Here is a 144,179-nt window from a genome sequence, read left to right as displayed (position 1 = left end):
GATAAGGAGCTAAGGTGGCTCTAACATGCTCTGACATGTGGAGAATCCAATGGTGAGAAATGGGAAGATGACATGGAGGTAGCATAAATAGGAGTGCAAGTTCCCTCAAGGAAGAGCCAGAAATGGACAAGATGATGACAGTGACTTTGGACCTATTTCAGAACTGGTTCCTGGTCTGTTTGCTTGCTCAATGTACTGCTAGGCAGTGGCCTGGGCAGCAGCTTCAAAAACCTTCATGTCTGTCTATAATCTGACAGGCACATCTCTTGTCAGCCTTAGCCACAAAATGAAAAGACTAGTTCCCATACAAGTTTTATTTAGCATGCTTGTTTTTTAGTTTAAATTTGAACTATTGTTGGTTTGAGCGCTTGTAAACTGCCTAGAGTCTATGACACTGGGGCAATAGAAAAAAAAATCAAAAATAAATTTAAAATTTAGAAGGATCACCTAAACAGGGAATCAAAATATCCTGTAACATTTGCCCAGGAACCATAGGATTTCTCCCTCCACTCCTTAGTGGTGGTGGTGGTGGTGAAGGGCCAGCTTGAAGAACCCTAAGCAGAGATCCCTTAGCTACTGCAATATAAGCATTGCTGGGAATAAGAAACCCCGTAAGTAGGATTGCCTACTGATGAAACAATTTCCCCGTAGGTGGTAGAAGCATTGGGAGTAAATATGTGTCAGAGCTAAGAGACAAAATTTTAATGGGGTGGGGGAATTTTTTTAAACAATTCACATTTTTTAAGGTAAGATAAATCTGGCGACCTTCTGTTGGCAAATTCTCCTCTCAGAAATACAAGTTTGCGAACTACCAGACTTTAGCTGCAATAGGTAAATGAAACCTCCATGATTAGCAGCAGTGTTCCCTTGTATACAAACTTCAGGGTATAAAGAAGATGAAGCCCACCACCTTCATACTCTCAGTGACTCTCAGGCCCATTTGGCAGCCACAGCTGAAAGCAGAATGTCAATCCAAAGGAACTTTGGTCTGATGGCAGAGTCTGGTAGGTCCTGATGTTATCCCTCCATAAAAAAGATGCATTCACTCACACCTATATTGTTAAATTAGCTTACCCCACTTGGACAGTGGTACAACAAAGCAGCAGTGGGCTCTGTGGACCTCTCTGGCATAATCACATTCACCAAGGTGTGTGTGTGCTTGTGTGTCCACTGACTCTGCACAGCTGATGTGGAATCCAAAGCACGGCAAGAGCCTTTAGTGCAGTCACAGTAGACCTGTGAGGTGCTCCAGTACCAATAGTACTATCTCTATGATGTGCTGAAGCAGAGAGAGTTATATCGCACCCTCGGATAAGTTCCCCTTTTAACTTTAGAGATCTGTCCCATTTTGTCTGCTAAGCACAACACACTGTCAAACCTTTTAAAATACAGACTCATACAGAAGGCTGGGGATTCCAGGGACCAAAAGCTGCTCCTGGGACTGCTCTTTTGGATGCCTTTGTGATTTATTCTCTTTCTTTGTAGTTTCTGGATACATTCATTGTCATCTTTGGTGAATTTTAGAGATGTTGCTGAAATTGTGGATGTACAGCTGTGCACTTTCTAGATCGTCATGAGATATGCATGTAACTTGTAGCCAAGAAAATACTAGTGCTAACAGTGTGGGATAGTGGTTCGAATCCTGGACTGAGATTCGTTTTCTAGTCCTGGTTCACCATGAAACTAATCAGATGCCATTGGACCAGTCAGAGACTGTCAGTCTAGTCTGCTGTAAGGATGTTGTATGGAAGATATGGAGAGAAGAACTAGTAGGTAGCCACCTTGGGTTTTCTGTAAGCAGAAAAAAGGTGGGGTATAAATCAATGTGACAGCAGCCACAATGGTGCTTCCATGAGTGACCTAAAGCGCAGTACCCATAGTGTTCGCTGGCATGATGGCTTTCCCTGGAAAACCCACCACACTGACACTACTGGCTTTGCACTAGAGGTTTCTCACACAAGTGCAATGCAATTCACTTTAGCAATAATCTTGACTTGGATACTGCCCACTGTGTCATAGAGGAATAATTGATGCTTGCAGTCTCTGTGTGTGCAAACTTTAAGGGCAGTTCTTTTCTTGGAACTGAGTCAAGGGAGGTGAGTCACAGCTAGCATGGTTGAGTTGGCAGAGACAAGGAGCTCCTTAACTCAAGAAGAGATGGATCTTCACCCCAATTATACTAAAGTTAGCCGAAAGCCAGGCCTTGTCAGGGAGAACTTCCCAGGAGTTTAGGTGTATGCTCTTTGAGGGAAGTTACATAGAAATTTAAGATAAGAGCATGAGACAACAGTTTGACAGCATGCCATAGACATAAAAGAGAAAGAGCTCCACTGGCCAGCAAATAACAGATTGAATAGTGCATTCTCCCCTCATCCAGATATGCTAGATTGTAGGCACACACCAGGACTTGATTGTATCCACTAGTTTTCCAGCATCTGCATTCAAGCTACCTCCTGTGTTTTTGACTTGCTGTCAGCTCCAGCATGTATTATGGAGCTGCACAAGCTCTCCAAGAAGGAGGATGCTCAAAGCAATCATGTCAACTGCCTGGGTCATTTCTGTGCTCCACAGCTTGACCAGGGCTTTGGCAGGAATCCCAGCCTTATAACACAGAACCTCCTCCACTGCACCTTCTGGGAACCTCCTGGATCTATCTGCCCCGGGTACAGACCATCTTAATAGCCCCCCATCCCACCCTTGTAGAGATAGGGATGACCTCTGCCTTGGAGACGCTGGAAGGATGCTTCTAGGCAGAGCAGATGTACTAGAATGGTATCACCTGGTACCTGTGTTCCCTCTATTATTTGCCCATTCTGTGTATCTTTCTCCTAATATGTGTGATAATATGTAATATTTCAGATGCGTGAATGAGAGAAGAAATACTTCAGTGTACACCAAACTACATTAAAAGTACTTTCCATCTTGGACCTGCCTATCATAAATATGTCTACAGCATATACCCTGCCTTGAACTCTATGGTCTATTAAGAACAATTTCCCAATTGTTCAGTCTGTGTATCAACTATATATAGTGGGGTCATGCAAGGTCATGTTTTTGTGTTATATCCCCAATTTTAGTAAACTGTGCCAATGCACCTTTGCTCAAGAACAAACTGGATTGCTGGTTCAAACTTGAATATACCTTACTTGATTTCACATAATGCAATTTTTAATATGAGGACTAATAGCTGAAGGTGTGAACTGACGCAACTGAAATACCTTTTGCTTAAGTTGCTGATCTGTTAATGATTATCTGATGTGCTTTTCATGCCCCAAAGAACTGGATATGCAGTGATTCGTTAGCATGTTCATCAGCACTTTTTAGCAATATACGTATGTAAGCACCATTTTGATTTTTAAAAAATCTTAACGCAAGTTAAATTTTCAGGAATTGAAATTGAAGTCCTAATTCTTAAATTCCCCCACCTCCTAAGATTTTGGTTATGGGGAATGTGGGAAGAATCATCTTTAACTCACCTTAAAAATATTTCCTCCTCACAAAATGGAGCATATTGTATTAACAGCAAAAAGATTCCTCTAGAGCACACCTAAAAAGGACATGAGGTTGTCAAAGGGATCAAACTGTCTAAAGAATATGAAGAGAAGACATCATGGAGTGAAACTAATTGTATACATTAATTATCATAACTGTAATATATGGCTCTGATGGGTTAGCATAAACCAGGAAATCAAACACTGAATCAATATCATTATATATATTCATTAGAAAATGTGACATAGGAACATGTTGCTGTGACTACAAATTACTTAACTAAGGAAACTTTATGAGCACTTTGGGACATTCTGTGTTGTTTTCAACATAAAGCTGCTTCTCTGGATGTGTTGGCCATATTGACTGGGAACAAAGGTTGCTGTAGGCCAACACATATGACAGTAAATAAAACAAGATTTCTTATCATTACTGTTATTATTTCTAGGGCAAATTAGGGTCACACCAAATGCCCTATCCATACAGTTATTTCTCATGAGCACATCTGGGATCAGCAACAACAGAGAGATAAAATGGATAGTGAAAAAGGGTTTGCTAGGAGTTTGCAAAATCATGCTTTGAAACTGACCAAAAACATTTAGCCTAGAAGACTCATTTGCTTAAGATTCATTATAACACTCATTAGCTGTGTGCTATAATAAACTTTGGTAATAATGGGCAATGCAAAAGAGTTTTTCACCTTAAACATTTCTTGGATGGCTAATACCATTTTCAGTGAACATATACATAGACAGATCTTTCAAGATTTATAAATTTTGCTAAAATTAATAGATCTGCACTGGGCATGATAGAAGGCAGCTCTGTTGCAACTGCAGATAATCTGTGGACTTTGTGCACAGCAGCTAACCCAGGGTGAGGGGAAGAAAGCAGCATTGTTCCAGTGCTCTGTTTTTCACAGGCCCGTATTCATAGCTCATCCTTGTTGTTTGCAGGAGAGGCAGATGTGAACCAGAACAATGGGACCTCCACCAAGAGCACAGCGGTGACAGACTCCAAGGGCGCAGCAGACCCAAAGAATGCCTGGAAGGAGGCCAGCCCAGCTGACACGACTGGTCGCCCCCATTTGGTCCGCCTCTTTTCCCGAGATGCCCCAGGGAGAGAAGACAACACCTTCAAAGACCGGCCCTCTGAATCAGATGAGCTGCAGACCATTCAGGAAGACAGTGCAGCAGCTCCTGAGAATTCGGATTTGATGGCTTCACAGAAACGCTCCTCTTTCCGGCACGGATCCAAACTTGCAACTGCAAGTACTATAGACCATGCTAGACATGGATCCCCAAGAAGATACAGAGAACCGGGTCTACTTGACTCACTGGGCAGATTCTTTGGAGGTGACAAACATGTGCCCAGGAGGGGCAAGGTGAGCTCAGAGGAAAGGAGAACAGAATAGCTGCAATAAAGTCAAGTTTTGCAAAAGGAAGGGTGGGGGGAAGAAAAAATCAAGAGAACCGAATATCCTCCAAGTGCAAGAGTTGACTTAGCATTCAGGATGATGTTAATCAGTTTTCAATATGGTATTTGGCTGTTATAACCATTTAAAATGTGTGCTAGAAAATGTAATTACAAAAAAAGGAAAGGAAGACTCTTTCAGTGACCCAATGTTCTTCCAACTGGATGCTGAACTGTGGCTGAGATACGGCTTCATTGGGGAAGTTTGTTGTGTATATGGTGGGGGAAGTGTTGATCCTTTTTTTTTTTTTTTTGGAAATACCCCCCACATACACACACACACCCTAGATTACTGACATTATCCTTGCAGTGTTTCTGAAAAGCTGAATGTAGGGGAGTCATGGAAAACCAATTGTTTACAGCAACTCTGTGATAGCCTTGTGGACCCTGACTTTACTGTAATGTCTATAGTTTTAGATTTCTTTTTGGCTGTTGTTGTGAGACTAATGTAAAACATTCCAAAACCTGGGATGGTTTTGTTTCTTTTTTTCTGCAAGAGAAATGAAACAAAGGGAAAGTGGGAGTTGTGACAGGATTGTACCTCATAATACTAAGGGATACTTTTTGACTGATAACATGTTGGAAGTTTAATATAAGAAACTGCTTTGCAGCATTTTGGGGGAATGACAATAATAAAGTTAGTCCCAATATAGCTAAAGAAGCAAGAATATGTATGCTTATTGTTTGGTATATCATCACAAGGTTTTCTAACCAATTTTGCTGTTGGCTGTTTTATATTTTCATATGTACCTTATTGATCTGGCAAATACTTTTAAAGTATTAGACATTTTGCTATAGGGAAAGGGATATAGGTCAATGGTACTGCCATGTGATTTGCCTGGAAAAGATCCCAGGTTGTCAGGTTCGGTCCCTAGAATCTCCAGTTGCAGCTAGCAAATACCTCTCATTGAAACACTGCACAAGCAGTGCCAGTTTATTATAGACCAATAGTCTGTCTTCCTGCAAGGCAGTTTTCTATGTTGCTACAAGAACCGAAATTTTATCAAGTGCCAATGCACTTCATTTCTTTCCCCTTCCTTTAGGGAAGCTCATGATTTGAAATGAGGTGATGCAGCCCTTCATTTTTGCTCTCTGCCTTGAGTAAGTGTGTTCTTTCACAAGCTGAAGCACAAACTCGCTAACTATAGGCTTGTACGAGTAGTCCTTAGATAAAATTCAATTTTTCTCCTCTTTTTTTCCAGAATTTTTGAACAAAACTTTAAGACATTCCAGTGTAGCCATACTTTTGACTATTTTAGCTGTGATCAGAGAAGATGAGGCATGCCACACAAGTTCCCGGTTGTTCTCAGTTGGTAGATAGAGTTGATATTAACCAACTGTTAATATCATGGGCTCGTACTAACTGGAAGTTGAGAGTATGCTATTCTCTTTTTTTTAGTATGCTGCAGATTTCTTTACTTTCTAGTGCTGGGCAAGTTGCTTAACATCTAATTGGCAGTATTTGAAAAAAAAAAAATCACCCGGTGTCTGCAAGAATGATTGGCTGCATTTCTGAGCAATTCTAAAATGGCATGTTTCATACACCATGGTGCATGCTGGCTGACTAACTCAACTCTGGCTTAAATTTAGGTGGGGAGATTGTGAGTCAGAAAACTGACACCTCTAAAAAGCACACTTTTTCTTGTAGATAAGATTTCTTGTAACGGGATAGATCTGCACCTATGATAAACACTCGTGTCCTGTTCTTAAATTCCTACTGTGTTCACACAACAGGATGAGCCATGATGGTTGAAGCAGTTGCTTGTCATGTAGTCTGAACCCAGCCAGAGTGGTTCCCAAACTATTCAGGCAACCCAACAAGTGTGTATGCCACCATGGGTTATTGGGTTGTGTAAACCCTGTGATAGTGATTCAAAAGCATGCATTTCAAGCATTTGGTAGTAGTGAATTAATTCTGGATCAGTTTTTTCCTATCTCTGTAGTTAGCAAGCTTTGTAAAATCTGTTTACCTTTGGAGGTGGATTTGTATATAGGCAGTCCTATGTGAAATATTGTTTTGTACTGTTGATTCACCACACTGTTCTGTCAAATCGTTGGTATATTTAAATCTACATAACCTATAACCCAGTGCCTAAAGAACAAAAATAAAGGTTGTGAATAATTCTGAATATGATGTAGCTAAAACTGAATCTCTGCTTTTTGAAACTTGGGCAAAGTCAGAGACTTCTAGCTGTGCCACTGTTCAACAATACTACACTCAGAAATAATAATGGTGATAAGATGAAATGAATCCTAGGAATTGATTCCAGGAGATGTTCAATGCTGGAAGTTAATTCAGCAAGTGCCACAAACATTTATTAATACTAGGTGTGCATGTGTGTATTTCCAGGAAAACAAAGTTATTGGTATCTTTTATTATTCTGAAATAGTGTAGAAAGACTGTTGTTCATTTATTGATATGTCAAGATAGTTGGAATTATAGCTATAAAAGCTTTTTTCAAATGTGTTGAAAAACAAAATACTAGTAGTGAATTATTGTGTGTTGTATTAAAACAAACAAACAATAGCGCGCTTTTAAAGCATCCAGGAAAATAACCAGGAAAAATGAGAACGAAATCCTTTCATTTAGAAAAGACACTTCGTTGTCTGCTCAAAGAACCTTGTAAGCTGCTTTGGGTTCTTTGCGAGAGGAGGAAAGGCAGGATATACGTACATCTAACTATGATATTATTTTGCGGGGGGCTGCAATCAATTGAGCCATGCTGCTGACAATCCTGCTGTTGTCTGAACAGGACTTGCATTCAGCTGGAATCAGCACTGCAGAGTTTCTGTCCCAGTCATGTGGCGATTCATACGTCTGAGTCCATGGAGTGAGTCATATCACTGAATCACACTGTATGCCTCCTTTTGCACACAGCTTCTTGCTAAAATGTAGGAAATAGTTGCTGGGGTCAAGTGGAAATGATTCCAGGAGCTCGAATGATTTACCTAGCAGGAGCTGGCCTGATGATCAGGGCAGGATTCTGAACTTCTTCCTCAACTACTGCAGAGCTAGTTCATATATCTGATCTTCCCACACCAGTGAGCACTGGAATGCGGCAAACATAAATGTCCTTTTGTCCAAAGTAAGTGCTGACATTCAGTCAGGAGAATTATAAATTCCGTGTGGAGGCATATTCTTTTCTTATTAATATCCATGGGTGAAAAATACATGTGTGTATAACATTCTTCTTTGTTTCAGGAGAGGAGGATGAAGGAAAGCCAGAAGAATGGGGCTTTTGTTTTTCCTTCCTCCTCCTCCTCTCAAGGGGAGGTCCTTGGTTGTCCTGGTATTTGGAACACATGAAAAAGGTGGGAGAGATATAAAATGCAGCAATATATTGTCCATTCTCAGTGGCACATATATCTCTATAATTAAGAGCAATATAATCTGATTTTATGCATACACCAATATAGAAAAACACACAAATATTAAATAAGCTTTACCATCTCAGAGCTGTATGAAATTTAGAAATAGCTAATTGGCTCAATTTCAGTCAAAGACTTAACTTGACACCTTGTTTGGTAGAAACCAAGCAACTACAGTCCTGTGGCATAGAAAGTTGGTACAGACTTTGGTTTTGGTTTTTGTGGAACACTAAATAGGTTTTAGACAAGTATGCACTTCCCAAGAGACACTCCCAACATGGGTAGACTGGGAGAGTGCTGGTTATCCAATTTGGCTATGAACAAGTGACTTCTGCTCTCTGTTTTCAAGGGGGATTTATTGGTGGCTGCCTCAGATTAAATAATTCTCTAAGGACGTATCATGCAACCTGGATCTATGGTGATACAACATGTACATTTTGTTAAATGCCTATTCCAGAGAAGCAGTTGGAAGATATGCCTAGATCAATCTTCAGGTGTTTTTGATCACAACTTCTATCATCCTTCCCTATTAACTCTGATGGCTGGGGTGGATGATCATTGTAGGTCAACACATCTGTATAAGCAACAGGGTTGCCTATCCTTGGCCTGGATAATAACCCACTGCTTTGTTCTGCTTCATTATTCAACTTGAGGTTGTTTTATTCTTGTTGGAGGGTGGGGAGAAGAACTGTATTAAGTTTTCAAGTTATAATGTCTAGTTATTTCTATACACCAGCATGATGTTCTAGTAGGACATTGAAGTTTAGTAACGCCTATTTGGAGCCATCCCAAGACAATTCAGAGCCTAAGGTGAAGCGAACCAAGCACATCATGAGCGAAGTGTGTTCTTGAGTGCTCATATTTTTATTAGCTATTGTTGTGCCTCCACCAAAGGATATTTATTTGAATATCCTCTTTCACAATTTACTTCCTGTGCCTTTCCTCAAAATAAGGCTTTGTTCAAACTCCAGATCCTTCTGCTTTTTCCCGTTCCTTGCAAGAAAGTAAAGGGGAAGGGAGCGTACCAGCATATTCTTATGCATGGCCACTCAAAACTAACATTCCATTGAGTTCAGTGGACCTTATTCCCAGGTAAGTGTATAGACTTGTAGTCTGTGCTATAATCCTATACACAAATAAACATGCACTAGATTGGCTTTAGAGTTTATAACAAGAATATGAAACAATCCCAAAAGTATCTCTGGATTATTACATGATTTTGAAACCTCCAGATGGGTCTACAGCTGAACTGATGGATGCATGCAAATTATGGAGAGATAATTACCAACCAAAATTACCAGATAACATAAAATAGGAGTAAAAATACCAAAGCTAGGAAAATCCATAAAAAAGGGAAGGAATGGAATGGACCAGAATGGAAAGGGGAAGCTGGGGGTAGAAACCTGGATCCAGGGATTATTTGATATTGTTCCGCAGTAGTTTTCTTGAAGGTGGAAGTGGCACTCATGCCCTCAAGACCCTTTACAAGCTTAGTCTGTAATCCTGGGTTCTTTCTCAGTGCAGGGGAAACCATGTACATCATACTGTTCAAGGACTGTGTAGAACCAGATAGCATGAAATAGCAATGTCCAAATAGCAAATTGGTTTCAGCATTTTAACATTACAATTCAGGACACTCATGCTGTTATAAAGATAACTGGGATCCTTCCTTCCTTCCTTCCTTCCTTCCTTCCTTCCTTCCTTCCTTCCTTCCTTCTAACCAGGACATTTTCCTAATCTAAATGCCAAATTCAAGGACACCAGGCAATGTGATTCAAATTTCTAAAGCTGGGTTTAAAAAACAAACAAACAAAATCTGTTCATCAAGGAAAATAATAATACAATGTGAAATGTTTGTTCAGTCAGAATTTGAGAGGATCCAAAAATGCTTTTAAAATCTATATATTCTAAATTGCTCTTAATATGAATAAAACCTTTCTTAATACTAGAAACCGTTTTCAAATGATTCAATGCTGGACTTACTAAGCCAAAGTAGAAACAACTCCACACTCAGATCCTTCACTCCTCTCTTCAGAACAAGCCACTAATAAACCTAGAAGTTTCCCATTTGGAAACTCTGCTCTTCCCTTTGAGTGAGCTGTGATTCATCAAAGAGGATCCTGGTTTGGATAAAACTGGGAACTGTTCTTAATTATAGATGTCTTGGTTCAGTCCCTGCAGGCTCAAAGAGAAGGCTGAAAGAGCCCCAAGCACAAGGCTTGTACATTTTTCAGATTAGTTTGCTGAGATTATGATTGCCAAAATGGGGCAAAATGTTGCTATGAAACATTTTACATATGAACATTTTGATGAGATTAGCCACATCAGTCCTAGTGTATCACTTTCACACTTTCCATTATGAGGCTTTAAATGTGTATATTGTGACCTGAGGGGAATTATATACCACGGCCACTTCTTTCAAGTCTTCGTTGTGCCTAGGAAAAACTTGTCATATCTAATGTATTTTGTACAACGGATAAATTATACAATTGTAAAATATATTATTGATGATACTAGCTTTCCGGAGTCTGTAACATAACATGATTTTGTTTCAATATTAGTTCTTTGTTGTTGCTTGATTGATAATTCATTTATTAAACAGCTTTCTCACTGCAAACTGGTGCACTAATTATTTACGTTTAATACATTAACATCTTAACATAGATATATCTGGTTTTGTACTGTATATTGTTCATAAGGAATATTCCATAAAGAGCAATTAAACTGTAATAATTTCAGTGAGAGAAAAACTGTGAACTTGTTGGACATCATTGGTTTACTGGCATTTATGAGATATTGATTAGTAGAATGTCATTTACTGAAGGAGAAGAAACTGATTCGGAATGGCTACAGACTACAGTCACTGGGTGTAACGGGATTGTTACTGATAGGGCTTACTTCAGATTCTTAATTTAGCTGTAGTTATGTTCATGCAACCACCATTTTCCCTCTTGTAGCCATTGGGCAATGCCCCATCTACATTTATTATCCCATCAGCAGAACTGAAATAACTGGTCTTGGATCTTATTGGTCTTGGTCTTAAAAACCTGGATGAAATCCGAGAGAATCCGTTTGAACAACAATGGGTGGAATCCAAAAGAATATCAACAAGGATTGCCTTGCCCTCTGTTGTGCCCTGTTGGCATGCAAACTGTGGACTTTGACTCCACCCCTGCAAGCCCAGAGCACCTGATTTATTTCCCTGAGAGGATGTGCTCCTCAAAAGAAGGTGTCCTCACTGATGTACACTATGGATGCTGTCCTGCAAAAGTTTAAATTGTACTGGGACTCTGGTTTCCCCAGTAAGTCTTCACTCTAATGTACATTTTCCATGGTGTAAATCCTATTGAAATCAATGGCAATTACTTTCAGGTAACCATGTATAGCATTGTTCCACAGTTTTGGCCAGTTCAGTCTCTCAAATGTAATGAGCAGCCTTGGGCTGTAAAATGTAAACCAATTCTTTATGAGACTCTTAGGGTTGGTGTAAGAGAAAATGAGCTTTCTGTGAGCAGTGAGTATCTTTCACAGTGATTCCTTTTTGAGTTGTTTGGGCATTCAAATGTCTTGAAACACAAGCAAAGAAAAAATAGTCAATGGTGAAAGTCCTACTTGAAAAGTACTGTGTGGAAGGAAATTTCACCACTAATGGCATGATTCTAATAAGCTGTTGTTACATAAATTTAAAATGACAAAATGTGTAAGATGCTGTTATTATTCTTAAGGAGAAGCTATGTAATTAACAGAATATGGAAAGCAGCCCTCTGTCATGCACAAGCACGTTTGCCATTGGTTCTCTCTTAACCTCCAAATGTACATAGCTATAAACAAAGTATTGTAATGTATTAGACATTCTATGAAAAAATTTACAAATACTTAGGGTAACTCTGGTGAACTCAGAGGATTTAGGCCATCCAACAAAGAGAAGGAGGAACTCAAAGGCTAGGGCTGTTATGGCACACCTCCCACTTTCCAAAACACTTAGAGGTCTAATTTCAGAGGATGGCCCTGCCTTGCACCTTATGACCATAGAACTGTGCCCCAAAAATGCTTCTCTTACACCAAATGGATTTTGGAAGACCTTCCAGTAAAGCTTTTAGAAAAACACTGAACAAAATCCTTCTGCCCTCAGTTTCTTGACACTGAAGTGAAGGGCATGTCTATCTTGTAACCCATAAAGTACTGCCTAATGTTACAACTGCTGTTAATCTTTCAGCTACCTGACACTGAATTTTTCTCAACACTAGCCTGAATTTTATTTCTTAATGTTTAAAGCTAAAGGTTTGTTCTCAAATGCTCTAAGAGCAACTCTTATATAATTTACCGAGAGACAGAAAGAATGAAACTTGGCTGTCTAAAACTCAGCATGACATTCCCATTGTTAATTTTGGCTTCTGAGAATGGTAATTTAACAAGTGCAACTGTGTCTTTTTTTTAAAAAAAGTATTTCTTCACAGAGGCTTCTTTAATTTATGGAATTCACTGCCAGTAGAGATGATGGTGACTCCTGGCTTGGATGTCTTTAAATAGGGATTGGACTATTCATGGAAGATAAGTCCAGGACTACTAGACGTGATTACACAGAATGTCAAGGTTCAGAGGCAGCACCTTTAAAACATCTGCTGCCTTTGTGTCCACTTGTGAGCTTTATCATTAGGCCCTGCAACAGAAACAGAAAAACGACACAAAACAAAGCAGGATAATGTATTAGATGGATCCCTCGGTCTGGTGCACCATCTATTTGATGCTCTTTTGGAGATACCCAAGAATGACTAGCAGTCCTAGTAATTTCCAAGGACAGATATAGTGCAGGCTTTTAAATTAATATAACTTTTAAATGAGCGTTATCTTTTAATTAGTTAATTTAAATACCATTAGATACTTCCTATGTAAGATTTAGATTGTGTGAAATGCTTCACATACATAATCCCATGGCATGTATATTTCTCACACACATCTGCATTCCTAATTGAATGGTAACTGCTTCTTTTCTTCTTCCAAAATTAAAAAAGCCAGTATTTTTTTTAATCTGCTCTTGGAGCACAACTGAGCTTTCACAACCTTTCCCGTTTCAGCAGCACTGGATAAAATTGTAGCTTTCATTAGGTATTAATTACAGTTTTCATTTAGGAAGCCAGATGCAAAAACATCTGTACCTTCAATAATCATGTCAGAGGGAGCTGTTTTGTGGTACTGCTTTTCCATGAAGCTAAGAAAATTCCTTAGGGAATTTTTAAAATAGGAACAGTGATGTGTGAGTAAATAAATTCAAGCTTCACCGGCAGCAGTTCCCTCTTCTATGCAACAATAAGTCCCTAATGACTTCCCCAGAAGCTGATCCTATTTGTTCTTTCAAACAAGTACACTTGAATCTGCAGGTTCTCTGTGTCATGAAAGGCGCTCAGTCTTTCTGACAGGCATAGGTTAAGTGTCAGGCATAGGTTAAAGGAGGTCTGGGAGGAGTTAAGTAAAAAGCAAGCCCATGAACTGAAGGAGGGTCAAGCTGTTTTTGGAAAGGGAGTCAAACCTTCTTTGTGGCATGACTGCTTGCCCTACAAGCCATCTTTCACATGTGTGCTCTGGAAAAACAACTGCAGGCTTTTAATGCCAGTGTCTACTCATCTGAGTAAGAGCAGCCAACTTTTGTTTCTTGATCCTGCTCCTTGGCTCTTAGAGAATATTCACTAAAAGCCTTTGAATCCACAAGATAGGAAGAGAGAAGGTAAAAGGCAAGACAACAAAGATTTGGGGTATGTATTTTCTTTCCCAGTCCAATAGTTCCTTTATTCAGTTTCGTGAGTGGTGCTTTATTATAGCTATTGAGTTTGAATTCACCCCACTCCTCAGCTCCTCTTATCTACTAGCTTTCATCCACCTGCGCCTGTCTGGCTGGTTACCTAGGTGATCCTGTTGCTTAGCTACAAGAGTTGTGGGCTGGGGATGACCCTATCTGGAATATATTTCTGCAGGAATTACATTTCAGGGGATTTGGGAGCAGACAAACTTCCCTGACAAAAGGCAGCAGACACAAACATTCCACTTTTGTTGGGCAAATACAACCAGCAACCAGCCACTACAATAGGAATAAGAGCACAATGTCTCCACTGTATCAGGTCCATGAGTTACAAATGGCTCGTGACTACAGAAGCATCCCTCATTCTTGGATGGGAGGCTCTGACCTCTGCATAGCACTCACCAGTGTCTCTGTCACCCCCTGTGGAATGCTTGGTTCAAGGGCCAAAACACCCTGCACACCACAAAACCACAGGTGGGCTCAGCACAGATTTTCGCCAGTGAGGAGAGCAGGTCAGTTCAAAATCCGACATGCTTTCTCTGCACTGGCATGAAGGGAGCAGAAAGGAACAGAACAGATCCCTCTTAACTGTATCTTTAACAGCAGAGCAGATCCAGAATGAAACAGAAGGGGGCTTATCCAAGCTTAGTTCTGATTTAGGTGTTCCTTAGTCAAGACAGGTGGCTGTCAGCAAAACTATCTGCAAAACAGAAATGAAGTTTCAGAAAAACTTCAGTCATGTGTTTACTGTGCCTCCCTAACTAATGTACTAACAGCCCTTTTTTCTATCCATTTTTAGTAATGCTGTATTTGATCTGCGTTCTGTGAGAGGAAGAGTTCCACTAATGAAAGATGCCTTCATCTGATTTTTAGGAAATCTATCTCCTACACAGACACATGAAATCATCTATTCAGCAGGGTCCCCTGACCCTCTAACCAGATTCATGTAACACTAAAATCTATCATGGGTACCCAGCCATGGTGGGTTGCTCTGAATCCAGACCAGTTCTTGTGGGGTGCTTCTTCATGCTACTTCCTCCCACCACAGCACAACAGCCCTGACTGCTTAAGGGTTGTTCAACCCATGACAGGTGATATGTAATCCAAATTTAGGTAACGAATCTCTGCATGCATCAAGGAAATAAGAGTGCCAAAAATATCCATTGCCACTTTTGGAAAATGTGTCCTTTCCTCCACCAGTGACAGTGACTCATTGACCGCTTATTAAAAAAAGATTTGCCCCTCAAATGCATGCAGTTCTAGAGGGGGCAACTTGTTTTTCCAGTTCTGTTATTTTAGTCATACTTGCACAACTGCCGAGTGCGCGTTTCCAAAGTTCCAAACATGTGAAGCCTCACCTGAGCAATGTCTGGGAGGTACCTGCTGGCAGTGTAGCCCAAGAAGCTTCAAATGGGGGTGTGTGTTCTTTCTCCACAAAGGAAGGGGGCAAAGCTGGTGCGGGCTCAAGAATGGCTCAGGATTGTGGCAAGGAGAAGAGAGGGGAATCTGCAACAGCCAAAACTCCTGGCGTACAGCAGGAGGACCCAGGGGGAAGGAGGGGAAGCAGGACCCATAGTGAGCATGTCAGGGTCTATTGAGTACACCATGTGTTGCTCATGCAACAATCCTATCCACAATCACTCATTGCAGGGTGGATTAATGTGAGGTGGGAACCCACTCTCTGCATAGCATTTCATGGGGTCGGTGGCTGCTATGGAAAGGAAGGAACAAACAGATGAGTCCACTTGCATCAGCATAGCTGATTTGCTGTAAATTTGGATCCCGGTCAACCCAGTCCAAAGGGTGCTTATCAGTGGCTTGTCTTTTGTGACATTCTACACATTTCCACAATAATCAGCTTTGCTTCCATCTTGGAAGCATGATGTGTTAGACAAGGAGACACTCCATGGACTTCTTCCTTCCTTGACCCTGTGAACTTCTTTCTTGCATCCATGTGCACAAGCAACACTATTGCCTTGACTTATCTTGATATATGGACATGTGTAAAGCACCCTCTGTTTAAAACTTCAAGTTGGATAAAAGCAATGATGATGACTGATGGTGATAGGAACTAAGCAGATGCTTTTGTATCTTGCCTGAGGGAAGACCTCAGAAATGCTTCCTCTTTTTTCTTTCTTTCGTTAGAATGCTAAGCAAATCCACTTATCTGCCCTACCACAAGCTGATAGGAACAGCAGGAAACATCAGTCTGTGAACTACTTATATGTAAAAGGTGACTGGATTGTGACCTCAATTACTTAAAATACAGGGGTTGGAACATTTTGATACAGAAGCCATAAATATGCAGCATCCATTAAAAATAATTTATATATAAATTGCATTTTAGGCCCAGATGTTTGCTTGCATAATTCTGGAATATCACAAGTCAAAACAGCCACATTGAAGCAAGCTGCACTTGCTTCATAGTATTTGTTTTCTCTGCCATTGACAGCTTTTAAAGAATGTGTCAGACTATGGAAAAAATTAAATATTTGTCTTCATAGAGTCAATCCAATTTTGACTGCTTAGACCTAAACATGTTTGCAAGTCTTCATGAAGTCAAGGGAGGTCAACTTCTGGGGATGGTGGGCCACACTTCTCACCTCCAATTTTTTTGTCACCACAACTGCCACAAACGTGATGGCAGTGGGTTGAGAGTAGTGAAGCTTATTCAAAAGGATGTGGTGTGCTTGCACCCCACAGTCTATGTTTTTCCCACAAGATACTGTATATCTCAAACTATCAACTTAAACAACGAGAAAGGAATTTATAGTTGCTACATCAGATCCCAAGGTTTTTGCAGAGTCTTGTGAAATATGCCTTCTCCTCCCAAGTGATCACTGGTAAGCAACTTGTTAAGCATGATTAGCAACAGTTGTAAGCATGAAACATTCAGACACTGTGCTCAGCACTGGATTTTGGCTACCATGGAAGAGAAGGTAAGTGTACATTTGCTGTTAATGAGACAAGAGCATGAGACTGATACTCCAAAATATATATCCTTCCATATTCTACATGTAGTGCTCATCAAACTTTATTTTACTTAGTACTTCAGGGATCCATCTCACAATGCTTTGGCAAGGCACAAGAGCAAGGTCAGGATTTCCATTGATGTAGGACGATGGGAGCTTTCAAGTTCCACAGAATTCAACATCAGGCAGCATGGAAAAGTAGCTAAGTCTCAGGTATTTAGAGAGTAAAATTGGTTATAATTGCAGTCAGCAAGGGATGCAAGCCAAAGAATGTTCAGCGCATTTTAAGCCCATTTAACTAATTCTGGATTGTGGTTGCTTTAAAAGATCAGATGCATTTTCAGGATAGCAGAATGTCAAGGGTTTCATCCACCATTCAGTAAATCAAATAAGATGTGGAGTAAACCATCATCATCACCACCGTTTTTCTCATCATATTCTAATAGTGATCTTAGGTATTGTATTTGGCCCTAATCTAGCTAAAATAGCACCATCCATGCACAAGAGGCTTGGGGAAAACCCCGGGGTTGCAGAAGTACAAAAGGCATGGGGCGGAGAGGAGTAAAAGAAGCAAAAAGTTCAAAAAGACTGAGCATGAGCAATGCCCATGGAATGCCGACTGAGCCTTGGAGCAAGGGGAAAGAAAATAGGAGAAGTCCATGCCTGGCTGAATGGAATAAGAAAGATTTTGTTCTCCTTATTCCCAATATTCAGGCATGAATGCTATTGCCTACATACAGTAGCCAAAGCAGCAGCAGCACCCACAGGGAAGAATTATCAGTGAGCTCGAGAAACCAGAAGATTTCCAGAAGGACAGAAAAAGCATTAGGGAAAAAAGTTGCAAAATAGCTGGATAAGGACTGGAAGTGTTCAACAGATGGCTACATTCCTTTTGTGCAGCTCCAACATAAGCCTTAGTTCTGCTGTGGAGGGTCCCTGCGCAAAGGATACCGTGGGGGGAGATAGAATTCAACCAACCAGGTGTGTCCATAGCATCAGTTGTATCATTAGACACTACTGAATGGCCAGAGGATAATGACTTTTGGATCAACGGGGACTCCAAGGCTGGATGGGTGTGGAAGGAAATAGCATCTTAAACAGGAGCACTGTACACTGCAACATCTTGCTGCAGGTTGCAGTTGTCTTTATCTAACATGCACTCCAAATTTACTTCTGGCTTTGCTAATATAAATATAATGACCAGCCTCTTTTGCATTTGTTATTTTCTCTATATTACAAGGATCCTGTGACACCTGAGATCAGCGGATATAGAAACTTGATTTCTGTTTCCCAGCTGAGCATTGTTCATGCATCCCACTGAACTTTTGCTAACTTGTTTCGTTGAGCAACTAGCTAAGGCTTTCTGGCAAAATTTGTAACCCAGATAATAAAATTTCTGATCAAACATTAGCGGCAAAGAAAAATCCACACTTTTTGGTTAATAACAGCTTTGGTATGTAACTTCATATTTTATTTCTTTTCTAAAATATACCTTTTAAACACTAATGCCTAAAGATTTCTCCATAACTTGGAAGCATCCAGGATTGTATTACTTGGACCAATAAAAGTTATTGCTTTGTTTTCTCTCTATTTTTGTTCTTTTTCTCCAAACTAAGACTCTTGGTGGATACAGATGATCATTACCAAGAGCCAGAAACTTGTCAAGAATTATGTAGGGAGATTTTCTTCATAATTTATGTTAACTTTTTAATGAGATAATTTATCACATGCATGGTAGAGGACTCTGAACCATTCCTCCTAAAATTGTGAAAGGTATGTTTACAAGAGGCTGCCACATGCCAAATGGCCTTTTGTAGCCATCAGATGAACACAGAGAAGTTCTCTGCATATTTTGGCCTACATTTCCCATCATCCAAAGCCTGCATAGCTAATGGTGGGGGATAACGGGAACTGCATGAGAAAAAGAACCCCTGGAGGACCACAAGTTGCCCATCTCTTGAGTAGCCTAATCTTACAAAAAATATTTCCACTTCAAAAGCATATTAACTGTTGACTAATTGGGGACTGTAACCACCAGAGACCTCTGTCCAACTTGTCCTTTTTATTCAGCAAGAGACAGATACACATTGTAGCCATTGTTCAGCAGCAGTGCCATGATCTGCATGGAGGATGATCCAGGTTCCTAGGGCTTCCACCCAAAAGGGTCTGGAAAGACCTCTGCCTGAGCCCCTGATGGGTCACACTGGATGGCACCAGACGGAACAGAGGTCTAACTCAACTTCATAAAAATTAATAGCAAAATTCCAATGCACATCTTTTCAAGGGGCAGAGCAAGTTGAGGAGTGAAAGCAGAGAAATGCTCATCCACCAGGCACAGATCTTTGTAAATGTGCAAGGCTTCATTAAACATCATAATGGAAATAAATTTGTGAAAAATAATAGTGGACTGATGCTTCCTCATCCTTAGAAGGAAATGAGATAAACTCATGGAGGATAAGATTGCTGGTTTTTTTAGGCAGGAAAGGTAAATAGAACTACATTGTTCATGGGGAACATCTCTAACACCAGCTTCATGTTAACAAGTCAAGCAGGCAGTTGCTGCTATGGGCCTGGTTTCTGGGCCACTTAAATATATCCGACGGGACATTGTTGGTAGATTATGTTGGACTGGATGGAACGTCAGCCTTGTCCATCAGGGCTCTTCTTATGTTCTTCTGTATCCAGTGTCTATTTCCATCATCATCATTTTTCTTTCTTTAAGGACCCTGCTAGAATTTTTCTTTCCAAAGGGGAACATGGATTCTATTCAGGTTGCATATTGACAGATATAACCTATCCTGTCTTTCAGGACTATCATCACGCTGCCAGAGCTAGCCATGTAAGTTCCCTGCCTCATCCAAGGTCTCAGCACGGACGATACGTGGATGACAACCCAGTAGTCCACTTCTTCAAGAACATTGTAAGTTTCTCTCACCTTGGTCAGGGATCCAAGGTGAATAGACACAATGATAAAAGTGTGTGTGTGCCTTTTATTTTTGATAGCCAAGCCCAGCAGAAACCATTCCCTAAATCTGTAATTCCAAATGCATTCCAATAGACTCACAAATCTCCCACACATGAAATCTGCCATATGCATTCTGCAGAAGAAATAGTTGTATGAACATGTCATGTTCTCCTACAATGACAACGAAGAGTCATGTTGCATTTTACAAACCATTTTGTTCTGGAATGAACTTTTGGAGAAATTCATCTACAGTAGCTTATTCCTGAAATCATTCATAAGTGTTTAAGGTGCACTTAAACAGCAAGACTCTTTGCTGTTTTTGCTGCAAAAGACTAATATGGTATCCCCTTTGGAGATATTTCTACAATGAAATGACCAGCCAGTTCTTGAATGAATGAGGTTATTTGTGACTGAGAGGAAAGAGAGAGAAAAGAATCCTCTGCAAGAAAATGACATAGTTATATTTATTATTTAGGAAAGTTAGTATCTACTTTTCATTATAATTATCAATTATAAAATAATTGCCCAAGTTTACTTATGAAGAGGCAAAATTGTCATGGAAGCTGCAATCCTATGTACAGTTATCTGAAAGTAAGTCCTGTTGAACTCTCTGGAATTTATTTCTGGGTAAGGAGCATTAAAGGAACAATGATTGCAAATCATCCAATTCTAAAAGCAAGTCTTCAGGTACTAATTCTGTTTTCAACTCTTTCCCCCTTCCCCAGTCTGTATCTGTCTTTCTTGAAAGAAACCAGTCTGGGATCATTGTTTGCTTTGTATTGAATGTTCTACTCTTAACTGACTGTGTTAGGCAGTCATGAGTAGAATGAATGAATGGCATTTAAAGATTGTTGTTTGAAATCATAGACCAAGCAAACAAATCTGGAGGCACAAATAGCGCTAGTTGGAATACCTGCTAAAGGCTGTCATTTCAGAGGCAGAGTTTTTCCATTTTCAAACTGAGCTGTTTCTATACTAAGAGGTAAGCCCTCAGAAATCCCTAAGGGTCAGGTCATTCTAGAGAGATGCTTTTGCATTCTCTTTAATAGACATGTTAAAGCTTAGATTCTTCCTTTGAGCATCCAAAAGCCACAGACCACTTTTCTTGCAATGTATTCTTGACCCAAAATCACAATTCACCCAGAATGAATCTCTGAGCATGCACAGAGCAGTTTGTTGCATCCAATCTGTATTCGCCTCCAGAAACTCTCCTTATGAGTATGCTTTGGCACCACGCCTTCAGAAGGGGTCTTCTGAAAATGAGCACACCTCCTCTCCACACACCAACCCTGCAATTAGGCCACTGTTTTCTGCTGATGCCATGGCAGGTGGTCAAGAGCCAAGCCTGCCTGGTCCACATATGAGAAACTCACATGTTCAGGGTCTCTTCCTGCCTGCTGTGTATCTTGAATATTCCCATGGGCTGCCTTCCCCACCTGAGGGGCCTCACCTTGGAATAAGCACCTCTGCTTCTTTCATTTTGGTATCCTGGCACAGGCCATCCACTCTAGCCACCTCCTATTCTGTTTCACATTCCAATTTGGATTCTTCTGAAGTCCAGCCTGCAATCCTTGAGGGTAAACACCCAAAGCCACAATCCTTCTCACTCCCAACAGAATATACAAATGATTTAGCATGTGTTTATGTGCTTCCCAAATCTGGATTCTTGCATGGAATCAAATTCTTTTGGGCAAGAGTGGCCTTACCTTTGAAAATGAAATGCTGCTTGTGGTTTTTCTTCATCTTCTATAATGCTACTAGAAAAATGAAACAGCTTGGCTGCCACTTCAAATGATGGCTTCAGCCTCTCTCCCTAACCCCAGTCATTCTTCAAAACTATGGACAGAATTCCCTGTGGAAACTGCAGTGCTTCATGATAGAACATGCTTGGGTGGAGAGAGATGCCCATTCCTGGTTAGACATGAAGAAAATGGCCTTACCAAAAAAAAGAAATAGAAAAACGCAGCTTAAGCACAGGGATAAAGTTTTCTAGTTTCCTGCAGTTGTACAGATATTAATGAATCCCTCAGTCTCACCTTTCTATGCACAGCCAAACAGCCATAGAAATAGAGGATTTATCTGAAATTGCGCATGGAGTTTTAAGAACTGACTGTTTCCAACCTTGAACCTCAGAAAAAGGAAGCAATTGAAATTCAAATAAATAGGTAGACAATCAAAGAAAATATAGCTCATTGCATATTTGACTTAGGGGAGAACTAGACATCATGGGAGATACATAACAACTGCTGAAAGCAACACCCTGGGTCTATTTCTCCTCCTTTCCCCAGTAACACAAGTTAAACCAAAATATAAGACATTCTGGTTCACATTAATTACCCTTCCTCTGTTCCAATTAATTGGCTTCCACTTGTGAATGCAGGAAAAAACTGCAAAGAAAACAGTTCATGACACAATCCTGTGCAAGTTTAGATACAAAAAATGGCCATTAACTCCTTACATGGTCACCAATGAACCCCAGTGAAGCCTGGGCATGCTCAGTGAGCTAAGCCTAGTGGCTGGCTGTTGGGGATGGAAGAAACAGAAAATCAGGGCTGAGGGAAATATAATGGAATATCCTAGAAGAGAACATACATGCCTCACTACTTTTGTTATTGTTGTTGTACTTCCTACTTGTTCTTATTTTAAATTTTATACCGTTTTTCAGGTGTCACCCAGGACAACTCCTCCTCTGCAAGCAAAGGTAAATATTCCATTATGAACATTGCACTTCCACAATGCGTGTTTCATTAAGGACGGAGAACCAGGATTCCTTATTTAGAATTACTTCTACTCCCCCACCCTCCCAGAATGCTACTATGCAATGTAAACTGCACCTTAAAACATGCACAGTGAAGTCTTAAAGCAGCCGTATGCCTGATCGGAAAGCATGACGCTCTTTCCCTGATTCCTCCAAAGACAGAATAGATTTTGAAGCACACAAACGGTTATCAGCCCATCTTCTTCAGGGCCATCTTCAAAGACCACAGTTGGCCCAATACCAACTATTAGGCTTTCATCAACACTCTCACTGCTCTGCTTTCATGTTTCTTTATATGTTCAGGCTGGTGCTGAACCGTGTGCCTTTCTTGCCCTGTTTTCATCCCTGCACTGCTTTCAGGGGTGATTACATACATCAATAAACTCCAGCGGGAAGCTGTACTCAACTTTGCCATGTCAACTCCACCTTGCAACAGTGAAGCCTGTCTACCTCATAGCTTTGAAGGGAATCTTGGCAGACCCACATTTACATACACATCCACTGGATTTCCCTATTGTTGAAAGGCTTATGAAATCTAGGACAAAAATCTAATAATATTAAACAGAGTTTGGTAAGCACTGCAAGTCCTCGAAGTTAGAGTATTTGAAGGGACAATGCTCAGATGTGCTTTCAGATATGTCTTAATTTTTGGACTGAATCTGGAAAACACACAGATCTAAATATCTAGTCCATTCCTCTTAGTATACCAGATTATGTAAGACAACAGAATATAAAAATCCAAATGGAGGAGTAGTATTCTTAAATCTAGGCTGGAAAACTGATCTCAAATCTAGGTCTCAGCCAAATGACTTTCTAAACCCTGATGCATAAACCGAGACTGAATCAAAGCATCATGAATGCAAAGCATGCCATTTAGAGATCCATATCGTATGATTGAAGCAGAAATGTATGTAAGCAGAAACTGATAGCAGTTTCCTCATTTAACTTTAGGCAGTTGTAATTATGAGAGAGTTACAAATTATGCAAGGAGTCAGATTTTCCCAACCATTTCTGGCAATACTTGCATGTGCTTTAGAGAAGTAATCTGTTCTAGAAGATTACAAGAACCTGAAGATGATAATCTAAAAGACGCTGCATGTCTCTAATCTGCCCCTCAGCCACCTGATTTATGAAAGTATGATCTTAGCTTAGAAACCCTTTTTCACTGATAATTCCACTCTTGTATACCTCCAGTGCCTTTTTGTTCCATGGTGGTCACCTTGTCACTGTTTCTGTTTCTTATATGTGCAGGGAAGAGGATTATCCTTCAGCAGATTTAGCTGGGTAGGTGATGAACACGCTTTACCTTGCAGCTGTTTTGCTTTCCCGAGGCCCAAATAAGCATCTGTTTTCCCTGTTTTGCCTTTCCAGCTGCTTCAGAATCTTGACACTCATGTTTTGACTTTGGCTTTTTTTATTCTTCCTGATTGGTTTTTGCTCCAAAGCAGTTTCTTTATGTCCACTTTTGTTGCTTGCTTTTATCCAGAGGCCTGTCAAGCTTACAGTGTAATTAAAATCTGTTTTGCCTGAGCACAGAGCAACTTTAATGCATGGCATATTTCTTTCTTTTAAGGCCATTTAAAGATTCTACTGATATGTGTGTGTGTGTGAATATTAAAAAAATTGTTTGAAAGAATAGCATAACTCCAGTTCAATCATAAAATGTGCACAGCTTCTGTAGAGTGGCACAACATGGCCATTAATAAACACCTTGTACGTTCTTCAAGGACTATCTTTTCCTAAAGAAACAGATAGAAGGGATAGGTAGAAGTTATACAGTAGCTTTTGTTCTTCATTGTAGGCTGAATTATACATGACCATTAAGTAGAACACCACAAGGAAATATTGGAGCATTGTAATGCAACCACACACATCACAGAACAAATTTTTCTCCACTGAGTTATTTCCCAACCCAAGCTAGAGAAAATTACAAATCAGATGAGGAAAAAAATGGCTAAACTTTAAAAATTGTTCTGTAACTGAGAGACATAGAACTTAAAAAGCTATTGTCCATACTTTGAATATGGATCGTTTTGAAGGGCTTTTTCTTGCATTCATCCACACTGAGCCAATGCAATTTTCCAATGACCCACATCACTGAATTAGTCACAATGATCAAATTCTACAGCACTAGCTTAAAATTTGCACATAGGTTAGTCTGTCATTGTCCTTAATTACTAATAAGTTAAACTCCTGCTATAAGAAGAACATCTTTAAAACATCCTGGATTTAGTAAAAGTTTATTTTATTATTTATAACATTAATAAATAGATCTACATTTAAATAATTCCTAAGTGGTGAATTTATGTATGCACATGTATATTTAAAATTTCACCAACAAGGCTATGGATGGCCCTTCAGTCAGGAAAGGCATGTTTGAATGGAAAAATGTCTTTACCAGGTGGCAGAACTAAAGAAAAGTTCATGGAAGTAATAAAATGAAAAGAATCCCATAGGCTATTAATGTACACCTAGCTCAAGAACACATTGTCAGTGTCCATCTTGCACTAGATATTTTACCATCCATTAAAGGACATTTTGAATTGCTTTATGGTCCCAGTTAAATGCTTCAGTGATCTCAATTCAGGTCCTAGTAATTTCCTCAATTAGGCAGCAGCATGGCCCTGTCAACCTCAGTAACTTAGTCAGCTCTGGATACTGAATTTTCTTTTATCCTTTAACATGGTTGCTGTGAGCAAGACTAATTGAAATGATTCATCACTTTGATATGAAGTGCAGTTTTGAAAAAAGAGATCATTTCCTTGTTTGTGCTCGTTAAGGAAGTTCACATGTTTGCAATGGACACAGCGTATTTACCAATCCTGGAAAATACGCTCTTAAATTAAAGCTCCACTTTGCAGTTGTGGAATGTGATATCAAATGAAAAATCATACTTGAAGTACCAGACCTCTTCATCATGTTATACGATTATTTCAACTTTTTATCATTCAAAAAGTGGATGGCACTGACAGGTAAGCATTTGTGTTCCATAATGTGTTGTTTTTCCCATTCTGATGAAAAATATTTAGTAAAATGATTTCAAAGGAAGACATGCTTGAAAGATGAATGCATTTATCTGCTGGGTCCTCTCCATGGTGATATCATTTGTATGTTGGCTGTAATCACAGTGCAGGACTATTCTTCCAGGCTCATGGCTCATTTAATAGCATCCCTTCAGTTTTCCTAGCAGAAGGAAAACTCTACTACATTGCATTCCAATGTCAAACTGGAAATATTTGCTATTTCTCTTTTGCAGGGTGGTGAAACTCACAAGCCTGGATATGGAAGTGGCAAATTCTATGAGCATAAATATGCTCACAAGGGACACAAGGGATACCACGATGGCCAGGGAACACTGTCTAAAATCTTTAAACTGGTAAAGTAAAAAAAAAAAGGAAACAAACAAACTTCCAAAACAAAACAATCTAGATTGTGAGAGGAAGAGGAAGAAATTATTCTCCAGCTATCAGATTGCCATATAACAAATTTGTCTGATAATCAGAGCAAATACTCCTAAACTATCATCCCAGCAACATGACTTGTAAAAGGGAAGGACGTTAGATTTGTAAAGAAGTTGGGCATGTTGATGCTTGATAACATAACCCAATACTCCTCATGCTACAGCAACAATAGCTGACCGTCTATGATCCACACAATGTCTCCCAAGCAGCAAGCCAAGTAAGCCGCCTCATAAAGAATATGGCTTGAGAAATAAAACACGAGATGTACAACATGGCACAGGGTGGAAACAGGGTCATCATCTAACAGATGTGCAGGAGGAGGAAAATCACCCAAAACTACCTTGCCAAATAGCTGTTTTGATGATGTAGGTCCTATTAGAGATGCAAATGAGAAAGCTGCCTTCTAGTCATTAGACACTGATGGTTTCTCATACAACACATCACTGTACTAAAAACATACTAGTGAAGAGTTGTAAGAAATTATGTGAATATTGCAAGTGAGAGAAAATTTTGAACCACACTCTAATTGACATGAGGTACTAGAATTTAAGATGTAATCCTATGAATATATACCTTGAAGTAAGTTCTATTGAACATAGTAGGATTTGCTTCCAATAAATCTGTGTGGGATCATAACTGTTACTCCTACTGAAATGAATGACAGTCAAAATCAAGGTATTCTGACTAAACTGGAAGAATTTAAGGTTTCCTCACATGAAAGTGTGGGATTACCTGTTGCACAACATGGATTCTGTCTTTGCTAGCACTGTATCTTGCCCAGCAAGACTAAATGTGACATATTTTAAACAATTAATCACCTGTGTAGTTTATTCAAAACCGTAAATGAAAACTGGCATTCAGCATCTATCTGTTTTCAACAAAGACCCTAAACATTGCTTCATTTTAATTTGTCCTGATGGGCTGTTTTAAAAATGATTGTTATACTCAAAGTTATATGACTTCGGCAAAATACACTGAATTAGGCTGTGACATGTGAAAGCATGCTCAGCTGAAATAAACAGGGACCACTCTGAAGAAAATATGCAGAACTATTTCCAATCAATACTATTGATTATTTTATGCAGAATCATTTAAATGTTCTCACATATATCTAGTCCTAAGCACGATTTGTGAAACTTTCAATTTCATGAATGTGTTTCTAGGTAGAAACACACTAACCTAATTCTCAGTTCTAACACAGATGCCATTAAAATTGACCATTAGATTTGTATACCAATAAAGCTCTCTTCTATCAAATATTATGGCAATTTCATCCAAGCTTCCTGTAAGTGCAATGTTTCCCACATCATAAACATTTTCAAAAATTCATGATTACTTAATGAATAACTTTATATGAAATGGCACCCATTATTTATACTTTACCCAGCATTTTCTTTGAAGCATGAGTCATTCAACAAGAATTAATGAGAGGAAAATTTCTGTGAAATTTAAAATGCAGAAATCAATGATTCATAGGACATAATTAATAGTCCATTAAATATAATTACAACACTTTGCTTATTTTGATTGATACAAGTAAGCAATGATGTTACTCAGTAGCAGTTTAGAATACAAATGAACAGAGAAATATTGAAAGAAGAAAATACAAACCATTTAGCACAACTCTACAAGAGACACAAATGCGAGTTTGCATTTGTGGTGGGAACAGATCCAAAAAAGAGATCCCTAAAACTTCTTGCTGTTCTCATTTCATAGCTAAACTCTCTAGGTCTCCTGCCTTTTGTTTGTCGCTTTGCTAGCACCGTAAGAACAGCAAAGTAGCCTCTAAGTATCCGCTAACCTTTAAAGAAACCTAAATACCATACAGAAATGGAGGGGAAAATCCTAAACCAAAATAAAGTGAATAGTTCAACTGAACCTAGAATGCCTTTCAAGGCAAGTGGTTTCCCTAGCCAGATCACCAGTGCTTTTTCTAGCTGGCATTTACAACAGCTAAAAAACATTGCACAAGTAAGGGAGCAGTGATCTTCCCTTTCTTCTGAATGTTTGTGGAAAAATGGAAGTGCACAGTAGCTGCAATAGCAGCTGAACATGGATGGAGAGCAGGGTGACTGGGATCTTCAATGTGGAGGGAATTTTAAAATGTGCAGTTAGAAGAGCACCTTTCCTTATCTTGGTCAAAGCATTCAGAGTACACACCAGAATTGCAGAAAGAAAGAATATGACTCAGTGTTGTTAATTAAAGGTATTCCACGAGTGCTCACCCTTGAGAGTTATTTGCTAAGAACCCAGAAATGTAGTAACTGCTGGTGTTAACCATATCCAGATTAGCTGGAAGCAGGTATAACTGCAAATGAATTTCCCCTTTTTTGGTTTGGTTTGAGTGAACTCGGTCTCTCTGTTGTCTCCAGCAACAATGAAGAGAATCTACTAGAAATAATTAACGCATATCTATTAATAAAAATTAAAGAAATTTATTATAGAAAATGCTAGCAGGCCTTGTTTATCTGACATGTCATGAGTATGAACTCAGTGTATAGCAAAACCATATTTGAAATAGTATTTCCAGAAAGAAAAACTGTATTTCCAAATGCAATATGTCAAAGATAAAAACATTCAGGAAATCTAGGACACACAATCAAACAAAGGACCCTGTTTAGGATCTCAACAAAAATTGAATGAAGACTGGATACTAGTCATGCAGAATAGTCAATGCAGAATATCGGGATTGATTTATATCACAGGATATGAAACTTGCTGTGTGTCACATACCTGAGCAGTATGCTCATATTAACCTCATTTCATTTTTTTTTCTTTCCAAAGGGAGGTTCTGGTTCCCGACCTGGTTCCCGGTCTGGCTCTCCCATTGCTAGGCGCTGAAGCTCTAGATTGTCACCAAAGGCTACGTTCTCTGCTTCATAACATAGTTGCCTTAAAAGTTCAATAACAAATTGCAGAATTCCCTAGGTAGAAATACAATCTATTTGTTAATGTCAGTTGAGCTGTGTATGCAGCAAGAGTATAAAAAATTGTATTGGCAAATGCTGACCAACAGTTAAACAAAAGCAAGCAAACAGAAAGTATTTCCTAAACTTGCAGTAAAGCTTTTACTTGCTGTCAGCATGACTTTAGAGAAAGTAACAAAATTCCCAATATTATTCATTCTTCTTCAAGGTGTCCCCAAAGAATATAAGGCCTTAATTTTTGAAGCTCGCACATTAAGTCCCTTTCAGATTTCTTTTTCACTTAACCTCAATAACAACATAAAACACATAAATTGTCTAGATTAGTGTTGCCATTAATGAACCTTTGAGATCTCTGCTGTAAACCAATGATAATAAACACATGTGCAGAAGTTGTAAGGACTGTTTATCCATTTTTTATGATTTAGTTTTGATTTATTATTATTATTTTTTCAGTAGCCCTTTTCTTTCACAATTTCATTTTATTTTCCTAACTGGATTAGGCAGTCATGGAAAGGTATATTAAATTGGGTGTTCAAGGCATGTTGCGATGTGGGAGAAGGCAGCTGTTACTGTTTCAATGAGACTGAGCAATTGTAATAAGGAATTATATCCATTTTAAGGAGCTTCTTGGGCATGGCAAATTGCTCATCACACCCAACTTATTAGGAATTATGAGTGGCTGGGAGAAGGAAAAAAGGATATCAAACTTGAATTAGACTAGCTTTACAACATCAGGGATAAACCCAAAAGAAGGAAAACCACTTGGAATGTGAACTATGGATGCGCCCACAGCTCCATACAGGCACTGGCTGCAAAGTAAGCTTTTCTGCAGCTAAAACAAAAAAAAGTCTAATTTCTAAATTACAGAAAGCCCTTCGGTTATGAAGTTTCAGCTAGTAACTGCACATGTAAAGTTAGCATTTCTACCTGTCCTGTTAGTGCAGCAAAGTTAACATGCAGTGCACCAGAGCAAACTATACTGTTGTGTTGTAGCTTATATACATTAAAATTAGTGAACTAGAGATAGGCATTAACAATTCACCCATATACTAAGATAAACACATGTGGAAATGGGTCTACCCATCTACATAAAAATGCTCTTCTGAATTGCACTGTTTTATAATATTCAACCTGTTCTGTCTCTAAATGACCTTCCTTTACTCATGTAATACTTTACTGAGCTTATCTGATATAGACAGTATAGTTAAGACTAAGATGACACCTGCCTTTAGTTAAGCTTATGAATATCCAGAAATACCAATGTTAATGCCAACCGGCATATAATGGATGTTGTTCTTGTTAATGATAGATCATCTTAATCTACCAGAGGATTCAAGCAACATTCTTAATATGCAGCAAGAAAGGTGAGAGGGTAGATCAACACAGAAACTAGATAAAGCAGAATTCCAGAACTGGTCAGCACACACACCTATAACATCATTCAAACTGTTGTTGGCTATGTGAATTTTTCTATGTGTAGCCTCATCTGGTTGTGTATTCCACAACATAATAGTGAGTTTCATTTAAGTGTATTGTTCTTAAAAGTGTATGAATACAACTCCTAAAAATCAATATTGAAATAAAATACTCAACTTTTAATGAAATTTGGAGAATTTTTTTAAGGGTTTATACAAGGGTCTTAAGGCGAATCTTGCAGAACACCAAACTGGATAACTGAAGTATATGGAAAACTTCACTGACTGTATGAAATACTTTAAGAATTTTTGTATATTTTTGATATACAAATTTTAGAATTTTTGTATATTTTTGATAAATGCAAATTTGAACAAATTATTTCCTTCACATCTTTGCTTGCTATATTCTACTCCTTTGGAAGTGTCAAATAGCCATCTTTTACACAATTGTTTAGAATTCTTTAAAATGCAAGAGGTGAACTGCCAAGGTAGTATGCCTGGCAAAGGGTGACAAGTCTGACTCCATACATACAGTTATTTCAAAACAACAAATGCAATTGTATAGCCTGTGTGTCAATGCAAGACTCCCACATCCTTTTTTCCAGATTCTGGGATTTTGAACAAAGAACTCAAATCTAGCTTGGAGCAGCAAATGATTTACTCTTTATAGTAATCCCAGGACACAAAAGTATCAATATGAAAACTGTTGTTCATACCAGAGACAGCAAAGAACTGTTCAGTCCTCCACATGCTATGCACTAAAGATATCCAGTAGTTCCTACAGTCCACTTACTCTCTACTCCCACCTATTTCTACTTAGGTGATAAACCTATATCTGGATTGCAGTATTTCAGCGATTTAAGTCGATGTTTAAGTTAAGGGAATGCCACTGCATATAAAAATCCTCTGCACAGAAAACTAAACTGCAGGGATCTTTTTCCTGTTTTGTTTTACAAACACGTATTCAGTCATATGTGTGTCCTTACACCATGGTAAACATTTACACCTACCTGACAGTTAAGCACAGAGTACCAACCTTCTTTGGCTTCTCCATCACTTACTAATTGTACATAGGTGCCGTTCAGGAGTAAGTTACTTTGAATGCTTGGGATAACTGCTGATATATTTATATATTCCCATTAATACAGTGAGGACTCCCATTTCATGTGATGTTTCTGATCAGTCCTTGACATCAGTCAAATGTCACAGTAAAAAAGTCTAGTAAAATTTTTACTAAAAGTCTAGTAAAATGCCTATATCTTATTTATTTATTTAAACCATTTTTATGCCACCCCATTCGCAAAAAGCCTCGGGGCGGCTTACAACAATAATAAATAAACATAAATAAAAAATTTGTACAATTAGAGTTAAAAAACTGGAAGCATCTCGGCATATACCTAAAAATCCCATAAATACAATTCATAAGTTAACAATTAAAATAACTTTTAAATAAAAAGGTCTTGGCCTGACGCCGAAAAACAAATAACGACAGTGCCAGGCAGACCTCTCTGGGAAGCGCATTCCATAGGTGGGGCATCACCGCAGAGAAGACCCTCCTCCGGATACGCACCCTCCTAATATCTTTCATGGAGGGTTCCCGGAGAAGGGACGGGAGGGCATATATGGACGCAAGCGCTCCTTTGGATAACCAGGTCCCAAGCTGTTAAGGTCTTTATAGGTGATAACCAACACCTTGAATTGGGCCCGGACTTCAATGGGGAGTCAGTGAAGCTGATGGAGAACTGGGGTTATATGAGAACAACGCCCAGTCCCCGTCAGCAACCTGGCAGCTCTGTTTTGCACCAATTGAAGTATCCGGATCGTCTTCAAGGGTAGCCCCACGTAGAACGTGTTACAGAAGTCTAATCGGGAAGTTACCAGTGCATGTGTCACCAGGCAATCGTTCTCCAGATAGGGACGCAGCTGATGGATCAGCCGAAGTTGAAGGAAAGCGCTCCTCGCCACCGCCGTCACCTGAGCTTCTAATGACAAAACAAACTCTAGGAAAACATCTTATTGTACAACAAGACACTGTCCTATGTTGCCCTGCTCATGCTGTAACACCAAAAGGAATTAAAGTGTGGAAACACAACAACTTGATACAAATAAAAATCACAACAGCATTGGCACAAGACGGGCTACAAGGTAGCTAACATCTTTGGGGTATGTGTTGGGCAAGAAAGTAAGTGTGTATCTAACTAACAAACTTTAAGCAGGCAAAAAGTATCACCTGGCCAATGCATCACAGCTCTGCAGTTTTGTAGTGCTTGCTACACCGTAATGCAGCGAGTCCATAAAGAAATAAGGAATTACAAAGTGGAAAGGATGTTTTCCCACATGGAATTCTGCACCACATGGATTGGTTCTTCCTCAAACTGAAAAAAAATCATTTTTTAAAAGAATTCCAAAGGCCAGGGAAGTAACTAAATTCAAACTTAAATTGTCTCACTGAAGAGCTTTAAAATTATTTCTGAGATTATCAGTGTTGAAAGGTGTCTGTCAAATGTGTTTGCTATTCCCTGGAATGGAAAGCTCTAAGGTTTTTCTACACTGCACACCAGCATTCCACTCAGCTGTGAAAATGTTCTATGAGTGCTAAATTTTATTTTAACTCACAATAGATAAGCTGAATGAAAACAATCTACATTTCGGGGAAAAAATACCAATCTTTCCAAATGGTTGTGGATCCAGTGTAAATTGTGTAAATTATGAAATTTTACCATTATTCAGCATTGTGATTTTAACTAAGCTGCCTTGAGGCATCACAAACATGTAAAAAATGGTATAATGAGTACTAATTAGAAATAGATTATATTCCAGAATTTATTTTCTTGGATTTAGAATACATTTTTCTTCACACAGAGTTTTAGATTTTCTGGAAAATGATGTTGCCCACCCACGATTTAGAATCTTACTGGATCTGCCTCCTTTGCTCTTAGTTAGGGACTGTCAATAAACTGGTTTGGAACAAGGGATGAGTGAATAGAGCTTCACTCTACAGGCTTTTTGGCCTCTTCCTATTTACAGAGTCTTGCACACTTTGAAAACTCCCCCTGAAGGAACCATCCAGCATGGCACATGAGTTTGGGTCTGGAGGAAGAAACTGGCACAAATCAAGAACTGCTCCACTTGCATGTGAATAAGGTACTCTTCTTGTACACAGTGCTTAGATCTGCTAGTTGCTGTCATCATATATTCTATATCCTGGTCAGAACAAACCATGCTTTCGCCATCTCCCATTGCTAGAGCTACCAGGAAAAGGCAGGTTGCTCACCTGTAACTGTCGTTCTTCGAGTGACCATCTGTGCATCACACATATGGGTGCTGCGCCTGCGCAGTGCCTATGGCTGGAAAGATTTAAAAGCTTAACAGTTTTGGCGGGAACTCCGCACCCCTCCCCCCCAATGGTATAAAAAGGGCGGAGTGCCCGCCATTTCCTACTGGAGACCCATCATTCGCACCCTCGCGGGAGCGAGAGATATTGCAGGGAATCTCCTGAACCATAGAGAGAAAAGGGCAGTAATGGGACCGGTATCAAAGAAATGGTACCGTGCAAACCCAATCACCGACACCGAGCGGGGTTGGCGGCTGGGTTGTGTGAATGCACAGATGACCACTCGAAGAATGACAGTTACAGGTGAGCAACCTGCCTTTCTTCATCGTGGCCTCTGTGCATCACACATATGGGTAATTAGCAAGCTTACCAAACCCGGAGGTTGGCGGTGTCATCATTGAAGGACTGAAGAAAGGGCTGCTCGGCCAAAAGAGCAGTTGTGCCTGGCATGCACATCAAGGCAGTAATGCCTGGCAAAGGTGCAAGGAGTAGTCCAAGCAGCAGCCTTGCAAATGTTCTGGATCGGAATGCCAGGCCGCTACCTCTCTCGTGGAATGCCCTCTGGGCATGACAGGTAAGTCAAGCTTGGCAAGCTGATAGGCTAGCTCAGTGGTCTGTACAATCCACTTTGAAAGCCTCTGCGAATCAAAAGGGGAGCCCTTATCATGGTCCGAATATTTAACAAAGAGGTGGTTAGAGTTATGGAAAGACTCCGTGCAAGACCTGTAGAAGGCAAGGCAGCAACAAACGTTGAGAGAATGCAATGACTGTTCATTGGAGTAGCGGGCGTAGAGAAAAAGGCAGATAAGACAATTTCCTGGTTAATATGGAAAGGAGACACAACCTTGGTTAAGAACGCTGGATCAGTGCGGAGAATGACTTTCTCCTTATGAAAGTTAAGGTAAGGAGGATCTATCCGGAGTGCACAGAGTTCACTAGCCCTTCTAGCAGTCGTGACTGCAAGGAGGAAGGCAGTCTTCCAAGACAGGAGGTGTAAGTCAGTGGTTGCCAGGGGCTCGAAAGGAGCTCGGGTGAGTGCCTGGAGAACAACCGAAAGGCTCCAGGTAGGAACAACTGGACGAAGTGGTGGTTGAAGGTTCTGCAAACCCTTAAGGAATTGACATATGAGGGTGTGAGAAAAAACCAAAGAACCCTGCACGTGCCTGCGGTAGTAGGAAATTGTGGCTGTATAAACCTTAATAGACAATGGCTTAAGTCCCGATTGATGGAGTGGTAAGAGAAATAGAAGAATATTTTCAACAGAGGTTGAAGGAGCAGTAAAGCTATTGGATTCCGCAAAGGATGTGAAGCGTCTCCATTTGGCCGCATAAGAACGACAAGTTGCAGCTCTTAGGGCAGACTGGAGAATAAACTGAATATTGGGATGGAGAGTGCTCGGATTCGATGTGTACTACATTGGGATCGGGGAGACAGAAGCTGTGTCAGGACCATGTCAGATAAGTGTAGGAGTCCCTGACTCCTCTAGTACTGGATGGGACCCATGGTTTATCGAATGAGCCAGACAGTTAGGCTGAGTGAGGGAAGATCCGGGTGATGAAGAGCTCCATCCTGCTGAGTTATTAGATGAGGTATGAGTGGCAGGCGGAGAAAGGTGCTGCTGGACAGACGGAGGAGTGTAAGGAACCATGGCTGCCGGGGCCACCAGGGGGTGATCAGGATCCCCGTGGCACCGTCATACACGATCTTGGCTAGGACCCTTGTTATGAGTGGGATAGGTGGAAATGCATAAAAGAACGTATTGGACCAAGGGATCATGAGAGCGTCTCCTGTCGATCCTGGGCCGATGCCAGCATGGGAGCAGAACATCCCGCACACCTTGTTCATGTGAGTGGTGAACAAGTTGATGTCTGGAGAGCCCCATGTTTGAAAGAGGCAATGGCAGGTTGGACGATCCAGTTCCCATTCGTGGGTCATCAACATCTGCCTGCTGAGGGTGTCAGCCTCCTCGTTGTTGGTACCAGCCAGGTGAACCGCAACAAGGGTTATCTCCCTGGGGATGCACCAGTCCCACAGTTGCATTGCCAGACAGGCTCGTGGGGCAGATTTCGTCCCGCCTTGTCTGTTTATGTAGAACACAGCGACAATGTTGTCGGAGGCAACCTGCACGTGTCGCTAGAGAGTGTCCTCGAATGACCGAAGGGCTTTGAAGACTGCCAGGAGTTCGAGGTAATTGATGTGTCTGGTGGACTCCTGGTGGTCCCAGGTGCCCTGTGTACGGAGGCTGGCACATAGGGCTCCCCACCTGGTAAGGGAAGCATCGGTAAAGAGAGTCAGTGTCGGGTGAGGAGGGCGGAACGGGGTGCCCATGGCTAGATTGTGCCGCATAGTCCACCACGATAGCATCTGGAGGATGGAGGTTGGGAGGCGGAGGAGACGGTGAGGCGAGTCTCATTGGGGTTGAAACAGTCTGTTGAACCACAACTGGAGTGGTCTCATCCGTAGCCTGGCATGGGGGACTGTAGTGACTGTAGAGGCCATGTGGCCAAGAAGTTTCTGCACCAAAAGTGCTGGAACAGTTCTGTCCATGAGGAGTCGACGGATCGATGAGCACAGGTTAGCTTGCCAACTCTGTGGGAGAAATGCTCTCGCCAGCGTGGAATCGAGATGGGCTCCAATGAAGTCGATGACCTGTGAGGAAGCAAGGCACGATTTCTCATGGTTAAATGCATAGTCCCAAATTGTCCAGAGGGTACAAGTAGTTTGAAGTGCTGACCAAAGGTCTTCCTTACACAGAGAGATGATCAACCAGTCATCCAAGTAGGGGTACACTTGAATCCCTTGGAGCTGCAAATAAGCGCACACTAGGGTCATACATTTCGTAAAAACCTGGGGGGCAGTAGCCAGCCCAAATGGCAAGACGTTGTACTCGAACAGGTCGGAACTGACTGTGAACCGAAGAGGACACCTGTGGGATGAGTAAATAGCAATAGGCATCTTTCAAGTCCAGAGAAGAGAACCAATCCTCTCTTCTAAGCAGTGGAAGGATATTTTGGAGGGTGGTCATCCAAAATTTTTTGTTTTTGATGAACCTATTGATGCCACGTAGGTCCAAAATCGGACGAAGACCGCCATCATGTTTAGGGACCATGAAATATCTTGAGTAGAAGCCGTGGAGCCCCTCAGAGCATGTAAGCTGTCGAATCGCTCCTTTACGAAGAAGCTGGTGAACTTCGTCAACGAGAACCGATGAGTAAGGCGTAAATCGGATCAGGCCCAGCGGGGGCACGGTATCGAACTCAATTCTGTGTCCATGCTGTATGATGGATAAAACCCACTGATCAGATGTGATGGACTTCAAGATGGGAAGTCAACTTTGCAGTCAATCCCCAAAAGGAAGGAGGGAACGGTAGGTTGAGGATGAGAGGAGAGGTTTGCTCATCCCGTCAACATTGATGTCTGTCAGATTCGGGATGACGGTTCTGTTGGAAGTGTTGTTGTTGTTGTTGCTTCCGATGCTGTTGGCAGGGCTGGAACTGCTGACGGCCCGGAAATTGTAAGGCCGGTATCTGTAGGATGGCCAGACGAGACCGAGACCACTTACGGCGCAGTTGATTTGGAACCTCCACCCGGCGAGCTGTAACCCTGTACTCATGGATGGTCTTCATCTTGTGATCGGTCCACGTGTTGAAGAGCCCTGATCTGTCCAAGGGCATCTGTTCAAACCAGCATTTTGTCTCGTCCGGGAAGTTGAATTCCAGAGCCAGGCATGACGACAGAGGGCTACAGCACTGACAAATGCTCTAGAGTTGGAATCAACATGGTGTCGTGCTGTAGTAAGCTGCTGGACCGCCACCTGCATGGCCTCTTTGATGAAGATTCGGGCCAGGTCTTTCTGCTGGTCTGGAAGCGAAGCCATAGTATTTTCTAGTTTCTGCATAATAAAATATTGGTACTGAGCCAGTGTGGCCTCATAATTAGAGATGCAGAGGTCAAGTCCCATAGCGACATAGATTTGATAAGCCAACATGTCGATCTTGCGGCCCTCCTTATCGCGGGGAGTAGTATGTCCCCTCAATTCACGTCCTTGGGACGGCTCAACAACTATCGAGTTCAGTTTCGGATGATGGAGGAGAATGATGTAAACTGCTTTGAAACCTTTGTAGGAAAAAGGCAGGATATAAAGCGAAAAATAAATAAATAAATAAATAAAAATGATGTAAGAGGAATGGCATATCCTGCTCATGGACCCGATACATGGCCTCATACTTTCGCGAAGTGGGTTGAGGCTGATTAGGATAGTTCCATGGTTCCATCATCGCCTGTCGAAGAGTGGTGATTAGTGGCAAGATGATGGCAGCAGACTGTTCACCCTTGACAATATTGTAAAACTTATTGGTATTGGGATCGAAGTGGTGCTGAGCCTCGATCTCAAGTGACCTCGTAAGCCTTGTCATCAGTTCTCCAAAGGTTACATAGGGTTCCTCTGGTGAGCTGGGACCCTGTGTAGAAATCACCGCATCTGGTGAAGTCAAAGCCACTTCGGAATCCTCCGAGTCCGAATCACAGTGAGGCAGACTGGAAGACGAACCCATAGGCGAAGTGGGATGCCTGGACTCAAGGTTGATGGAGAATCTCTCAGTATGAGAGAAAGGGTGAGATCGCACATCGACGGGTAATAACCGTAGGGCGGATAATCATCCCATGGCTCACAACGAGACAGCCTATGGGGCAGCTGCACCCATTCTTCTGAGGGGCGTCCGGAGGTGCATTGCTGATATCGCACCTGCTGAGAAGCAGCCCTCAGGGAAGGCTTGCGTGATGGTTGTGGAGTAGGTGAGTGACCAGTGGTGGAGAGTCACAAATCTCTCTGTCGGAGATTGATTCTGGCAAGCAAATGTCCCGTTGCTCAGGCGAAGACTGGACTGAAGGCATGATCCATCTTGGAGACCCAGGCGGGATCACTTGTATGGCCAACTGGACGGCTGGTCCAGTCGGTGTCGGTACCGAGACAGGTGTCAGTACTGAGACAGCCGTCGGAATCGACGACGCGGATGAACCCGAATCATGGTGCCTGGGATGGTCGGGTTTCTTAGGCTTACGAGCCAACTTCTCCGTCTTGTCCTTCTTAGGCTTTTTATGGCCTGAGGACTTGTCGGAACCACTATGCTTCCTCTTCTCCTTCTGTTTGTGTGGAGATGAAGAGAGCACAGGAGCACCATCAGTCGACGGGCAAGGTGGAGGCATGGTGGAAGTTGGTCACCCGCCAGTTGGTCAAATTGAAGCAGGGCTTGGTCCCACAAGAGTTTGTGTAGGCAATTCTCTCGATTCTTTCTCGCCTGTTTAGTAAAGGCCTGGCAATGGCCGCATTTGTCCATTCTGTGCCCTTCTCCAAGGCAGAGAAGGCACAGGTTGTGCGGGTCAGTAGGTGACATTTTAGTCCCGCACTGAGAACACTTGCGGAAAGCTGCACACTGCACCATCGAGGAAGAACAAGAGGATAGTAAAGTAGATAGAACAGAGAGGTAATTTAAAAAAAAAAAAAAACAGGGAAAAGGGTAAATAGAGAAGAAAAATTTCTAACAGGGAGGGAAAAAACTTGGAATCGTAACGCTAAGAGACAATAGAACTAGATAAACGTGTACAAACTGAGGCACAGCGAACGGCGGTCGCAAAAAGACTGAGGAAATGGCGGGCAAACCGCCCTTTTTATACCATTGGGGCGGGGGGACAGGTACGGAGTTCTCACCAAAACCATTAAGCTTTTACATTTCTCCGGCCATTGGCACTGCGCAGGCGCAGCACCCATATGTGTGATGCACAGAGGCCACGATGAAGAATGCTGCCAATAAGTTTAAAGGCATAAAAAGTAGGTCATTCATTTTTATTACTGCTCTATAGCATCACTTAAAAGAAGGACAGAAATTTCAGCAAGAAAAGTTTTCCATCACTTTAAGGGTCTGTTTTAATAGAAAATACAAAAGGGTGTGTGTGTGTGATCTGCAAGGTGCAAAATAAATGCTTTACCTATCAGCAGTGTATGTCTTTAGATATTGCACACTTAAGGACAAATGATGTTATCTCAAGAGGAAACTAGCAGAAGATTCACAAAGATGAGTGCAAGCATGATCACATCCTGAAAAATATGTACACTGTACCTGCTGCTGCTCTTGTTATTACAGACTGGTATTACAAACTGGTTAAAACAATCGAGAGCTCTCTTGACAGTAACCAAGTTTGAGGTTCAAATGTGTTTCAAATTATACAGGCAAGGAAGTAATTAAAGGCTTCTTCATCATAAAATTGAGATTTGCTCTACTAGTGGAGAATTTGTGATGCTGATAAATATGGAAATAATCCACAAAGAATGTCCGTGTTTTAGCTATTTTACAAAATGGCACTCACATGCAAGATCCTAGGTTTGGAAGCATATTTCTACCAATTCAAAACATACCTACATTCCCCATCTGTCCGATTTGGGCAATTTTATTTGCATGGGCCTTGCAGGGTTTGTTGGGGAAATCTGTTGTGTAATTAATAATCTGGAGAGAAGTTCTGAAATACCAAAGCCCAACCATTTAGAGAAACCAATTACATATGTCAAGTGATAAAAATAAATCATTTCAATTGAAGAAAAGAAAGTTGGTAAGACCACTCCACAGGACTTGGAGCATAAAAAAAGAAGACCGACTAAATAGATTTCATCACAGAAGGGATAAGGAAGAAAGCAGTATTTACATGGAGACCCATGGGAGTCATTAACTAATCTTCTGCCTGGTGGGTCATTGTAGAGCACAACTAAACTGAGTTGCAGGCCAATCCATTCCCAGGAATTAGTAATCATCCAATTTACCTGCTGATCTGGACATTTGCTGGTACCACTGAGTCCTGAAGGCCACACTTGGGTGATAAGGGCAAAGGTGGGAATAAAATAAATTTTACACGCATTTCCAGACTGATACATACCATCATTACAAGATTTAGTCCAAAGTTGCAACCGCCATTTCAGGCAAAACATTAGGCTAGAAAAGAACATTGGCACTTACCATGCTTCTTCTCATAGAGTTGCGGTAAGTACAGAAGAAAGTTCAAGAAACAGGGATCACACATGACTAACTGTTGGACCTTTTAGATGAAGTTTCTCCCCAGTTCCATCGTGGTCAAACATGTGTCAGAAGTGCACCCACACATATCCTGAAAAAAAATCCTGTAGTTATTTGGAAAAAGAGAAGGCAAAAGGGAAAAAATATATGAGAACATATGAAGAATAAATCTAATCTCTATATGTCTGTCCCACACACCATCAAAAAGAAGCTGTCGCAGCAAGTACCAGCATTGTTGGTGTCAGCGGGTATTGAGAAGATATCAAAAACAGTGAGATAGCCTGGGTATCGCATTGGCTGCTTCCCTGTGGTGGTGCAGGCAATATGTTTTTGCAGTATTGTTAATATGAAAGCTTCTTCTGCAAAGATAATTTTAAGGGTGGTTTTAGAAGTGTTTGTAGGACTTTGTGAAGTTTCCTAGATAGGAATCCATGGAAAGGTGGGGAAATCACTTAAGGTCCATGGAGGAATGTCTTAAGAAGAGGATATAGGTCAATGGATTTGGCATCTGGTTTGGACATTGCCAACAAGAGGGCAATCTGTAGTCCAGACTGAATTTTCAGACTTTCATCTGTTGTCCAGAATGAAGAGAATCTATTAGTTAAGACCTGCCCCTTTGCAGTGTAAAGACTAAAAGATATATTACATCATAAGGGCTTTCTAGGTGTCCTTGAAAATGCATATGGTTAAATGTTTCCTAAGAGAAGCATATTGATTAAGCCTGCTAAGAATCCACATGTTTATGAGGTTTTTTTGCTCAGTCACCACAACTGCTCTGGATCTACTGGACTGGGTTTGCAATGTGCTAGAGCAGGGGTCTCAAACTCAACTTACCTGGGGGCCGCTGGAAGTAGAGTCTGGGTGAGGCTGGGCCGCATCAAGTATTCCACCACCATGGTGGTGGTGGGCCACTCATCCCATGGCCGGCCCGGGCGCCGCCAGCGCTTTGAAGGCTGCAGGACCCCTCCCCCATGCCCCACCTGTCCCGGCAATTGGCCCGCGGGCCGCTAGTTTGAGACCTCTGTGCTAGAGGAACCATGGTAGAACTGAAGTGTTATTACATCTATATTCTACTTTTTTTCTCTTGCAAAGAATGCAAAGTTTACATAAAGCACCTTTCCATTTTAATCTCACAACAAGGCTGGGAGGTGGGTTAGGCCATGAGTCAATGACTGGCCCACATTCACATAGAAACTGCTATAATCAACTGGGAATTAGAGCCTGGATCTTCAAAGTCCTAGAACAACGTTCTGACCAGTACAAAGTCCTAGAACAACATTCTGACCACTACATTGCTTTTCAAGTGGATAATATCTAAGAACAAAGGGATACTTACCTTGATAGGGGTCCTATCTATCTGCTCTCACTCAAGTGAAACAATATTGCTGAAAGAGGGAATAACCTGGCTAGGTTGTGTGGCATATTTGAAAGATGTAATGTTCATTATGAAGAGCCTAGAAGAATGGGAGACCTCTTGGGAGAGTCCTCCATTGATTTGCATGTCAAAAGGGCATTAGCTGTTGGGACTACGGCAGGAAGCATCATAGAATCTGACAGATTCTTTGTCTACAGGTATGATGGGTTGGAATTTGTGATATCCTTGAGTTTCTTGGGGGCTTTTTGTCTTAGTGCATAAAGGTCAGAGGGTTGCCCCCTAAACTTTTGAGAGGAATTGTGTGAGGACTGAGACTTCGATTTCTTATGCCTTTGGATTCTTGGATCTCCCTCCTCTCTTGAAGATGCGGAATGTAAAAGAAGATAGAAGAATGTCTTCCTTATTTAAAGGAACACTTTTTCTTCCTTTGTGTATATGGGCAGCAATATCTTCATAAAGAGTCCTTTAATCTTTATAATCAACTGCTCAAACATGCTAGAAACAACTGAAAGTTGACAGATAAGGGCCCTGTATCAGACTGTTTCTCATCAAACTGCAGAGCTGAGTTTAAAATCATGTTGGAGCATCTGGGTGATTATTTGATTTACTGTTTGCAATTGCTTCATTTATTACAGCCACACATGAGAAAACAAACAAAAACACAGTTAAAACAAATGCAATGTATGCAGTATCTTCACTCAGGAAGATGACATATTTTTCTCTAATCCACATTGCAGTCATAAGAAATGTGGCAACCTTTCCAGTGACATAAGATACATCCCTTAAACAAATTAATACCAGAGTGAAAGACTTATTAATATAAGGATCTGTTATTAATTGGATAATTATTCACTACATTCCCTATAAAAGCTGCAATATAGTGGAACACTATTACATTCCACTGATTCTACTGCTCCAGCACCACAAAAACATACCTGATCATTGACTGAGATCAAACTAAATTGTCCTTTTAATAGTGCTGATATTAGCACATTAAAGCAGATAAGAGTACTTAGGGTCAGAATAGTTACACGTGCAGAAACGGAGTTGCAGTAATTCCAACACTTATTATTGGAACAATTATTACAATTATTACAATTAGAGTAAGATATTATATGGAACAATTATTACAATTAGAGTAGGATAATGAAGAAAAACTTTTATTAATGGCCTTATTACATTTATATTCCACTTTTTGTTTTCATCTTGCAAGGCAGCCCAAGCTGCTGCTCCTTTTCTCTTTTTTACTTTCACAACAACCAGGGAGTTAGGTGAGGCTGAGAGTCTGCTGCCATACAGGAACATGTGAGAGAATTTTCTATTCCTTTCTTGTAGTGTATGTAGGTTATGCTTTTGATATGGTAACACCACTGTTTGGTAGTGATTTGGATCAAGGGAGAAGCTTGGCACCCGAGAATTCTGACGAGGGAGGTACCAGTCACAGATTTGTTCCATCTGACTGCCGGGAGAACAGTGCAGGGTCCATGTCTGGCAGCAAGTAGCTCCGTCAGTTGCCAGCTCTGGCTGGTGGCCTTTGTCCCTGAGTTACACAGAGCTGCTGCTTTCCATTCTTTGCAGCTGTTCTCTCGGTTACAGTACCTTCAAACCTCCTGAACTTATACGGGTTGGCTCCAAGTACAGATGAGCGTTACATGCTTTGTTCCTTTGGTAGCTTTGACACCTGGTATTTCTTTCTTCCTTGTACCATCATAGGTACAACAGTAGGAAAAACAAAAAGAAAAAAGAAACACCAGTTTTGTATTTCTTTTTTTTCAAAGAGTGAAAGAACATGAGAACTCAGATAAAAAAATGAAGTATGGTTGGAAGAAGAAGAACAGCTCAGCAAAGAAAAAATTTTAACAGAACTCTTCTTTGCAGATGGATTTGTGCCTGTTCTTGAATGAGATAGGCAACAAATTTACAGCTTGGTTCAGAATGCAAAATAGGAAAAAAGCCTAGTCACATGAACCGTGTCTCTTGAACCCATATGAAGGGGAAAGCCCATTCTTTATTCCCTCTCACAGCATCAGTCAACATAAATATATTTATGGATTATACTTGGTCTGCCAAAACTCTCCTCCTGAAGAGAAAGAGCTCCCAAGAGTCCTACAGGGTTCCAGCATTGCTCTGCATAGGCTCTATCCCCTTCTGATGCTGTGAAGATGCCATGGAGAACAAGAGAGAAAACTAAATCCAATCATCAAAGCATATGATCAATAAAAGAAACAACAACTTCAGTTCACCTTGTTGTGCATGTATATGCAGGTATGGCTTCGCATGGCTTACGTTCAAAGCTTTTGGTGAGAATCCCACCAATGTAAACACCACTGTTATTATGTTACATTATGCCACTTTACACAGAGAGCAGACTGACCCGGATTCTTCTAGGGAAAAAAGAACATGAATACCATTTGGCACGAAGGAATTTGTAAAATGATCAACACCATTAGTGAAACCTACACATAACTCTTAGAAAAAAGAATCTGCATCATCTTATGGGCTGATGTGGCAGGCAAACAGCAGGCAGGGTCTGGTGCAAGGACCGAAGTGCCATAGGATGTGTCCACTGGTAATATGCCCAACAGCCCTTGAAAGCTTATGCCATAATAGCTGTGTTAGACTTTATGGTGCCACAAGACTGTTTTGCTGCAACAAACACAACTACCACTCTGGAAATAGTAGCAACACCTCAAATCAGGATGATAGGATAGCATTTGTTTAGCTGAAGTATGCAAAGTTTACAGAATCAAGTATTTTGAAAAGGTTTGGCCACAGTAGGTAAGAATCCCCCACCCCAATAAACAACATAAATATCCACTTAAAAATTCTGAAAAAGAACAACATATCAGACACAAAACCAAGTTTGGAAAAATTAATATTATTTAACATATGTTTGACTTAAATATTTCCACATAACAAAAGTGTTATTTTCAAGTCACCAGCTATATCACTTATATACATATGTCCAAAGTTAACAAAAGAATTATGAGATGTCCTATCAAAAGCAGTGATTCTTCCCCTCCAGGAAATAGAAAGTACTATAATACACAAAATATAAATTATATGTACAAATAGCTTCTTTCTGGAACTGAGAGCAAATAAAAGGCAATAATTTTTCAGAAAGGTATAATGTGTCTACATTACAATAAAATGAATCAATACTGATTTTGAAGAGTTCACCTAAAGTTGCAAACTTTATGAACACTTCTTGCAACTGGGATTATTATTTACAAAATATACTCATCAGCCACACAGAGGCTTAAATATCTGTATATATACATACACACATATATATAACATATAAAGAAATTTTAAAAATCAAAGTAAAACTAAGTAAGATCCTTCTGTCTTTGGAATGTCTAAACATAACATATGCTTTATTCCAGTGTGGGGATTTTTTGATATGGTGATACCTTTTCTAACAAAATGGAACTTTTCAGAACAATAGTGAAAAGTTTAGGTAGTTTTAAAATGTTTAAAATCTCTCAGGGTTAATGACAACCAAAAAAGTAAGAGTTTTAGTCACCTGGGACTGTTAGGGAGTCTGATCTTTGTTAAGTGAAGCTACAGTTCACTTGGCCTGGTAAAGACAATGTATGGTTGCGTAAGTTCTACCATCTTTAATATATGGCTTATGTTTTTCATGGTTATCTATCTAAAGTTTCTTAGCTGTAAGACCTACACAGAAAATATAGATGTTTGTTGTTCATTTCAAGGAGCCTCTGTTGTTGGTAGCTGGTTTTTTAAAAAAATAATTATTGCTGAATTTGAAGCTGAATATGTACCACTGAGAAATAGTAAAAGGTAACAGTCAATAAATTAATGAGTTCTATTTCTGACATATCAGCAACACCAATTCATGGACTAAAATAGTGACACTGTCTGAATTGTAATATTCATTTTCTACTGCATCCATCTAATTTTGAGGTAAGTTCCCTTCCAATTAATTTTAAACTCTCAAGACATCCTCATGATTGGCAGAACTTCCATACAGCATATCTTCTAATCACCCTTTGCTAATACCTACATCTGGGAGGGTGGGTATTTGTTATTTAAGCAAATACACTTATGGTGGATTCAAAAGATGAACAAGTTCCATGTACCTGAGATCACTGATTGTAGACAATATAGCAAAGTTTTTCTGGTGTTTTTCCAATCTGCTACAAGTTTACAAAAGACAATCATTCTTTAGGTGTTTTTGTAATATTTAAAAAGCTATATTATCTTCTTTTCAATATGTTAAATTTTAATAGTAAAATGCACAGATGACTATTTTTTAGAAAAAAAAACTAGTCCTGAAAGCACTTCAAGCTTTCACCTTAGTAGTCATCAAAAAATATTTGTTATACTCTGCCATTCATTTGAAGATTCTTGAACAACCTCTTCCAAGTTCAGAGCACGATTAATGTCTTCGCCTTCCTGTCCTTGCTGACCGGTGGATTCTTGTACTGTGCCTACCATAACATGCAAGAGAAATAACACTAAGAGGTATAGCACAAGCTCCATTGAAATTATAGAAGACTTGACTATAAAAGGTATTTTTCTAAATACAAGAAATTTCTAAATGCAGAAACTGCACAATATAAAATACTTTATTTTTTTGGCTTAAAAAGAAAGCTGTACCCATTTTATGCAGTATTGTCCTATGAAAGGTTATCTCCCCTCTGAAATTGTTTGATGCAGTATCATGTATCTGGTCTCAAGGGCTCTAAGCTTGTGGGTTGCCAATTCTTTCAGTGAACAATTCATTGGTATCTCCATTTAACTATGTGGCAGCTCTTGAGGGCAACTAAGGCCAAATCTGTAGTAGTGTTCTAAGAAGTTAACTAAATATTAAAAAGAAACTAGTATCTATTAACAAGCTAAAATGCTAGTTAAAGAGCACTTCAATTTTTCCAGTTCAGTTGGTTAATACATATTCTACTACTGTATTTATCCATTAAATTGCCTTCAGAAACTGCACAAGGGAATTATCACTAAAGCAAGGGAATGAACTGAGGATCTTTCCTGCTTTGATGATTCCTATATGCATTCAGGAAAAACTGATTGTTTTATTCCTAAGCAGGCCAGGTTTACAGTGTTATTGCAATGATATAAAAGAGAGCATTTTGCACCATCTTATCTGTGTTCATGAAATATGGATTCTAGAATAAAAAATGGGCTTCTTGTTCACAAGCAGCATTTATAAATAGCAAAAACTATGAAAACTAAATCAGGTGAACAGTAAATTTAGGCCTCATATCAGTGATGTATGAGTTATCTGGAATTAGCAACACTTTATATTTCAAAGTTGGTCTTTTGGCAACAAACCAATGCACAGCCACACTAAGTTACGGGATGGAAAGGCTCATAATGCATATCTAGTCTGTTTCTCAGCCTCAGAGTAAATCAGAGAAACATATTCATTGGATAATTAGAGACTATGGTCTTCAGAGTACAGTACTCAGCACAAATAGTTAGACATGAAAAATATGATGCCCTAGAATATATTTGAATATTTAGGAATAAAAGCTGGGGCTGAAAATAAAAAAGTAGAAAACCAACAATTTCTAGAGCTCAGTGTAACCCAAGAAAATGAGAAATGTTGAACCTTGTGAACACTGTGCTATAAACTACAGAGATAACCTAAGTCTTGAAAGGCCTAAAGGATGTTGAGTAAGACACACATACCAGAATATCCATGGGCTCGCTTCATATGAAGCTTCATATTGCTTTTCTGCGTAAAGCCCATTGCACAATAATCACATTTGTATGGTCTTTCTCCTGTATGTTTTTTCATATGAACTTGCAGTGCACTCTTCTGGTTAAAAGCTTTCTCACACAATGTACACTGAAATGGTCTTTCTCCTACAACAGATAAGGAAAATTAAGCGTAATTTCAAAGTGAACTGGACTGGAGCAAAAAACACTCTTGAATGCCACATATAAACTAATAGGACTTGAACTGGCAAGGAGCAGTTCAAGAGCTTCCTCACTAAAAGCAGCCAAGTGAATGATAAAAGGACTAATAAATCAAACCGTGACTGAAGCCCATCTGTAGGTCTGTATTCCCTGGCTGTACAGTGACCACATCATATAGCCTTGTAATATATGCAATCCTGATCTTATATGAAAGTGATCTCCCATATCAACTTTTGCAGTTGGACATTTAATAAATAACATGCATTCCTTTAATAATTTATATCCCTAGAGTAGGTGACAGCTAATCATTTGTGCTGCTCATTTGTTACCTGTATGAATGCGGCTGTGTCTTTCCAGCTGACTTGGCTTAGCAAAGGCTTTTTCACAAGTATCACATTTAAACACTCTTGGCTTTTGAGAACTTAAAGATGGTCCAGCTTGATGTGTCTGCATATGCTCCTAACCAAAACAGACAAACATTTTGTGACATTTGATTTTATACATAAAACAAGCATTAAGGTAAAGCACAGGGTTACTGCACACATCTGTTTTGTGAAGAACATATATAAAGTATGATGGTCTTCTTTTTAATGAAGACTTTTGCTATTTTATCAGTTTAATAATTGGTTTGTTTGTTGCAGTTGTCTTGTTTAGGATTTCACATGTTTCACAATATTTGGAAACTTGGTCTCTTAAAGAATGTAAATATGCATCCCTTAACAAGAACAAGGTTTTCTTGTATGAAAAGCAGTAATAAAATATTTAGAAAAAATGAGAAGCACAAACATTTACCACTTCCCGTTTTCAGCAGAACAACCACACAAAAGCAGAACACCATGTTTGATCAGGAAGCCCACACTTGCAGACAATCTTGTGGGGCTACTACAGCTAAGTTGAGATATCAGTTTCTGTTTACTAAATCATATGTCATGCTAAACAGGAAAACCACAACAAAGATACAAGCCCAGTCAGCATTGCTAAACTGATCAAATACTACAAGTTTTCCCAGAAAGGAAGGTCATTTGGTCAGCCTGGAAGCACCTGGTTGTCTTCCTTAAACAAGAGGACTAAGGACAACTGGGAACCTCTCAGGAAGATCATCATAGCAAGGGGAAACGCAGCCCTGTGCTATCTATCTGCCAGTTAGGAACAACTGTGAAAATATTACTTGCTAGATAGAAAATCAATCAACTCTCAATTACTTTAGCCAAGTAATACTGAAGGAAAACACTTTTTGGCCTTTTTCATCAACCAAGTGCTGGTATCAAAAATTTGACTAGCAATACATTAGGGTTTGTCTAGGGGGAAATTCAGATGAGCATAATTGTGTAGGCATGCCTATTCATTCTTAGGTGAGTCTTTTAACTCACCTCCTAAAACTTATGAAAGATTCACAACAGCAGTGTGATTTATTATCAACAAATACCCACATAGAAGAAGCAGACCTTCACTGGAAAAACAAATACAGGTGTACTTTTTGCATCTCCTGCTCTAGCCAGAACTTTCTGAGGTCTCTTTCATTTTCATGATAACAATTTCACCACATACCTTAAGGTGTGTTGCTCGTTTGAAAGCTTTATTGCAAATATGACAAACATGGATTCTTTCCTTTCCATGAACTTCTTTACTGTGCTGCATAAGCATGGCAGCTGAAGAAAATGTTTGACTACATTCAAAACACTGATGTACACGGGGCTCTTTCTCAGCTTGAATGCCTTTGGTCATTGTAGGGGAAACTTCACTGACCTGAAACAGTTGCATAAGACAGACACACAAATAGTTATAGGAAGTCAACCCCCCAAAACATGTGAGATTATATAGTTAGTATTCTTTTCAAGTGTGATATGATCATGCTTTGAAGGCACCTCATTTATTAACTATCAAGAGATACCATGCAACATTTAGCGCAACTGTTTAGCAAAGTGAAGGAATTGATCATGAAGCAATCTAAACCCTTTTAACACTTGTTTCCCCCAGCTGTTTTTAATCTACAAACCATTTTCTTATCATTTGAAAAATAACATAATAAGACATTAAGAATGCATAATGTATCTCCTCTCAGTTTTACAGAGGTAAGGAATTACCAGTAAATTTCTGCTCTAATTAAGTGGCAAGAGGTTATTTTGCTCTTAGGGTGCCCTATCTCCACTACTTGGACCAGCCAGGCAGAACCAATTTGTCTGTCATCATGGGAGAATGCCTCTCCTGTGCCACAGACAAGTTCTGCAACATAAACAAATGGAAAAAATACAAAAACAGGAAGAACTAACAGATGGATGAAAGAACAGGAAAAAACCCTAAAAGGACAACCCCAAGAGTCTCAAGGTACGAAAGCCATCCATGACAATGTAAAAGCAGGGGAGGACAAAATTCTCTGTTGACATTGTCTGATAAAGAAGTACATAGATATACTCTTCTAACAGTGGGAGAAACACAGCCTGTTCTTCAGAATGCACTACAACACTGGCATGCTTTTTGAGAACCTGTCAGCACTTTCCCTGGGTCATATCTTGAGAACTATCTTTGCCAGTCTTGGTGAGACAAATAACACAAACAGAACACCCCTTAGATTCCTTCTAAGAAACACTTTCTCACAAATTGTTTTTAAAGTGGCAATCCACATAAAGAATATGTTAAAACCTTTTTGAGAAGCGTTGGCCTTGCTTATACAAGACTACAACCAATAGAAAGAGTTGTCCTCTAACAACTGTAAAGAGCAATCTTTGAAGGGAGAAACAAGCTCACCATCTTTTCTAACCTTCTCATTCTTTCTCAGTGGAACTACAGAAATATTCTATCCTGTAACTTGGAAAGTATATTTGAAGAAGAATGGCTACATCAATGTTTAGATCCCACAAGAAAGCCTCGTTAGCTCTATGACAGGTTAGTGGTCTATTCTGCGAACCACCTCTTTTTCAGATAATGGAAGTACCACAACTGACTCTGTGCAGCCAGCTTAGACAACAACCTGACTGAAGCCATGGCCACCAATAAAAGAGCTGCCACAGAGGGAGCAATGACATAGATTCAACATTTAAACCACCGGGATCTCGTGAACCACCAGGACCTTGTGCCTTGTTTGGGTCATTGTGGAGCAACATATTTTTGCAGAGAAGTTTAATGAAACTAGAAGACAAATTTTAGCTTCCATGCAGTTAGCCGAAGCATCTCTGGATGCACATGGATGATGGGTCTATGCTGTAAAATATCTGACAGAACTGAAAGCCACCATGGTGCAGCACTGTTAGTGTATTGTGAATTCCAAATCTTGACTTTGAGAAACAATAGGAAACAACTGAAATTACTTTAACAGTTGTGCATTATCTGTGTAAGCTGGGGAAAGGAGAAAAGGCATGCAGACAATTATATGGCTACTCTTCAGAGAGGAAGTCCATTCCTTTTACTTTCTGTTCTAAAAACACCGTTAAAAAATAACAGACCTTGGTGTTCTCTTTTCTGTGCTACTGCCTGCCATGACGTCCAACTATGACTTTGCAATCCAAAATGGAAACCTCATTTTGCCAAACCAGTCAACAGTTGCACTGGCTATACAGCCACATTTTCTGTTTGTTAACTTCCATCCATACTCAGAGATGAAAGGTGGTAGCCTTGTAATTCCTTTTAAGTTTATAGAAGCTTAGGGCATAGCACTGTCTGCTTCTACCAGAAAATACCATCTCTTTAAGCTTGAGAGAGAACAAGAACCACCAGAAAAATTCTTATTAGCTTCAGCTAGTTTCTGTCCCTCTTTCTTTATCCATTTTTGAGTAATTTAGTATAATAGAAGTTGCAGCATCTACTGTGACTTTGCAAGAACATTAACTAAGACTTTTGCAGTTTAAATCTAAACTTTGGACTACGTGACTATGGGCAAATTGATATACTCAAAGCTTCAAGCTTTGCATCTTAGAAAGCTAGATTTGCTGTTAAGAACACAAACAGACTTGAGTTCACTTTCTTCTTTTCTTCCTTCTTCCAAAAACAATATTCAAATACAGAAACTACAGTGTACAGAAAACCTGGAATGGCATTTTCTATTCTGGTCCAAGTGCAAAAGGCAAATATTGGAATACATGAATGTTAAGTTCAAGGCTACTAGTATCCATAAAGACAAATCATGGATTGCCCTTACATCTGAATGCAGTAGCTTAAGAAAAGTATTATATGAATGCTAAACATTATTATCAAGCTGTAATTTTCTGACAATGGCTTCCCTATCCTTTGAAACTTGTACTTTGTTATAGAAACCCTAAACTCTACTAAAAGGACTTGGGCATAAGTACCTCTCAACAAAGTTCATGGCCAGTATGAACATCATAGCATTCTGGTAATTCTATCCCCACTTCTGCTTTGGAATGTAATAAAGCATAAAACTATCCCACTGGTTTCTATGCATGATATAATCATGCTCAGGAGCTGTGTTACAACTATCAGCTCTGTCCTTTGGCTCCTTGTATTTCACTTGCTAGGTATAAAAGCTCTATTTGCTACTACTCTGCCAATAACATCTTCTCCTTTCTGTATCTATGATAACTCACACATGGCATGGAAGAGGAGAAGTATTAGTGAAGGATCTATGTGGGATTGCTTGCAACAGGAAAAGGCTTGGTATAAAACCATTGCCAGTTTCAATCTGCCTACCTGCTCTGAAGGCAAAGCCATTCTGGAAGCTGGGAGATTCCACCTCCCAAGATAATTACAATTGGGCCTGCCTTTCTGGTCCACCTGGGAAAACAGAATACTCTCCTGCCACTGTCCAGGAATCAGCCTGCCATACTCTGTCCAAATGACAAATTATAAAACTAGATCAGAAAAATGAAGTTTAAAAAGACAGACGCTTTCCAGATGTAAGGAAACCTTTGAATATAGAAATTTTCTTACCTGATAATTTTCCTAAGACTTATGTCTCCATCAATTCATCTTTCTGAGTACTCCCACTCTGTGAGCAAAGACCAGAGGCAATTCAAGCACTGTGGCTGAAAGCTCCAGGCTTAAACCCTATCAGTAACAGTTTTTCACTACAGCAGTATTTCCAAAGCCATTAACATATTTAACCATAATGAATTATTGGAATAGCAGAGAAAAAATGCTACATATCATCAACTGATTGAATGAAGTAAATCCAGATTGAAAGAGACATTAACCACCAAAAAAAAATCATCAGGTAAGACTTTCCATTCTTTAGTTATCATTAATTTGTCACTGTGGAAGCAGGAAAAAGCAATACCAGACAAGAGAGCAGAGAATAAACTCTTAACAACTTTCCACACATGAAATTTTAAGGAGAATATGCAACTGAGAAAATACAGCTATTAATGGGGTCAGATGAAATAGGACACAATCCAAACAAGGCAAGCTAAGAAGGAAAGAGTAGAAGGGAGAAGGAGAAGAATAATGTTTTCTGAGACAGTATAAAGAACAGATGGTAGAGATGGCTAAAGAAAGAATATTCTCTAATACTACCGCTTTTAAAAAAAGGAGTCTATAAATGGGGAGTAAACATTTATCAGTTTATACTGATAAACAAATGCATATTTCATTTTAGCAGTAATTTAATAAACACTTGTAATAAATAAAACCTCTTTAAATTAGATGTAGGAAACCAGTCATAGAGGAGACAGTTGGATTGTTAGATATGAAAAGACGGAGGGAAAAACAACTGAAAGAAGGCAGAAAAACTGCTGAGAAGCTAAATGAAGTGCTTGTACCACACTTCATTACATAGACAGCCACTTCGGAACTATCATTTCAGGCACTACATCTGGAAAACTATGTCAAATACAGGCAAGAAATGAAAAATTAAAGTGGAAGAATTATCAAGGATTTTCTTAAAGTTAACTTACTTAACCAATATGGCACAGGAGATTATGTAATTTGGAAGAAAATGAATGCAGATAATATAGTCTATGAAATTATAAATGAAGCTGAAAAAATAAAAGCAGAGCGCCTCCAACATACCACTTATTAGGTGGTATGATTATTAGGAAAGGGCTGCAGCTCAGTGGCAGAACATGTGTTTTGCATGCAGACTATCCCATGTGCAATCCCCAGCATCTCCAGGTAGGGCTAGAAAATCTCCTGCCTGAAATGTGAGTGAGCCGCTGACGGTCAGTGTTGGTAATACTGGACAAGGTGGACCAGTAGTTTGATTTTCAAGACATTAACATGCTCAGTACAGAAAGGAAGCACTTGCTCATATGATACATTGTGAATTTATAGAATTCATTAGCTCTAACTCTGTTGATGGGTTCTATCTTGGGGTGAATGGGTGGACAGGAAGAACATACCCATGTAGCACTGAACTCACCCACTGTCTCATTTCATATGGTATTGGCACAAAGTTACTACAGCACCATATGCTGAGCTACAGGTTGCTGGCCGCTAGTACTCAAGTGGGCACGGAAGATCAGTTTAAATAGGACACCAAGAACAAGTAACACAGATACTTTCTTCAAGCTTGTCAGGCATCACCTTTGAACTGGGTTTAGAGGGCTTTTAAAAATACATGTCTGGATAGGTCAGAAACAGCTTCTAAGAAAACAGAACCTTAAGAACAGTATACTGGAAACTAATGGCAAAGAGATGGCTATCAGTATCATTGCACATGAAATCACCTTCACAAAGCCAATTGGTTAGACACCACTGGAAAAAGAATGCTACACAATCTGATCCAGCAAACCAATTCTTTTCAAATGGACATTGTAATAAATTAATTCTTCATACCTAGTCGGTAAAACATGGTTACAGGGGAAAAAAACATGGAGCAGAGGAATAAATGAAAGGAATTTTAGGTAGGTAGGTTTAGATAGGAATCATGTAAGGATCAGATAAAAGTAATAATACTATACAGCAGCCTTCCCCAAACTGTGCTTTCCAGATGTTTTGCAATGTATCACAGGTGAATTCCAGCCAGCATGTCTAATAGTCAGATTATGAGAAACAGTACAAAACATCCAGAAGGCACTACATCAGGATGGAGAGACTGCTATAGAGACATGGTACGTAAAGAACAGAAGTTATAAGAGGAACAAGCCATGAATATGAGAGAAGCAGTCACCTAGGGATTAGCTTTGAAAGAGAAAAAAATCACATGGTGCCATAAGAATACATTCGAATTGTGAAATTCTACGTATACCTACTAAACAGTAAGCCCCGCTGACTTCCATATGACCTATTCCCAGGTGGGACACTTGAAGGTAAGCCCCACTAAACTCAACAGGACTTACTTCTGATATGCATATGATGGCACTGTTAATATACTTTAATATACAAAAACAATGAAGTAATATTGAAAAAGGAATACTATTTTTAATGTATGATACTGCCTCAAATGTTTCTTGAAAGGACAAAGCTTATTACATGCTACACCTCAACTGATACTTTTTGTAATAAATTACATTAATTAGAATAAGAACATTGACAGTATTTTTCCCAACCCAGAGGACATGAACTGAGCATATTTGGGATCTGCATTCAAGGCAAGTTCATAAATATGTTTACCTGATATGCTAATTCATCATGGTTTGCAGGTATTGAATGTGGAGTATGACTCACTAGTATGACTTGTTGTGAGCTTGAACTGCTCTGTCCAGACAGACTAGAATCTGTGAGTAAAGCAGGGAACTGTTGTCCCTGCCAAAAGAAATTTCTTAATAAATTACATTTATAGGAAAATATAATTGCCATATTCAGTCAAAGACTATATACTTGAAATTATTCAAAATGATTCCCTAACATGGCTACAAGTAGAGAAGATAAAATACATATCTGAGAATGTCTCGTGGGTTCAGCCTTTTTTTAAATTAAATGTGTTTAAAGTAAGTGTTTATCAATAATTCCCAAATTATATAACCTGAACTATTTAGGTCAGAACTTGGATTTTCATTGTTTCAGATAATCACACCAACTGGGTTTACATGACTTACATGGTGCATTATTACATATTTAAAGCTGTGAAGAGTTCTGGTTCCTCAGGTACCACCTGAATATTTATGACGTGTCATTTAACATGTCCTCTAAACCCAGTGGGTGTTAACTGTGTCTACATCCACTGGGTTCAGGTGATACAACAAGCCACCACAAACTCAAAGTGGTGCCACAACCAACCATAGTTTAAATAAGCCATGGCGCACTGTTCAATCATCCAAACAGGCCCATTAAGTCCACATTAATTACAAAATAGGCAATATGGTCTCCACAAGGTAAAAGAAAACATAACCCTGCCTTTAGATGCTTACAGTCTACACCACAACACAGAGGAGACAGAGGAAGGAGATGGAAATGGAAGGAGGCTGTATGCAAAGGAAGAATGAACAACTTTCAATTGCACAGACTCATATTTGGTTGCAGTTAAAGAAGAAGGTTGTATTTGGTTTGCATTTTAATAAGAACCAACCTAACTAAAACTTCTGTAATGCAACTATCCTTCCGCTTTTGCTTCCTGGAGTACCATTTTTGATAGCAAGGCAGAGGACACAAATCAGCCAATCAAGAGATCAGGGTGCATGGTGGTAAAATGCAAATATAGAGAAAGATACTTATGAATATTATGGGGAAATAAATGCATGTACATTTTCATGTAGATGTAAAACAGATATGGAAACTGGACAAAAGAACAGTACAGAAAGGAAGACAAATATATCTGTTCATTCGGTGGTCCTTGAGGTATTTTAAATTCATCAAGCAATATATGATTGTAAAATCCTCTCTGAAGAGGTGGACGGAAACTAGACAAGGCATGTATTCCCTTAGTGGGTACTTCTTAGTGTTTTTTGTTTGCTTGAATTAAACTAGGAAGCATAGTTTTTAAAAGTCTTGGCTGGGCTATATGCCCTTCTGCATGTGTTGGTTGATCTCTTTTTATCTGTCCATCTAGCCAGCCAGCCAGCCATCCACCTACCTACCTATTTAAAAGCATTTCTGACAGCTTTTCAGCCTTACCTACGGAATTTCCTTTGTCTGATCTCTTCCATGTCACTAACAAAAGTATACCACTGACCATTATTTAGATTTTTTTCTTAGATCCGTATTTCTTAAATATTCCATTACCTTGCCTTCATGTAAAATATCCTATTTCTTAAAGCATCTTCTACAGATACTCGTCAAACCTGCAAGATTCTTAAGTTGTTCTTTGGCCTGCCCTTATAGAAAGGACATATGTGCTTAAATTTAGTATGTAAACGTATTTTAAGTGTTTAAATAAAATGAAGAAAACATAAGAATGGCAAAGGGATTCAAAATCATAAAAATAACAGGTTCAGCACAAAACTTTTAAAGCACCTATTAGAAATAACTACAAGACATAAGCTTAGCCATCATGTCGTGCAAAAGTATTCCTTGAATGCTATTTCCAGACATGCTTTTTTTTGTTAATATATTTCACAAATGCTAGGAACAGGATAAAACTATTCTCCCACAAATAACACAAACCTGTGATGTGATGTTAAGTGTCACTGCATCAAGGCCAGCAGATAACATACTCTGAGTATCCGCCAGAGTTAATGTGACACTACCATCTCCTCCCACTCCTGGTGATGACATTACTAAATTTTGAGCTGGTTGAGACATGGGTGGTGTTGAAGGAAGGTTCCCACCTGATGCATTAAGCTCTGTAAGAAGCACATCATAAAAGCCTACATGCAATACCATAATGTATTAGCTGAAATCGGTGTACCATTCCTAGATTTCTATTCAATAAAATTATTTAGAGAAGTTTGATAAAACATAGTTAGATATAAATTTTCATCTTGCCCATGTTTAACAAAAAGGCTCTCTATAAGCAGATATATGAAAGCCTAAAAGGAAATAGTGAAGTGTTGAGAATGCCTGTTTTATCCAAGGACTATTCTTATTTTTCTTATGAGAAACTGGAAAAATTGTACCCAGTTTGATTGGGTTGGAAAAATTAAACCAGTTTGTATTATTAATACATTTTGAGCATCATCATCTCCTCCTCCTCTATATCTGCCATAGCCAAAGCTCTCTGGGTGGTTTAAATTTTAGAATTTAAGGCAATGCAGATATTAATTTCTAAAGTATTTTTAAAACTATGTAATACACATACATAGACTAAACTATTCTTAAAGAATAGAGATGTAAAATGTCTGGAAATAATGAAGGCATGGAGAAAATTTCCATTCCTAACAAACTCCTTCCTAGCTAGATACAATCTCAATAGCTTTTCCCTCAGATTATATTTTCCGAAGGCCCTCTCCACAGACAGGAATTTCTCTCAGCTTCCTTACAAACAGGAACAGATGCTGTATACTAGCTTTCCTCTGCATCCAGTTTTTCCCACTTTTGTTGGTTTCAGATGCTTCAGGGACTAGTTGTTGATGTTCCCTCCCATTAGACATAACACAAGTATGTAAAATACATTATGTATAACTTGGTTGGCATATAATATCACATTTGGTATCTTAAATTTAAAAGTATAGTTTATTTACATAATTAGACATTTATTGAGTTTACTTTCAAAAGATCTTAAATATGATAATTATATGAGCAAACCAAGATATACATACATTATATGACTTCAGGAACAATAAATGCTGTTTTATGCTCCTAATGCAGCCTCCTCTGACATGGGGCTTTTCAGATATTTTGGACTTCGATGTCTAGCAATCGTAATGCTGCCTGAGGTTGAAGGGAACTGACATCCAAAATATCTGGAGACTAAAATGTTTGGGAGGGCTGTCCTAAAACAACACAGTGGCTTTAGTTATGTGACTAGAGAAATTAATCAGCACTGTTCATTTTTCAGCTTCCCATTTTCAGCACTTTCTTATGGCTTCAGAATTTCTCGAAAAACTAATAGAAAGGGACAACAGGATGAGGAAATGAATAGGTACCAAAATATAAATTAGTGGATTAAATTTATTGGAAGCCTACCTGAAGTACTGTTTAGAGATGGGCTCTGAGATAGCAGTTGATCATTACTTATAGTCAATGTAGTACCTGTTGACTGACTGCTAATAGTTGGTGTGGTCAATCGCAGGTTTCCATTCAGTTCATTACCCCCAGTGGAATTGTGCTGAATAAGATCTTGGCCTAAATGGATAACAGAATCTGTAAATCACTTAAACTGTCTCTCTATAGTTTTAAAAAAACCCAAAAAACAAACAAAACCAAAACAAAACCCACAATTGTAGTGGTATAGAAACACAAAATCATGAAATCCGTTAAATCATAAACATTAAAAACATAGACTATTTTACTTTATTTATTGCTGGTTGTTATATACTGCCCCATTTCCATAGGCTTGGGAATGTTTACAACAATTTAAAACTAGCGACAATTCAGATACAGAAATTCAGATTAAGAATAACATATTAAATAAAACTAATCTTCAAAGGCCTGTAGGAAGAGATAAATCTTTAGCACCCTCTTGAAGGGAACAATCCAGAATATCTGAGGTATATCTCCTGGCTGGCCATTCCACTGAAAAGGTTCTTTGTGTAGTGGATGTTAATCCTGCAGAAGAAGACTTCTGGAGATTATTCCCAGAGGACCATAGCAAGTGGGGTGGCATTTATAGGCAAAGGCACTTTGCTTAGAAGGGTTAGAAGGGTTTTAAAGTAATTACAAACAACTTGTACTGTGACTGGAAACCTATTACAGGCAGCAGTGGAGAGATTTTAATACTGAAAACCAACCTGACTGCCATATTGTGTACTAGTTGAAGTTTATGGAGTAGGGCTCTTGGCGGCTCTATGGACAGCACATGGAAGAAATTGAGCTCAGATGTTACCAGCAAGTACATTCTGGTTTTCAGGTCATTCTCATCCAGGAAGGAACACAGTTGGCCAATCAGCTGAAGCGGACAGAAGCCATGGTCAAGAGTGCCTGCTATCTGTGCTGATATCTAAAGGGTTCAGGTTAATCAGTACCCCCAGACTGAGCACATGGTCTTCCAGAGGGGCTGTGCCTCCATCTAGAACTGGCTGATACACCTCTAACCCAGGATTCCAACCTAATCCTTGCAGATCTAATTACTTATCCTCTTTGGCAACCATGTGAGCATCAACCCCCTCTGCCAAATCAGCTCTGAAGGGATGGGAGAGTATTTGGATCTGATCTAGGGAATGAGCTAACGACTACAAAAGGAAAACCTGCTCACAGAGTGTTGAATGTAATCCAATAATTGTAAACAAATTATAGGAAACTGGAGGAACAAAAACATTTTCACTTATAGCAAACTAATAATAATACATTGCTATGTTGTTGTTGTTGTTGTTGTTATTGCAACTGGATAGTAACTTCACAAATAATTTGGAAATAGTATACTTGCCAGATATGGTAAGGGTAATTTCTTGAGGAGTTCCTGATGAATTCGTAGTAGTTGAACTAGAGGCATGAGCTAAAACATGACTCAAACTTGAATTATTTATTGTCAGTGTAATCTCATGTTGACCATTTGAGGTTGATACCATACCCTGTGAAGTCATGACCTGAGAAAGATCTTGTGAGCCTAAATATGAGTAGAGAAAGGGGAAAAAAACAGTAGTCAAGCTTTGATTTGTTAACATGCATTACTATTATATGAAGCTTGTTACATAAATGATAGAAATCAGATCAACAGGCCTTAGTGTGACATGTTCTACCTATTCACAGTAACAACACAGACAATCCGAGAGCTCTCTATAAAGTAGGCATCAGGTGGGCTCACATGACATACTGAGTTACTCTGTAAATAAGTTCAGTGGGTGGTTATCCACAGAATAACCCACAATACACCTGACAGATGACTTGTTCTTCTGCTTGGTTCTCCAGCTGGCACAGAGTCCTTCACAGAAGAAGTTGTCTTGTCTCACCCTCCCTACTCTGATTTCTAGCCCTTGTCGTTTGTTACTTCTTTCTTTCTTTAACTGAATTCTCAAAAATGTACAATGTGGGGGTTGTATCTTTATTTTGGTGCCAGAAAATTGTGAAATGTGTTTTTAGCATTGTTGTTGTTGTTGTTGTTAGTCTTTTGCAAGTGTGCAAGTGCACCCTTAGCTGTCTGGTATTTGCAGTCTTGTCTAGTAAATGTCCATGTCTGTTTCAGCTCTTAAAGGGCAGGAAAAGCAGGCAAAGTACATGAAAACTGACATGGTGAAAGTACATAAAAACATGAAAACTGACATGGTGAAAGTACATAAAAACTAATTTGAGCAGTTGCCCAGTCCTTAAATTTGCTGAGCTGAAATGTAATCAAAAAGTTCAAAAAATAAGAAAAACTGGACAGCATCTCCACTAGGTAATGTCATCTTAAGTTTGCAAAATACTGCCAACAACAAGTATAATAATGAATTATGAACACATTTGAGCAATTTTCTGAACCTGAAAAAATAAACAGAAAAGGGTGGTGAACCAGTGACTGTTGCTCCGAATGAACAGTATCCTCTTTCTCAGCCAGTTTCCCCATGGCTTGTAAAAACTGGGAGAGCATTCATTAGCAAACTGAGGGAATTTTTTTTGCCAAGAGACCATATAAGATTTCTAGTTGTTGAAAGTAATTAAAAGGTAAATATCCTCAATTTTCCTCTGCCCAATATAGTTTCACCTGCATTAATATAAGTAAGTAGGAAATATATTTGTGGTTCTTGGTATTTGAAGAGTTATCTTCCAAATCACCTGTGCATGAAAGTATTTGGACTTCTCTTAAAGAATGGAAAATCCATGTTTCACAGAATAATTCTGCATATTTTTAAATTATTTAAAAGACTGGGAAATCTTTTGTATCTTTTGTACAGAGTTCCTCACCGCTGAATACATCTAATATACATATATAACATAAAAAGCTTTCAGAACAGAAATGTAAGGAATGTGCATTTTACCAGTATGTGCCAAGAATAAAAATTGAATTATTATTTATATAGTAACTTTGATAAGGGATGAAAAGTAACTACTTAATTTTCCAATTAGTTCAAAGAACTTTGACTAAATAATCCATGTAATTGACAGAGTGTGTTCTCTCATTGAACTTACCAGTACTGCTAGTAGTCAGTACAGTTTCTTGCTCAGACATGGATCCTATTGTCATATTCGCTGAAGATGTAACACTGGGCTGTAAAGATAAGCTTGATAAAGGCTGTATTACCACATTTGCTGGCACTGAACTGTCTGCTGTCTGAAGGGTAGAGTTTTGAGAAGCCAAATTGGGATCCCCAGTTAGCTGCTGGGTAAGAATATTTCCCTGTTGTAGTGTCTGCTGTAAAAGACTGGGATCGATCTGAAAAGAAAACATAGGTATATACAAATATATGATACTCGTTAATGTAATATTAGAATTTCTCCCTCTCCCTTGACACAGGCTAGATTTAAGAAATAATACTGTATCATTGTTCACAACAGTAAATTTATAAAAGTAGGTGTGACCATAGTCAATAGCCAAGAGGACTTGTAAAAACTAGATGATGTACAGACTTCATGTCTCAGCCATCGGACATTAAAAGAAGTCACAAAATTTAGCCACAAAAGTCAAAGCACTGGCTACTATCGTGCAAATCCGGGAGGTTGCCGTATTTCTTTAGAATGAGGCATTACTCGTACCTGGACACACCGTCCCACAAGTTTTACTGAAAATGGATTACAGGACACAGGTATGATACAGAAGCTAGTTAAGCACCGAAGGCTTGCCAAACTATGTAGCACAACTGCCAAATATTATGGTAGCAGTGCTACCGTGGAAGGCAAGAGGTACTTGCATACTTAAGTGCACTTGCAACATTCAGTGCTTCCCTGAATTAAAATTGCATGTGTGACTACCGTGAAAAATGGATGATTTTCAGCCCCTGAAGGATATTTCTGAAATATGTAGGACAACAGCACAGCTTTTTTGACTAAAGCCTAGAGCTTTTAATGTTTACCTGTCTTTGCATCCTCTTTTTTACCTCTCAATTGATTATTGAACACATTCGATAAACACACCTGCAATGTAATGTTGTTAATGCCGGTAGGGTCTATTCCGGAAATTTGAACATTAGGTCCAACCAAGTTAGCAGCAAGCTGTAGCTGTATTCCTTCAAGGGTTGCCAAACTACCATCTGTCAAGGATACAGTTAAATCACCTCCAGCTATCAAAGAAAACAGTAATAATTTAAATTTATTTGTTATTGTCTTGGTTTCAGGGAACTAATATCTCTGATTTCACATATTAAATTCTTCATACAATTAAGCAATATTTGATTTTATCAGTAGACATTATCGTAATGTTCTCTGCTAAAAAAAAAAAAAAAGCAAAAAAGTCTCACAGTGATAGAATGTAATCTGAATATGAGAAACAGGACCATGAAACACCAAAGCTTACTTCTAAGTAAATATGCGGTAAGATTAGACAGTGTACACACGTGCGCACACACAGAGAGAGAGAGAGAGAGAGAGAGAGAGAGCGCGCGCGCGCGCGCATGCGAGCACTTAAACAGAACTATGTATTCTTATGTATTCTTTGTGAGCCGCCCCAAGGCTTTGTTGCGATGGGGGCGGCACAGAAATGTTTTAAATAAATAAATAAATAATAAATAAATAAATAAATAAAATGTAATCTGCAGCAAGTATGAAAAGCTAGAGCACATAATTCATTGCAAGGAACATTTATTCATTTGTTTATTTATGCATTTATTGCCCTAATACTTCTCCTGATAATGTGCATTTTGTACTTTTAAAATTCTGGGACCCCCTTTAAAAGACAGTTTTGACAAGGCAAATGTTTGGACTGGGACATATACAGTCATATGTCAAAAAAATCCCTAGAAAATGGGGTAGGGTAGTCTTTTGCATCTTCCCAAGCAGCTAGAGTTCAAGAACACTTTTTGCTGTTCTTAATAAAAGAAGTTAAAGCAGTTTAATATATATCCATGATGGGGTCAGTGGCCCAAGTTTGCAAGACTCAACAACCCAGCATGGATACAAGTCCTACAACAACCTATGCCGAAAACAAGCTACCCAACAGAAATCAGTCCAGATTTGCATGACATGGAAACATATGGTTGGTTGAACCCAGTCTCTTAATAACAACCAGAGGAGGGCCTGTTGAAGAGGAAACTCTTTTCTCTTTGGCATTATCCTACTAAAACCTGCTTCCTTCTCAAAGCTATATGCATTGTTTCCTTTCCTGGTGAGCAAGATAAATAGTTCTACTTCTCTCATCTCAAACAGTATTAGGGAAAAAAAAGGTATTTCTTCAAAGCTTCAGCTAGTAGGCAACAGGCTTTCAATAAATGAATGACAGATAAAACACGAACTATTTTTACCTGACACAGAAGCAGGAAGTATAGCTTGACCAACAAGACCTTGCTGAAGCAAATTTTGGTCAAATTGCCCTGTCAGAACAGAGTTATTCATAATGAAAACACTGGGATCAGATGATGATGAATTAAGGAGATTTACTGGCTGTAGTCCCTCAGCTGGAGTACGAGATACAGGCTTCCTGATCTTCTTGGCCTCTGGTTTAAAGTGGCACTGTATATGGGTTTTTCTGCGTCCAGAAGTTCGAAACCTTAACTCACAATGAGGACATTTAAAGGGCTTTGCTCCAGTATGAAGGCGCATATGTACCTTCAGACTACCTTTTGTAGAAAATGAATTGCTGCATACATGGCAACTGAACAGCTTCTGCCCTGGAGAACAACAACATAATAGGATACAGCATTAAATAGCATTGCCCTTTTGAAATTATCAATCACTACAGAATTATTGTTGCCCAACATCTATTGTTGCAGATGATGACATTACAGTAACCACATGTTCAGCACCTGATAGAAAGCTTGCTTAAATGAGTTTTTGCACACAAAAAATGTTGCTTGGGAAAATCAACAGTGGAAATAGGGTTTGCATATGCCTCCTTTGCTCCTTCCCCAGCATGACACCACGTGTAAAGTGAACAAATGAATCAAGGAGTCCCACCTGTACTCTGTCAAATCGTTGACATTATCAAAAGCAAAAGAAATCCCACATTTCACCTAACACGTTCCCTTTGTATTATTTTTAAGGGACTATAAGAGAAAGAGGCAGTTAATATAATCTATATGCATTGCTTTAACTGAGCCAGTTTGGGCCTGGTCAATGTCTGAATAATGAACCAGCCAGAAACCCTATGTAAACTGTCTTGAATTCCGTAATGGGAAGAATGTTCTAAATAAAACTAAAAGTATTAACTACCCAAGTATTTCTTTTTCATTTCCTCTAACAGAGTTGGAAGTCAGCAAGAGCTTACTTACCTGTGTGAGTTTTTACATGACAATCTAGAGTAGACTTTACAGTAAAACTCTTTCCACATTCATCACATTTATAAGGCTTCTCTCCTGTATGGATACGCACATGCCTAGCCAAAACATAGTTTTTCTTCAGTTACAATATGCTTCACAAATATAAATCAAACAAACATGCCAAATACCATGTCCATTTTTAAAAATTATTTTATTTCATAGACTCATAGAATCATTCTGGCCTATAAGGCCATAATATCCAACCCTTCTCAGTGCAGGATTTATTTGAACAATTGAGGTATGTCTCAAAGAGCAAACTGAAAAAATGCATTTGGAAACAATTCTAATTTTCCATACATATTTTCAACTATGTAAAATGAGTACTGAGTTTAAAATATTCCTGCAGAATTACCAAACAACAATGGCCATCATCCAAAGCTGGGGACTTCTGCTCATATAAGCCTTCCATTCTTTCTGCCACCAGTTACACCTACACCCTCAAATCCAGTCTGAAAGATCTCCCAGGCCTCTGAATCCAATCTGGGAGGTATGCAAGAGGCTGGTGGGTGTGGGAGGGGAGAGATACGTTCTACTAACAGTGCCCATCCCACTGGCTGAGGAGCACCACTGGATGCAACCTAAAAGCATCACAACTACTATAATGATAGTAAAATAATAGAGAGCAATAAAAGAGGAAGAGCACCAGAAAAAATAAAAGAGCACCAGAAAAAAGTTTTCCTTAGTTAAATATTGTCACAGATAAACTCTTTCCCTAAACTTTCTGATCCTGATGACAAGAGGCACTACACAACATGATGTTTTTACTAGCCAAGCTAATATTCTGTCAATGCAAAAAGTTTCATATTCACTAGTATTCCAGCAGTGTGTCTGAGTAGGAAATGCATAAATAAAACATTAAAATTCCAACTGTGCACAAATCCAACTGTACTTGTTTAGAATGCACAGAAATTTCAGATTTTATTCTGACAAACTTCCCTGTAATGGCAAAAAATCTAGTGCTCTTTCAGGCACTCAGGAGGCCTTCTGACATGTTTAATTCCAATTTACTATTGCAAACTACTTCTAAAATTTCTCTAGTGTGATCTGACTAGCTGTTTGGAAAAATAAAATCAATAAGTCACCAAGCAGCCAATTAAGGGTATAACTCTTTAAGTTACTGCTGTGAACAGTACAAATAACATTCTTCATATTTAGTTTCTGGATAGCACATCCTCTTACCTTACTAAATCACTGGGTTTTTTAAAGCTTTTGGGGCAATAAGTACAGCAGTTGGCATATTTTGGTTCTGCCTCCATCTCTGCTTGCTTGTCTTTGATTTCACTAATTCTATCCTTTTCTGCAGCAGACTGGACAAGAACTTTTTCAGAGACAGTTGCACTTTCCTGAGGTCTGATTTTTGCAAGTTCGGCTGTTTCCTCCTCTGTGAAAGTGATGACGCCAGGCCTGGATTTTCTAGAAGGCGTCCTTTCAGAGTTCTCATCTTCTTCTTCTGCATTAAAAAGAGAAGAGTAACCTTTCACAAAATACTTGTCAAGAACCATTAAGAATAGTCTGAGTATTGAATCAAAATTATTTTTATTTGCAAGCTTTTAGAGAAACAAACAGAAACCTTTCAAGGTTGAAATGGGCAGAATGTGGTTCCTCAGGGGTCCAAGGTGAGACCTTCCTGGGCAGATTGTGGGTCCTCACTGGCTTCACACACTTAGAAACACAGACAAGAGGCTCATGCCCACTTTCTAGATTCTGCTTACACAACACGGTGATGTTAGAGGTGAAATAATCTTCTGACCATTACGTTAAAAGAAATTCAATAGACTTCAAAGAACACTGAGCCAGATCTTCTGCTAAGGTCTATCAGGAAAAAGCTGCTCACCTCCTCCTCCTCCATCTCCACCTGCTGTTGCTGCTGAAGACACAGTCTGATGCTTTTTCATATGTTTTTTGCAGTGCACTGTGGTTCTGAAGCTTTCATCACAAAATGGGCACTTATATGGTTTCATACTCATGTGAGTTGCCATATGTCTGGTAAGGCTTCCATTAGTAGTGAAGGATGTATTGCAAATGCTGCAACTAAATGCTTTAACTCCTGAAGAAAATAAAGCAAATAAAAAGTAGGTCTTTTGGTTGTCTAATACACCCACAAACAATGATGTTCTGATGCTATATACACTTGAAACTTACCTAAGGTTTCTTTTCATAGATGTGGTGATAGCTACTAGTTTACACTTGTTAATTTGTACTTGTTGATTATATTTTAGTGTTATATATTTAACCCGCCTATCATCCAAGGAGTGCAGGTGGTGGACAAAATTCCATTTTCCCCCTTATCTCCCAAGTTATTCTAAAAACAACTGGAAGGCAGGTTAGGTTAAGAAAGTGTGAACAAAAAGTGGCTGAGTAAGGATCTGACAGCAAATTTCTCCATTTCTAATTTAAGGGTAGGCAACATGGTGCTCAAGGATACCAATAAGTTCCCTAGCCTTCTTACCTGCACAATCGATAGATGAGATATATATGTGTGTTCGTGGGGTGACCCATAGTAAGAAGAGGGGAAAAAAGGGTTGGTTGGAAGAAGAGGAGGCAGGTGACAAAAAATGAGTGCCTTCTCTGAGATGTTTTTGTTTCTTTTGCTATGCCTCCCATGAAAGCCATTTCTCAAATTGCCAAATGTGCCCACCTGCTCTAATTTCCACACCATACCGCTTGTGATTTAGACAAATTTCAAAGTAAATGTTTATCAGTAACTGCAACCTATCAAAAATAAATAAAATGCATGTCCGTACCAGATAAGGATGGAAATTTGCTGGAGCAGTAAAGAAAACCTCATTAGATGGCTGCCAAACTTTTGTAACAAATCACTGAGGAGTGCTGAAAAGGACAAGCTAAATTTGAGAACAAGATAAATTTAACCATTTTAGAACTCCGCAGCAGTCTGCAACGAAATTCTGGCAGCCTCTGAATAATCTCAACTCGCTCATTTATGACCTATATGTTTTGCATTAGACTAGGGTTCAGCAGCTTTCAGTGGACCTTTCCTGAAAGCACAAGGTTGGACTAGATGATGTTTGACCTGTTCCAGCACAGCAATACTTTCATTGTCATGTTCAAGTACAGAGCTCAGTTTTTTGCACAGAAACCAAAGGTTAGCAATGCTTTATCACCTGTATGCGTCTTCTCATGAGATTTAAGAACTCCAGAAGAAACAAATCCTCGGCCACACAACTGACATTTGTAAGGCTTTTCCCCCGTGTGTGAACGCACGTGCTGTTTCAGGTGGCTGGATTTTTTAAAGCCCTTGTTGCAATACTCACACCTATGAAAATGAAAGTTTACTTTGAATAAAATGGTATAACTCTGATTGTTACCTGTAAGTGGAAAGTTTTGTCACTGTTCCAGGTTTAATGCTAACAACTGATGTTATGCACAACTGCACTTTTATAATGGTTTAAATGTTTCCAGTGCTGAAAACAGTTTAGAAATGGATTAACAGTACAAACTTATGGTTGCACCCTAAATTTGTTGATTGTTTTGCTTAACAGAAATAATCAGATCCTTTGATAAGATGAACTAAAACACTGGAAATTTAGTTCTGCTTTGATGCATTGCTTCTTTCTCCCTGCTCCTAAAGCTATGCACCCTTCCTAACTCCCACACACCTGTACCCAAGTTCTCCATTTCACTTCTTTCACACAGACCATTTGACTGCTTTCATTTGGGGTAGGGGTGAGGCTTTCCTTAGGCCTTATGATTTAAAGACAAGATTGTTCTCTGCATTATCTGAGTAAGCTCAATCTACTGTTAAAAGCATCGTATCTACATACAATAAAATGAATGGTAGAAAACTTGGTGAAAAGCTAGTTTGTGGTTTCAAATCATAACTCATTAGAAACAAAACTTAGGAAAGAATAATGTTTGTAGCTTGATCTAATAAATGCATCTTGCTCTGCAGCCAAGCAAAACCCTTTAACCAAGTCCAGCTCAGTATTTACAGTAAAGGATTGGAAAGCTAAATCAGGGGCCAGGGGCTAGAATGCACAAACAAGGTCACCTACTCCTGACAAACCGCCGCCTATATTCCATTTAAGAAATCTTATGCGGAGAGAGCTTCACCTGACAACAGCTATATAACAATAGCCAATTGTGAATTTCAACAGACCTGTAAGAACGCTTGCTTTGATCTTCACTGTCTTCCAGAAACTGGGAGCGTTGGGCATGCAGATCAAGTTCCTGTGATTGATCTTGAATTAGCCGGGTAGTCTGGCAACAAAACATCTTACATTTATCAACACAACTTTAAAATCAAACCACATTTACGTAAGAAAGGGTACTAAAATAAATATATTTAACCAGCGCAACACAAGTAATTGCTGAATTTATGGGTCTGTTCACAGGTGGCAAAGTTAGAGCAGGATATTTTTGATTTTTCTGGGAAGAAGAAATTCACCACCATGATGAGGGATACATATCTTTAGCAATGCTAGCAGTTTCTTCAGTATTTAAAAATCTATTACTATATTGGTGATAGTTTGTCGCCAATTCAGTGAATTCAACTGTTTTTTCAGGAGTGAACATACTACAATGGGAGACATTTACCTTTGGTAGTGGTGGCAGAATTTTCATGCCTTTTTAAAATATATATTTTGCTGAGACTCATGTGGCAACAATACAGTTTAATGGCACAATTAACATATTCTTTAAACTGGTCTAGACACCACATTGTTACAGAGCACTGTGTGCTGGGGGCAGGGGATTGTAGGGAAGTAGCATCAACTTTTCTAACCATCATGATCTAGAGTAATTCTGCATCAATTTTGGGGCAAAGAAAATGGTAGCTGGGTGAACTATATTATTGCCATCACCTACCAGGGCAAAACAATGCAGATTTAACCCAACAACAAACACTGGGCAGTTAACTCTTCAGCTGTGTCTGTGGTGTGTGTAGCTGCCATGTAGTATATGCCCACTTGCTGACATGTTGCATAAAACAAACAACTGTCTGTGTTAGGGTTTGTGAGGGTTATTTAATCCATGCATAGATCACATTTACAGGGTTCACAAGATCCAACAACCAACCAGTATGAGTGCAGCCTGTGACACACCACAGTGTTATTCTAATCTTGTCAGTGGGTTGGTCAACCCCTTGGTCCGGGCATCACAAAATAACCAATGAATGGGAAATTTCTGTCTAGTTAATTAAAAGCGGCAGCAGGGAAATAGGCTCACAAACACCACATGGTTTGTTATTCATGGCTTGCTTGATCATCCCAAATGGGTCGATACATACAGACATCCATGGACATTCAGATAACAACCTTGCCACAACTGAAGCTTTGCATTCTCCCACATTTAAAATGTATTTTAAAGCCACTGTTTGTCATTGCTTTAACATACTTATTTATGTATTTTAATGTATTCATTTTTTGTATTTCATCTTGTTGATCACCTGGAAAATTGGCTCAAAGGTAGTATACAAATCTTCCAAATAAACAAAATAGCAAATAAAATGTGTAACCTGCAAGTTTCAGTTTTGGAGTTGAAGTCATACTTAAGTGTAACTTGAAAAGCAAAATAATTTATTATTAAATTTATATCCTGTCTTTCTAGTGTAGGTAACATTTAAGATGGCTGATAAAATATAAGATAAAAATTTGTTATTCAGTCACAAAGTTGTGCCTGACTCTTCATGACCCCATGAACAAGATAAAATACAAAATATAATTAAAAGATAAAAGCTAATTTATTAAAATTCAAATAAAAAGAAGTAGACAACACCTACTGAAATAAAACCTACTTATGTCCAAAGCTGAATGTCTATCTGAATAAAACAGATTTGTCTGCTCTTGGAAGGGCAACAAAGATGGAGCCAGTCTGGCCTGGCACTGAACCCTCTCTTACATACTTACCAAATGTGCCTCATAGAGTTGCGAGGCAGAGGGGAAAAAAACTTTTCTCAGGGATCTTAGAAGGCTTTAGACTTTCAAACAGTTTGATATCCAGTCACAGCAATTATGAATATAAGCAGCTTGTTGAATTGTGTCCAGAAAAAGACTGCTATAAAACAAGAATCACATGCTCCCTATAATCGGGCCCAGGCAGGCTATTCCCAGCCTAGATCACCCACCTAGGAGACCAGTCTCTGTCCCATAATCAAGCCTGCTAGACTGAAACGGATCTAGATAGCATGTATATTCCAAGACCACGATAGCAGAATAAAGAGTCACTTAAAATGTTTCAGTATACACATACCACATTAATAGTATCTGGTGTAGGAACCTGAAGCAGATTTGGCTGATGGTAACTTGTTGAAAGAGCCTGGGACTCAAGGGTGCTTGAATCTTGAAGTTGTTGTACAGCAGGAAACTGATTTGGCTGACTGTAACCATCATTAACTGGAAAACCTGCAACAAGAAAAATAAGAAACCTTTACTGCTGTTATTAAACTACACTAATATGGATAATTAATTCACCTACTGCAAAATAAAGAAGCTCAACATTATGAATAATCCAGAGTGGCATCCTGTCCATGAGTGAAAAGGAATGTAAGGAAGCCATCTGATACAGAGCTAGGGCTGATTTAAATTGTACTGGCTTTTGCAGCCCTCCTGTCCATCCTAAAAATTCTTCTCCTTTCTTGCCCTGAAAAGCCAAGGATTTGGGCTCTTGTTGGTAAATGTATACGGCTACCAGCATTTATGTATATTTTATCTCAGTCATGGAATAGCACAAAGAACAATATAAAATACAATAATAAAATATGCAAGGTATCAACCAGTATAAAACAGAAGACAATAGACATTAAATTTCAATGTTTCAATATACATTAAAAACTCAAATTCTAATAATAAGGCTAGCGGTACACACTAGCATGGGATTTAGCGAGTGTAATCCTATGCATTGCTGTAGCAAAACTCCTTCATCTAATAAAGAATATTTCATAGTAATTGGTGTGAAGGAAAGATTTTTTCCTCTATACCTGGAAGAAAACAAATGCAGACATATTCTGGGCATTTATTAAATCAGAAGGTCACTTACCTTCAGTTATACTTCTTTGCAATAAGATCTCCACAGAACATAATTTGAAGTTTCCTTTAAAAACCTCAATTAGCTCAGAGCCATTCAAATGTTGAATTTATTGTATGCATGCATGTGTCTAACAGGTTGACCCAGCTCCCTTTATCTATACTGGTACCAGAGATCCTACAACCTTTTCACAAAAATGCAAAACTCAGGAGGCAAAGTGTAGGTAATATAGGATGTGTGCCTGTGTGTGCCCTAATCCAAGCAGAATAATAATGACATAACAATTGCCACCAACTCATGCATAGCCTGTGCTACACTAGTGCATCTTTAAGGTAAATTATTTTCCCTCTGCTTATATAATGTAACTTTATACATAGAAAACCAAAAGAGTGCTTTTCGCAATCATTGCCGCATATCATGGGTTGTTCAAGTCATGCACATGCTGGGCGGTTTTTGAATATCCAAATGATGGCCGCAGCTTGTCATGTCATCTAAACCTGGACACCATGGGTTATATGAGGGTTAAACTTAGCTCATTTAAGCCACAGAGTGTTGTGTTCTGTGCTCATTTTGAATGCTCAAGCCATGGCTCTGGCTTTTAATATTCAAAATGGCCACTGGCATGCCCAACTGTCCTCCATGATTCAAAAAGGAAACCTTTTGTTCTACACTACACAACTCACAGGGACTTAAAGACACCTCAAAGCAGAGAAATGTCTTCCTAGTCTAATTAATTTCCAAGTTTACTTCTGAGTTCTATACACAGCAGCCATTACCCATCACAATACCCTGGATTGGATGATAAAATGCAGGTGTAATAAGCCATAAGATAAATAAGTTTCATACACCTACACAGATTCCCCATTCCCACACTTTGTTCCTCTCTTTAAATAAGTGGGGGAACAAGCTAGGCAGTGGGGGTGGTCCTCTTGTGAAACAAGTTAAGCTGCCCACAGGAGGTGGTACCTTGGGAATTACATCACTTCCCCTGCCTCCCATCAGGAAGCCCACCATTGCTGGCCCACTACTTCCGCCGGGTGGTCTGGATAGCTCCGCAAGCTGGTCTCTGTTTCTCTTGTAATATGCTGCCCCCTTACTTTTGCTGTTACCACAGTACATCAGAAAACAAAGTACCACCTTATCTTTTACTTGAACATTTTGAGAACTTTGGGAACTGTCAACTGCTTAAACTTCCATTCTTTAGAAGCTAAAGAACAAGCCCACCTCTTTTTATTATAATTGCTTGCATTTCTGAAATAGAGACAATTGTTCAATATTGCTTTGCTATAGCGAAAGTTTTATTTTTAAAAAATCTTCCCACTTCTTTCATTACTTGCATCCATACAAAATTATTACCCATTTCCAATGACTTGGTCCCCATCCCTCCCGAGTGCAAAGCAGAAAAAATAGCATATATCAGAAATACTTTTTATGGCCAAAAATGTTATTTGAAAAACTAAACATGTATGCAATGAAGACATGAGCCATGATATTAAAGGAATGAAACAAAATATCAACCACTGTCTATGTGTGCACATAAATTGTGCACACCCTGGAGTGAGAGGTAAGGAGTGAGTGAGCGAGAAATATCAAACCATTAAGCCCCAAAAAATTTCTGTGGCTCCATCCCATCGTAACATCATTCTATCATAATTACATTTAAATAAATGCTTAATATAAAATGGTATGCAGTTAACAGAGTTCATGTTTCTTTTTGTAAATCATTGGTTTGCATTTCCAAGCTAGTCCTTACAAGCTAAAGGCAGAAAGCTGAAAGTAGTAGCTGAAAGAAGAACCTACTCATCTCAATGTTCTTGAAATTGGCAATATCTGTTTTGTATAATAGCATATAATGGCATTGACCTACATTGCCAACATGAAGAAAAATCTCTATTTCTAGAGGGTAATAAAAGATAATTGATGGAAAGGAACTCTAATTCGAGCACAAGGCTCTTCCACAATTTTTGATGGCTTCTTCTTGGGTAATCCTCTAATGAATCCTCAGAACAAGGTTTTGGGAACAGTAACAGGAAGGAACACCAGGAAAAGCCCAATCTAATTCACAATCCAATAAAATATTTTACAAATATAGTATTCCATATGAAATCAATAAGCAACAATCATTGCTACAAGTGCAATACCATCTGTAAAAACAAAGGTTTAATGAAACAACATCTGGGACTTTTATTTTCCTATCTAACTAGTACAAAGGTAATTGAGAAGAATGAAGCACATATGCAGACAAAAGGGAGAGGGTCCACCAATTTAAACACATGTATCCAACTATACCTACCTGAAATTTAAAATTTCTGAAGGGCTCCAGTAACGTCAAGAAAACTTCAAAGTATGGGAAATCTGTAGAGGGCATTCCAAGTAGAATAGAAATCTTGTACAATAAGGATTTTAAACCATGCTTTGTCTATCATTACTCAGTAACTTAAATTTATATGACATGAATACACGCTGACAAAAAAGTTTTTTTTCTAGAACAATGTAATTAAAATTAGATTTATTTCTGAGATGCAGAGTACTGTGTGTTCTCATTCTAAAATTAGAAGGCTGTATCCAGACTCATTTTCATCAGAGTTCTGCTAGTGCTGTAGGAAAGGAATGATTATTTCCTCCAATACCCATTTTCCTGCAGTCCCCAGGTATTTCTCACACTGCTTTGAAGAGCTGAGGGAGATTCTGGACAACAAGGGAGATTCCAATGGGAGCACAGCAAGAGAAAGAAAAATGGTGAAAATTGCTACACTTCCCCATCCCTCCAGCAGGAAGCCTCCACTGAATTTTGGTTCCTTCTGTGAATGGAAGCAAGCCTACTATTCTACAAGTCTAGATACAACCTCCTCAAAGCAAATCCTGAAACTGTTATTTCACAAATGAGGATTAAACAATGTAACAGGCTTTGGAACAGTGGTGATTCCGTTTCACATGCACTGACCTCTTTCTATTATGCCATTCGGAAATTACTATCATTGTGAAGATGCGTATTGTTGATAATTCTAGAATACACAAATATATTGAGTGGTCACCTTGAGAATTGCTATTTATTTTTTTACTAACCTTGTGATAATCCTTGCTGATCAAATGACTGCTGTGCTATAGTTTGCTGTTCAAATTGATTTATGTTCTCTTGCAAAGCATGCTGAGAAGTTACAAATCTATCTGAAATTAGAAACAGAATGTCAAGAAAAAGAAATAAAGTAGCTCACAGCAAGCACAAGGAACATAACTTAACAAATTTGAGCAAGGATTTTTAAAAGCAATATTTAAACATGTGACTGGTTAAGTTCTATTGGAGTGTAGCCACTTGACAGATAGCTTAGCGAAAAAAATCCAACCTGATATGCATTTAAGAACTGTTCATTTCCCTCATTAGCAAGACACTTGGTGCAGAAAGAGATATATTTATTTGAACACACTATCTCACTGATACCACCATCAGAAATCTCTACTGAGGACTCTGAAACTGAAAAATGTTGAAAATTACCCAGATTTCTGTTCGGGCTTCAGGCCCCACCCCCTCCTTGAGACATGCATGAAAACAACAGGCACAATATTAGCAGTGCAATTAGAAGATGGTATGAAGCTTCTACACTAAGTCTGGTATAAATATTAGGAATCTGGCATTATGGCAGTTATGTCTGCTGCAGTTCAGTCAGTACCTCTAGTTGCAGAGAATATGTCTGTAGAATTGCTGCCAGTAAGTCTCAACAATACTGGATTAGATGAACCAGTAACCTGACTGAGAATAAGTGTAGTCTCTAGCCCCAGACACTGGGTCCCTAACTCCATGACTAGACTCAGGAAAGGCCTATGGCCTCCATCCTCCAAATTCTTATTTGAAATGGGGCGGAGTGGGGGGTAAATCTCTCCAATTAATGAGATACAACATGGAGCTAATGTGATTTTGTCCTGGCATCAAGGAAGAGAATCACTACAAAGGAACTCAGCACTCTCACTGGGTTGATATTTCTTCCTAGTAAGCAATGTGTAAAGAATCTCTGTGTATGTTCCCTTGGCAAGAAAGAAAATTAATCTCTGAATGAATGAAAAAGTAGAGACAAAACTGCACCAAATGTTTACAGTGACACCCTCGTCTTCTAGCATCACTGGAAAGCAGAATTAAGTCTGGGCCAACCTTGAAGCATTTCCTCATTACATTCCTATCCTGTACTATTTTCCTATCTAATACTAACACACAGAAGAGAAAGCTAAATTTCAGCAGCAGTGATCACAGATGATTTTTTCTGTTTTTACTACCAGCTTAAAAAAATTAAAACTGTCACGTTTCTCCAGTCTAAGCTCTGTCCTACCTGACAAATGGTTAAATTTCAAAATGAGGCAACATTTCTTCCATAACTAACCCAGGGCAACTGCTACTTCACACACTGGGCTCACACTAATTGCATCTCACCATCTATCTACCCAAAGAAGCCAACAGACAGCTTTAAACCCTAGCAAAATCTTGTGAGCACATGCCTGCGAAATTGAGTGTATTACTGGTACCAGGACTATACTCTGAAACTGTACTGTAGTAAAGTTCAATTTGAGGCTACATATGGAGCTTGGGACTGCAAGTGGCGCAGTGGTTTAAACCGCTGTGCTGTTGGGCTGGTAGATCAAAAGGTTGCCGGTTCGAATCTGCACAATGGGGTGAGAGCTCCTGTTGCTCCGTCCCAGCTCCTGCCAACCTTGCAGTTTGAAAGCATGCAAATGCAAGTGCATGAAAAGTTACCATTTCGGTGGGCAGGTAACAGCATTCTGTGCACTTCGGTGTTTAGTCATGCTGGCCACATGACCACGGAGACTGTCTGCGGACAAACGCTGGCTCCCTTGGCTAGGAAATGGAGATGAGCACCGCCCCCTAGAGTCAGGCATGACTGGACTTAACGTCAAGGGGAAACCTTTACCTTTACGGAGCTTGAAAATTAAACCACTAGGAATCTGACCATTAAGGCCCAGTACAAAGTTTAAGTTTAGTGTCAACTATAGCACTAACTTTTTATATTAGTTTGGATCCAGTATGACCTTGGCAGAGAACAAGCTTAAAACGAAGGGCGTCAGCCTAAGGGCAGTGATGCCATTTGGGGCCAAGCGGGGGCTGGGCTGGGTCTTTGCTGTTGGCCGGCAGGTGGGATAGGTTAAAGTGGGCAGCGGGGATCGTGGGTGTGTTTTTAAGCGTTTTAATGTGTTTTTAGTTGTTTTAATGGATTCATCTCTGGCTTTGAGTATGGAGTTGCCTGGGGAGCGTGTGGGTGCCGCCATTGGGGTGGTCATGGGCAGTGGACGTTACGGCACTGAGGGTCTAACGTGTCTGCATAGAAGAAGGAGGGACAGATGGCTAGCAGCTGTTCCCCCTTCTGGTTATTCCCCCAGCCTGAGGGTTCCAGGTAGTCCTGTCAACCGCCCCCCGGGCCCATCAGTGCTGCTGCTTAATGCCAGGTCGGTCCACAATAAATCTTCCCTCATCCATGACTTAATTGTGGATGAGGGGGCTGACCTGGCCTGCATTACAGAGACCTGGGTGGGGGAGGGGGGATGTCTCCCTCTCTCAAATGTGCCCACCCGGGTACCTGGTCCAGCACCGACCAAGCCTGGAGGGGAGGAGAGGGGGGGTCACTTTGTTTTACCGAGCCTCTATTTCCCTCACGGGACTTCCTGTTCTCTCGAGACCAGGTCTAGAGTGCCTCTACTTGGTGTTGGGCGACTGATTGGGGATTCTGTTGGGCGACCAGATTGGGGATTCTGTTGGTGTACCGTGCACCCTTCTGCCCAACAGACTCCCTGCCTGAGCTGACGGAGATCGTCTCGGACTTGGTGTTGAAGACTCCCAGGATGTTGGTCCTGGGGGACTTCAATCTCCACGCCAAGACTGTTCTGACCGGGGCGGCTCAGGACTTCATGGCCTCCATGACGGCCATGGGGCTGTCTCAGCATGTCACTGGCCCGACCCATGAACGTGGACACACTCTGGACCTGGTTTTCTCGACAGGACAGGAAGAGGGGGATCTGAGGGTGAGGAACTTGAGTCTGACACCTGTCATGGTCAGATCACTTCCTCGTGAGGTTTCAGCTCAAGAGCGGCCTTTCCCTCTGTAAGGGTGCAGACTCAATTGTGTTGGTCCGCCCCCAGAGCCGGATGGATCTGGAAGGATTCCTGAAGGCCCTGGGGGAATTCCTGGTTGATAAGGCTGGTGCTCCTGTCAATGCCTTGGTCAAACTGTGGAATGGGGAAATGACCAGGGCTACTGACACGATCGCTCCTAAGCATCCTCTCCCACCTGGCAGAGCCCGTTCATCCCCCTGGTATACATCCGAGCTACAGGCAATGAAGCAGGTTGGGAGACGTCTAGAGTGTAAGTGGAGGAAATCACGGGATGAATCAGACCGAACACACTTAAGAGCCCATTATCAGGCCTATGCTGTGGCAGTGAGGGGGGCGAAGAAGAAATTCTTCTCTGCTTCCATTGCCTCCTCACAGTGCCATCCGGCAGAGCTCTTTCAGGTGGTACAGGGGCTGGTTCATCCAGGCCCAAAAAAAGATCTCGTGCCACCCTCGACAGCCCACTGTGACGACTTCACCAAGCATTTCAAGGAGAAAAATCACTCAGATTCGTCACGAGCTGGACGCCACTAGTGACTCAGAACCTTCGGGGGAGGTGCCAATGTTGCCGTCTGGTCCACAATTGATGAATTTCAGTTGCTGCAGCCTGATGATGTGGACAAGGTGCTTGGACAAGTACGTCCTACCACCTGCTTACTGGACCCTTGCCCATCTTGGCTACTCAAGAAAGCCAAGGATGGGATAGGGACCTGGATCCTGGAGGTTGTCAACGCCTCTCTAAGGGATGGCCGGGTACCTGCCCCTTTAAAGGAGGTGGTAGTCTGGTCAGTCCTAAAGAAGGCATCCCTGGATCCAGAGATGGCCACCAATTATAGACCAGTGGCCAAAAGCCCGTTCTTGGGCAAGGTGTTAGAGCGGGTGGTGGCGGGACAACTCCAAGCACTCTTGGATGAAACTGATTATCTGGACCCATTTCAGTCTGGCTTCAGACCCGGGTATGGTACTGAATCTGCCTTGGTTGCCCTGTATGGTGACCTATGCAGGGAAAGAGAGAGGGGGAGTGCATCCCTGTTGGTTCTCCTGGACCTCTCAGTGGCTTTCGATAACATCGACCATGGTATCCTTCTGGATAGGCTAGCGGGATTGGGAGTTGGAGGCACTGCTCTGTGGTGGTTCCACTCTTATCTCAATGACCGATTCCAGAAGGTGGTGCTGGGGGAATATGGTTCTGTGCCATGGCACTTATGCCATGGAGTTCTGCAGGGGTCCATTTTGTCCCCCTTGCTATTCAACATCTACATGAAACCGCTGGGAGAGGTCATTCGGAGGTGTGGGCTATGGAATCATCAGTACGCTGATGATACCCAGCTCTACCTCTCGTTTTCAACCAATCCAGGTGAAGCAGTGGCTGTACTGAACTGGTTCCTGGCCAAGGTTATGGGCTGGATGAGGGCCAATAAACTGAAGCTCAATCCAGACAAGACGGAGGTCCTGTTGGTAGGTGGTTCGGGCTTCGGGGTGGGGGACCTGGAGCTGGTCCTGAATGGGGTTGCACTCCCTCTTAGGGACAAGGTTTGCAGCTTGGGAGTGCCCCTCGACTCTGAGCTGTCATTAGAAGCTCAGGTGACGGCAGTGGCGAGGAGCGCTTTCCTTCAGCTTCGGCTGATCCATCAGCTGCGTCCCTATCTGGAGAACGATTGCCTGGCGACAGTGACACATGCACTGGTAACTTCCCGATTAGACTTCTGTAATGCGCTCTACATGCGGCTACCCTTGAAGATGGTCCGGATACTTCAATTGGTGCAAAACAGAGCTGCCAGGTTGCTGACGGGGATTGGGTGTTGTTCTCATATAACCCCAGTTCTCCGTCAGCTTCACTGACTCCCCATTGAAGTCCGGGCCCAATTCAAGGTGTCGGTTATCACCTATAAAGCCCTCAACGGCTTGGGACCTGGTTATCTAAAGGAACGCTTGCGTCCATATGCCCTCCTGCCCCTTGAGATCAGCAGCAGAGGCACTTTTCTGGGAACCCTCCGTGAAAGATATTAGGAGGGTGAGTACCCAGAGGAGGGCCTTCTCTGCAGTGGCACCCACCTATGGAATGCGCTCCCCAGAGAGGTCCGCCTGGCACCACCGTTATTTGTTTTTCGGCACCAGGCCAAGACCTTTTTATTTAAAAGTTATTTTAATTGTTAATTTATGAATTGTATTTATGGGGTTTTTATGTACATGCTGAGATGTTTCCAGTTTTTTAACTCTAATTGTATAAACTGTTTATTTATGTTTGTTTATTATTTTTGTAAGCTGCCCCGAGGCTTTTTGCGAATGGGGCGGCATAACAATGGTTTAAATAAATAAATAAATAAATAAATACAATAGGGCAAGTTAGTCATAACATTCTATTTGAAGTAAGGCAAGACTAGCTTAAGTCTGGATCCAATGTTATATACTGGAAGATTTGAAGATTTACCTTCATCTTGACTTAATGGCTGATCAGTCAACTGTGGCCTCAGTCCCGTTTCCTCTGTGTCTACAACCTGCTGCTGGTCTAAGTCTAAAATCGCTTCCTGATCTGTTGTGACTGACTCAGTTTGCTGCAGCTCTTCACTTTCAATCTCCACTTGCATCTGAGTAGAAACATGAATGCTCTGTTGATCTACTGTTGTATCATCAATTGAAGCAGCTTGCTGCTGCTGCTGTTGCAACTGCTGTGCAAGCTCATACCTGAAAGAGGAGGAAGAAATGTCTCTTGCACTATCAAGACATGAGATGATGCTAGGAACAATTTTGTTGCTGTGTTGTGCATCTCTAAAATCTTCAGGATAATTAAAACAGCTTTTTTACATGAAGTTACTTCCTAAATTCTTCAGCTACACCAATTTTTTAACAGACTATAACTTACAAAACAATGACTAAAAAAGAAATACAGCAATGAAATTATGCAGTATTTTGCAATATCTACATATCTAGATTTTAGTAACAGAAGGGCAGGAAGAAACATTCTGATGTCACACCATAATAAGAATAATATTTCATCTTTATTGACTGAGCAGTACAGAACCACTACTGTTCTTGGAAATGATTTTTGTTAGTAATATTTTTTTCTTTAACCACACAGCAAGTACTAGTTTCAAAAAGTACCATTCAAACAACATTATATATATTGTTTCTCTCCATTCACAGGCACACACTTGCACAACACCTACCCACTGAACAGAGCTATGAAAGTGCTGTCTTTCACATTGCTTTGCACTCTATTCCATTAACAGCACACAATCTCTATTGCAGCAATATTTTTTCATGGAAGCAATTTAACTCCACAACACAATGATTTTCATTCTATGCTCTGGCAAACCCTGATATTTTGCAGTGAGAAGATCAATACTGACAGGCAAGCTTTCCTGAAGAAAACCTGTTCACCATTATTCATTCTAATCTTGCAATATACAGCCACAAGATACTGACAAGCCTATTATGTTTGTCCAGCGTGAAGACACTTTAGCAGTCAGAATGTTCATGGGCATTCTATAACATCATGCCCATTCAGCCACTAGCTAGAAGTCATTTCAATCAAGATTCAATCAGAGTTAGTCTAGAAGTCATTTCAATCAGGGTTCTTGAAGTTTAAAATGTAGGAGAGCTTAAAGGACTGCAGCCCGAACTTTTCTCAGGTTTTTTCTTTCTTAAACTGATCTACCCATTAATTTTCTGCAAATTTTTTGCAGTGTTACATCTGACTCCCCATATCGTTGTAACACGAGCACCTAATTGCTCATCCAAAGTCTGACTTTAAAGCCATTGTCAGATCCTTTAGAATCCCAAGAATAAGGCTATGTATGTATGTATATTTATATCCCATCTTTTTCCTTTCAAAGAACTCACATAATTCTTCTCTTCCTCTCAATGCTATCATCACAACAACTGTGTGAGGTAAATTGGACTGGGAACCTGTGACAGGCTCCAAGTCACCCAGTGAGTTCCATTTAGTAGGGACTAGAACCCAGATCTCCTGAGTCACAGTCCCATACTCTTAAACATTATACCATACTGGTTCTCCTCAGTCAAAATTGGAATGAATATATCTTCAAGTACCAAATCTTTTCATGACTTTTAAAATGTTAATATATACATACCTATGCGTTTTCATATGTTTTTTGCAGTTTAATGAGGTTTTGAATGTTTTTTGACAATATGGGCACATATATGGTCGCAGGTCATTATGGATGCCCATGTGTCTCCGCAGACTCCCGCCAGTTGTGAATGCACCATTGCATATAAGACACTTGAAAGCTTTTAATCCAGTGTGGGTCCGAATATGTGCTTTCAGCACTCCAGCAGACACAAAACCTCGTCCACACTGGGAACATTTGAATGGTTTCTCGCCAGTATGTGAACTTCAAAATGAATAAAATAAAATAAAAATCAAAGAGTAACAGAAGGGAAAACAAATACATACTAGGTTGGAACTGTCAGGGTTATTAATTATCAGTAACAGGGAGGGGATTAGTCTCCGCGAAGTTTGCTCCCCAACTTTATTGTGCAAAATTTTACTGCACACTCAGAAGTGAGGCCTGCAACAAAATGTTACAGTTTTGAGGGTACAGATCATCCCATTCTATCCTCTGTCATGTTCTTCTATGTGCTCTGCCAGTCGTCAGAATTCCATACCCACCAAACACTTTCAGTTCTTATTGAGCTTGTTTGTGCTCCCCACCCCAATTAATAGGACTTTTTTTTTGTGAGGGAGTACTTTTGCAAACCTTCATGTTTCCCTTGGTCTGCTAAAACCTTCTTGTACATAGATGTAGTTGTTTTTTGCTATGTAAGGATATGCACTTGGAAAGTCTGCTATTCATATACAATAAACTGACTGCAGAAACAAAAATGCAACACTGTATCCTTTGTGTGCTTTGATGTGTGGATATTTTACTTGAGCCTGGGCTGGGAAAAAAGAATTAGAATAGGGACACCTGTCTATGAAGTTGGATCTTATTTCATGTGAAAAACAATTTAATATATTTTGAAGATTTAAATTGCAAGCTGTCTACATGCAATGAAGCACAACATATTTAAATGCAATTAAGTGACTGACTTGGTCTGCAAGGAAGTTTGAAGGAACTGTTTAAGAGGAATGGCTTTTGCAGTGAGCTTGGAAAGACTTTTAACTAGCATTTTTAATCAAGTTTTAATCACGTCTCACCTGCACGATTAACAATGGACTATCTTGCTGGGCTGCAGTACAGCAAAGCTGTTCTTATCCATGGTGCTACTTAATACACAGGGATACTACCGCATGTGCATGTGGGCACCACTTGAGATATGTAATCTCCACTTGAAAGATGTCATGTAGTGCAAATCTAGCAAATATTATTATTACCTGTTGGGCAGTGGCTGAACGCTACTGCAACATGGTGTCCTTATCACAAATAACCCACAAAGAGCTGTGGCATATCATGACGTTGATACTTTTTTTGGTGCATGGGTACAGATACCCAAAGGAGTTGTTTAGCACATGAAACCCCTGAGGAAGGAAGCAGTCTTGACATGTTGGGCAAGTTGGTACAAAATAAACTGGCCCCTGTGCTGCCTGCCACTTGGCCCTCGGCTGAATACATATCCCAAACACACCTTTTTGCATCCCTTGCCACCAAATTTGTTACTTAAATTGTCAGCAAAAAAGGAACAGCTGCTTTTCATTTTTTAAAAGAAAATTCTGTTTTTTCCTGCTCTATTATCCAGTTTTGACTAGAAATGTGGTGGTGCCATTTTGGCAGCATTGCATTCCTAAGGCTTCATGGGTAAAATAATTTCAAGGAATTTTTCAATCATCATTGATTTTCAGTTTGCAGGTCTAAAGCTACAAGTGTGTTGCTAGGTAAATTTAATGTGGTTTCATGCAATGGGAGGGGAGCAGTGGCCCTCTGGACAAGGAAAAAGAAACAACACAACATCTTGCAGTACAGTCTTTCCTGCCCTAAAGGCTAATGTTGTATGCTTCTGGAATGGAAGTTTGCAGATAAGTTTGAAGCAAGGCAAGTGCAGGGCCAAGGTGAAAGGCCAAGGAGGAACTATATGCTGTTCTTTAACAGTGCGAACATTTACAAACATCCTCTTTTTCTTTATAATTTACCGAATATGCTGCTTAAGATGGCAAGACTTTTTATATGCTCTATGGCAGTAATAACATTTGTATGGCCTGTCCGCTTCATTCCCAAAATTATTATTGAAGTAATTCTGGAAGAACTGGCTATTCCTTGGGATTGGCTGGATAAGGCCTAAGGAGAAAGAAAAAAGGAAGAAAAAGATGTATTATGGGCTGCTATTCTGGAAGTTTCACAGACAACAGAGTAACTTCAGCAGTAAATGCTCTAAAAAAGAGCTGTAATAATGTGAGGACAACACAGCCTCTCCTTCTGGAGTAGCAGGAGTTCAGGGAAGCATTGAAAAGGAGGGCACTGAGAAGTGTCAGATCAACAGTTGGAGTCAGGATCACATGAACAAGAGGGGGAGATTGTACCCCTCTCACATCACTACTTTTGCCACTTTTTTTCCCTTTTCACTGCTTTTCAACTGACAGCTCAGCAACTAGTCTCTGGCAATTGTAGACAAATTTCAAATACGTTACCTATTCCATTTTGCAACGCCCTTTGACAGCTGAAACATACAAGCCAATTGACAGAGCAAGATCAAATAGCCAGAAGGGTGCACTTGTGAAAGGCTTACCAAACTATTAACTAAAAAAATTAAAAAAATACTGTACATTTGTGAAATTTTCTGGGATAATTTTTTTTAAAGAGTGAAAAAATAGGGACAGTCACTTTAAAGTGCAGGTTGAACATTGGTCGAGGGACTGTCACTGGCAATAGTGCCAGCAAAATTGTGAAAAGTGGCAGGGATTTCTGTAGTTCTCAATAAGTGGGTCACTAGCAGATCTCAGCAATCCACAATGAAATTCCATTCCCAGGTTCTGATTGCATGTGTTGTTGGGGTAGCTTGCTATCAGAATATAAGCCATCACATGGAAAGGGGTCTTCTTGTTGTTGTTAGCTGCAAAGGCGTGTTCGACCCATCGTGACCCATAGACAACATTCCTCCAGGCCTTCCTGTCTTCCATCATCTCCCGGAGTCCACTTAAGCTCACACCAACTGCTTCAGTGACTCCATCTAGCCACCTCATCCTCTGCCGTCCCCTTCTTCTTTTGCCATCTATTGTTCCCAGCATTAGGCTCTTCTCCAGGGAGTCTTTCCTTCTCATTAGGTGGCCAAAGTATTTGAGTTTCATCTTCACTATCTGGCCTTCTAAAGAGCAGTCAGGGTTGATCTCCTCTAGGACTGACCGGTTTGATCGCCTTGCGGTCCAAGGGACTCGCAGGAGTCTCCTCCAGCACCACAATTCAAAGGCCTCAATCCTTCGGTGCTCAGCCTTCCTTATGGTCCAGCTTTCACAGCCATACTTTGCAACTGGGAAAACCATAGCCTTGACTATACACACTTTTGTTGGCCGGGTGATGTCTCTGCTTTTTAGTATGCTGTCTAGATTTGCCATAGCTTTCCTCCCCAGGAGCAAGCGTCTTTTAATTTCTGGGCTGCAGTCCCCATCTGCGGTGATCTTGGAGCCCAGGAAAATAAAATCTGTCACTACCACCATTTCTTCCCCATCTATTTACCAGGAAGTGATAGGACTGGATGCCATGATCTTAGTTTTCTTAATGTTGAGTTTCAAGCCAACTTTTGCACTCTCCTCCTTCACCCGCATCAAGAGGCTCTTTAGTTCCTCTTCACTTTCTGCCATTAGAGTGGTATCATCTGCGGTTGTTGGGATTTCTCCCAGAAATCTTAATTCCAACCGGTGATTCATCTAGCCCCGCCTTTCTCATGATGTGCTCTGCATATAAGTTAAATAGGCAGGGCGACAGTATATAGCCTTGCGGAACTCCTTTCTCAATTTTGAACCAATCAGTGGTTCCGTGTCCAGTTCTCACTGTTGCTTCTTGACCAGCATATAGGTTTCTCAAGAGACAAATAAGATGGTCTGGGACTCCCATTCAAATAAAAAAAGCCCACTGTTACCCAGTTACCCTCAACGGATTGTCATGCTGTAGGAACCCAGTTAGGAAGTCTGTTATAGCAGTGAGCTTGATATGAACAACCACACAACAGGCATTGCTTCTTATCCAAATGTTTCTTTACTGAAGGACTCAGCAGACTGGGCTATAAAAAAGCAGCAAGTTAATTAGAAAATAACTAATATTATACTGAAAAACAAAATTAATTTTAAATTTTTCATTAAGTATATGTTTGGACACTTGATCTTCTTTTCTTTTTTATTATAGTTCAATTCAGAATTCTTTACAAGGAAAATCAAACTATCCACTTTACCTAGATCTGTGATGAGGATTGGCTCTTGCAAAGGAATATCAGGAACCGGAACACTGGTCTTCCCTATTCGAATTTTTGCAGGCTTACGTTGATGCCGCATCTTTCTTAGTTCAGTGTGTTTAAAGTGAGATGCAATGTGCGTCTTTCTGTGACCTGATGTTCGGAACTTTTTATCACAGTGTGGGCAAGCAAAAGGTCTAATCCCTAAAATGAAATAAAATAAATCAGTATCAGCATATGGACATTAGCACATGGTTATAGAAACACACAGTGGACTTTTAAAAAAGTTTCTTTAATGCTTCTTATTATCTGAAAAGCTTGACAAAAAGGGTATATAAACAAACTGAATTTATTGAACTAATTTAGAAACATTTTACCACTATCTGTACACAAACTGAAATCATACGCACTTTGTTTTATATACTTCTTTGTTAATAAAATGTATGTATCCTTTGCTTTTATTCCTTGTTTTGACTCTTACTGGTTACATAAGTCAGGCTCAAAATGTTAATACATATCTGAAAATAAAGTCATCTTGGCTATCATCACAATTTGTATATACATCTGGTTGTGCATCATATTTAAACCTACAGTTCCAAAATCCTGAAAAAGATATCTACACAGAGAAGCATGTTCCCAACTGTTGCTCTCATTCTCTGGATCAGGATATTAGCTTACAGTTCTATTTCTATATTATGAAAAAGTAATATATTGGAAAAACTTATAGAAATCTAATTAAAATCTTGTTAACGTGTAATTATTTTTTGCACGAGGATGAATTATGCACCAGCTCCACTTAGATGTCATACTATTATTGAGAAGTGAAAAAGCAAGGCTTAGTGAGACTTGAACAGACTGAGAGTCCCAAAACTCACACACTCCCCATAGCTTTCTTTCCCTTCCATGTAGTATAGCGGGTTTTTTTAAAGCTTCCATTCTTGTTTTGCATTAATACTGCCTGCTGTGTCATTAGAACCAAGCAGACTGTGTTTAGTTTTAAGTATGATTAGTTTCTAACAAGTCAACTTCAAATCACAGTTACTAAGGCTGGGGTTCAAAAAATATCAATACTAAAATTAGCCAGAGTTCTGGGTTCATATGGTATAGCAAGCTGTGGACAATCAAAGTGGAAGCAAACATTCCCAAACTTCTTAAAACTAGAAGTCCCACCCAGTTGTTACTTCTTTTTCTGCTACTGACAAACTGCAATAAAATACTGAATTGTCATTTGCTTAATCATTAAAAACAAACTGAAATGCCTAAGTAAAAGGTACTATGATAAGTTACATTAACATTTTCTTATTCCCAAGAAAGCTCTTTCAATAGAAGTATTGTAATTGTGAGGACCTACCTGTATGCAAACGAATATGCACTTTTAAGCTTCCTGAGGTAGAAAAGCACTTCATACAGTACTGACACTTAAAAGCCTTAATGCCAGTGTGTGTCTTTATGTGTGCTGTGAGAGTACTCTTCACAGCAAAGGCTCGAAAACACTGTGGGCATTTGAATGGCTTTTCATGAGTGTGAATGCGAATATGTCGCACTAGATCACTGGGTTTTTTAAATTCTTTTGAGCAGTATGGACAAATATGCCATCGTATTCCATTCTCCTCACGTATGGAACCTGAAATATAATTTTAGACAAACCGGAACTTGAAAGAAACAGTCAGAAGCTCAACTGTGATAAAAAATACTAACTGCAAGCCACCTCAAATCCCAAAGCTAAAGTGATGCAGAAGGAAAAATAAATAGATCTGGATAAAAGTGAGCTTCTATTTAAATTAGTAAATGCATGCTTATATTTGTACTGTGATTACAATCTTTAGGAACATTCTGAGCAAACCCTATAAAAATTCATTAGTAATGAGCACTTACTGCATCCCAGATTCTATGCCAGAATTGTTAAAATATTAGATTGTCAATTCTAAGACATTCTAAGACACTCTGAAGACATTTTGCAATATGTCTTCAGCACACTAACTCAGCCATATTAATACTAAAGTAATAGTCATATTTCCCAAATAAATGTATCACAATATTAACAAATGATAATAGAAATGATAATATTTGAGATGAAATCTGCACCTTCAATGCTTCCCAATTTGGTAATCAGAATTGCAAGTAAACTCTGTCTCAAACTTCTCCTGTGACACAGTAATTTACAACAATGAAATCATGATGGTCTTATGAAGATGGCTCCCACAAAGAGAAAAAGGCAGAGAACACTTCAGGCTTGCAGAATGCCAGCACTAGGTTCCATATGGATTTAATCCATGTATCAATCCTCATACATAAAGAGACATTAAGAACTTCCAACATTTCTGACAGGATACTTGTGTTCCATGTTTTGCCCATTGGGCTCACATAGGCATGTTAGTAATCTTTGAATTCCCTAATACTTGGGAAAAATTCAGGGTTTGGGAGTACTGTGCAAATAGTACTCTTCCCAGAATTCATTTTACTGTTCTGTGATGAACTGGTACCACAAGCATAGCGGTGAACTGGCTCCTTCATCTAGGCAAGATTCACTTGTGCGATGATATAAGGCAACTGTAAACATACTAAGCAACTAAGGTAAATGGTTGGGCAACATGATGCAAGCAGTTATTGACAAAGAACCCAAAGAACTTCAGATAAGACTACAAGAGGGAAAAAGTCCACATGAACTTCTTTAAAGGAGGCGGTAATCAGGCCTGTACTAAAGAAGGCGTCCCTGGATCCAAAGATGGCTGCCAATTACAGACCGGTGGCCGACATCCTGTTTCTGGGCAAGGTGTTGGAGCAGGTGGTGGCGGAACAACTCCAAGTACTCTTGGATGAAACTGATTATTTGGACCCATTTCAGTCCAGTTTCAGACTCAGTTACGGTACTGAATCTGCCTTGGTTGCCCTGTATGATGACCTGTGCAGGAAGAGAAACAGGGGGACTGTGTCTATGTTGGTTCTCCTGGACCTCTCAGCGGCTTTCGATAACATCGACCATGGTATCCTTCTGGATAGGCTAGCAGGATTGGGAGTTGGAGGCACTGCTCTGCGGTGGTTCCGCTCTTATCTCAATGGCCGATTCCAGAAGGTGGTGCTGGGGGACTATGGCTCTGTGCCATGGCAACTCTGCCATGGAGTTCCGCAGGGGTTCATTTTGTCCCCCTTGCTATTCAACATCTACATGAAACCGCCAGGAGAGGTCATCAGGAGGTTTGGGTTGCAAAGTCTTCAGTATGCTGATGACACCTAGCTCTACCTTTTTTTCAACTAATCCAGGCGAGACAGTGGCTGTTCTGAACTGGTGCCTGGCCAAAGTAATGGGCTGGATGAGGGCCAATAAACTGAAGCTCAATCCAGATAAGATGGAGTTCCTGTTGGTAGGTGATTCGAGTTTCTGGGTAAGTGACTTGGGCCCTGCCCTGGACGAGGTTGCACTCCCTCTAAAGGACAGGGTCTGCAGCTTAGGAGTGCTCCTCGACTCGGAGCTGTCCCTGGAAGTCCAGGTGATGGCATTGGCGAGGAGCGCTTTCCTTCAACAGTGACACATGCACTGGTTACTTCCCGCTTGGATTACTGTAACGCACTCTACGTGGGGCTGCCCTTGAAGACAGTCCAGATACTTCTATGGTGCAAAATAGAGCTGCCAGGATGCTGCTGGGGACTGGTCAGTATTCTCACATAACTCCAGTCCTCTATCAGCTCCATTGGCTTCCCGAAGTCTGGGCTCAATTCAAGGTGCTGGTTATTACCTATAAAGCCCTAAACAGCTTGGGACCAGGATACCTAAAGGAACGCCTTTTTCCCTATATGCCCTTCCGCCCCCTAAGACTGGCAGCAGAGGCCCTCCTCCGGGAACCATCTTTGAAAGAGGTCAGGAGACAGAGAACTCGGAGAAGAACTTTCTCTGTGGTGGCGCCCCGACTATGGAATGTGCTCCCTAGAGAGGTCCGCCTGGCGCCGTCATTATATGCTTTTCGGCGCCAGGTCAAGACCTTTTTATTTGACCAATATTTTAACATAAAGTAATTTTAATTGTATTAGATTTAATTTATTTTAAATAGATTAGTTTTATGCTCAGTTGTGGAATAGTTAATTTATTTTATTTAGCATTTGAAGTAATGTTGTAAGCCGTCCAGAGACGACTGTGATGGATGGCATACAAATTTTCCAAATGAATGAATGAATGAATTTATCAGACTGAAAAAAATACAGATGTGGTTTTGGCAGAAAGGAGGCAAAATAGCAATGTTACATAAATTGCTATTTGAGACTAATGGGCCAGCAGAGCTTTGTGTTTAGCCCCACATACAAAGTTGGTCACTCTTCTCACTATTGTCATAACCATCCTATATTTTCAGATGCTCCCACACCATTTAGAACCCTGGACAGTGCAGTTCTGAATCAGCAAGAAGCTTGCAGCACAGGAGGCACTTTGACAGGGCTAAACATGCAGCCTGCTACTTGCACAAGTAAAATGTGCATATAGTTTAAAGAGATACCATAATTTGGGTATATTTCAGGTGTGTTGAAGTAAATGTTTTGAATTCAAACATTTTTGAATTCTCCTTCTACTTGGTTATCAGATATTGCAGATCACCTCTGCATATAGTATAAGACTACAGATCTGGTTTGCCATAATCCATTTTCCATGCTAAATTGAGTTCATTACTTTACGCTGAAAAATACAAAATGATAAAAAAGGCTAAGAAAATGACAGAAATGGCAGATAGGGAATTTACCTCTTTGCATCAACTAGTGGTTTGTGCTGATGTGTTTTGTCATTTTCTACTTTACATGTCAAATGTGACTTGCCCGCAATGGCTGAATAACAAAAAAATGTTATTGCAGCATTTGCTAGTATCTAGGTTTGACCTAGTCACTTCTACAACTTCAGTCTCTCTATCCATATTGTAAGCACTTACTGAAGGTGACCATGATTCATATCTATAAATACTAGATATGTTACTGGTGAATAAATATGGCATGGATGGCTTTAAGCAGGAATGGAACAGGGAATTGGATTAGTCCATTCTGCCTAATCCATGGATTTCATTTAATAAAATGAAAATCTTTTGTTCAATAACATCTTTTGTTCAAAGTCTAATGGCCCTCAACACATCTCTTTAATAAGAGATTGTCTAATGCAATCTAAATACTGGTTGTGAAATGCAGCTAATATGTCTTTTAAACCTATCTTTCAGCAAATTCCAGTAGGTGCTTCTTCTGGTTAAGAAATTATTACATGAATAAAGTCTGTACTAGAACACTGTAGTTGCTCTTTTAAATAACTTCACTGTTTCATGGAAATTAAAAAATGGTCAACATGAATAGATTCTCCATGTCCTCTCGAGAGTTCAAAGACTAATATTACAACATTAAAAAGGCAAAGCTGTAATGACACTAATACAATCACCAGGCATGCAGTTATGGCTGAATGATGAATGGTTGCGAAAGGACTGCGACTCTGAGCCCAAACACAACTTTGTTTGTTTATTGGATCTCTATGCATGAGAAAAGGGGTTGATTAGAAGAGCAAGATTGATTGGGATTCCCTTTTTTTTCCCTGCAACAAAGCAGGCTCCCTCCTAGTACACTGCATTCAATTAACCTTTCTTCTTTATTTTGTGTTCATTTTCTGTCAGGTTTTCAAAGAGAATAAAACTGGTTAGAACAGATCCTGTAATTCCAAGCCTAGAACTTCAAGGGGCAAGAGAAAGTGGAGAGCTAGAGGGTAGGTGGGAAGATACAGTCTAGTATATACCCAGTCCAACATTTCTTGTCAAAAGAACCTCCATTCTAGTGAATAAAGAGGAAAACTCTGTGGGATGGTGGCAATGAATTTGAAAGAATAGTAAATAATACTGTTCATTTATTAATATAATGAGCAATTTCAGTGTTACCAGGTAAAAATGGGGACTTTTTCTTCAGAACCCTTTTCTCCTTCTTTTCATTTTTTTCTGGATTTTCTTGTTCTTTCACTTGTTCTGTATTGCTGGAGTCAACTTGATGACTGGAGAGATTCTGAATATCTGTATTTTCATCCTGACTTGGAGGAGTTTTACTTTCATTACAGTCAGTATTCGCTGAAACTGGGATTGAAGATAGCCCACTATTTTCCAAGGCTTGCTGAGAAAAACAATGTTTGAAACTAAGAACAAACATTTGCCTTAGCCAAAGAATTGATAAAGACTATATGCATACATACATACATATATATATATAAGTGTGCATGCACATGTGCACAAGGAATTATGTTTGAATTATTGCAATCTTTAAGATTCTAATTGAATTTGAACATTTGTAAATCTTCTGATATACTCAGCAAACAAAAATGTTATCTACAGCATGTTACACTAGCCCAGCATTTCAAACTGTAAGATAAACTGCATCTCAGTTTGCTGAAATTAAAGCAAAACTCCTAAGAATTTCAACCCACTGCAAAGTTGTTTAACTTTCATTTCCCGAAATAGGACATTATCGGTCAACTCATTAAAAAGGACCTATTCTATCTGATGTTATTGGTATCATTTCTTTCTTAAAAATTTTGTCAGACAAAGTATTTTCTTTTCTCCCATTTACTGCTTACATTAAACTTGAAGTCAGATGTAGCAGATACTTTTGTATAGTATAAAAAAGCCTGAAGTAAGACCCAGCACTTGGTTACACCGTTACTACAAGAATTCTTATCTTAAATGTTCCTGAGACATAGTTGCTACACATTAAGCAGCAATTACCTATGTTTGGCAATTCCCTAGACACAGAAACATGTTTGAGGGAAGAAGAAAGCAGTCATGCACCACTAACCTTCAGGTGAATATACCCAGAGCCCTTCCATTCTGAAGCAGGCTCACAAGTAGCACATGCTGCTATTCTCAGCCATCAGGAAATCCTGGCCACTTACATTTCAGTATCATTTTAGAAAGGCCTGAGTGTGTGCAAGAGAGGTATCAGGTGGCCTATTCACTAAATTTTAGGAAATTCAGGGTACTGTTTCTTTTTCATGGGTAAATTCTCTCCATCTAAAAAGGGATGAAAATGACAGTACAAAATATAATAACCTACCTGCAAAATGTCTCTGTTGATTCCAACAGCCATAGTAAGTTGCTGGCCAGGTTGCTGGGATTGATTATTTTCTACTGGCTCTGACAACTCAAGGAGTTGCTGAATGACATCAGATACAGACTGCTGACCCTGATGCCCTGAAACTGACGTTACTGGATTTTCTGTCTGTGGGCAGAAAGAATATAGCTTTGAATGTACAGTTATCTCAAATGCTCCAATATTCTGTCCACTTTTTTCATTGTCCAGCTTTCATGCTCATACACAGTGATAAAGAATACATTGGTGTGAGTGAACTTGGCCTTAGTTTTCAATGAAATGTCCTTACACTTGGTAATATTTTCTAGTCCCTTCACTGCTGCATTTTCAAGTCTCAGACAGCTTCTGGTTTGTTGGCTGTAGTTTGAACTGATGACTGAGCCAAGGTATGCAAAATGTTACACAATTTCAATTTCTTCACTGTTGCATTGAAGTAGCATAATTTCTATAGTCATGATTTTTATTTTCATGATGTTCAGCTGCGGTCCTACTTTTGCATTTTCCTTTTCACTTTCATCAGGAGTCATTTCAACTCATTGTTGTTTTTTCCCCAGTAATATAGTAACCTCTACATAACTTAATGATTTATCTTCTAGCAATGTTCACTTTCTTCTCTGATGTTCCAGCTTTCTTTATGTGTTCTGCATCCAATGAACAGACATGGAGATAAAATACACCATTGTCTGACAACTTTTCCTATAGGAAACCATTCCACTTATCTATATTCTGTCCTGCCAGTAGCTTCTTGTACACAACACAGGTTTACATATCAGGACAATTAAGAGCTGAGGTACACCCATTCTTTCATGACTGTTCACAGCTTTGTGAGTCACACAGTCAAAGGATTTGCTGTACTCAGCCTTTATAAAGACTGTTCTTATTCTGAAACTGGTGCACTCCAGTGACTAACAAATATTTGTGACATGATTTCAGGTGCTCTTCCTTTTCAGAATCCACTTTAAACAACATGCATTTCTCACACCATATTGAGTAAAATCTTTGTTGCAGCACCCTGACCATTATTTTGTTTGTGTGGTTGTATAATTGGTTTTGTATGCAATGGTTCTATAGTAGCTGCATCCCTTAAAAGTAAAGGTAAAGACTTCCCTTTGATGTTACATCCAATCATGCCTGACTCTAGGGGGCAGTGCTCATCTCCGTTTCCTAGCCAAGGGAGCCAGTGTTTGTCCACAGACAGTCTTCATGGTCATGTGGCCGGCATGACTAAACACTGAAGTGCACGGAATGCTGTTACCTGCCCACCGAAGTGGTACCTTTTTATCTACTTGCATTTGCATGCTTTCGAACTGCAAGGTTGGCAGGAGCTGAGACTGAGCAATGGGAACTCATTCCATCGCACAGATTCGAACCGGTGACTTTTCAATCAACCAGACCAGCAGCACAATGGTTTAAACCACTGCGCCACTGCAGTCCCTTGCTGCATCCCTTAGAACTTCTTTTTGGGACAATAAATGTTTGCTGGACCTTTCTAGTCTGTAAGCCATCTTCATCAAAGTGGCACTGGAGTCATACATAGCCTTCCTCCTACTGCCAAGAAGACAAGAATCACGTGATGGGAGTTAGTGATGCTTGTGTATCCTCTACCTGTTCCATATTTGTTGGGATATTCTTGTTAAGATTGGAACCAAGTCATTCTCTACAGCATGGATTATTACCAATCTACTCCAGGCGCTGTATTCCTTCCAAATGCTTTCAAAGCAGCTTAACTTCACTTTCTAACAGTGCAGGCTTTTCTTTAGCATTCCTCCTCACAGAAGTCTTTCATCCTTATATGCATTCTGTATAGTTCTTCTGTATACTACTTCCATCTTCTCTTTATTTTATTTTGGTCAGATACTATGTTCCCCCTCTTGGTCTTTCAGCAGTCCTAAAATAGGTTTGAAATTTCCATTGATCCCTTGGATTTCTGGAACAGTTCTCTTGGTTCTCCTCTTTCGTCATTCTCTTCTATGCCTTTGCACTGGTCATTGTAAGAGTTCTTCTTGTCTCTACATGATGCACATTGAAAAGTTGCATTCAGGATTCTGACCCAATATCTAGTGATGTGTGAGAAATTTATTTTGAGGGTGAAAATCCATCAAATTCCCTGGGCTCTGCTCCACGGACTCCAGCCTGCATTTTCACAGCTGTGACTCCAACTTCCTGGCAAACATGCCCAGCATCTGTGCAGTGCTCACCAGGAATCAAGTCACACATAAATGTCCTCTAAGCAGCATCCCTTTTCCATCCATGTGACTTGCAGACTTTAGTTCTCCCACACACAATGAGGAAGAAGGTTGCCGGTTGCACAAGCAGGATTTCATGAATGTTCAAAGACTTCCTTTCAGCTCAGCTCACCTTCAAGAACAGGGGCCGAATATGAGCAGAAATCCACAAACTGAATATTGCACAGTTTCATCACAACACAACCTGTGCCTGTCAACTTTTTGCTTTGTAGAAGTATCACGTTTATATTCTGTCAAAACCTTTAATGAAGTACAGGCAATTCTCTATTTGTATATAATTTTAGGTTCATAGACAGACAAATTAAGTTCATTAATGTGGCATTGAGGTCAAAGCCTTCCTCCTACAGCAAAAAAGGCAGGAATCATGTGGTGCAAGTTGTTTGAGTATCCTCAACCCGTTAGCTCCTCCATTTTTCTTACACCCTGTAGCAGAACAATAGCTCATATGCTATAGAGGAAGTAAGCTGCATATTGCATATGGTGCAGAGTGATGAGTTTTTCTAGTGCAGAAATGGCCAATTTCTGACCTTTCAAATGTTTTCACCTGCAGCTTCCATGATGCTTCATCACTAGCAATATTGGTTATAGCTGATGCAAGCTGTAGGCCAAAACATCTGAAGGTTGCCCAGCCCTTATCAAGTGAATTGTTGCCCAGGTAGCAGTCTGCTACTGAACCTACATTATGCCCCTACACACCAAGCTAAAAGTAATGTAAATGGATAGTATCAATGTTCTTTTCTCCCACTTGCCATGGGAGGAATACTCAGCATTTTGAGGGCAGAGCATACTGAGTTCTCCAAAATGAATATTTCTCTAGGTGCCAAGTCCTGAGTTGGAGGACAAAAACTCACTGAAGACATGGACTAGTAGAATAGGAGTAAAAAGCCAACACCATTAAACCTTCTAGAATTTTGAAATCAATTGATCTTTTGTCATGATCTGAGAGGGCAGGTGAGGATGCTTCATGATTAACTGTCTCATGGTCACTGTACCTATGAATATGGACTCTTTTTCCAGATCCTGAATGGGAAGGGCTATTGATTTAGTGAGGAAAAACCTTGGGATGTGAATCCAGGAATTCATTAACAGATTCTCAGTGTACTAAAGCCTTCTTCAGGAAGTGAGTTGAAAAAACATAGCCTAGAACAGACTTCCTCTTCTCTTTTCTTGCTTTCAAGATGTCAGTAATGATTATTTCCTTTATTTTCTGTACAAAGTCTCTTTGGGAAAAGAATCCAATAAACTATTTAGTTTCCCAGAATAAAATGCTAGCCACAACAATGCTTGCCTTCCAATATTTATACATGGGGGGAGGGGAGAGGGGGAAAGACAGAGAGATAATTTTATGTTGTTGACTGGCTTGGCAATATTTACAAAGGAAGGCATGGTAAACTTGTTTACTGAAATAGATATGTCTATAGATGCAAAAAGGCCATGCTCAAGCACAACATTTAGCCAAATCATTCTCTGGTTCCCTGCCTTTAAACATCTCTGCCCAAGGTTCACAAACATAAAGCCTGAAGAAATATATAGGAAGTTGTAGAACCTTAACATGATCTGAAAAATAAAGAAAATCAATAAACATTTGTACACTGTTCTGTAAAAAGCATGAAACTCTTGCATAAAGCTGCCTTAGCCACTTCTTATGATAAGACTAGATGTGGGCCTGGATCACCAGTGTCACACTATGAAGATTCACCTGTGCACTATCTTGACCTAGGGTGGCTCATTGTCAGTAAGGTTTCAGAAGTCCTGCTTCAAGCACCACTATATTTTTTTCTATTGACTTAAGTCCATTCATAGCAAAGAGCATTTCTATTCACATTATAGCAGAATTCAAATAACACGTGTGTGTGTGGGGGGGGAGTTCTGCAGAAAGATGAACATGGACTAATGATGAAACTTGATTTCTTATGCTAAATAAATCTGTAGCATGAATAGTCTGAATTTTATATTCATTTCTGAATATAAAATGTATCTGATGAATATGTATGAAATAGATCTTGCAAGCCTGTACTTCCAAGGTACTATGAAGCATCCTCGATAAATCTGATATATGCTCATTTCTTTTGTGCACCCATATTAGCTTGCTTTTCACTTTTCTGCGTAACAACCCAATTTATCATCCAAAAGAAGGCCAACTGATTATGTCTTTGAAGAATAACCACAAAACATATTAAATATTCAAGTGGCTGTCAGATACATTTTAATGCTGTAACTAAAATCTGTAAGCATGATTTTCATTATAAAATGTTTATGGTACAAGGAGCCACAAACAAATATACTGGGTAATATATATATATATTTCAAGAAAGGGATTTGTGAAGAATCTGGTATGGGGATGGCAATTTTCTCAGCTCAGCATGCTGGACTTCAGCTTGCTTTCTCTCTGTCCTAAGTGTGACATGCATTAAGCACTCAGGCATCCAGCAGAAAGCAAGTCCAACTGTTGCACAGGGATAACTAGTGAGACTGCCTACACACCTGCTGCACAAGCGGAGTTCTGCTTCTGCACACATGACATGGGAGCTTTGTATCTGTCCCACACAGGCTGTGTAATCTAGTTTAATTGTGTGCATATCTCTTGCAGCCTGCATGCACATTATCACAGCAGCATCAGCATGCACAAAGCCATGATGGTAACATGTGAAACAAGAAAGAATGCCTTTGAGCAAATGCTAGGCATGTGAGAGGCTGAGCACGCACTGTGTCTGCGCACAGTGTGCATGTACTGTGGGCAGAAGTTGGGACTGCACCTAGCATGGCCACAGGATGCACATGTTGCACATGGTGTTTGAGCACTGCATACATTGTGGGAGAATAATTCAGTGCAAACAATGGCTTGCTAGCATTCATGACCTGCAGATGTGAACTCAACTCAATCACTTCCTAAGTCAGGGTCAAGTGCAAGAAAGAAGTTGGGAAAGTGCAAGAGAACCAGTTACCATGTGGATCTTCAGATCACCATTTCAATAGTTTTTAAAAGAAGATTGCATGACTATCTCTGTATTAAACTGCTAAGAATAATGGCAGTGTTTTCCTACATGGTCATCTCATATGGTGGCCACATCCCAGAGAAGCTCTTAGATACTGCATTCTTTTTTGATTTGCATGAGGCTCATCCTCCAATTACTAGGATCACCTTCCTAGTTCTGACAGCACTACTGGACTAGATTCAGTCCCCTTCAAAGTAGGTGATCTGCACAGGTAAGGCTTGCCATGTTAATCCCCTCTTCATTGCTATTCTTGAATGCAAGAACACTCCCTGCACAAGCTACAGTCCAGGGTGCTGAGTTGAGAAAATCTAATGGATTGCCATCTCACAAACTGTCTTAAGTAAATGCCCTAATTACTGGATTAGGGCAATCTTCATCTGGCACTCCTCAAAGTTACCAAAAAACCCCACTCTTATTGGATAACAACAGAGTTTCAAACCTATCTCTGAGATTACTGGATCTCCTTAACAAAAGTACAGTGATATGGAAAGTACTTCAAATGGATATCTATGAGTTTATACCACAAAGAAGAAATGCAATTCAGCTATGAATTAGAATACTCACCGTCTTCCATTTACTGTCAGCAGGCTGCAATAAATTAACTGTTGCTAATGTCAGTGGCTGAGGCACAGAATCCTATGAAAAAATAACAGAGTGTACAAAAGTAAACCTAGTGTACAAAAGTAAAATATTACAAGTTTTAACAGTAAATTGGGATTTACCATTAAAATTTTAATGGATTTACATTAGGATAAGGAAGCTACAGGCCTTGAAAAAGGTTACCTACCATATTTTTCGCTCTATAAGATGCACGTTTTTCCCCCTCAAAAGTAAGGGGAAATGTCTGTGCGTCTTATAGAGCGAATGTGTGTGTGCCCGACACCCGGGACGCTGCCGGCCCGTCTGACCACGTGGCACCACCTGGCCGGCACGCGTTCAGGGCGTGCTGGTCCGCCCCCCCCCCCCAGGCACAGGTGAGAGCTATGACGCTCAGGGGGAGCGGTGCAAAGGAGGAGGAACCGCAGGCTTTAACCCGCCGGCTGCACGGGGAGACGGACTGCTCACCCCCACCGCCTGGGAAGACCTGCCCCCGCTGCCGCTGCACCACCCGGAAGACCACTGCCGGCACGCCGCCAGCCCGGCTGCACCACGTGGCACCACCTGGCCAGCACGCGCTCGGCGCGCGCTGCTCCACCTGCCCTGCTCCAGCACAGGTGAGAGCTGTGCCGCTCAGGGGGAGCGGTGCGGAGGAAGAGCCACAGACTTTAACCCACCGGCTGCACAGAGAGACAGACTGCTCACCCTCACCGCCCGGGAAGACCTGCCGCCACCGCCCCGCCACCCGGAAGACCACCGCCGGCATGCTGCCAGCCCAGCTGCATCACACCTGGCCGGCATGCGCTTGGCGCGCCCTGCTCCGCCCCTTCCTCCGGTGCAGGTGAGAGCTGTTAATCACAGGTCAGTGTGTGTTTTCAAATGGCAACCCGTCTTTTAATGAAGCCGATGGGGAATGTGTCTGTGATTATCAGGAAGCTTTCCATGGATCCCTCCTCTAAAAACTAGGTGTGTCTTATGGTCAAGTGCGTCTTATAGAGCAAAAAATACAGTAGTTGCTGACAAACTGTAGCAACCATTGTAAATATATTAAATCCCCCTCAGTCCCTTTAAACTTTATTTTAGACATCACAAACTCCAGCTTGATAACTAGTTTTCATGGTCTCGATTTTAATAGATATTGTCAGCCCTTTCACAGACCTTGAACAGCACACTGGAGGTGCTGACAATGGCTGGAAAACAAATGCACACGCAGAGAGAAAGCAATACAGTTTTGCAAAACTATGCAGGTATTTTGCAAATGTGGAAATCAGAAAGCCCACTGTCAAAGTTCAACAGGAACAAACCCTGGACAATAATCCAAAGAAGATACAAACAAGGTTTGGAGAAAGGGCTCTTTCCACTGCTTTCTATTAACACATGTGTAAAGGCAAACTATCAAGGGAAGAAATAGTGTGAGAGAACTTGGCTAGCAAAGAGAAGACAGTGAATTCACAGCTCCTTCACAGCTAATTCTCAACTTTTTTCTTTCTTGCCTGACTGTCTTCAGAATAGCTGCTCATTTTTACATCTCAGTATTTTTCTGGGGGGTCCTCTCCAAAACAGAGCCATTGTGGTGGTTAAAGTGCTGGATTAGGGACCTGGAAGATCTGAATTCTAGTCCCTACTCAGCCTTGAAGCACACTGGGTAAATTGGGGCCAGTTGTCACTCTCAGACTATCCTACAAGACCAACCATGAAAGGATAAAAAATGCATTATGTAAGCCAACTCGGAGTCCTCACAAAGCCAAACCAATTCAAACCAAGCCACAAGATATAATGCAATGTGATAATAAAATGAGATTTTTTCAGATAATGCGCCTGTAATTTGTCCCTTTCAAAAAAAATGGCCTAAACAGGACTAACACTGGATTAAAATCACATTCATACACATCAGTCTGTCTACCTGTATGTATGCATTCAAGAGTATATGTCCATGCACACACATGCAAAGAGAGAGAGACATACAGATGCAAGCCAAGATATTTAACCCCCCTCCTCCCCCACTTAACAAAAGAAATTAGGATGTAAATGTTACCGTTGTAATGTGAGATGTTTCCGTAGTAGAACTCGTGTTCTGTGTACTACTCATATGCATCTTGCTGATATGAGTATTTAAGCTGCCTAAACTTTTGAAGATACAACTACATTCTGTACAGTTATATGTAGGACCATTCTTCACCTTTTGGAGCAAAAAACGAAGATAAAGCTCAATAAAGGAACATTATTCTGGCAGTTATACAACTTTTCTAATTGCATAGCTGACAGAGCAGTCTAATGTGCATTATACACTCTAGGCAGAAAGATCCAAAAAGGCTAAACCACATCACTTAGCATAGTGCATGACATAAGCATCCTAACAGACAGAAACCCAGGCAGGCTGAAAAGGTAATCTGTTCTGCCAGAAGTTTTCATACTGTAGGTAGACAGACACACCAAAAATATAAATAGAGATAAAATGGGTTGGTGGGAGAGTCAGCTGGGAAGTAGTTCCAGGATACTGTAGATTATTTATTCAACTTTTCAGTAAAACCTGTTTTATTACTGTTGGGTAACTTCTCTACTGTAGGTTCTCTACTCTACGTTCAGAAAATAAGCTGAGCTACTTCTGCTTAAAATCAGAAATAGTCCAGCTTGTTTTTCCAAGCTAATCAAACTCTGCAAGTCATAACTACAATTCCCAAGAACCGCAGATTATTTCTTCTGGGGACATTCTTAGAATAGTGGATGCAGAGAAAGATAAATTTCTTTTGCTCTACTGCCTCTACCACCAATGCCTGAGTTGGGCTTAGAGGCTGCTTGTGTGGGCAACAACAAGAGGCACTGCTACAGGCAAAAAGAAAAAGACTGAGTAGGGACAAGTTTGGGCATAAAAAACTTCTGCAAGTGCTTTGAAAACAGCTGATGACATGAAACAATGAGTTGACTGACACTACCAGACAGGCAATTTCTAAGGGCTCACTATTGTCAGAATAATATCACTGATACAGTGAAAAGCATCACTTAAAGCAGTAGTTGGTGACTTGGTGCCTTCCAGGACCCTTAAGTCCATCTACCAGACCTTCCACTATCCTTTCAGATGCTCCCCAACCCCACCACTTCTGCTTGATTGCCTGCTGCTTGCTCAGCATCTAGAAAGCAATGTCAGCTGATTAAGAAGTTGCCAGGAGACTGCTTGTTTGCTTGCTTCTGAAGTGAACATAACTAGAGGTAGTAGCATCAGTGTAAGCTAAGGTGAAGGTGAGTGGGGCAGAACAATGGGAAGGGATGTAGTGTGGGTGTGAGACTGGGGTGAAGGATATCCTCGGCAGCAATAAGAAAAGGAAGCTGGGCAAAAATGTGGAAATTTTGGGAGGGAGTGGGCAAGAAATTGTGTCTTTTGGTCTGAAGAAAACATTAATGTGGCTGCAGTCCTGGGGGAAGTGAAGGGAATGTGCCTATGGAGCTCCCAAATTACCTCCCCCCCCCCAATTTAAACAGAAGATGCTATTGGGGATCTTAGGTAGACAGGGAAAGGGGATTCATGAAGGAATGCATAAGCCAGGAATTATTTTTTCAACTTTAATATAAGCAAGAGAAGAATTTGGGGACCTTGTAATTCTTAGTTCTGCTTTAAATTGAGGATTTACAAGAACCTGAAACTTTTGTCTGGGCCCAAGATGCTTTGTAGGCATCCCTAGTTTTGAGATAAAATGAGCTTTTGACCTTTATTAGGAAAATATTGCTTTAGAAAAACCTGCTCTTGTATGTTGCAAAAGCAATACATATTAAAAATACATATTTTTGCTCTGCTATTAGTTATTTCATACATTATTACCTGAGAGATATCACGGATGGTTGTTCAGGAACTGGGCTTCTTCTTGAATATCTTTTACCCTTAAATCTACATTAGTCCTTTCCCTTTCTTTCCCCATTCCTGTCTGAACCCTGACCAATGATCACTGAGCCTTTATTACCTTTTACCAATGCATTTGACTATAGCTAGAGATAAATGAAGGGTATGCCCTGGTATCAGAGCACACCCTTCTCCCTCCCCAACCATATCCAGGATCACCTAAGTGGACTGTTTAAGAGAGGGTTTCTGGGAAGATAAAACTGAGTACGACAGAAAAAAGAATTAGAAAAAAGTATTAATTATGAGGAACTGAACTGAATCAAAGGAGATCTATTGAGAAATATAGAAGGAGCAGGAATAAAAGTGGAAAGCATTTCCTTTCTCCTTCTTCCCAAAATATAAACAACCTGTCCCTGAAACTTCACAGGTAATTATCTAATTATTGTGTAATATTGCTATGATTATCCCAGTAATATCTATACATACATCTAAAACAGAAGAAATATACTTTTATGGCCGCTAGCATCTCACCATACAATCAGCTGAACAAAAATTGTGGAAGCACAGAAAACCGATATAAAAATCTTGGCATAAAGTAGGTTGGCAGTCACTGAAAGCAACTGTTCTATTTACCTCTGAATGTACTCTCTGAACATGTGACTGAAGATTGCCCTTCTGAGAAAAGGCTGCAGGACAAAAGGCACAGGCATGGGGTTTTTCACCAGTATGCTTTATCATATGGGTTTGCAATGCTCCCTTCTGATTAAAAGCTTTTCCACATTCACTACATTTAAATGGTCTTTCACCTGAAAACACACACACACACACATACATTATAACTATAAGACACAGGGACATGTTTTAATTAGCATTAATATTAGAATAAAGAACACTTGCCACATTTTGTCCAACAGTTCCCCCAAAAATTGCCCTGTTAGAACTTTACCCTCTACTGTACAATAAAAATGAAAGACAGTAGCACAATGTATCATACTGCTTTAGATGCACTTATTAGTGTAGCAATAGAAAATAATCACTTAAGAGGTGATCCCACACCTACTATTGCATGTGAAGTCAAGGATGCAGATGTACAAGTAGCTATGGAGAGCCCTCTTGCCAAACACACTTGCATCAGTTTCTACATATATAAGAAATACACCATGCAAAAGGCCTTGGGAGAGGCAATCAGAAGTGTTCCTAATGTAATTTCATTACACCTGACCTTCTAGCTCAGGCGCACAGTCTGTTTGTACTTGGACTGCACCTGGGTTTGAGCTGGATTAGACTATGAGGATGGTAAGGATTATACAGTTTAATTCTGCACAATACTATGCAGCACTGAGTAAATGAAGAATCCAAACTCCTTACTAAAATAATGAACATTAATACAGGTATCCCACTATGATTTTGAGATGCATCCATTTCAACAAAAATACTTAGTTTCATTTCAAAGATTCTACTAAATTCTCAAGAAAGCAATCCTATACAATTCTATCAAGAATGAAGTTCTATAGTTCCCACCAACTGCAGCTGGTATACACGTTGGCAAACTTCAGATTAATGTCATCTTCAAGCAAAATGTTTCAAGGTGCAACAAACATTTGTAAGCCACCTAGAGAACCCTCAGGTTATAAGTTGACATAGAAGTAGAAATAAATAAGTAAATCCAACAAGAAAATCTTTTCCTTCGTTCTGAATACTACTACTTACCTCCCCCCTTTGAGGAACTTTCTCTGGAAAAAATTAGGCTGGGGAGATCTAAGAGGTCTCAATTAAAAGGGATCCAAGGGTGCCCACAGGGTACAGGTTATTGCCTACCAGAAACTGCTTTCCTAATGGAAGCTTTTCAAACTAGCTCCAACGTAAACTGAGAGAAGCCATTATTTCTACCCATTTGCAAAGGATTATGTTAAAAAGCTACAGTAGAGAACACTAAGTGAGCTTGAATTTGTTTAGAAATTAACTGAGATGTTTCAACTTTGGGAATTAACCTCAGCTATTTTCAAGCAAATCTGACCTAAGCTAGGAGAGCGTGTCCATGTGTAGTTTAATTGAATCTCTTTAATGGTTCATGATATGCAAAAGAAGTGCTGAAAATAAAATATATTCCACTTAAGGAGCAAAAATGAAAAAGTTAATTTTAAGAGCACAGCAATTCTGACCTCTTGTGTCCATTGTATGCACTTCACATGTAAAATGAAACTGTTTCATACTAGATTCTTGGTTACATCTGAAAATTAAAATCAGTTCTGTCTCAATACTATCATCCTGAATAGGGCAGGTCAACAGAACTTACAAAGGAAGATCTGCTGACCTGCCTCACTCCAAAAATTAACATTTATAATATTTCCAAAAGTTGCTTCAGAGAGTGCCAATTCCTATCACACTGGTGGTATGCTCAAGTGGCATAAGATAACTTGGCAGATGCTATACAGGATACTGCCTATTATGGCATTAGCTTGCTTGGCAATGTGTCTTAAAGGCCAACCTGAGGCTGTATCTACAACTTCAAAATGAAGGTGTTTATTTTTTATATGATAGTACAGTATTGCATTGCAGTCAGAAACCCAGTTATGGAGTTATGATCAAAAATTAAATTGAAGAAGCTAGCAAACACTTAAATGGCAACAGGAAGCTATTTGTTCAGAATCAACTGCCACGTATTACATGGATGAAGAGAAGTGGGAAATCACAAGGCCAAGTTTTAAAAGATCAAACAATCAAAAGCTGGCACAAGCAACTTGATGTCTATGACTTAGTACACATGCCTAAATAGTGAACCCTCAACGATTCTGGTATTCTGTAATCTCCTCCCATTGTATATGCCCATTAATCTCATCTCATATTGAATATTTTCAGAGTGGTTGGGAAAGATGCCAGGCTCATTCTGTAACCCACAATCTGTACCTGATACATGTTTGGACAATATTTTGCATATGTGATATTAATAGCAATGTTTACTATGTAAAACATATTCATAACCATTAGTGTATCTGTGCTTTTTTAGGGAGGACCAGTACAGAGTAGCAATGTGTGATGGATCTGATTAGGGGAAGGGAAAACCATTAGATTTTCTCAGCTTTGTTCCCTGGACTCTGGCCTGCTTTCTCTTTGCCTTAAATCCAACTTGTGCTAAGTGTTTGCTTCAGCATGGGCACCCAGCAGGAAGTGGGTCCAAATATTGCACAGGTATAACTGATGAGACTATCTTGTACACATGACAGTCTTTGTGTACCTTGTGCAAGAACAATTCAATGCAAAGAAAGGACCCACTAGTGCTCCTGAGTATTCGCAGACTTGCTCTCAGCTCAACTTATTTCCTTGGTCAGAGCCAAGCATCGGAAAAAGGTGTAGTAAGCAGAAGAGAGAGATTCTGGATGGATCGTTGCATCCCTAGTATCCCTAGGCCATCACATTTTTCTTCTGTGAATAAGGATCAGGAATTTTATTATCCTACTTATCAAGGACGTGTAACAACAAAATAAATTACTGTACATCAGTTGAGAGCCAGCATGACATAGTGGTTAGAGCACTGGACTGAAACTGGATTGTAGTAGCCACTTTCCAAGAAGCTCACTAATTTCGGTCCAGTCACTGACTCTCAGCCTAACCTACTTCAAAGGGTACATGTGAAGTTAAAATGAACAGGAGGAGAAGGATTATCTAGGCAATCTTACGTTCCTTGCATGGAAAAGGCAGAATATAAATATAACAAATAAATAAGGGAAATTAGGATCGCAGAGATTTATATTTTCGAATATGGTCTCTGTTAATTCCTTCACCTTACCTGTGTGTATTCGAACATGTCTTGTTAACTGACTTGGTTTCTGGAACGTTTTTCCACAGTGTGAACATGAATATGTAAACCCACTTCTGTCAATATTTCTGTTGTAAGATCTGGTATTTGATACCCTGTGGACAGATGTCAAGCAGTGAAATGTTATGGCAAATTTGATCCTAACCATCACTTCAATTGAAAGGTAAATCATTCCTGTCATTCTGTTGTTGTCCCAGCTGGTTCTGGATCTACCAAGACTTGCAATTGCAGCTCAGGGACACTGCAAGAAAGTGTTTTCCTGTAACTACATGGAAAAGGCCAGTCACAATTGTAGCATCCAACATTTTATTCTAACAAACATTACAAGCTGAATTCATATCAAATTCATGGCACAAAAAGTAGACTAGCTGCCCTATTATTAGTACAAAAATGGCAGCACTTTAGGATCTTTTCAAGGTTTCCATTTTAACCATCTTGGTCCTTTTCTTTTCTCTCTCCTACTGATGCCAAAAATCAGAAGCTGGTTATGGTTGAAATCAGGACTGCAAATACATTTCTAGTACACTGGTGTTCTCATGTAAGCAAGCATTTACATTTCCATGAAATAAATTTAATAAAAATGCTTACAAAAATTGCAGATTAAAAACACCATGATAAAAGGTGTTCGCCCTTTCCTCATATAAGGAAAATCTCTCCTACCATGATAACTGATACAAAACATATTAAAAAACATTTATCAATAATCTATTGATAAACTAATATTCAGATGGCTCTCCTATTAAAATTTATTTTGTATTCCCTTAACAAAAAGAGTGAAAAATGCTGGCTGTGTAAGATAGCTCCAAGGAACAGAAAGACAATGGAATGACAATGGAAGAGAGGATTGATTTTAAAAGCAATTTTTCGCACATGAAAAAGGAAGGAGTGTTATGGCAAAGGCATACTATAGAATAAGCCATTGAGCATATAGATTCTAAGATATATTATTTGTCTCCATACTATTATTTTCTGCTGTAGGGAAAAGACTTGAATTGATCTTCTACTATACAGGAAAGCTATCTCAAAAATTCAGTCTCAGAGTAAAACTGAAACCTCAGAAATATATATAATTGATAGCTCCTTACTCTATGAAAGGTAACAATGTTGTTCTGTTTTAGAGTTGGTAGTCCATTGGCAAGGAAGTTTTGCTGCCTGAGATCCTTGTCATAATTTTCTTATAACCCAAACCAACAAGAATCCACACATGTTGACTAAATTAGGAAGTTTCACTCAATGGAATAAGCTACACAGCAGGGCTAAGCCATGAAAATACCATGTGAGCAAATCCTTCTTTGCAAGCAGCTGTTATCAATGATCTGCTAGAGTCACTTGGCAAGAGCAGGAAAATTTTGCTGCCCTTTCCAAGCTGTTTGCTTTTTGCAGAGCTTCATGCTGGTGGGCTGTGTCATCTGTGTTCAGGCAATGCAGCAGGTCCTAATTGGGCAAACTAATTCTGCATACTTCATAAGCCAGACTTAAGCTACCCTGACTTGGCAAGTTGTTCAAACAGAGTCATTATACCCACACACAGCCAAGGAACAACCAGCACTTTTTTGTCTAAGCATGATTTAGTGATCAGGATTTGTCCTAATTCTTACATTTTTTGCAATGACCATGAACTAATTTTCATAATCAGAGATATGAAGATCAACTCTACTGGTTTCTGTATCTGTGACTGGAAGCAGCTTACTATTCATGTCACCTAGACAGCATACAACATAAAATACTATATAGTGCGTGGAAGTTTCTTCTGGGATGATAGTGGTGACTGAGTCATGATCAAGGATAAAAAAGATTACTTGCTTGCAAAGTTGGCAAATGATTGTATCCCTTTTGTCTTAAGAGGAAAGCTGAAGCAGCAGAACAATGACCACCTTGGATAAGGAAATTGTAGTTCAACAACTAAGGTGACTGGGTTGTGTTCCTGCCTACATGAAATCTGGCTGTCTTGTAAGATACATTTTTAAAGTCTGTTGTTGTTGTTAGTCACGAAGTCATGTCCAACCTATCACGACCCCATAGACAACATTCCTCCAGGTCTTCCTGTCCTGCACCATCCCCCGGAGTCCTCTTAAGCTCACACCAAATGCTTCAGTGACTCCATCTAGCCACCTCATTCTCTGCCGTTCCCTTCTTCTTTTGCCATCTACTGTTCCCAGCATTAGGCTCTTCTCCAGGGAGTCCTTCCTTCTCATTAGGTGGCCAAAGTATTTGAGTTTCATCTTCAGGATCTGGCCTTCTAAATAGCAGTCAGGGTTGATCTCCTCTAGGACTGATCAGTTTGATCGCCTTGCGGTCCAAGGAACTCGCAGGAGTCTCCTCAGCACAATTCAAAGGCCTCCATTCTTCGGTGCTCAGCCTTCCTTATGGTCCAGCTTTCACAGCCATACTTTGCAACTGGGAAAACCATAGCCTTGACTATACGCACTTTGGTTGGCAGGGTGATGTCTCTGTTTATTAGTATGCTGTCTAGATTTGCCATAGCTTTCCTCCCCAGGAGCAAGCGTCTTTTAATTTCTGGGCTGCAGTCCCCATCTGCGGTGATCTTGGAGCCCAGGAAAATAAAATCTGTCACTACCTCCATTTCTTCCCCATCTATTTGCCAGGAAGTGAGAGGACAGGATGCCATGATCTTAGTTTTCTTAATGTTGAGTTTCAAGCCAATTTTTGCGCTCTCCTCCTTCACCTGCATCAAGGGTCTCTTTAGTTCCTCTTCACTTTCTGCCATTAGAGTGGTATCATCTGCATATCTGAGGTTGTTGATATTTCTCCCAGCACTCTTTTTTTTATAGAGCTTTTTATTAAAAAAAATTTTAAACTAAAAAATTAAAAACATCAATCATCAAATACATCGGACGTGCTGGGTCAGCCACCTATAACATATCTTTTTAACATTCTATAATCAAGTTCAGCTCAATTTATAAAAATTTAATAACATCTTTAAATCTAAGCCAAGTCCCATTTCTCCAGTCAATCATAAAAAAGGTCCCAAGTTTGATAGAAGTCAATATCTTCTTTCTCCTCCAGTAACAGAGTCAATCTGTCCATTTCTGCACAGTCCAGAATCTTTTTTCAAATCAGTTCCTCAGTGGGTATTCTCCCAGCAATCTTAATTCCAACTGGTGATTCATCTAGCCCAGCCTTTCTCATGATGTGCTCTGCATATAAGTTAAATAGGCAGGGCGACAGTATACAGCCTTGCCGATCTCCTTTCTCAATTTTGAACCAATCAGTGGTTCCATGTCCGGTTCTCACTGTTGCTTCTTGACCCGTATATGGGTTTCTCAAGAGACAAATAAGATGATCTGCTACTCCCATGTCTTTAAGAACTTGTCACAGTTTGTTGTGATCCACACAATCACAGCCTTTAGCATAGTCAATGAAGCAGAAGTAGCTGTTTTTCTGGAACTCCCTAGCTTTCTCCATGATCCAGCATATGTTGGCAATTTGATCTCTAGTTCCTCTCCCTCTTCGTAATCCTGCCTGTACTTCTGGTAGTTCTCTGTCCACATACTGCTGGAGCCTAGCTTGTAGGATTTTGAGCATAACTTTGCTAGCATGTGAAATGAGTGCAATGGTGCGGTAGTTTGAACATTCTTTGGCATTGCCCTTCTTTGGAATTGGAATGTAAACTGACCTTTTCCAATCCTGTGGCCATCCTGTTTTCCAAATTTGCTGGCATATTGAATGTAGCACTTTTATTGCATCGTCTTTTAAGATTTTGAATAGCTCAGCTGGAATACTGTCACCTCCACTAGCTTTGTTGTTGATCAGACTTCCTAAGGCCCATTTGGCTTCACATTCCAGGATGTCTGGCTCGAGGTCAGTAACCACACCATTGTGGTTATCAGGGACATTAAGCTCTTTCTTGTATATGTCTTCTATGTAATCTTGCCACCTCTTCTTGATCTCTACTCTATATTCATCAGAAATATGATTTAGGTCATACCTGAGTGGCCTGGTGCTTTTCCCTACTTTCTTCAATTTAAGCCTAAATATTGCAACGAGAAGTTCATGATCTGAGCCACAGTCAGCTCCTGGTCTAGTTTTTACTGACTGTATAGAGCTTCTCCATCTTTGGCTGCAGAGCACATAATCAATCTGATTTCTGTGTTGACCATCTGGTGATGTCCATGTGTAGAGTCGTCTCTTGGGTTGTTGGAAAAGAGTGTTTGCTATGACCACTGTGTTCTCTTGACAAAATTCTACCAGCCTGTGCCCTGCTTCATTTTGTACTCCAAGGCCAAACTTGCCTGTTATTCCAGTTATCTTTTGGCTTCCTACATTAGCATTCCAATCCCCCATGATGATAAGGACATCATTTTTTGGAGTTAATTCTAGAAGGTGTTGTAGGCCTTCATAGAACTGGTCAACTTCAGCCTCTTCAGCACCAGTGGTTGGGGCATAGACTTGGACTATCGTGATGTTGAATGGTTTACCTTGGATTTGAACTGAGATAATTCTGTCATTTTGGAGATTGTATCCCAGTACTGCTTTTCCTACTCTTTTATTGACTATGAAGGCTACTCCATTTCTTCTGAGGGATTCTTGCCCGCAGTAGTATACCTGATGGTCATCTGAATTAAATTCACCCATTCCTGTCCATTTCAGTTCATTGATTCCTAAGATATCGATGATCAGTCTTGTCATCTCTTGTTTGACCACATCCTGCTTGTCTTGATGCGTGAATCTTACATTCCAGGTTCCTATGGCGTATACATCTTTGCAGCATCTGACTTTCCTTTCACCACCAGATACATCTGCAACTGAGTGTCCTTTTGGCTTTGACCCAGTCGCTTCAGTCTTTCTGGCGCTACTAGTACTAGCCCTCTGCTCTTCCCCAGTAGCATATTGGACACCTTCTGACCTGAAGGGCTCATCTTCCGGCATCATATCTTTTTGCCTTTTGGTACTGTCCATGCGGTTTTCATGGCAAAAATACTGGAGTGGGTAGCCATTTCCTTCTCCAGCGGATCACGTTTTGTCAGAGCTCTCTGCTATGACCTGTCCGTCTTGGGTGGCCCTGTGTGGCATAGCTCATAGCTTCATTGAGCTATGCAAGCCCCTTCGCCACAACAAGGCAGTGATCTATGAAGGAGTTTTTTTTTAAGTTAGCCAGGTACAAACTAAAGGAGGACTTCTTCACAAAGGAAAGGGACATGAAAATGCTACAAAAATAAGCTTCTATTTTTCTGGATCTAATGCCTTATAATAAAGGCAGGTGGAAGTGAATAGCAATCAATCTCTGCTGGACACTACAGAAAGCACATTTCTACTTGCATGACATTGGACAATTTTGGAACCTCAACATACTTGTGAACAGATTTAACTATCAAGCAATTCTCACCTTATTTTGTAATGAGTTTTCATATGCTCTTTTAGTTGGGAAGAAGTTTCAACCTCTTTCTTGCAGGTTTTACAGATATGGGTTTTGCCTCCAGACAACTCCTGGCGATGTTCTTCCATGTGCAGGGCCAACTGGCTTTGCAAAGTAAACTCATCTCCACACTCTGAACAGATAAGATTCTGTAATGATAGTAAGTTGATTTGATTTTTTTACAGAGACACATAAAAATATATTATTTTATGGCACCTAAGAAGTTGCACAGCCATTAAAAATACTGTATACAGCAAGATTCCATACTATACAAACTCTATCTTGACGGTTTATCAAAATTCTTCTGAGAGTGACAACAGTATTTAACTAATTCTCTGGGGTAAATATAGCATTTCACCATTAAACTCTACCTAGCTACCTTGTCTTTCTAAAAATAGTCTACAGATCTCTGATCATACCAGCTATGATCATCAACCACAGCTATGGTTTGGCTACCAATACTTGATGAATTTTATCTTTTCAAACTCTTACATAAAAATAACAGGAGATACATTTTCAGACCAGTACAAGCATTAGAATTTATGTACTAGGATTTAAATGCTATATTTAAGTTTTAAACGGCTTTTAAATACTATTTTGGGAAAGAATATACATTCAAATATGTATTTGGGGGCTTTTAATAGATAGAATCACTATAAGTGAGAAATGAATTGATGACACTCAACAACAACAATATGCAAGTAATGCCATCTGGCAATACAACAATTCATCCATATCTAAGTTTAGTGCTATGGGAAGATTCTTACACGATGCAACCGCTAATGTAAATTACACTTCTTTAATATAAACGTTTTAGTGCTAAATATTACATTATTGTCTGTGCTGCACTATAAATGCCCTATGTATAATAGTGTTTGTACATCTAAACAAGTTCCATGTGTATGTTGTCATCTTGTCCACAATATCATTATTATCACTCATTTGCAATTAAGATATAACAATAGTAATTTCTTCTTTACTTCTGTTTCACAAACATTATGCACTAGCTTTGTTTTATACTATAAAACTGCAGAATTACAAAGGACACAATCCTATGTAGGTTTTGGCACCTTGAGCATTGTGAAGATTGGAAATTAAAGGACTTTTACTGTCTAAATATGCCTAATATTATGCCCCAAGGATGTAATCTGATATGAACTTACCTGAGAGTACCATTGAACTCAATGAAACTTGATTAAGTCTGTACAAGCTTGCACTCTGAATAGGTAAACATGCATAAGTTTAGTCACTTTTTTAAAATCAGAAGAAACTGATTAATTGAGCATATCTTTCTCACTGCCACTCCTGTTGCTTTAATGCAAACATCCTTTTTACAGTATTTAGGAAACAATTTGTGGATTCCAGCAAAAACAAACAAAAACAAAATTCTAATCTTTGTATCTTCTATGTACTTTTAAAAAATACAATTACCTCTTCCTTTTCATGCAGCATAATATGAGCTTTAAGACTAGCCACTCTGGAGAATTTTTTGTTGCATACAGGACAAGTAGGATTTTCCCCATTGTGGGTACATTTATGTAGTCTAAGGTTGAACTCAACATTAAATGACATTGGACACTGGTCACATCGATGAGGCTATTGTAAAAAAAGGAAAAGCAAAGCAACACTTAAGTTTAATATTCCCACTGAGAAAGCAGCATACACAATAGAAATCCTATATTATGTTAGTAAACTGCCCCAGAAATTATGAGGCACTGTATAGACACCTTAAACAAATCTCAAAGTAAAAATGAGCTAGTGAGCCAGTTGAGACATCACAACAATTCCTGGGTTGTTGTTTAAAAGCTGAAATAACAAATTGTTTATACTAGTCCCCATGATTTCTGGGTTAAGCAAACCAGGAACTGCCATTTTGACATCCAAATCTAGTCAGTGTCAACTGCCAAACATGAAAATGATTTGATTAAATCGTCACATTTGACTGAGCTGATTCCCTTCCCTACACCTTATTAATTTATTTGAAATATACATACACACTACCTTTCTTACAATGCTCTGCATAATATTCATTTCAAATTAAAATATACACAAGCTGTACACAATTTTAGCTTTAATATTGCAAAGAGAACTTTTCATTGGAAAATTTCAGTTTCCTTATTATGATCCCAAATTTTAAATTTACAACATAGAATAAAAATATTATCTTTCCTAACACTTTAAGCATAGAAATGCTGTGCAAATGAAGGAAGATTTTCTGAGAGAGGTGGGATCAAAGTTCCATAACATTCTTCCACAATACTTCAGAATGTTTACAGATTCATTGGGTCAAGCAAACTAGAACCCTTAATTTATAAGTAATTCTGGAATTAAAGGAATCCGTTAACATATTTCACCTCAGCTATGTTTTCATTAAAGCTGTTCATATTTAAGGAAATACACACCTTGTCATTTTGCTCATGATCCCTCATGTGGCGTTGGAACTGTGTGTCTTTTGAAGAAGCAGAAAATACACACTTATGGAAGTTTGGTACTTCCTCGATATAATATTGTTCTCTATATTCAGTGTTAGAACACCATCTACAAAATAAACACATTTTGAATAGGATTATGCTTCTTCGTGTAAATCTGTATTTTTATGCTTTCTCTTCTACTTTAAACATATGCATAGCTTCAATACTTAACACTATTAGTCTTCCCCAACATCATCTTGGATTATTCAAAATCCCGTATCTACAGTCCTCTGACTATATAGCTGAGACTGCAACGTGGAGTCTTCCTCCACTCCTCATAGCTGAAGTGGGAAGATGCACACTGGCCGCATCTCCAGAAATCAATATCAGAGAGGGCCAAAGGCGTATTCAGGGAGTTCCCAAAGGCACCCCAGCTACCTTCCCCCCACTCTGCAGTGCTTTATCAAGAAGGTCAAATTCTGCCATGTATTTCATCTAGATGGCTACCAGAGCTTCAGCACCATTATGCCTCACATCCTGCATTGGATGAACAAATAAAGTCCTTAATATTTTATATCCATAATGAAATAAACCTTTTATCTTTTTTTTTTTTTTGCTTGGTAAAATTAAAGAAAAAGTGGAACCGAGGCAAAATTTTCAAACAATATATACTGCAATTCTTTAATCACATAGTCTGCTATCATGTCAGTATTTAAAATATATTTCACAAGAGCAGATATAGGTAAAATTGACCAGAAAGACTTAAGATGTGAAGGCTCAGAAAAAATATGAAGAATGAAGAAAAAAAATGCTCCAAAGATTTTTTTTTTTTCAGTTTTTCCAACGGAAAAATCAGTCTTCTGGGTAACAATGCAAAAAAGTCTCCTATAAATTATTTTCTGTTGGAATAACTGAAATGCTTTCCGGGATAAAAATGTATCCACATTCACAACACAATATTTTCAATATTACTATAAAGTCTGACCCAGTTTACAAGTATGTTTTTAATTCTCAATATTGTAACTGTATGAGACAGTGTCAGTAAAAATATACTTCCTTTTATTACAAAATACTGAGTTTTTAATTTAAAATTTTATTTCGTATTTTTCAAGTGGCAAAAATAAATGACATAGGATGAAGTGATTTGTATCTTTCTTTCATATTTAGGATAATTACAATATTGTTCTTACAGAGTTAAGCTCCACTAAATAGAATGGATCTTTTGAAAAAAACAATCACATATGACCCTTAAATTTAACAAATTTGTTTTGCAAAAATGCCAAAACATAAAATTATACTCAATGAGTTATAATAATGCCTTTTGTATCATTAAAGCAATAAAATACATTTGATAAGAAATTAAGTATTGACTATATTTCAATTTCACCCTATGGTCTTCCCCTGGATCAAAAAAAAAAATATGTACCCCTGCCTCCATGGTTGTTACGTTTCCAGAAATATAACATTTCTAATACCTACTTACAACTCTGAAACTTCTAAAGACAATAAACATGTAATAAAATGCAAAATACAAAATGACAAGAGTAAATTGAACTGCAGAACCTGCATGCTCATTCTGTTCAATTATATAGCTGTTACATCCCAATCAAATGGTGTTAGGCACATTGAAACCTACTGAAATCAATGGGTTTAGCTGCATACTAAGATTAAACAAGTTTCTGTGGGATAGCTGTGTTAGTTAAAAACCACACCAAAAACCAAATAAACAAACCAAAGCATTCTGTGGCACCTTAAAAACTAAACAATTAATTTTGACACAAGCTTTCATGGACAATATCTACTTCACAAGATTTTGACCTTTCTTAAAGGAAGCACTTTTTATTTTAGCTTACTTGAGTACCACTACGTTCTAGACAGCTAATTCTCAGTTTTGCAAACTATGTCAGTCATTCAAACAGTCTAGGATATTCACAAAAGAACTTGCAACTTCTAGACTGGTATTTACTTATTATATTAAATCAATTAAATAATTATATAAACATTAGATTTATATCCCAGAACTAAAAGAGGCTTTACATCATTCTCCTCCTGCTGCTCTCAATCTTATCCACAATAAATGTGAGGTAGGTTAGGCTCTCAGTCTGTGACTGGTCCAAAGTCACTCGATGCCTCCATGAGTTCCAAACACATACATAGTATATACGGGAATGTTGGTTTCCTTACATGTACACAAACATTGACTTATGACTAAGTTTTGAGAACTAAGCATTCAAGGGAAGTATAGGAAGCACTTTGGTCTCCCAAGTGAAAAGATGAGGTTACAAGAAACCAATTGAAAAGGAATAGAAGATGTGGCTCTGCTACACTGTCACTTTTAAGGAGGAACAGATTCTTACCTGGGGAATGTTTTTAAGAAGGAGCTGATTCTTACCTGGGGCTTCATAAGGGTTAGGATTATTTTTTTTAAAAAGAGAATCTAAGCAATACCGATCTAGAAGATAAGAATGAGAAACAATCTCTTCTACTGTTACAGTAACATCAACAATTCACCTTTGGTACACAATCATGTTACAATTATAAGAGGACAGGCAGGGTTTAGATATCTGGATTTAGATCAACTCATTAAAATTTAATGAGACAGAATATGATGGGGGAAACAAGTATCTTAAGTAGGAGATTGGCTACTGCCTGCACATAGTTTGCCTTTCCCACCATATGGGAATACATGTCTGTTGATGTTACCCATTTCTCTAGCATCAAGCTGCTGTAACCCAGAATTCATAGAATCCTCAGTTCATGTCTCAGCAATCTTCACTCACTCCAAGAACTTCACACCGATTGCACTTAAGTTGTTAAGGAATCGCAACTTATTAAGTATGTGCAGCAGACAACCACCATATGGAAAACAGAATGAATGAAAATCAATACAGATGCATGTATGTGTGAACAGCTGTTTCACAGTATGAGGGTTCCAACTGGTTATAAGATGTCTATGATCTACAACTAAGTGCCATATGGGTGCCAATTTAGGAGTGAGAAGTGGAAGTCTGGTGGGTCCACCAATGGATGACACCAGCAGCTGCCTCATTCAATTTCTCACCTTTGTTTTCCTGTCTAAAAGTGGAGCTGGAAGAACAGGTGTTAGGACTGAGCTACTTGCATGCAACAAGGCTGAGGGGGTTCCTCCGAGCAAATGATTCAGAGGTGGCCTTCAAAAACGAATAAGAATTGTGCTGTGTGAACTTGTGAGAACTGGGAGAAACAAAGATGCGAGAGGGCAAAAGGTAATGCTGTCTTCTTCCTTAGGACACAATAAATGGAGGGATCTGGAGGAAATGAACTGGGCACGAGGAATGCAAATTAATGGGAGAGGAAAAACTGGGTCAGATTTTCAGTACTCTGAAAGTTCACAAGAGGGAATTAAAGGTCCCGTTGTGTATTCCTACTTTCTGGTATTCCGATGCATAAAGCCAGGCCGAATCCTACCCGGGATGAGGCTAACCAGGAAGCCTTCAACCCCAGCTAGCGGCCGCGCGTCTAGCCCGCAATATTTTCCGGGTCGGAGGACTGCCGTTGGTTCGCTCACATGGTCCGAGCCGTATCCAGGCTGGAACCAGGCCCTGGCCAGGTAGCTCCGGCCCCTGCCACCGGCCGCGCGGCGCGCTCGCGGGGGCTTTTCAGGGGCGAGTGCTGGGGTCTCCGTCCGCCTGCTCCACGACGGGTCCGAGGCGGCTTGTTTCCTGCCTTAAAATGATAATTATACTACGACTATGCTCGGCTCGGCGCCGCTAGAGTCGGGCTCTCGAGCCGCAGCATCCCGGCCACCCTTGCAGGAAGTCGGGTCGGGTGAGGCGCTTGTTAATGTTGTTATTATTATTAAAACACGCGGGGGGGACACGACCACCCCTGCTGCTCCTACCGCTTCGCGCGGACGGAGCGAACGACTAACCCACCCAGCCCCCGCAAATTTCAATCAAATAAATTTCTACCTACCGCCGGAAGCGCGGTTGGCGGCGGAGGGAGGAAGAGGGACGGACGGTACCTACCGCCGGAAGCGCGGCTGGGAGGGTGCAAGAGGGGACGGACTCGCGGAGGAGGAAGCGGAGGGGAGGAGTCGGGCGGATGGAGCACGTGACAGGGCGCTGGGCGGGGCCACGCTCGCGACTTACGAGAAAGGAACCGGGTGGGGAGGGGGTGTGCGGGTGCTTCTTTCTGCTCCGGCGGGGAGGAGCAGCGCTAGGGGGGCCGGTGTTTTCCCCGGCCAAGTTAAAGATGGCGGGAGACGGGGAGCCGAGCCGAGGAGGGGGTAGTTAGTGGAACCTCACGGCTTTTCGGCAAGGCAGGCCGTAGTACCGAACTGCTTCACTGGTAGGGAGCTGAACTGGCAGAGAATTGTGGCTTTGTCGTCACAGTGGCAAAAGATTTAGGGCATAATCAATGTAGGTTTAGACGGGAAATAAAGGACTACAGCTCCCAGCATGCCGAATGTGCTGTGCTGGTCGGTGCATGCTGGGAGTTATGGGGCTTTTTTTTTAACCTATCAAAACATGCATACAACAGGCCTTTGGTTTACATAGAATAATTGAACGAAATTTATGTCTGCCCTTTTTTTCCTAAGAAAATGGTTTGGACTTTTCTATAGCAAGACAAATGCCACTGGTTTACAGAACTGCAGGTGACACCTGGAAGAGGGCAAGCTGCGGCAAAAACTCCAGTGTGGAATCTTGAAAATAAGGGATCCATTCTTCTTATTGAATTGTACTCCTCAAAGATCTTATAAAGAGTTTTCTTCCTACATGCTTGTGTGGTTTGAATAACATTTATTTTGGCAAAAACTGCACAGATTGCTTTTCCTCATTGGCTATCATTCTGAACTAAATGGTTTCTTTCTTCCCATAACCACATGGTAAAACTACCCTTTTCATCTGTTTTTTATGTTTTTCTTTTTTAATTTGTGGTTTGCCATAACTTTCACAAACCTCTCAGCTGATGCAACTTGTTTGTTCTCACAACATGTATACTATGATTCCATTGGGACCTTTTGTGCATTAACTAATCCAACAGTTTTCTTGGCATACACTAAAAGGGCAGTTTTAGCATACTTGGGTAGATTTGAATATATATTTTAAAAACTATCACCAGCTGGTGCTGAACCTCCAGCAGCATTGGGTTATATTCAATGTTAGTTTGAGTAAAGTAAATGTAACGAAAGGGACTTCACTTAAACTAACACTGGATACAACCCACTATAAACAACTGTCGAACAGATATAGTGAGGGGAACTTTCATAGCCATCTTCATTCTTACTGCTTCACTAGCTGAAATTGGGGCCTTAAAGAAGGCCACTCAATGAAGAAAGGGTTCATTATACCGTTTTTGTGCATCCATGTAATTAAAAGCAAATTAAGACAAAGACAAAGTCTTCTGCCTTAATGTCATAGATCATTGATAAACATTAAATTCCTCCATGTGCTGCTGTTGCCATGAAGGCCCTTGCCAACTTGGTATAGGTAACATTTTATTTGAGGATTCTGAGCATGCAGTTGACTCCTCTGTGTTCTGACCAGTTGAAGAAAACATTTTGGATTCCTTCGTTTGCATTGTATTTAAAAGGACATTTGAACTTTGAGGCTCTGCAGCCAGTTTTATTTGTATTGGTGCTGTTGCCAGGGATTTGGGTATATGGGTTGTAGTATTTTGTTGTTATTATATATTATAATTGCTTGTGCTGTTTTGTTATAAAATTGTTGATAAGAGATTCATTTTGTATGTTAGGTTGTGTTGGAATGCTCATTAGGAAGCAAATAGCCCCACAGAATCTATCAGTGTTACACACTGCACAACTCTCACCTTTCTCAAGCCTCTTGCATATTTCCATCTGCTGCTTGAGGGTAAGCAGTATGAATTTAGGCTTACTGGGAACCTGTTTCAGCATACTTGGAGTTGAGTGAGAACACAAAATTTGAATAACAATAGATCCCAAGGAATAGGATGTTTACACATGGTGAATTGGTAGGAGTGGGAGACAAATGTAGTGTGTGAAACATGGGCTTGCTTGGTGCACCCCTTGCTGCATGCCACAAGCTTGAACTTACATTTCTACTTGAAATTGATTTTATTTTTTATTTAAAGTATTATTTCTTTGATTTTTTGATGGTTGCTTGAGAGTGCTGGTCTCTTGAGTTTCAGTTAACACAGAGTACACTATACTCAGTGAGAGAGTGTATTCGTTTGTCTTCCAAGAAATAGGCCTTCTAAGGGATTATTTCTTTCTTCTTGGAGTAACGCCTTCATTCTCAAACTTCCCTGTTCTGTATGACCACTGTCACCCAGTGATTCGAGTTTTGGGTGCTCTAAAGTGCATCCACAAACCTCTGCCTTTTTTGTTGCTCCAAGTCAGCAAGCTTGGCTTCCAGTGAGCAAACCTGGTCCCTCAGAGCAAGATCATTATGCAAGGCATACAGCTACAAGCAAATTGCCATATATGTAACACTCAGTGCAATAAACTGGATAGTTTCCATACCCCTGCTGGCTGTCTACTTGCTTAGCTGTTTCCTTTCTTGTTCTTACTGGATGCTTTAGCTGAAAAACAAATTATTTGCTACAAAAGACTGAAAAGGATAGACTGTCCTGTCCTCAGTCTGCTGCTAAACTCATGAGTTTTTCGGCACCAGGCGAAGACCTTTTTATTTAAGCGGCATTTTAATTGTTAATATTATTGGATTTTATCTGGCAGGGCGACTTATTTTATATTGTTATTTTTGCATTTTAACTTAATGTTTGTATTTTTTAATTTAATGTTATAATTATTTTTTAACTTAGTGTTGTAAGCCGCCTCGAGGCTTCGGCGAATTGGGCGGCATAAAAATGTTTTAATAAATAAATAAATCATATGTGTGCTTTACTCTTTTTTTCTTTGACATTTTTTCACCAGAAGTGAGGTGCCCAGATCTCCAACTGCTTAACTTTTTGACACTTTATTTGTCCCTTTGTAACTGCGGCTCCTTGTGCTCAGGTTTGTTTGTTTCAGTTAATTTTTAAAGAATTGAAAGAAAAGAGGTGGAGGGTACAAAGTAATCTCAGCTATAGTATAGCGAAACTGAAGGTTGCAAACAACTCCCTGAAGTGCTGTTCTGGCAGTGTTTTGGATATTCCTGGGTAAGGCTTGGACCTCTGTCAATGCAACTATATTTAAGTTTTTATCACATTGTGCATTTTTCTATTCATTAACAAAATGATTAATTAGATTAAATTATTAAATAAAATGATAAATTATTCTATTTTTATTGTTTTGGGAAAGAGCAGTGTGCAAAGAGCCAGAAGTCAAACCACAGCATAATATATGCAAAAAAATCACATTGCCTTTGAATTGAGAGAATATACCTGGCAAGTAGTAATTCTCTGTTTTAGTTCTTTTAACTCAGGAAACTTAGGGCATAGAATTGATGGCTCTAGAAAGAATGCAAGACTGTAATTCACTTAATGGGACAGTGATAGCATCAACCACAAGTACAAGGACTGAGAAACTGATAAATAGAAAACGGACTGATCATTCAGCAGAGCAAAACAATTTCAAAGAACATACTGCTGGGGTTAGTTATAGATTTTTAAGAAAGCAAATATACTGTATGGATGCACAATAACATTCAAAAATGTTAAACAAGTTTTAGACCTTTAAACTTCACCTTCCTGTGTGCTACTTACCTTAGTGCTATCACACAAGGAAAGAAAGCAATAGGCATCTCAGGAAATTAGCTATTCAGAAAGTGAAAAATAAAATGACAATGTTAGCTAAAGACACAGCTTCTAGACTCAGGAAGAACTACTTGCATAGTTTCCCTTTTTGTTGTAACAAACAATACAGGGACTTGCTGATTTTGTGTAATTCGTACATTATTACTAATATTGGTCATATAACTAAGAGATACATTGTTTTATTATTAATACTACTGCTTATAACAAACAGGTTGGAGTGGAATTACATGTTACAACTAGGTGTAACAAATTTATTATTTATTTATTTATTTAGAAAATTTCTGTGCCGCCCCATTCGCCGAAGCCTCGAGGTGGCTCACAAATATATCAATTAAACTATTATACAATAAAATACAAATGCCCGAGGAGAATTTAGCCTGGAGAAGAGGTGGATAGAAGGGTGCTGCTTGGTTTAACCCCAAATCTGTTTGCTTGATGCCCTTCCAAAAGTACTTTTTTCCCACTTTGGGATTCCTGATGCATTTTTAGAGAAGAAAATCACAGAAGAAAAGCAGCCAGAAGAGAGAACCCCTTCTTCCCCAGAGCCCTTTTCTTTGATCCCCTCCAGACATTGTCTTTCTGTAGGAAAAGCTGTGAGACATATCGGGAAGAAACACTTCCGTACTAGCTGAGTCCCTTTCTGTAATGGTTCCTCAACATAAGAATCCAAATTGGCTGGGAAACTCTTACAAAGGTAAAGTAGTCTTACCTCATAGGGAAGATTTTATTGAGGCGTTCAATAGAAACTGCTAGATCAAATTTATCACAATCATCATCATGATCACACAGAGAGATTGCAAATAAAGTTAATCTGCTGCAGTTACATTTTATCTGCTTGAGTATATTCTTGGCTTTCAGGGCTTGTATAGAATAACTTGCAGGAAATCAGCATTTCTGATATGAATGCTTCAGGGAAGTTAAATGCTGTTTATGGGAATTTGAGTGCAGTAAATACCATCTCTGTAAGAGACCAGATTGACTGTGTTAACAGAGACAACAAACTATAGTGGTTTTTTTACCTTTTTTCATCTGTTGTATTGTCCAAATACATTTGTGGTATTTCACTATGGTAAGTTTGGTCTTGAGAACTCACAATAAGAAACAACAGTTCCATGTTTTCTCCATCAGCATGTCATGTGTTGTCTGAACCCAGGATCATGCTTTACACGATAATGCAGAAACCACTCATCTTTCTGGTAGATCATGGTAAAAAACCGGCAAACTATAGTAACTACACAAGGTTATGTTGTGTTATGTTATGTGAATGCAGCCATTGTTGCCCGAACCTGGCATGAGAGAGGCTCCATTTCTGATGCAAGTGGTCTAGGTAGCTAATCAAAATTTTATTTGGAATCTGGTTCCTCCTCTTTACCACTTCTGAGCTTCTATTATAAAAAGTCACAACAAGACAAGCTAAAGGAATAATACTGTGGAAGCATGTTGGGAAATAAGATCCAGGGTATCTATTTATTTAGGACTTCACTACAGGAGTACCAAGTCACACTCAAGGTGGTGCTGTTGGCCTGTTCAAAAGACAAGAGTTTGTCCAGAGCTTTTATTACATGTGGTTGCACATTATATAGAATTGGGTTCCTGTGCTAACATGGTAACATTGCAGGCAAGTGAAAGCTAGTGTGATGTGATCAGAGTGCTGGACTGGGGATCCAAGAGATCAGATTTCCAGTCCCTGCTCAACCATGAAGCTCACTAGATGACTTTGGACCAGTCAAAAGTTCTCAGCCTAACCTACCCCACAGGGTTGTTGTGAAGATAAAAGTTGCTATGTAAGCTGTGCTTGGTTTCTCATAAGAGGAAAAAGACAGGATATGAATATAGTATATTAAATGAGAGGGGTGATGCTTTATACCTGCTTTCTTATGCAATGTAACATTTGCTTAAAGTTTGCTTAAGATCTGGTGAGCTGTGCTGGCCCACATTAAAGTCACTGGTACTTTGGATGCAATTCTCAGAATACTTCTCAGAACAACAAAAAGTGTTGTGCCCCCTTAATTCAAGAATAACCCATCTATTGCAGCATATTTCTTTATTAGATTTATATCCCGCCTTTTTTTCTTGCATAGAACTCAGACTGGTTTGCATAATTTCCCTGCTGCTGCTCTCAATCTTATCCCCACAACGATCCTATGAGGTAGCTTGTACTATGATCTTGTGGAATATAACATTTTATAAGAAGTAAGCTCTGTAGTATCTAGTGGCACTTCTAAGTTAGCAAGATTAATTGCATTTATGGTGGCAACTTTGCTTAATCCAGGACTTGATCTTAATTGGATCATGCTAATGATTTGTTCTGCATAAATGCGCTACTCGTTGTAACTTTGATTTCACACAACATGTGTTGGTTAACCATTTGAAATATATGTCAATTTTCAGGTGTCTTAGGAAAAAAGATCCTCATATTGGAAGGATAGAGATCCCCAGTCTTATGCATTTTATTCCAAGTATGCAAGCTATAGCTATTCGGTGTATTAATTTGTTCTGCCTTTACAAGACTAACATTTTATGAAACGTCAATATTGGCAGCACTTGCAAACCCTTTAAAAATGCCAGTGCTACAGAGTAGAAAATGTCCTTTCTTATTTCTGCATAATTAATAGAACAATGTCATATCAATTAAGCTGTGGTATGTGGTTACATGGCCAGTGAATACCTGTATCTACGCCACCCAGGAAATGAGGTGAAAATGTGCTACTCAAAACATCCCCAAATAGCACTGAAATGCCAGACATCTGCATAGCATCCCTGGAAATACTGACTTACTGGGGCATCCACCAAACCATATATCCGCTCAACTTGGGTAGCTTAACTACAGGATTACTGTCATTTTGTCTGTAAAGATATTTATCCAGAGTCAGGATTCCAGAGTACATGTTTATAGACAGAAATGCAGTTGTAGGCTACAAAATATCAAGATTTACTCAGAAAAAGAAAAAGAAAGTAGGGTAAAAAGCAATTATGTCTGAGGTTTTTTCCTTGAAAGTGTTGCTCACTATAAATGCAGTGTGAGCTAATATTCAGGTCATTAGTCTAATCTGGGATTAAGATTCCCACTTCTCATTAATGGGGTTTAGTTTATCCATCAGAATGAACAACTCCAAAATCATAGGGTGCAATGCTTATTTTGTTTAAGTATACAGACACATGCATTAACATCAGTGCGTCAAAATTGTTCCCTTAATATGCATATAAAAAGGCCTTGTCTTTTCCGGTATGCATTTTGGAGTAGGCTGTGAATATTATTGGCTCATAAAACTCGGTCCTTCCTATAGGATATTCTGCACCATAAATTCCTTCTATTAATAAACAACAACAAAGCCTTTCTGTGAAAGCACATCCAAAGATTGTGTTTATATCCAGTAGAGATCTCAAATGAAAATGATTTTAGGAGAAGGTAGTGAATAGGAAAATAAATCAGCTTTGATGTCAGTTTGTCTTATTTCAATAATAGTCACCATGGAAACAAACTAACTGACCTATTTCTTTTCATACCTCTGAATAAACAATAGGGATTCCCATTTTCATACATACTGGTTTTGGTATTGGTTGTTTATCTCTATCCATGTTAATAAAGTACCATTTTATTGTATCCTTCGTTTATACACATGAAGGCTTCTTTTCACAAGTTTCTATGATTTTTAAATTTTATTTTCTTTTGCAAAGACAAAGAGAGCTCAAAGAACTATTTTTAGGAAAAGTTCTATTCTTATATATGTGTTCAGTGCTGAATTCTAAAAACTTATTTACCAATGCACAGAGTCCTACTTTTTAAACCTATTTGTGAGGAAAGGCATTTTGACATGATCATTTCTTCATAATTATTTATATAGATATTTATACTGAGTGTTTCAAGTTAACAATGCCACTTACAAACACAAGTTATGACAAATAAAAACGATTATCAAACGCATCAAACAGAAGATGACAAAACAATAAAAGCATAAATACAATAATACTATAACAGAATCTAAAACTATGTAAAAATATAGTAGACATATCCTCAATACATTACAGGCACATTTCTATGCATGATTAGACAGCAAAAAGTCCTACATGACTGGCTGGAAAATGCTGTAGGATTGTTGTATTTCTAAACATGCATAGGATTGCACCTAAAAGCCTGAGTAAGTGAACAGACCTTGTACATAAAAGGCTGTTATGAAGAACCTGGGCAAACCTGTCTAGAGAGAGTTCCACAGTTCACTTGCCACTGCAGAAAATATGTGTTCCTTTGCATTTGCGAGAACAACTGATGTGGGGAAGCTTTCACGTGTAGACTTCTCCATGTAGATGTAAATACACAGACGACAGAAGTGAGAGATCTGAGGAACTGTGCAATTGCAGGGGTAAAACTAAAGCTGTGAGTCCACCACTCCCCTGAACACACTTTGCACCTCCATGGAAGTAACAGAAGAGCAACAAAGAAAACAATTGTTAGATTGTCAGGCAGGCTTATATGGAAGAAGCTTTGGGGGTGGGGGTGGATATTTAGGTTTCAGGTTGTTTAGGGCCTTATAGGCTAAAAATAAAAAGTGTTTCAGTTGAGGACAGAAGCAATGGAAATAAATTGAAATAATTTAATCAATTGAAATAAAGATATTTTAAACCTGGAACAATATGTCTGTGTTCTTTCATGTCAGATATCAGTCTGACCATATACTGACTGGATTCACACATCACAACCAGCAAGCCTGTGTGGTTATTTTTATTATTTATTTATTCATTCATTACATTGTTATATCCAAAGCTGTCTGGGTGGTTTAGAACAGTGCATAATACAACACAATGCAATACAAATATCATAAAAACAAAATGATATTAAAATGAATTTAAAATAGCTTGAAATATAGAAATGACCCTGCAGAGGGAAAGAATAACTTGAATAACTCCCCTGGCCCATGGACAACCAAGAAGATCTTCAAAGGTGTCAGCACAAAGCGCTGTTTTAGTCCGATGCTAGAAAGATAGCAAGTTTGGCACCAGGTAGGCCACAGCTGGGAGCTTGTCCCAAGGATGAAGGGTCACTTGCTGCCACCCTCTGAGCCTTCTTTAGTTACCACAATACATGGAGTTTTACTTTGATGTGGCTGACAGAGGATCCGGCTCATGGTGGTTGTTCTCCTCCTTCCTGTCATTTCCTTTCCTCTTAATCTTCCAGGTGGCATCCCAGGAGACAGGTAAGAACGAGGTTCTTCTTTTTCATAGCTGTGATTGTGAGCAGAGCCTGTCTTTCTGTGGCTGCCAAGCAGTATCTGAAGCTCAGCTCAGGCAAAATTGGTTCCAGGGCTGCAGGGGAATCTGCTGGGTGGTACTGTGGAAAAGAGCAGCACTGTTCAGCTGCTTGTGGCTCTTCACTTTCCTTGTGTGCCAGAGGGAAGACCTTAACATGCGCCAGTGGGAGAGGCAAGGCTCAGCTGGCCATGATGCCTGGTTGGGGGCTGCACCGCTTCCCCCACCTCCTCCTTGGTGTGTGCCAGAGGGAGGCCACTAGTGGGAAGTCGTGTCTCTGTTGGGCAGCAGCGCTGCTGAGCTGGTTCTTACACTTATCACCCTTGCTCACTCTGCAACCTGGTACCCACCAGCCTGATGTATTTATTGAGCTTGCCTGACTTAGACAATGATGTGGCTTACATCCAAAGATGCAGGATCTAAATACATTTGCCAGTAAATTCTATACCTGTTAACTCCCCCTGCACACACACAAAAAAAAATCTTAAGAAGCAGTCCCACCTACATTCACAGATTACCAGAACATGGATAACTGATGCTGTGACATTTCCCCAAAGAAATTATACAGATGGTTGATCAATCATAGTTTCACCCATAGGAGCTAATTAGGCTCCAAATAATTCATACATAGCCTTTATATACTATCAGTAAACTGTTATCAGCAAGAGGAGGTGAAGAGAAAATAGTTCATTCATAACATAGAAACACAGGAAAAAAGTGAGTCAGAAAGGGTCTCCTGGAGCTCCAGCTGGCTCCACTCATATAATTGCCATCATGTGGTTGCCCAAGAAGAAAGTTACATACTGCTCCCAGATTGTTGTTCTTGTGTTGCTAGTTGCAAAGTAGTGCCCAACCCATCGCGACCCCATGGACAACATTCTCCAGGCCTTCCTGTCCTCCACTTTCCCCCAGAATCCATTTAAGCTCACACAACTGCTTCAGTGACTCCATCCAGCCACCTTATCCTCTGCCGTCCCCTTCTTTTTCTGTCACTTGTTCCTAGCATTTGGCTCTTCTCCAGGGAGTCCTTCCTTCTCATTAGGGGGCCAAAGTATTTGGGTTTCATCTTCATTATCTGGCCTTCTAAAGAGCAGTCAGGGTTCCATCCTATTTTACTCCAGACCAAGCTGAGGAACCAAATGATGTCAAGGAGCAGGGCCTCGGCCTAAAGCCCTTCAACCCTCGTGATGGTCCTCTACCCCAGTTTCCTCTGCTGCTGGTATCCCATCTGAAATGCCAGCAGTACATGAAGAAACTCAGCTGAGGCTTGCAGAATCAGGTGCTTATATCTGATTTGGGGAACCATATGAGGGGAGGAGCTGAGACAGACCTTGCAGGACTTAATGCTGGCTGATTGTGGTGGAATCCCTTGTTACCTCCAAACAGAGATTGCAGAGGGATTCCCACTGCTTGCCATAGCAATGGAGATCAGAGATAACAGGTGATATCTTTCCATGTTAGGGGACAGGATTTGAGGGGGGAGCCAACATGTGACAGACTGAGTAATGGCACATGAGCCTGACATTTTCCTGTTCTTCCCTACATTAATTGTACTAATGCACTGAGGATGGTTTACAAATATTTCAGAATCAGTGCTGCCAATACTGTCTTCTCCTACCTGGTTTCTCCAGTTGTACATAGCATGAACTGTCATGGCAGGAGACTGATGGGAACAGTCATAGATACCAGAGAACAAACATATGTTTCTAGGTGATACAGATGTCTACATTCCCCATGCTGGCTAGCACTGTTAGCTAGAAAAAGAGCTAGCACTGTTGTCACGCTAATCATCATTCCTTGTGGGTGGATTCGTATCATTTAGGAGCAGTCTGAAAATGTATGTATGACTCCAGGTCAGTGGCATCCATCCCAGTAATCAGAAGCACAGATGCCAAATGGTTCCAGATCATGGAGCGCTGTAGCTCTTTCCCCTGAACACATCAGTCATGTCCCTGCTCACTTCTCATTTAGCACAGGAAGGTCAGGGTGGAATGGGCAGGGGCATCAGTACATCTGGTCTTTTGGCCCCTCCAGGAATACACTTTCGGAAGGAATGAATAGGGCGAGTGCAGTAATGAGCAACTCCAACAAGCCCTCCCACCTGGGTTCAGGTGGCACAACAAACCATGGACAACTCCAGTTGGGCTTGAATAGTCAAAATGGCTAGCTGTGCATGCTGTAACCCACCATGGCCTAAATAATGGATTACACTGATGAATTTATGGTTGATTCAGAGGGTTGGACTGAGTTAGTTTGAGCTAGCTAGCTAGCTTGCTTGCTTAGAAGAAAATTTTACAGAAAAATTGTAGAACTTGTCTCTAATGAAATAGGTTCAGGATTCTGACCCAATGCAATGAAAGCACTAGCATTCAACCTCCAAATATTTCCACACAAACCTGAGAATCTCTTCAACAGCTGCCAAAAAAAGATTGTCTCTCCACTAGCCCTGGTCTCAAGGGGATAAAAGCTAATTAAAGTGAGTCTATTAATATTACACAGAAAGTGCAGTATGGATAGGTCTGAAATTGATCTGTTGCAGGCTTTCAAGTCTCAACTGTTGTGAAAACAGAATATGTTTTGCTGTTTCTTTGTTTTAAACAAAGCTTCAGTGTAAGCACCAGACCTCGTTTAAGACTGGTCTTGCTTATAAAGGAGCAACACATTTTTACAGGATTTATAATTCCTCATTTAATTCTGAATGCTGATTGTGCAGTAGTTTGGGTTTGCTATTTTCTATTTGCTATTAGAGATATCGACAGTTTCTCACCTATGGAGCCAACCACACAAGCATAGCCATTTATTCTTTGCATACGAGCTGCCCTCCTCTGAAGCTCTGGCTGCCAACATGCCAGGAAAAGCATTGTGCTGCTGATCAAAGGATTCTGATTTGTGCAACAGAGGTGGTTATGGAAGCCTGAACACAATGGAGCTGAGCCAACCTACTCGATTCTGCCTCGTCTTGTTCTACTCTGCTTCCTACCCACAATCAGAGAAGGGCAATGCAAAGGCAAAAGGATCCCCTTCATTTCTCCAGTGGAGGAGCTAAAGGGACTCCTCTGCTTTGCCTTTCCCTTCTCCTTCCCCGCTTGCAGCAAGGAGGCAGGATGAGGGCTGTAGTCCTCCTTCCCCTCTGCCCATATTGGCTATCTCTGATCTCAGGCCAGAGAAATTTTCTCTTCAAATGTTAAAATATAGGAAATCTATGAAAATACGGTTATGGAAAACAAATTCATCAGAACTATCATTTTCTCTAAACAGTAGCTTAATGTGAAGAGCTTCACGGAGGAAGAAAACTCAAATAATACATAACTTCTAGAGGGACAATTCATTTCCTGAAGAACGTGCAATTTTTCTGTCTCCCAGGAGATGGCATGCAACTTCTAGAAAATTTTCTTGCTGAAAATGCCTTGTGATTTCCACAGGGTCAAAGTTTGAAAAAAATCACCATTGTACAGTGCAGTGAAAAAAAAATGTAATCCCTAAGTTTCAGAAGACTTCAAATTACTGATTCATGGTCACCAGGAAAGATCAGGAAAATAAAATGGCAATTTTGTAGTTCTGAGTTTGAACTAATAGGAAAAATAAGTGGATCAACTGAGATCTTTAAAAAAATCCCTTCAGATTTGTTTCCAAGTTTATAAGGCATTCATTTTTAAAGTATTCTTTAAAATAATAATAAATACTTATGATTATTATATTTTAACATTTCAAAGGCTTTGCTCCATTCCCCAATTAGTAATTGGAATGTCTAGTATGGAAGCTGTTTTGAACAATTTATTTTCCTAACTTTACAGTCACCTAGAGAACAAAACCATGGCCTCTGGATGCCATCAGAGGGATCATAAAATGCAGTGGATTCCCTTCTGAGGCTGTGGGAAAAACTCCGAACTGAGATGAGATAATCTGGCGGGATCTCCACAAGCATCCACCCCATTCCTCTTCTGGAAGTTCTGCTGCAGCTCCCTCTCCAAAATTGGTTAGCAACTTCAGGCAGGAAGGAAATGGGCTGGTTGGGGGCAGGTCATGGATCCAAAGGCCTCTGAACCCCCACCTGTAGCAGTGACAGCAGTTAGACAGGTTTGGAGACCCATCTAGTGGACATTCTAGCAGACAACCTTCCCTTATATACTGTATACACCAACCTTTCAGATCACCAGAGGTGTAGCCAGTCATTCTGCAGTCAACAGAATGTTGCTGCAGCATGCCTTGATGGCCAGCTCACTATTTGGAAAGTACTCTCTTGGCATCTCTCAAACACCCCATGAAAATGTATTTGCTCACCTAGACTTTTCCTAACTCATAATTAAATTAATCACGCTTCTTAATATTACTACTCCTAAATTGCTATTATTATCATAATTAGAATGGTTTTGAATGTGATTTTAGTAATTTAAATGTGATTGTCATATTTATATGTAAATCACTTTAGGGATTTTATTATACTTAGCAGAATATAAATAAGAACTAATAATAAACAATAAATAAAATGTGTCAAAGGAAAATGAGAAACAGGAGGAGGAGGACGAGGACGAGGATGACGACGACTCCATTGCTTTCCCCACTGTGCCGACAAGAAATCTCTTGTGCATTTAGCCTTTAGTTTAAATATCCTATTGTGTCTTTATTTTTAGCCGCATAATCCCGTGCATATCTACTGAGAAGTAAACCGCAGTGAGTGATAAAATCTTCCTAGCATTTGGCAAGATTATACAGTTGACCAAGCCAAAGTGAGAGAGCTTACCGTGCAGTTGGCCGTGTGTTTTGGTTTAATTTTCAGGTAGATTACATTCTTCTAATTATTCAGCCTATTCAAGTATCCATCACCTATGTTAACTGAATGTGTGAAGCCAGCAAGAAGACAGAGGGCTAGCCTGCCAATATCACTCCACACAATGACTATGCCCTCTGGCTAATGTATGGTTGGCATCACTGTGAAGTGGGCTGCTTCTTCCCACATCTGTTTCTTGCACAAGGATGGAAGATGGGTCAGTCAGGTTTTCTGTTCCCACGGAGCGCCTTTGAGAGTTAACTCTACACAAAGCCACTGGCATCTGCATGTATTTGCTCCCCTTGGGTACCAAATGCCTGGACAGGATATACAAGTATAAGCTTTGCTGGAAAACATTACTGCTTTGGACTTACTCTAACTGTAACACTTCTACATGAAGAGGGCTGAAATGTTCTTAACCCTGTTCTAAGGGCTGCAACTGATACCTGTTTATCCATTGAACTCAAGTGAGCTTATTCCTTAGTAGATATGCATAGGACTGCATGATAGTTTAGCCCTCCTGTGAAGGGGGTCTCTTTCAACCATGACCCAGATGCTGAAGCCTTGCCTAAGATGGTGAAACCTTCACATGTGGGCCTCTGCTCACAAAAGGTGCCTCAAAATTTTGGAACGTGGTGTGAATGTGAGGATAGTGGGGCTGAAGAATCCTGTGTGTCCTGGGAGCAAAGGGACATTTCCATGCCATTTTTCTACCTGCTTTGCCCTTCCACAGTGCCGCAGGAAAGGAACATGTGTTTCCAAGGAAGGCTGGCAAGGTGTGCGGCCCCTTATCCCTTGAGGTTTTGATTCTGAACTTCATATGGGTGAGCAACATCCCCAGAATAGGTTCACCACTATGAGGCACCAGGGAGAGCCATGGTAGCATAACGGTCAAAGCATTGCCCTGAGACTCAGGAGATCCACTCCCCACTCAGTCATGAAGTTCATTAGGTGATCTTGGACCACTGAGAGTCACCAACTCTCAGCCTAGATTACCTCACAGGTTGTTTTTCTGAGTATAAAATTGAACAGAGGAGAAACTTGTAAGTTGCTTGGGTTCTTTGCAAGAGGAAAAAAGCCAGAGTATAAATGTAATGACATCAGCAGCAGCACCATCGTAGAAGACATCAGCCTCTCCTGCATGTTGCCTTCTATTGACTTCTCACCATTTCTGTGTTCTCATTAGAGATAAATCAAGTGGACAAAATTATATTTGATAGCTATGAGAACATAGAAAAGGTGAGAAGAAATTATTCTAAGGTTAGACAAGGCAGCACATTTACTTTGCCAGGAAGAAAGCAGTGTAATTGTGTGTGCGTGTTTTCTTAAATACCTTCATAAAAATGTGACCAAAACATCCATCCATCCATTGATCACACTGAGATCTGAAACACTTGGCATTTATTCAGTGTTTCCTTTCTACCAAGGGAAACTCCTTGCCTGTTTATAAGAAGTTTATTGTTCTATATTTATCTGACTAGTAGCAAAGATTGGATGAAGGGCTTGAACATACACCAGTTTTCAGCTTATAGTGCTTCATGGTTAAGTTAGCCAGGGCTATCATATCTGAGGAATGTAGTCTGCAGGACGAAAGGAATGAATAAATTAAGGCTGCCATCCTTGTACATAATGTGCAGTCCAGACTTGGAGCCTGACAGGCAATTGTTTCAAAGGAGGAAATGAAAGAAAGGAAGCTTTGCTTTTGAAGACGAAAAGCCTGGGAGGGTGAAGGAGTGGGAGAAGGCACATGTTTCAGAGAAGAAAACTCCTGGGAGGGGATGTTAGGCCTGAATCTTTCAAGGCATTGGATTTGGACAGTAAAGTACTAAATGGGATAGGTGTGAGAAGACAGGGAGTTTTAAATGGTGGATGTAGATTCAGCTGAGAACTTTTATGAAGGGAAGGAAGGACATCAACAGATGGAGTGAAGAAAGCAGGAGATAGTGAAAGAGCACTTGGCTAGGAAATGAGGGCAGGGAGACATTAAAATGCATTCATTTAACATGAGTTTACAGGGTTTAAAAATGTAAATAAATAAACAAACACAATTGGGTATTTCTTTTGAGCTCATTTTGGATTTGTTAGGTTTCTCAAAGCTCAACCCAAAGATCTCCTTGCTCCATCTCTTTCTAGGTAAAGTGGTTGTTCAAAAAGTATTTTGGTATGGAAGGGCATTGCTGTTTTGGTATCTTTCCCCTAGCTCCTAAAGCCTCAGGACAAACAAACCTATGGGCTGAAACTCTTCCACAAGCCAAAAACAGCTTTCAGTGAAGAATAAGTGACTTTTATATATCTTTTCCTACTCTCCAAATCCCAATGCATGTGATTTTTCTATAGGCCAAGCTTAGGAAGCTGTGTTATATAGAGTGAGGCTGTTTATCTAACCAGCTCAGTCTGGTTGACACTGACTGACAGCAGGTTCTTAGCCAGGTTCTTTCCTAGACCTGTCTGGAGATGCCAGTGGTTAACCCTGGAACCTTTTGCCTGCAAAGTAAATGATCTACCATTATTCTATGGCCCTGCAACTCCCCTGCACAGAAAGAAAGAATTGACAGGAAAACTTGGGCCAGCAAGTAAATATGTTGAGATCTAGACGTCATCACTTTTCAAGGCCACAAAGGCACATACAATATATTAAAAATGAGACAGGTATGTTAAAACAATACAAATATTATTATTTAAAACAATGAGAATAAGCAACATACAATGATTCGTCTACAAATCAGTGCATTTATGATGGCCACACTGAGATATTCACTCATGGTTTTATAAAGCATGGCTTCATAAACCACAAGCTATGGCTTGTGGAGCTGTCATCTGTGTGGCTACACATTCCTTTGCCCACCTCCCACCCCATCCTCCACCATTATGTATTCACTTCGGAGAAGAAATCCTACTGTACATCCAGATAGCATTTCTTCTTAAATCTGAACTAGAGAACATTGGTTTCATTATCCTGGAGTATGAACTGAAATTAGGCCAGACTTTCTCAGTTCAGATGTAACATCTGGCTCAGTGCAACATCTGGCTCTTCATATGAGGAACTCACAAGGTGATGGCACATAAGGGGAGAAGGGGAGGGGGCTGTGGGTGGATGTGTCACTCTGGAGCTCAAGGTGTAGGGCAGCAGGTCCTACTGGGGACCAGCAGAAGTGCATTGGTGTTAAAAGAACTTGGAAGCAGGTCTGGGAGATGAGGGTGATTTGATGTAGACAGTGGCCTCAACACCACCTGGCATTCATGGTGCTTTTTAAACAGTAACGTATTCAGAGCGCTTACATAAAATGCTAAAATTGCTACAGATACTGCAACGTGTTGTTCAGTGATCCTAGCTTCCCTAAGGAGCATGTAGCCCTGCGGCAGCACTGAAGGATTTAATTTCCTCTGAATAAGAGAGAGAGGATGGAGTTTTATGGTATCTTTCCAGGATCTGTTTATTTACAAATATAGAAGGCTACTTGTAGGAGGGGGAATTCCTACTGCAGAATGCACTGCAGATATTACTGCACCCTCAGTTTCAATTTTAGCCAATTCTAGCTAAATAAATCTCTCACCTGCTCTCTGCTTCTGTCATTCAAACTGCCACTTGCTCTCTCTCTCTTGCTTTCTCTCCTGTTATCACTGTTTTAAGGGCATGAAAGAGAAAACTCCAGCCATGAGGGAATACCAATTTTTGGTTGGTTGTTGATACTGTCATTATGTCCATAACCATCATCGCCTGGTAATAGGTCCCTTGAATGAAGTCAATCAGCCAAACGCATAAGTATTTTTAAAAGGGAAATCAACTATGAATCCTTAAAATCTCCTAGGAAATGTTTCAAGAAATCTGAAAGGCAAGAGAAGAAAGCAATGTGAATATGTGACAAGGGACTGAAAGATGTGTGTGTAGGACCTCTGTTTACAGGATCTCAGTACACACTCACCTGTCCATACAAGCATCAAGCTACCAAGCAATAGTATGTCACCCTCTGTCCACTTTGTTTATTTGGTACATTTATACTTTGCCTTTCCTCCAAGGAACCAAAGACAGCAGATATTAGCTCCATCCCCTTTAGTTTATCCTCTTAGCAACAGCCCTGTGAAGTCACTTAAGCTGAAAGAGATTAGAACCTGGATCTCCTGAGTCCTGGTCCAACATTCTGAACTTTCTGGCTTGCACCTTGAAATCAAGGAAGGAAGGCAAGCAGGCAGGCATCTCTGGCCCATGTCTCAAGTGCGGTACAACAAGATACATTCATATCCCACTTTACAAATCCTGAGCTTAGCATAGAATTTTAATATGTTATTGGGAGTGGAAAGGCTCAGCTACAAATTGAGTCTAGGTTCTATGAAAGGACACATGGAAGGGATGGGCAATGTCACCAGCTCTTATTCAGAGTTCATTTAAGTTTAGCCTTTGAACCACTCACGGCTGATGCAACATAACTGCTTAAAAGAGCTCCTAAATAAATCTTACAGCCTTGTGACAGCATGCTTCCTGGGCTGAACTCTTCACTTTCCTTTGTCCCATTATAGCCAACACAAAGAGGGTGCAGGAGGCTCTGTGGTGGAGGACAATGCTGGAGCCACACCAGAGCCACCCAGGACAAGCAAACAGCAACAAAACAGCCAGGTGACAGCCAAAGAAGACACCCAGCACTTGACATGGGACCCTTACATTCATGCCGTTCAAAGAAAATTCCTAAATGCATGTGCAAAATGTAGCTGGAAGTGCTGGCAGTGAAAGAGGAAGAGGAGGAGAAGCAGCAGCAGCAGAAGCAGAAGTTATCATAACCGAAAGAGAAAAGAAACACTAAATTAAGGGTACAAACTATGCATGTTTAGATGAGAGAAAAGTCCTCCGAGTAGAACTCCTAGTATTTCCCAGCCAGCATAACTGACTGAGAAATTTTGGGAGCTGCAGGACTTTGCTGTGTCTGCATGCACGGGCTCATGCCCTGCTTCTTTAATCACCATCACCTCCTGGTTACAGCTTTGAAAAGACTGAAAACTTCATTATAGCTGAAGAGTACATATTCCAGTGCAGGAGCAAACAAGTCACAGAGTTGGTGCGTTTTTTCCATGGAATATCCCTCAGTCTCTGGTCATTAGCTGCAACATAGACAGTCAACAAGACATTTTCAAGCTGGATTAATTTCAAGGATGAAAGCATTTACCTCATTTTGAGCCTTCTTGCTACTCTATATATTCCTTGCATGATTGGTTGTTCTGAGGAAACACGTTCATTTCTATCAGTCTGGAATTTCCATATTTTACAAGGGATTTAACCCAAGACTGAAACGAAGTGTAATAACCCACCCAACATGATCTCTTTTCCTGGATTGACTTCTGCTTCATGGCAGAAATAACTCTGACCATGCTGAAGTGCAAGCAACTGCATTTTAACAACCTTTCCTAACCTACTTTACATCTGTTTGTGCCAGCCTCCTGCAACTGAGTTTGGACAGCAGCTCTCAGCATTCCCAGTGATTATGGCTATTGGTCATGCTGGTTTGGAATAATAGGACATATAAAGGACTCTTGGTTGCCTACCACTGCTTCAGATTCTCTGCTGATTTAAAGAAAGATTGATAACATGCCTGAGTCAATGACTGAAGCTTCAGTTGCTCCTGAGTTGGGGATTCTGTGACTAGAAATCCTAGCATCTCTTTATTTCATGAGAAATAGCCAAGGGCCCCAATTTGGATCAGTACCACAACCTAGCTGGGAGGGGCTCTGGCAGAGCAACACCATATCTGCATACCTTCCCAGCAACCTCAGTTGAAGATGTGGAGATCATCATCTGGGGCTTTGAAACTTGCAGTGAAATATGGAAAATACAGAATACAGAAATCCGTTCAGTACCTTTCTAATATGAGTGACTCTGAGAAAACTGATGGAGAATGGGCTTAGCAGGCTATGGTAGGTAGGAAGGAAGTCTCTCTGCCATTCAAGAACCAAGATAACTCAACCACAACACCCGAGAAGAGGAAGAGAAGCCTGCTGAGGGTGGGAAACTCCCTACTGAGAAGTACCAAGGTAGCTGTATGTGATAAATGATAATTGGATCAGTTAACATTAACACATGAAATATGATGCCTCTTCAGTCCACATCACCAGAAGATGATGTCTGAGCTTCCACGATTGCTTTTTTGCTCCTCCACAACTATCTATCGGGAATGTTGTGGCTCTAGATTTCCTGCATCAAGCGATTGAACTAGCACTCTACGATTCTGTCCTTTTACCCATGCACCGTACTTCAGACCAAAGGTCCTCTTAGCCATGGAGAGGGAAACACAGGTTTCAGAGTCTCAGCCACAGATGGGAGTCACCAGTGGGCAACTTCCAACTGGATAACAGCTGTCAGTGTTCAATTTCTCATCTCTGAAGAGATATTAGAAAGAACAATTAATGGGAGTGGGAAATCATCACCAGATTTTCAGAACTCTGAAAGTTCACAAGCAAGAATTAAAGGTCCTGTTGTTTATTCCTAGTTTTTGTTATGCGGATGTATACCTTATCCAGGACAGGGCCAGCCAAGAAGCCTCAAGTTCCACCTAGCAGCTGCTCATCCCACCTGCTGCAGAATTTCCAGGTTGGAGGTGTGCCTTTCCTTAGCCATAGTGAAGGGGATGTACAGGTTTCAACGCTTAAGACCCCATGTTTCTCCCGATGCACCTAATTACAGCTGTGGGAAGGAGGTTGAAACCAGGGTATCAGTGCAGTGGAAAGCGTTAGAGCACCATTCTCCACATCATGGTTCTGATCCAAAACACAGGACCTGTGGCTCTCTCTGGAAAATAAAAAAACAGTGGAAGCTTCAGTCACAGAACATCCACATGACAAACACAGGGAGATGAGTGAGCAGATTTTCCACACGTTTATTTTTAAGGTGAAAAGAGCTCCAAGGAAAGGGTATAGTTATAAGAAAAAACCCTGGGAAAGATCTGTGCTCTTTTTCAATCAAACACCCTCACTGCTCAAGTTATAGTCCAAAATATGTGCTAGGCTCCAGGTTACCCAGTCACAATGGCTGTGGGCTATCCTCTCTGTGGCTCCCCAGCCAAGAATGTGCCATCAACCCATTGATCTATGGTGTCCTTTTATAGCCAAATGTCTTTGGAAGTCAGTGTGTGCAATGAGAAATCCTGATAAAGGATAATCTGTATTCTGCATATTAAGAGTTGATAGGGGAATGGTACAGTTATGGTTCAGCAGATTTCTCCCCCATTCTTTAACCATGAATCTTTTGATATTTATATTTCAGACAAACAATCTCGCCTTGGGTATCCGTTTAGAAGTCCACAGGTTGAGCCATAATTGTGCTACAACCAGAGCCAGACTTGGAAATTTCATCAAGCCCACCTCTATGACTTTCCTACCCAACCAATTCAAGTACTCTCCCTAACCTAAGGTGCCCTATGAATTTGATAGATGTGGATCTAGCCTGGGGGACACTAGTTAGCATTTCCCATTGGATTAATATACTGTCAGTACAATTTTTAATATTGTATGGATGAGACCATTGCTCTCCATAGACGGCCACACCAAGTCTGGGAAGCACACTATGCATTCTGTGAGACTCTTTTCCTTATTGCAACTTGTTGGCTGAAACTTTCGAGAAATATAATAGAAAATTAAAGTTAGGGTGGTCATGAGTCCCTTTTTACAGAGCATATTTCTCTATATAAAGGGCTGCAAGAGGACCATTCTGTCTTGGAAGTTATTCTTTGTTTGAAAGGCTGTGTTCTCCATGTTTTAAAAGAAAGAACCCTAAGCAACATTGCCCATTAATAGTTAGCATCTGGCCAGCATCTGGGCACAGAAGTCATCTGGTCACCATTCTCCACACTATAGCACAACGTACAGTATTTCTATTTTAACTATAATAATTCTTCCCAGATTTTCATTTAGATATAAATTATCATATGCAAATATTATGCAAATCCACATCTTCTTTTTCCTCTTTTTTGGTGATGCATTCTCTCTCTCTCTCTCTCTCTCTCTCTCTATCTATCTATCTATCTCTGTTTTGGCAATTCATAAGTGAATATTTACTGGGAAGTGCTAAAGACAAGATCAGGGTAGGCGTGATGAGAAAAAGCCATGTCTGAAAGAAATTTTTCAATGTTCTGCAGAGCACTAGTATCACTGACCTTCCTACTGTACAAATGAAAAAAGAGAGACTGTTCAAATTGCAGGCAACACACCAATATCTGCTAAAATTTGTTCAATCTATAAAAAGAATGGAAAGAATTGGCCAAGTCCACTGTTCTGCAGTCAGTACAATTCCAAAGTGGCAAACCTGTATTATGCCCATGATTGTTTAGCTCTGGCATGCTTGGTTAAAGGCATAATCCTGAATCAGTTTAGGCAAAAGAAGTCTTATAACTCCCAGCATTTCCTAGCCAGGATTGCTAAAGAATGCTGAGATTTGTAGGACTTTTTTCTTCTAAAGGTTTGCAGGATTGTGTCCTAAGTGAATTTTGTAACAGACTGTATAAAGACAGGTCTGGAATGATGCAGGTAATTAATCTCACACTAGAGTTGTGTTTTCTTCCCATGAGCTATCAACAGACACCTGCAAGATCTTCTGCACATCTAAGAATAATAATGAACATTTACCTTGAAAGTAGCAGCTTCTTCCCATGTTCCTCTCTTGTAAGCAAACAAGATCGGTATTTCAAAGGAATATTTTCTCACATGTAGAAATGCTTATTTTCTAAGAACTGAAGCTGTGCCAAGGAATATTAGAGAAGACGGTGTTGATCATTTTAAGAGCAAATTGCTTTAGCATTCACATGTACCTAAGCGTCAGCTTCCTGGTGCTTTCTTTCTGCTTATCTTTCACAAGTTCATCTGTTTTCCCACAGAGTGGAAATGACTGACATATACCAGAACATCTAAGCATGGGGTGCATTTAGCAATGCCAGCTTGACTAACAAGTAAAGGTAACCGGTATGCTTCAGTGCTTTGGAGCTATTTGTTAAAGATTTCCAGGATGAAGCCTCACTTTGGGAATTAACTGCTGGTATCAGCATGAAAGCTAAGGTTCTTGACAAAAATAAAAAAAAAAAATAAAAAATTGATAGGACAAATGACAGAAGGGGAGATTCCCCCTTTAAAAATGAACTTGAGATGTGCCGTGTTTCATTAATTTATGGCACAGTGGTGCTAGGAGGGTTGCTATATCTCTGGTGGTTTTGGCTTTTACATTATAAATACTGACATTTAAACATCTCAGCAGCATTCTTTAATCATCACGCTGAGCTGAGAAACACACACACAGAGGAAACTGGTATGCATTCTTAAAAACGCTTAATCATTTTTCCATTGCTGTAAAGCCATACACTAATATTATCATGCAGGTTGTATTTTTAAACTGTTTTGTGAGGGGAAACAATTTGACCGAGGTTTTCTTCTCTGTACATTGCTATTCAATTTTCATCTGGGCTATGCAATGTTTGTGAAAGAATTTGGATTTATATGAATTTGTGTGTAGTGGCAGTGGCACTGATATCCAAACCTATGTATAGAGCGGTCTCTAACATGTGCCCTCACACCATGACTTGGGACCCAGAATGAGACAAATGCCCAATTTGCCCAATAACTGGTGGAAGTCTCAAGGAGCACTTTTGCCATCCAGGTTCTGAAATCTTCATGGGGGGGGTGGAGGGGGGGAGAATTAATCAACCACCTTTATTCAAACAGGTGGTTAGCTTGTCTTTTCTGTATTATATAATGTCATAGATCATTGGTGTTCACTGTTTTCATAATAAGGCTTGTAACTGTAATTTGCTTTTGGTTATTCAAAAGTTATTTTAGCCTTGTAATTGTAATGGTACAATTTTGTAGGTTTTTTATCTTCTAAAAATATCTGATATCTAGGTCTAGAACAACAACAAAATCAACAACGGTAATAATGTAACACGTTTGTATTAAATCCTGGCCAGCAAATCACAGCTCTTTTTAATTTCAAAAATTATGGTGATCTCTATTTGTGTCATCTAGTCTTCTGCTCTGGGATGTGGTATAACACAAAGCAAAAGTAAACAATAAGTCTTTTGAACTTTGCAGTCCAGCATGTCACCTCAAGGGAAAGAAAATGAAATAAGCTGAGCATCAATTCTTCTGGGATGGGGGCAGGAATTAACCTAGAAACAAAAGTACAGAATCCCATTTAATGTCCCCCTTCCCAAATCTTTGTGAGCATAATTGGTTCAAAGTCATTTCTTTCAAATTTCCCCACAGTGTTTGTTTTATGCAACTGAGAGAAAGAGCTTTAACAGAAAGAGTGCTAAATTCTTCAGTCAAGAATGTCACTTTATGGAATCAACTCAGAGAATATTTATATACACTTAAGATTTAGTAAGTCCTAAATCCCTACTTGAGAACTACTGTTAGTACAGACCTTAGTTTCTCCTTACAAATGTCTCCTCTTTTCCAGCTGTTGTTTTCAAGAGCTTGCTTTCAAGTATATTACTCTGACATGACTAGATGAAATATAGCTGCAGGCAAGAAAGAAAGAAAAATCTAGGTATTTTTCACTCCTACAGAAATTGCCATTGGTTGCAAAAAGAAAATGGGAAGATGACATTGCTTCCAGTCAATTCTATCAAGGATAGAACATCTTTTTAGGTGCCTCTGCCCCAAATCTCAAGCACTGTTCTGCTTTGTTTGACTACAGATGTTAGTCTTATGCTAACACAAGGTGGGATACTAACACAAGCTAGTCTTATATAAGGTAGGATACTACCTTGGTGGTAAGAATGGTTTATCTGACTGACTTGAAGGGTAAAGAGGAAGTCCCTCTTAATTCCATGAAATATTTGGCAACATTTCATATACAGCCCAAATTCATTCCATTTATTAATCTCATGCTAAGACTAAGCCTAGAAAATACTGCATTTTCTATGGACCTTTCCAACCACCCCCACTAAGTGCTTTAGTGATTTGGGGGTGTGAATGTGGCTAATGCACCAGCTGATAATAAAACTAGACATGGAGAAGAAGATCAGTGCAATTTAGGAGCAGGACTGCTAATCTGAATAGGAAATCGTCACTGACGGAAGATGAATCTTTTGCCATTAGCTTCAGTGTGTGGGAGGAAGGACAGATACAGTTTAATCAGGACATAAGGAAGGAA

At 39.8% G+C, this 144,179-nt stretch overlaps 2 protein-coding genes across 10 annotated transcripts in view; one reads left to right on the top strand and one right to left on the bottom strand.

The window, feature by feature from the left end:
* LOC123021612 (myelin basic protein) overlaps positions 1-30,787 on the top strand; it is a 124,452-nt gene extending 93,665 nt beyond the window's left edge. The window contains exons 4-9 of the mRNA XM_044426520.1: positions 4,443-4,870; positions 19,904-20,014; positions 22,725-22,760; positions 24,069-24,101; positions 26,074-26,193; positions 29,063-30,787. Of these exons, the coding sequence (XP_044282455.1) occupies positions 4,443-4,870; positions 19,904-20,014; positions 22,725-22,760; positions 24,069-24,101; positions 26,074-26,193; positions 29,063-29,119 (785 nt within the window). The 3' untranslated portion in view covers positions 29,120-30,787. The remainder of the gene's footprint in view (positions 1-4,442; positions 4,871-19,903; positions 20,015-22,724; positions 22,761-24,068; positions 24,102-26,073; positions 26,194-29,062) is intronic.
* Positions 30,788-45,248: 14,461 nt separating this feature from the next.
* ZNF236 (zinc finger protein 236) lies at positions 45,249-119,353 on the bottom strand. Of its 9 annotated transcripts, none has more exons than XM_044426349.1 (33): positions 119,281-119,353; positions 115,318-115,453; positions 114,347-114,511; positions 112,886-113,064; positions 107,509-107,633; positions 104,355-104,527; positions 101,925-102,068; positions 99,857-99,928; positions 94,015-94,179; positions 92,853-93,078; positions 88,319-88,591; positions 86,968-87,171; positions 84,719-84,863; positions 82,722-82,982; positions 81,059-81,312; positions 75,585-75,686; positions 71,745-71,896; positions 69,655-69,755; positions 68,660-68,811; positions 67,372-67,584; positions 66,717-66,987; positions 65,490-65,593; positions 64,524-64,889; positions 63,202-63,347; positions 62,260-62,503; positions 60,581-60,760; positions 59,182-59,340; positions 57,721-57,899; positions 55,792-55,923; positions 49,840-50,037; positions 48,621-48,750; positions 48,061-48,237; positions 45,249-46,844 (listed from the first exon to the last, which is right to left on the bottom strand). In XM_044426349.1, the coding sequence occupies exons 2-33, from the start codon at positions 115,342-115,344 to the stop codon at positions 46,720-46,722; spliced, it is 5,544 nt and encodes a 1,847-aa protein (XP_044282284.1). In that variant the 5' UTR covers positions 115,345-115,453; positions 119,281-119,353; the 3' UTR covers positions 45,249-46,719. The 9 variants fall into 9 exon arrangements, with proteins under 9 accessions (XP_044282284.1, XP_044282286.1, XP_044282285.1 ...); XM_044426351.1 differs by lacking the exon at positions 119,281-119,353 and adding an exon at positions 118,388-118,889 and having other exon boundaries at positions 59,248-59,340; XM_044426350.1 differs by lacking the exon at positions 119,281-119,353 and adding an exon at positions 118,388-118,889 and having other exon boundaries at positions 63,202-63,317.
* Positions 119,354-144,179: the final 24,826 nt, after the last annotated feature.

The sequence above is a fragment of the Varanus komodoensis genome, unplaced genomic scaffold, assembly GCF_004798865.1.
Source record: "Varanus komodoensis strain SLA01 unplaced genomic scaffold, ASM479886v1 scaffold17, whole genome shotgun sequence".
In the NCBI taxonomy this organism is placed as follows: domain Eukaryota; kingdom Metazoa; phylum Chordata; class Lepidosauria; order Squamata; family Varanidae; genus Varanus; species Varanus komodoensis.
Note: the sequence above shows the minus strand (reverse complement) of the source record. Positions and strands in the feature narration are given on the sequence as shown.

Excerpts from the sequence above, each read along its gene's own strand:
- ZNF236 (XM_044426349.1), bottom strand. The coding sequence starts at position 115,344 with ATGAGGGATCATGAGCAAAATGACAAG. Across the intron at positions 94,180-99,856 it reads CTGACAGTAAATGGAAGACG|ACAGAAAATCCAGTAACGTC; the intron begins GTGAGTATTCTA and ends TTCTGCCCACAG. Across the intron at positions 46,845-48,060 it reads GCGAGCCCATGGATATTCTG|GCACAGTACAAGAATCCACC; the intron begins GTATGTGTGTCT and ends ATGTTATGGTAG.